Here is a 144179-nt window from a genome sequence, read left to right as displayed (position 1 = left end):
AATCAGCCAGGGTTCATGCTCCTGATCACTATCCACTGACCCCTGGGTTAGAGAGAGGTGAAATCAGCCAGGATTCCTGCTCCTGATCACTGCCCAGTGACCCCTGGGTTAGAGAGAGAGGGAAATCAGCCAGGGTTCCTGCTCCTGATCACTGTCCAGTGACCCCTGGGTTAGAGAGGGGAAATCAGCCAGGGTTTCTGCTCCTGATCACTGCCCAGTGACCCCTGGGTTAGAGAGAGGGGAAATCAGCCAGGGTTCCTGCTCCTGATCACTGCCCAGTGACCCCTGGGTTAGAGAGAGGGGAAATCAGCCAGGGTTCCTGCTCCTGATCACAGTCCAGTGACCCCTGGTTTAGAGAGAGAGGGCAATCAGCCTGGGTTCCTGCTGCTGATCACTGCCCAGTGACCCCTGAGTTAGAGAGAGAGGAAATCAGCTGGGGTTCCTGCTCCTGATCACAGTCCAGTGACCCCTGGGATAGAGAGAGAGGGAAATCAGCCAGGGTTCCTGCTCCTGATCACAGTCCAGTGACACCTGGGTGAGAGAGAGAGGGAAATCAGCCAGGGTTCGTGCTCCTGATCACTGTCCAGTGACTCCTGGGTTAGAGAGAGGGGAAATCAGCCAGGGTTCCTGCTCCTGATCATTGTCCAGTGACCCCTGGGTTAGAGAGACAGGTGAAATCAGCCAGGGTTCATGCTCCTGATCACTATCCAGTGACCCCTGGTTAGAGAGAGAGGGAAATCAGCGAGAGTTCCTGCTCCTGATCATTGTCCATTAACCCCTGGGTTAGAGAGAGGGGAAACCAGCCCGGGTTCCAGCTCCTGATCACTATCCAGTGACCCCTGAGTTAGAGAGAGGGGGAACCAGCCAGGGTTCCTGCTCCTGATCACTGTCCAGTGACCCCTGGGTTAGAGAGAGAGGGGAAATCAGCCAGGGTTCCTGCTCCTGATCACTGTCCAGTGACCCCTGGGTTAGAGAGAGAGGGGAAATCAGCCAGGGTTCCTGCTCCAGATCACTGCCCAGTGACCCCTGGGTTAGAGAGAGGGGAAATCAGCCAGGGTTCCTGCTCCTGATCACTGCCCAGTGACCCCTGGGTTAGAGAGAGAGGGAAATCAGCCAGGGTTCCTGCTCCTGATCACTGTCCAGTGACCCCTGGGTTAGAGAGAGAGGTGAAATCAGCCAGGGTTCCTGCTCCTGATCACTGCCCAGTGACCCCTGGGTTAGAGAGAGAGGGAAATCAGCCAGGGTTCCTGCTCCTGATCACTGTCCAGTGACCCCTGGGTTAGAGAGAGAGGTGAAATCAGCCAGGGTTCCTGCTCCTGATCACTGCCCAGTGACCCCTGGATTAGAGAGAGGGGAAATCAGCCAGGGTTCCTGCTCCTGATCACTATCCAGAGATCCCTGGGTTAGAGAGAGGGGGAACCAGCCAGGGTTCCTGCTCCTGATCACTGTCCAGTGACCCCTGGGTTAGAGAGAGAGGGGAAATCAGCCAGGGTTCCTGCTCCTGATCACTGTCCAGTGACCCCTGGGTTAGAGAGAGAGGGGAAATCAGCCAGGGTTCCTGCTCCTGATCACTGCCCAGTGACCTCTGGGTTAGAGAGAGGGGAAATCAGCCAGGGTTCCTGCTCCTGATCACTGCCCAGTGACCCCTGGGTTAGAGAGAGAGGGAAATCAGCCAGGGTTCCTGCTCCTGATCACTGTCCAGTGACCCCTGGGTTAGAGAGAGAGGTGAAATCAGCCAGGGTTCCTGCTCCTGATCACTGTCCAGTGACCCCTGGGTTAGAGAGAGAGGTGAAATCAGCCAGGGTTCCTGCTCCTGATCACTGCCCAGTGACCCCTGGGTTAGAGAGAGGGGAAATCAGCCAGGGTTCCTGCTCCTGATCACTATCCAGAGATCCCTGGGTTAGAGAGAGGGGAAATCAGCCAGGGTTCCTGCTCCTGATCACAGTCCAGTGACCCCTGGGTTAGAGAGAGAGGGAAATCAGCCAGGGTTCCTGCTCCTGATCACAGTCCAGTGACCCCTGGGTTAGAGAGAGAGCGAAATCAGCCAGGGTTCATGCTCCTGATCACAGTCCAGTGACCCCTGGGTTAGAGAGAGGGAAAATCAGCCGGGGTTCCAGCTCCTGATCACTGCCCAGTGACCCCTGGGTTAGAGAGAGAGGGAAATCAGCCAGGGTTCCTGCTCCTGATCACTGCACAGTGAACCCTGGGTTAGAGAGAGAGGGAAATCAGCCAGGGTTCATGCTCCTGATCACAGTCCAGTGACCCCTGGGTTAGAGAGAGGGGAAATCAGCCAGGGTTCATGCTCCTGATCACTATCCACTGACCCCTGGGTTAGAGAGAGAGGGAAATCAGCCAGGATTCCTGCTCCTGATCACAGTCCAGTGAACCCTGGGTTAGAGAGAGGGGAAATCAGCCAGGGTTCATGCTCCTGATCACTATCCACTGACCCCTGGGTTAGAGAGAGGTGAAATCAGACAGGATTCCTGCTCCTGATCACTGCCCAGTGACCCCTGGGTTAGAGAGAGAGGGAAATCAGCCAGTGTTCCTGCTCCTGATCATTGCCCAGTGAACCCTGGGTTAGAGAGAGAGGGGAATTCAGCCAGGGTTCCTGCTCCTGATCACTGCCCAGTGACCCCTGGGTTAGAGAGAGAGGGGAATTCAGCCAGGGTTCCTGCTCCTGATCACTGTCCAGTGACCCCTGGGTTAGAGAGGGGAAATCAGCCAGGGTTTCTGCTCCTGATCACTGCCCAGTGACCCCTGGGTTAGAGAGAGGGGAAATCAGCCAGGGTTCCTGCTCCTGATCACTGCCCAGTGACCCCTGGGTTAGAGAGAGGGGAAATCAGCCAGGGTTCCTGCTCCTGATCACAGTCCAGTGACCCCTGGTTTAGAGAGAGAGGGCAATCAGCCTGGGTTCCTGCTGCTGATCACTGCCCAGTGACCCCTGAGTTAGAGAGAGAGGAAATCAGCTGGGGTTCCTGCTCCTGATCACAGTCCAGTGACCCCTGGGATAGAGAGAGAGGGAAATCAGCCAGGGTTCCTGCTCCTGATCACAGTCCAGTGACCCCTGGGTGAGAGAGAGAGGTAAATCAGCCAGGGTTCCTGCTCCTGATCACTGTCCAGTGACTCCTGGGTTAGAGAGAGGGGAAATCAGCCTGGGTTCCAGCTCCTGATTACAGTCCAGTGAACCCTGGGTTAGAGAGAGGGGAAATCAGCCAGGGTTCCTGCTCCTGATTACAGTCCAGTGACCCCTGGGTTAGAGAGAGGGGGAACCAGCCAGGGTTCCTGCTCCTGATCACTGTCCAGTGACTCCTGGGTTAGAGAGAGGGGAAATCAGCCAGGGTTCCTGCTCCTGATCACTGCCCAGTGAACCCTGGGTTAGAGAGACAGGTGAAATCAGCCAGGGTTCCTGCTCCTGATCACTATCCAGTGACCCCTGGGTTAGAGAGACAGGTGAAATCAGCCAGGGTTCCTGCTCCTGATCATTGTCCAGTGACCCCTGGGTTAGAGAGACAGGTGAAATCAGCCAGGGTTCATGCTCCTGATCACTATCCAGTGACCCCTGGTTAGAGAGAGAGGGAAATCAGCGAGAGTTCCTGCTCCTGATCATTGTCCAGTAACCCCTGGGTTAGAGAGAGGGGAAACCAGCCCGGGTTCCAGCTCCTGATCACTATCCAGTGACCCCTGAGTTAGAGAGAGGGGGAACCAGCCAGGGTTCCTGCTCCTGATCACTGTCCAGTGACCCCTGGGTTAGAGAGAGAGGGGAAATCAGCCAGGGTTCCTGCTCCTGATCACTGTCCAGTGACCCCTGGGTTAGAGAGAGAGGGGAAATCAGCCAGGGTTCCTGCTCCTGATCACAGTCCAGTGACCCCTGGGTTAGAGAGAGGGGAAATCAGCCAGGGTTCGTGCTCCTGATCACTGTCCAACGACCCTTGGGTTAGAGAGAGAGGTGAAAGCAGCCAGGGTTCCTGCTCCTGATTACAGTCCAGTGAACCCTGGGTTAGAGAGAGAGGGGAAATCAGCCAGGGTTCCTGCTCCTGATCACAGTCCAGTGACCCCTCGGTTAGAGAGAGGGGAAATCAGCCAGGGTTCCTGCTCCTGATTACTGTCCAGTGACTCCTGGGTTAGAGAGAGGGGAAATCAGCCAGGGTTCCTGCTCCTGATCACTGCCCAGTCACCCCTGGGTTGGAAAGAGGGGAAATCAGCCAGGGTTCCTGCTCCTGATCACTGCCCAGTGACCCCTGGTTTAGAGAGAGGGGGAAATCAGCCGGGGTTCCTGCTCCTGATCACTGCCCAGTGACTCCTGGGTTAGAGAGAGGAGGAAATCAGCCAGGGTTCCTGCTCCTGATCACTGACCAGTGACCACTGGGTTAGAGAGCGGGGAATTCAGCCAGGGTTCCTGCTCCTGATCATTGTCCAGTGACCCCTGGGTTAGAGAGAGGGGAAATCAGCCAGGGTTCCTGCTCCTGATCACTGTCCAGTGACCACTGGCTTAGAGAGAGGGGGAATCAGCCAGGGTTCCTGCTCCTGATCGCTGTCCAGTGACCCCTGGGTTAGAGAGAGGGGAAATCAGCCAGGGTTCCTGCTCCTGATCACTGTCCAGTGACCCCTGGGTTAGAGAGAGGGAAATCAGCCAGGGTTCCTGCTCCTGATCACTGCCCAGTGACCCCTGGGTTAGAGAGAGAGGGAAATCAGCCAGGGTTCCTGCTCCTGATCACTGTCCAGTGACCCCTGGGTTAGAGAGAGAGGTGAAATCAGCCAGGGTTCCTGCTCCTGATCACTGCCCAGTGACCCCTGGGTTAGAGAGAGGGGAAATCAGCCAGGGTTCCTGCTCCTGATCACTGTCCAGTGACCCCTGGGTTAGAGAGAGAGGGAAATCAGCCAGGGTTCCTCCTCCTGATCACAGTCCAGTGACCCCTGGGTTAGAGAGAGGGGAAATCAGACAGGGTTCCTGCTCCTGATCACAGTCCAGTGACACCTGGGTTAGAGAGAGAGGGGAAATCAGCCAGGGTTCCTGCTCCTGATCACAGTCCAGTGACCCCTGGGTTAGAGAGAGGGGAAATCAGCCAGGGTTCATGCTCCTGATCACTGTCCAGTGACTCCTGGGTTAGAGAGGGGAAATCAGCCAGGGTTCCTGCTCCTGATCACTATCCAGAGATCCCTGGGTTAGAGAGAGGGGAAATCAGCCAGGGTTCCTGCTCCTGATCACAGTCCAGTAACCCCTGGGTTAGAGAGAGAGGGGAAATCAGCCAGGGTTCATGCTCCTGATCACTGTCCAGTGACTCCTGGGTTAGAGAGGGGAAATCAGCCAGGGTTCCTGCTCCTGATCACTATCCAGAGATCCCTGGGTTAGAGAGAGAGGGAAATCAGCCAGGGTTCCTGCTCCTGATCACTGCCCATTGACCCCTGGGTTAGAGAGAGAGGGAAATCAGCCAGGGTTCATGCTCCTGATCACAGTCCAGTGACCCCTGGGTTAGAGAGAGGGAAAATCAGCCGGGGTTCCAGCTCCTGATCACTGCCCAGTGACCACTGGGTTAGAGAGAGGGGAAATCAGCCAGGGTTCCTGCTCCTGATCACTGCCCAGTGACCCCTGGGTTAGAGAGAGGGGAAATCAGCCAGGGTTCCTGCTCCTGATCACAGTCCAGTGACCCCTGGTTTAGAGAGAGAGGGCAATCAGCCTGGGTTCCTGCTGCTGATCATTGCCCAGTGACCCCTGAGTTAGAGAGAGAGGAAATCAGCCGGGGTTCCTGCTCCTGATCACAGTCCAGTGACCCCTGGGATAGAGAGAGAGGGAAATCAGCCAGGGTTCCTGCTCCTGATCACAGTCCAGTGACACCTGGGTGAGAGAGAGAGGGAAATCAGCCAGGGTTCGTGCTCCTGATCACTGTCCAGTGACTCCTGGGTTAGAGAGAGGGGAAATCAGCCCGGGTTCCAGCTCCTGATTACAGTCCAGTGAACCCTGGGTTAGAGGGAGGGGAAATCAGCCAGGGTTCCTGCTCCTGATTACAGTCCAGTGACCCCTGGGTTAGAGAGAGGGGGAACCAGCCAGGGTTCCTGCTCCTGATCACTGTCCAGTGACTCCTGGGTTAGAGAGAGGGGAAATCAGCCAGGGTTCCTGCTCCTGATCATTGTCCAGTGACCCCTGGGTTAGAGAGACAGGTGAAATCAGCCAGGGTTCATGCTCCTGATCACTATCCAGTGACCCCTGGTTAGAGTGAGAGGGAAATCAGCGAGAGTTCCTGCTCCTGATCATTGTCCAGTGACCCCTGGGTTAGAGAGAGGGGAAACCAGCCTGGGTTCCAGCTCCTGATCATTATCCAGTGACCCCTGAGTTAGAGAGAGGGGGAACCAGCCAGGGTTCCTGCTCCTGATCACTGTCCAGTGACCCCTGGGTTAGAGAGAGAGGGGAAATCAGCCAGGGTTCCTGCTCCTGATCACTGTCCAGTGAGCCCTGGGTTAGAGAGAGAGGGGAAATCAGCCAGGGTTCCTGCTCCTGATCACAGTCCAGTGACCCCTGGGTTAGAGAGAGGGGAAATCAGCCAGGGTTCCTGCTCCTGATCACAGTCCAGTGACCCCTGGGTTAGAGAGAGGGGAAATCAGCCAGGGTTCCTGCTCCTGATCACTATCCAGAGATCCCTGGGTTAGAGAGAGGGAAAATCAGCAAGGGTTCATGCTCCTGATCACTGCCCAGTGACCCCTGGGTTAGAGAGAGAGGGAAATCAGCCAGGGTTCCTGCTCCTGATCACTGCCCAGTGAACCCTGGTTTAGAGAGAGTGGAAATCAGCCTGGGTTCCTGCTCCTGATCACTGCCCAGTGACCCCTGAGTTAGAGAGAGGGAAATCAGCCAGGGTTCCTGCTCCTGATCACTGCCCAGTGACCCCTGAGTGAGACAGAGGGAAATCAGCCAGTGTTCCTGCTCCTGATCACTGTCCAACGACCCTTGGGTTAGAGAGAGAGGTGAAAGCAGCCAGGGTTCCTGCTCCTTATCACAGTCCAGTGACCCCTGGGTTAGAGAGAGAGGAAATCAGCCAGGGTTCATGCTCCTGATCACTATCCAGTGACCCCTGGGTTAGAGAGAGGGGAAATCAGCCAGGATTCCTGCTCCTGATCACTGCCCAGTGACCCCTGGGTTAGAGAGAGAGGGAAATCAGCCAGGGTTCCTGCTCCTGATCACTGCCCAGTGAACCCTGGTTTAGAGAGAGTGGAAATCAGCCTGGGTTCCTGCTCCTGATCACTGCCCAGTGACCCCTGGGTTAGAGAGAGAGGGGAATTCAGCCAGGGTTCCTGCTCCTGATCACTGTCCAGTGACCCCTGGGTTAGAGAGGGGAAAATCAGCCAGGGTTTCTGCTCCTGATCACTGCTGAGTGACCCCTGGGTTAGAGAGAGGGGAAATCAGCCAGGGTTCCTGCTCCTGATCACTGCCCAGTGACCCCTGGGTTAGAGAGAGGGGAAATCAGCCAGGGTTCCTGCTCCTGATCACAGCCCAGTGACCCCTGGGTTAGAGAGAGAGGTGAAATCAGCCAGGGTTCCTGCTCCTGATCACAGTCCAGTGACCCCTGGGTTAGAGAGAGAGGGGAAATCAGCTAGGGTTCCTGCACCTGATCACTGCCCAGTGACCCCTGGGTTAGAGAGAGGAGGAAATCAGCCAGGGTTCCTGCTCCTGATCACTGTCCAGTGACCCCTGGGTTAGAGAGAAGGGAAATCAGCCTGGGTTCCTGCTCCTGATCACTGACCAGTGACCCCTGGGTTAGAGAGAGAGGGATATCAGCCAGGGTTCCTGCTCCTGATCACAGTCCAGTGACCCCTGGGTTTGAGAGAGAGGGAATTCAGCCAGGATTCATGCTCCTGATCACAGTCCAGTGACACCTGGGTGAGAGAGAGAGGGAAATCAGCCAGGGTTCGTGCTCCTGATCACTGTCCAGTGACTCCTGGGTTAGAGAGAGGGGAAATGAGCCTGGGTTCCAGCTCCTGATCACAGTCCAGTGACCCCTGGTTTAGAGAGAGGGGGAACCAGCCAGGGTTCCTGCTCCTGATCACTGTCCAGTGACCCCTGGGTTAGAGAGAGAGGGGAAATCAGCCAGGGTTCCTGCTCCTGATCACTGCCCAGTGACCCCTGGGTTAGAGAGAGAGGGAAATCAGCCAGGGTTCCTGCTCCTGATCACTGTCCAGTGACCCCTGGGTTAGAGAGAGAGGTGAAATCAGCCAGGGTTCCTGCTCCTGATCACTGCCCAGTGACCCCTGGGTTAGAGAGAGAGGGAAATCAGCCAGGGTTCCTGCTCCTGATCACTGTCCAGTAACCCCTGGGTTAGAGAGAGAGGTGAAATCAGCCAGGGTTCCTGCTCCTGATCACTGCCCAGTGACCCCTGGGTTAGAGAGAGGGGAAATCAGGCAGGGTTCCTGCTCCTGATCACTGTCCAGTGACCCCTGGGTTAGAGAGAGAGGGAAATCAGCCAGGGTTCCTCCTCCTGATCACAGTCCAGTGACTCCTGGGTAAGAGAGAGGGGAAATCAGCCAGGGTTCCTGCTCCTGATCACAGTCCAGTGACACCTGGGTTAGAGAGAGAGTGGAAATCAGCCAGGGTTCGTGCTCCTGATCATTGTCCAGTGAACCCTGGGTTGATAGAGTGGAAATCAGCCTGGGTTCCTGCTCCTGATCACAGTCCAGTGACCTCTGGGTTAGAGAGAGAGGGGAAATCAGCCAGGGTTCATGCTCCTGATCACTGTCCAGTGACTCCTGGGTTAGAGAGGGGAAATCAGCCAGGGTTCCTGCTCCTGATCACTATCCAGAGATCCCTGGGTTAGAGAGAGGGGAAATCAGCCTGGGTTCCTGCTCCTGATTACTGCCCATTGACCCCTGGGTTAGAGAGAGAGGGAAATCAGCCAGGGTTCCTGCTCCTGATCACTGCCCATTGACCCCTGGGTTAGAGAGAGAGGGAAATCAGCCAGGGTTCATGCTCCTGATCACAGTCCAGTGACCCCTGGGTTAGAGAGAGGGAAAATCAGCCGGGGTTCCAGCTCCTGATCACTGCACAGTGAACCCTGGGTTAGAGAGAGAGGGAAATCAGCCAGGGTTCATGCTCCTGATCACAGTCCAGTGACCCCTGGGTTAGAGAGAGGGGAAATCAGCCAGGGTTCATGCTCCTGATCACTATCCACTGACCCCTGGGTTAGAGAGAGGGGAAATCAGCCAGGATTCCTGCTCCTGATCACTGCCCATTGACCCCTGGGTTAGAGAGAGTGGAAATCAGCCAGGGTTCCTGCTCCTGATCACTGCCCAGTGAACCCTGGGTTAGAGAGAGTGGAAATCAGCCTGGGTTCCTGCTCCTGATCACTGGCCAGTGACCCCTGGGTTAGAGAGAGGGGAAATCAGCCAGGGTTCCTGCTCCTGATCACTGCCCAGTGACCCCTGGGTTAGAGAGAGGGGAAATCAGCCAGGGTTCCTGCTCCTGATCACAGTCCAGTGACCCCTGGTTTAGAGAGAGAGGGCAATCAGCCTGGGTTCCTGCTGCTGATCACTGCCCAGTGACCCCTGAGTTAGAGAGAGAGGAAATCAGCCGGGGTTCCTGCTCCTGATCACAGTCCAGTGACCCCTGGGATAGAGAGAGAGGGAAATCAGCCAGGGTTCCTGCTCCTGATCACAGTCCAGTGACACCTGGGTTAGAGTGAGGGGGAAATCAGCCAGGGTTCCTGCTCCTGATCACAGTCCAGTGACACCTGGGTGAGAGAGAGAGGTAAATCAGCCAGGGTTCCTGCTCCTGATCACTGTCCAGTGACTCCTGGGTTAGAGAGAGGGGAAATCAGCCCGGGTTCCAGCTCCTGATTACATTCCAGTGAACCCTGGGTTAGAGAGAGGGGAAATCAGCCAGGGTTCCTGCTCCTGATTACAGTCCAGTGACCCCTGGGTTAGAGAGAGGGGGAACCAGCCAGGGTTCCTGCTCCTGATCACTGTCCAGTGACTCCTGGGTTAGAGAGAGGGGAAATCAGCCAGGGTTCCTGCTCCTGATCATTGTCCAGTGACCCCTGGGTTAGAGAGACAGGTGAAATCAGCCAGGGTTCATGCTCCTGATCACTATCCAGTGACCCCTGGTTAGAGAGAGAGGGAAATCAGCGAGAGTTCCTGCTCCTGATCATTGTCCAGTAACCCCTGGGTTAGAGAGAGGGGAAACCAGCCCGGGTTCCAGCTCCTGATCACTATCCAGTGACCCCTGAGTTAGAGAGAGGGGGAACCAGCCAGGGTTCCTGCTCCTGATCACTGTCCAGTGACCCCTGGGTTAGAGAGAGAGGGGAAATCAGCCAGGGTTCCTGCTCCTGATCACTGTCCAGTGACCCCTGGGTTAGAGAGAGAGGGGAAATCAGCCAGGGTTCCTGCTCCTGATCACAGTCCAGTGACCCCTGGGTTAGAGAGAGGGGAAATCAGCCAGGGTTCGTGCTCCTGATCACTGTCCAACGACCCTTGGGTTAGAGAGAGAGGTGAAAGCAGCCAGGGTTCCTGCTCCTGATTACAGTCCAGTGAACCCTGGGTTAGAGAGAGAGGGGAAATCAGCCAGGGTTCCTGCTCCTGATCACAGTCCAGTGACCCCTCGGTTAGAGAGAGGGGAAATCAGCCAGGGTTCCTGCTCCTGATTACTGTCCAGTGACTCCTGGGTTAGAGAGAGGGGAAATCAGCCAGGGTTCCTGCTCCTGATCACTGCCCAGTCACCCCTGGGTTGGAAAGAGGGGAAATCAGCCAGGGTTCCTGCTCCTGATCACTGCCCAGTGACCCCTGGTTTAGAGAGAGGGGGAAATCAGCCGGGGTTCCTGCTCCTGATCACTGCCCAGTGACTCCTGGGTTAAAGAGAGGAGGAAATCAGCCAGGGTTCCTGCTCCTGATCACTGACCAGTGACCACTGGGTTAGAGAGCGGGGAATTCAGCCAGGGTTCCTGCTCCTGATCATTGTCCAGTGACCCCTGGGTTAGAGAGAGGGGAAATCAGCCAGGGTTCCTGCTCCTGATCACTGTCCAGTGACCCCTGAGTTAGAGAGAGGGGAAATCAGCCAGGGTTCCTGCTCCTGATCATTGTCCAGTGACCCCTGGGTTAGAGAGAGGGGAAATCAGCCAGGGTTCTTGCTCCTGATCACTGTCCAGTGACCCCTGGGTTAGAGAGAGAGGTGAAATCAGCCAGGATTCCTGCTCCTGATCACAGTCCAGTGACCCCTGGGTTAGAGAGAGAGGGGAAATCAGCCAGGGTACCTGCTCCTGATCACTGCCCAATGACCACTGGCTTAGAGAGAGGGGGAATCAGCCAGGGTTCCTGCTCCTGATCGCTGTCCAGTGACCCCTGGGTTAGAGAGAGGGGAAATCAGCCAGGGTTCCTGCTCCTGATCACTGCCCAGTGACCCCTGGGTTAGAGAGAGGGGAAATCAGCCAGGGTTCCTGCTCCTGATCACTGTCCAGTGACCCCTGGGTTAGAGAGAGGGGGAAATCAGCCGGGGTTCCTGCTCCTGATCACTGCCCAGTGACTCCTGGGTTAGAGAGAGGAGGAAATCAGCCAGGGTTCCTGCTCCTGATCACTGACCAGTGACCACTGGGTTGGAAAGAGGGGAAATCAGCCAGGATTCATGCTCCTGATCACTGCCCAGTGACCCCTGGGTTGGAAAGAGGGGAAATCAGCCAGGGTTCCTGCTCCTGATCACTGCCCAGTGACCCCTGGTTTAGAGAGAGGGGGAAATCAGCCGGGGTTCCTGCTCCTGATCACTGCCCAGTGACTCCTGGGTTAGAGAGAGGGGAAATCAGCCAGGGTTCCTGCTCCTGATCACAGTCCAGTGACCCCTGGGTTAGAGAGACAGGTGAAATCAGCCAGGGTTCCTGCTCCTTATCACAGTCCAGTGACACCTCGGTTAGAGAGAGAGGGGAAATCAGCCAGGGTTCATGCTCCTGATCACTATCCAGTGACCCCTGGGTTAGAGAGAGGGGAAATCAGCCAGGGTTCCTGCTCCTGATCATTGTCCAGTGACCCCTGGGTTAGAGAGAGAGGGAAATCAGCCAGGGTTCCAGGTCCTGATCACTATCCAGTGACCTAGAGAGAGGGGGAACCATCCAGGGTTCATGCTCCTGATCATTGTCCAGTGACCCGTGGGTTAGAGAGAGGGGAAATGAGCCAGGGTTCGTGCTCCTGATCTCTGTCCAGTGATCCCTGGGTTAGAGAGAGGGGAAATCAGGCAGGGTTCCTGCTCCTGATCACTGCCCAGTGACCCCTGGGTTAGAGAGAGGGGAAAATCAGCCAGGGTTCCTGCTCCTGATCATTGTCCAGTGACCCCTGGGTTAGAGAGAGAGGGAAATCAGCCAGGGTTATTTAAATCATGTTGCTAGAAAGGGAAATAGTTTGTGCCCCCGTTTGTACCTCAGACTCTTAGAGACGGAGGGAACGGCAACAGAAAAAGAGGAAACAACATCTCCAAAAACTGATCCCAGCTCATCGCCAAGGCTGGGGATAGATAACCTCGCCGCCTTCTTAGGAAGTTTAACCACTTTATTCACTTTCTGATTGGAGCTCCGTTTGGAATTAGACTTTATTTTGTCGGATGTTTAACGACAGCATTGAAGGGGGAAGGAGAAACTTGGAGCAACTTCTTCTGTCAAAGCTGCAGTGAGACTTGAAAGATTTTAACGATTTTTAATGAACTTTTCACCAAAAATGAGTGTAAAAAACACTTTTTCCCCCTAAGTTTCGAACATGATTTTGGAAGAGACTGAAGCAAAAGCCAATTTCCCCCTCACCTAAACAAGTTTCAACCAGGTCTTGAAGTCCAAACGCTTTTAAAGTGCTCTGAAATGGTTAAAATGTTTTCAAATTGAAATATCTCAAGATTTGATTTTGAGTGATTGACTGAAGTGAGTAGCTTTACACAAACTTGCAACCATGGTGTTGTGGAGGGGGAAGGTAGGGGAGGATTTGTAGGAGTTACAGATTACTTTTTAATGACTTTTTAAAAATATACCATTAAGACATTTAGGAAGAGAACCAAGAAAGGGGAAAAACACAAACCATTTTATAATGTCTCGTTCGATAGTCCTAACAAGTCGCAGGAATAACGTAAATATAGATTTCCTCTTAAACATTTAGTGGAGTGTTAATTGAAGCAAGAGTTATGTAATGATGTATAAAAATTGCAGGAAGCTACTTTAGAAGAAACCACTCTTTGTTTATTGAGAGAGACACAGAAAATACATTGATTAAAGTGATAACGTACAATTCGATTTGGTTTGAATGTTTGAAATAGGAGATTAAAATTTGTGAGTATAATGAAGTTTGTTTCCTGCTTTTAATTGCGAAGTACCTAAAATAATTCAACACTCCTTGTGACAAGAGCAGGGATTAATATTGTGGAGAATGTTTGAGAGAAAAACATTAGAAGCGAAATTGGTCAATTATAAATCTTTACGTCAACATATCAGTAAACATTTGCAAGTCAGTCTGACTGGTTTTGCTGTCCAGGAAGAAAAACAAGTGTTTATTTCTGTTAAGTCATAGCTTTGCCTGCTTTTTGTTTATAATTCAGTGACACAAATTGTGTGTATATTTGTAAATTGTAAAATAACAGCAATAAATCACATTTCTGTGACATTCTTTCTGTCTTAAACGATTCAATTTGTGGCTCGGAATCTAGAAGCTTCTTTACCTGAAAGGTTTGAATGGTTAAAGTTGATCTCAGCTATCAAAAGCTGTTTGCGACATTCCTGCATTGTGGAACAGCATGATGTCTTTGCAGAGACAGGAATTCGCATTGTTGAATGGAGGTTTTTCTGATCTGTTGCATCCTGTGTAGATCAGAAACAGGTAAAGATGTTCATAGTAAACAGCCCAAGACAATGAAATGCTTAAACAATGTCTGGCCAATGTCAGAGACTTCAAGCACAGGACATGTGGAATATACAAAACCCCATAGCCCTGTATCAATCCCAAACTAATCACACTGCCCCGATCTCTCCCAATAGCCCTGTATCAATCCCAAACTATTCCCAATGCCTCGCTCTCTCCCCATAGCCCTGTATCAATCCCCAAACTAATCCCACTGCCCCGCTCTCTCCCCATAGCCCTGTATCAATCCGCAAACTAATCCCGCTGCCCCGCTCACTCCCCATAGCCCTGTATCAATCCCAAACTATTCCCAATGCCCCGATCTCTCCCAATAGCCCTGTATCAATCCCCAAACTAATCCCACTGCCCCGCTCTCTCCCCATAGCCCTGTATCAATCCGCAAACTAATCCCGCTGCCCCGCTCACTCCCCATAGCCCTGTATCAATCCCAAACTAATCCCAGTGCCCCGCTCACTCCCGATAGCCCTGTATGAATCCAAAACTAATCCCAAAGCCCCACTCTCTCCCCATAGTCCTGTATCAATCCCAAACTAATCCCAATGCCCCGCTCTCTCCCCATAGCCCTGTTTCAATCCCCAAACTAATCCCACTGCCCCGCACTCTCCCCATAGCCCTGTATCAATCCCAAACTAATCCCACTGCCCCGCTCTCTCCCCATAGCCCTTTATCAATCCCAAACTAATCCCACTGCCCTGCTCTCTCCCCATAGCCCTGTATCAATCCCAAACTAATCCCACTGCCCCGCTCTATCCCCATAGCCCTGTATCAATCCCCAAACTAATCCCACTGCCCTGCTCTCTCCCCATAGCCCTGTATCAATCCCCAAACTAATCCCACTGCCCCGCTCTCTCCCCATACCCTGTATCAATCCCCAAACTAATCCCACGGCCCTGCTGACTCCCCATAGCCCTGTATCAATCCCCAATCTAATCCCACTGCCCCGCTCTCTCCCCATAGCCCTGTATCAATCCCAAACTAACCCCACTGCCCTGCTCTCCCCCCATAGCCCTGCATCAATTCCAAACTAATCCCTCTGCCCCAGTCTCTGCCCATAGCCCTGCATCATTCCCAAACTAACCCCACTGCCACGTTCTCTCCCCATACCCCTGGGAGTGTTTGATGGGACAGTGTAGAGGGAGCATTACTATATATATCTAACCCGTGCAGCACCTGCCTTGGGAATGTTTGATGGGACAGTGTAGAGGGAGCTTTTTGTCTGTATCTAACCCGTGCGGTACCTGCCTTGGGAGTGTTTGATGGGACAGTGTAGAGGGAGCATTACTCTATATCTAACCCGTGCTGTACCTGCCTTGGGAGTGTTTGATGGGACAGCGTAGAGGGAGCTTTACTCTGTATCTGACCCGTGCAGTCCCTGCCATGGGAGTGTTTGATGGGACAGTGTAGAGGGAGCTTCACTCTGTATCTAACCCGTGTTGTTCCTGCCCTGGGAGTTTTTGATGGGCTGGTTTAAAGAGAGCTTTTCTCTATCGATTCTGTAGCAAACCTTGATAGATTGCAAGTCCGGGGATTCAGCGCACACACAGCGCAGACGGAAACACGGAACTTGCGGGGCCTCTACCAAGGCCTAAGTCGTTGGTACGGGGACCATGATTTCAGGGCCATTATCTTTGTTTGATGTAATCCTTCTCTCCTGTGTATAAGACAGTGAGTCTCACGGCCTAAAATTCATTCAAATCTCAGTAAGAATACCCAGAACAGACTTTAATTGTCTTTTATTTGCTTCATTTTTCTAAGGTGTACCCAGATATCTGCAGACCAACATTCATCCGCATGTGAATCCCTCCTCTGCATTTAAATCAAATCACGGTAACACTTTTATTTAATCTACCGAGGTTCAGTATTGAAATATACCAGGAGATCCAGGCACGTTTTGATAAAGCAGATTAACAATGAGTTCAGTGGGGAAATTTAGCAAACAACAGGCCGATTTTAATATGATAAGGCAGGATCTGTCCAAAGTGGACTGGGAACAGCTACTTGACAACCCTCTGTCTCAGTCCCAAACTAATCCCACTGCCCTGCTCTCTCCTGTTAGCCCTTTATCAATCGCCAACCTAATCCCACTGCCCCGCTCTCTCCCCATAGCCCTGTATCAGTCCGCAACCTAATCCCACTGCCCCGCTCTCTCCCGATTGCCCTGTATCAGTCCCCAACCTAATCCCACTGCCCTGCTCTCCCCCCATAGCCCTACATCAATCCTAAACTAATCCCACTGCCCCGCTCTCTCCCCATAGTCCTGCATCAATCCCAAACTAATCCCACTGCCCCGCTATCTCCCCATAGCCCTGTATCAATCCCCAAAACTAATCCCATTGCCCCGCTCTCTCCCCATAGCCGTTTATCAATCCCAAACTAATCCAACTGCCCCGCTCTCTCCCCATAGCCCTGTATCAATCCCAAACTATTCCCACTGCCCCGCTCTCTCCCTATAGCCCTGTATCAATCCCAAACTAATCCCACTGCCCCGCTCACTCCCCATAGCCCTGTATCAATCCGCAAACTAATCCCACTGCCCCGCTCACTCCCCAAAGCCCTGTATCAATCCCAAACTAATCCCAGTGCCCCGCTCACTCCCGATAGGCCTGTATCAATCCTAAACTAATCCCAAAGCCCCACTCCCTCCCCATAGCCCTGTATCAATCCCAAACTAATCACACTGCCCCGATCTCTCCCGATAGCCCTGTATCAATCCCAAACTATTCCCAATGCCTCGCTCGCTCCCGATAACCCTGTATCAATCCCAAACTAATCAGACTGCCCTGCTCTCACCCCATAGCCCTGTATCAATCCCCAAACGAATCCCACTGCCCCGCTCTCTTCCGATTGCCCTGTATCAATTCCAAACTAATCACACTGCCCCGCTCTCTCCCCATAGCCCTGGATCAATCCCCAAACTAATCCCACTGCCCCGCTCTCTCCCCATAGCTCTGTATCAATCCCAAACTAATCCCACTGCCCTGCACTCTCCCCATAGCCCTGTATCAATCCCAAACAAATCACACTGCCCCGCTCTCTCCCCATAGCCCTGTATCAATTCCAAACTAATCCCACTGCCCCGCTCTCTCCGGATAGCCCTGTATCAATCCCAAACTAATCAAACTGCCCCGCTGTCTCCCCATTGCCCTGTATCAATCCCAAACTATTCCCACTGCCCCGCTCACTCCCCATAGCCCTGTATCAATCCCCAAACTAATCCCACTGCCCCGCTCTCTCCCCATAGCCCTGTATCAATCCGCAAAATAATCCCACTGCCCCGCTCACTCCCCATAGCCCTGTATCAATCACAAACTAATCCCAGTGCCCCGCTCACTCCCGATAGCCCTGTATCAATCCAAAACTAATCCCAATGCCCCGCTCTCTCCCCATAGCCCTGTTTCAATCCCCAAACTAATTCCACTGCCCTGCTCTCTCCCCATAGCCCTGTATCAATCCCAAACTAATCCCACTGCCCCGCTCTCTCCCCATAGCCCTGTATCAATCCCCAAACTAATCCCACTGCCCCGCTCTCTCCCCATAGCCCTGTATCAATCCCCAAATAATCCCACTGCCCTGCTGACTCCCCATAGCCCTGTGTTATATCCAAACAAATCCCACTGCCCGCTTTCTCCCCATAGCCCTGTGTTATATCCAAACTAATCCCACTGCCCCGCTTTCTCCTCATAGCACTGTGTTATATCCAAACTAATCCCACTGCCCCGCTTTCTCCCCATAGCCCTGTATCAATCCCGAAACTAATCCGACTGCCTTGCTTTCCCCCCATAGCTCTGTCTTGATCCCAAACTAATCCCACTGCCCTGCACTCCCCCCATAGCCCTGAATCAATCCCAAACTAATCCCACTGCCAAACTCTCTCCCCATAGCCCTGCATCAATCCCAAACTTTTCCCAATGCCTCTCTCTCTCCCGATAGCCCTGCATCAATTCCAAACTAATCCCTCTGCCCCACTCTCTGCCCATAGCCCTGCATCATTCCCAAACTAACCCCACTGCCACGTTCTCTCCCCATAGCCCTGGGAGTGTTTGATGGGACAGTGTAGAGGGAGCATTACTCTATATCTAACCCGTGCAGCACCTGCCTTGGGAATGTTTGATGGGACAGTGTAGAGGGAGCTTTTTATCTGTATCTAACCCGTGCGGTACCTGCCTTGGGAGTGTTTGATGGGACAGTGTAGAGGGAGCTTTACTCTATATCTAACCCGTGCTGTACCTGCCTTGGGAGTGTTTGATGGGACAGCGTAGAGGGAGCTTTACTCTGTATCTAACCCGAGCAGTACCTGCCTTGGGAGTGTTTGATGGGATAGTGTAGAGGGAGCATTACTCTATATCTAACCCATGCTGTACCTGCCTTGGGAGTGTTTGATGGGGCAGTGTAGAGGGAACTTTACTCTGTATCTAACCCGTGCGGTACCTGCCTTGGGAGTGTTTGATGGGACAGTGTAGAGGGAGCTTCACTCTGTATCTAACCCGTGTTGTTCCTGCCCTGGGAGTTTTTGATGGGCTGGTTTAAAGACAGCTTTACTCTATCGATTCTGTAGCAAACCTTGATAGATTGCAAGTCCGGGGATTCAGCGCATACACAGCGCAGACGGAAACATGGAACTTGCGGGGCCTCTACCAAGGCCTAAGTCGTTGGTACGGAGACCATGATTTCAGGGCCATTATCTTTGTTTGATGTAATCCTTCACTCCTGTGTATAAGACAGTGAGTCTCACGGCCTAAAATTCATTCAAATCTCAGTAAGAATACCCAGAACGGACTTTATTTGTCTTTTATTTGCTTCATATTTCTAAGGTGTACCCAGATATCTGCAGACTGCATGTGAATCCCTCCTCTGCATTTAAATCAAATCACGGTAACACTTTTATTTAATCTACCGAGGTTCAGTATTGAAATATACCAGGAGATCCAGGCACGTTTTGATAAAGCAGATTAACAATGAGTTCAGTGGGGAAATTTAGCAAACAATAGGCTGATTTTAATATGATAAGGCAGGAACTGTCCAAAGTGGAATGGGAACAGCTACTTGACAACCCTCTGTCACAGTCCCAAACTAATCCCACTGCCCTGCTCTCTCCTGTTAGCCCTTTATCAATCGCCAACCTAATCCCACTGCCTCGCTCTCTCCCCATAGCCCTGCATCAGTCCCCAGCCTAATCCCACTGCCTCGCTCTCTCCCCATAGCCCTGTATCAATCCCCAACCTAATCCCACTGCCTCGCTCTCTCCCCATAGCCCTGTATCAGTCCCCAACGTAATCCCACTGCCCCGCTCTCTCCCGATAGCCCTGTATCAATCACAAACTAATTCCACTGCCCTGCTCTCTCCCCATAGCCCTGTATCAATCCCCAACGTAAGCCCATTGCCCGCTTTCTCCCCATAGCCCTGTGTTATATCCAAACTAATCCCACTGCCCCGCTTTCTCCCCATAGCACTGTATCAGTCCCCAACTTAATCCCACTGCCCCGCTCTCTCCCCATAGCCCTGCATCAATCACCAAACAAATCCCACTGCCCCGCTCTCTCCCCATAGCCCTGTATCAATCAACAAACTAATCCCACTGCCCCGCTTTCTCCCCATAGCCCTGTATCAATCCCAAAACTAATCCCACTGCCCCGCTTTCTCCCCATAGCTCTGTATCAATCACCAAACAAATCCCACTGCCCCGCTTTCTCCCCATAGCCCTGTATCAATCACAAACTATTTCCACTGCCCCGCTTTCTCCCCATAGCCCTGTATCAATCCCAAACAAATCCCACTGCCCCGCTCTCTCCCCATAGCCCTGTATGAATCCCCAAACTAATCCCACTGCCCCGCTCTCTCCCCATAGCCCTGTATCAATCCCCAAATTAATCCCACTGCCCCGCTCTCTCCCCATAGACCTGTACCACCCCCAAACTAATCCCACTGCCCCGCTCTCTCCCCATAGCCCTGTATCAATCTCAAACTAATCCCACTACCTCGCTTTCCCCCCATAGCTCTGTCTTGATCCCAAACTAATCCCACTGCCCTGCTCTCCCCCCATAGCCCTGAATCAATCCCAAACTAATCCCACTGCCCCACTCTCTCCCCATAACCCTGCCTCAATCCCAAACTTTTCCCAACAGCCCTGCATCAATTCCAAACTAATCCCTCTGCCCCACTCTCCTCCCATAGCCCTGCATCATTCCCAAACTAACCCCACTGCCACGTTCTCTCCCCATAGCCCTGGGAGTGTTTGATGGGTCAGTGTAGAGGGAGCATTACTATATATATCTAACCCGTGCAGCACCTGCCTTGGGAATGTTTGATGGGACAGTGTAGAGGCAGCTTTTTGTCTGTATCTAACCTGTGCGGTACCTGCCTTGGGAGTGTTTGATGGGACAGTGTAGAGGGAGCATTACTCTATATCTAACCCGTGCTGTACCTGCCTTGGGAGTGTTTGATGGGACAGCGTAGAGGGAGCTTTACTCTGTATCTAACCCGTGCAGTACCTGCCTTGGGAGTGTTTGATGGGACAGTGTAGAGGGAGCTTCACTCTGTATCTAACCCGTCTTGTTCCTGCCCTGGGAGTTTTTGATGGGCTGGTTTAAAGAGAGCTTTACTCTATCGATTCTGCAGCAAACCTTGATAGATTGCAAGTCCGGGGATTCAGCGCATACACAGCGCAGACGGAAACACGGAACTTGCGAGGCCTCTACCAAGGCCTAAGTCGTTGGTACGGAGACCATGATTTCAGGGCCATTATCTTTGTTTGATGTAATCCTTCTCTCCTGTGTATAAGACAGTGAGTCTCACGGCCTAAAATTCATTCAAATCTCAGTAGGAATACCCAGAACAGACTTTAATTGTCTTTTATTTGCTTCATTTTTCTAAGGTGTACCCAGATATCTGCAGACCAACATTCATCCGCATGTGAATCCCTCCTCTTCATTTAAATCAAATCACGGTAACACTTTTATTTAATCTACCGAGGTTCAGTATTGAAATATACCAGGAGATCCAGGCACGTTTTGATAAAGCAGATTAACCGTGAGTTCAGTGGGGAAATTTAGCAAACAACAGGCCGATTTTAATATGATAAGGCAGGATCTGTCCAAAGTGGACTAGGAACAGCTACTTGACAACCCTCTGTCTCAGTCCCAAACTAATCCCACTGCCCTGCTCTCTCCTGTTAGCCCCTTATCAATCGCCAACCTAATCCCACTGCCCCGCTCTCTCCCCATAGCCCTGTATCAGTCCCCAACCTAATCCCACTGCCGCGCTCTCTCCCCATAGCCCTGTATCAATCACAAACTATTTCCACTGCCCTGCACTCTCCCCATAGCCCTGTATCAATCCCCAACGTAAGCCCACTGCCCGCTTTCTCCCCATAGCCCTGTGTTATATCCAAACAAATCCCACTGCCCGCTTTCTCCCCATAGCCCTGTGTTATATCCAAACTAATCCCACTGCCCCGCTTTCTCCCCATAGCCCTGTATCAATCCCCAAATTAATCCCACTGCCCCGCTTTCTCCCCATAGCTCTGTATCAATCCGAAACAAATCCCACAGCCCCGCTCTCTCCCCATAGCCCTGTATCAATCCCCAACATAAGTCCACTGCCCTGCTTTCTCCCCATAGCCCTGTGTTATATCCAAACAAATCCCACTGCACCGCTCTCTCCCCATAGCCCTGTATCAATCCCAAACTATTCCCAATGCCTCACTCGCTCCCGATAACCCTGTATCAATCCCAAACTAATCAGACTGCCCTGCTCTCACCCCATAGCCCTGTATCAATCCCCAAACTAATCCCACTGCCCTGCTTTCTCCCCATAGCCCTGTATCAATCACAAACTAATTCCACTGCCCTGCTCTCTCCCCATAGCCCTGTATCAATCGCCAACGTAAGCCCATTGCCCGCTTTCTCCCCATAGCCCTGTGTTATATCCAAACAAATCCCACTGCCCGCTTTCTCCCCATAGCCCTGTGTTATATCCAAACTAATCCCACTGCCCCGCTTTCTCCCCATAGCACTGTATCAGTCCCCAACTTAATCCCACTGCCCAGCTCTCTCCCCAAGCCCTGCATCAATCACCAAACAAATCCCACTGCCCCGCTCTCTCCCCATAGCCCTGTATCAATCAACAAACTAATCCCACTGCCCCGCTTTCTCCCCATAGCCCTGTATCAATCCCAAAACTAATCCCACTGCCCCGCTTTCTCCCCATAGCTCTGTATCAATCACCAAACTAATCCCACTGCCCCGCTTTCTCCCCATAGCCCTGTATCAATCACAAACTATTTCCACTGCCCCGCTCTCTCCCCATAGCCCTGTATCAATCAACAAACTAATCCCACTGCCCCGCTCTCTCCCCATAGCCCTGTATGAATCCCCAAACTAATCCCACTGCCCCGCTCTCTCCCCATAGCCCTGTATCAATCCCCAAATTAATCCCACTGCCCCGCTCTCTCCCCATAGACCTGTACCACCCCCAAATTAATCCCACTGCCCCGCTCTCTCCCCATAGACCTGTACCACCCCCAAACTAATCCCACTGCCCTGCTTTCTCCCCATAGCCCTGTATCAATCACAAACTATTTCCACTGCCCTGCTCTCTCCCCATAGCGCTGTATCAATCCCCAACGTAAGCCCACTGCCCGCTTTCTCCCCATAGCCCTGTGTTATAGCCAAACAAATGCCACTGCCCGCTTTCTCCCCATAGCCCTGTGTTATATCCAAACAAATCCCACTGCCCCGCTTTCTCCCCATAGCCCTGTATCAATCCCCAAATTAATCCCACTGCCCCGCTTTCTCCCCATAGCCCTGTATCAATCCCAAACAAATCCCACTGCCCCGCTCTCTCCCCATAGCCCTGTATCAATCCCCAACGTAAGTCCACTGCCCTGCTTTCACCCCATAGCCCTGTGTTATATCCAAACTAATCCCACTGCACCCTCTCTCCCCATAGCCCTGTATCAATCCCAAACTAATCCCACTGCCCAGCTCTCTCCTCTAGCCCTGTATCAATCACAAACTAATCCGACTGCCACGCTCACTCCCCATTGCCCCGGATCTATCCCATGCTTATCCCGCTCCTGATCACTATCCAGTGATCTCTGTGTTAGAGAGATGGGAAATCAGCCAGGATTCCTGCTCCTGATCACTGTCCAGTGACCCATGGGTTAGAGAGAGATGGGAAATCAGCCAGGGTTCCTGCTTCTGATTACTGTCCAGTGACTCCTGGGTTAGAGAGAGGGGAAATCAGCCAGGGTTCCTGCTCCTGATCACTGCCCAGTGACCCCTGGGTTGGAAAGAGGGGAAATCAGCCAGGGTTCCTGCTCCTGATCACTGCCCAGTGACCCCTGGTTTAGAGAGAGGGGGAAATCAGCCGGGGTTCCTGCTCCTGATCACTGCCCAGTGACTCCTGGGTTAGAGAGAGGAGGAAATCAGCCAGGGTTCCTGCTCCTGATCACTGACCAGTGACCACTGGGTTAGAGAGCGGGGAATTCAGCCAGGGTTCCTGCTCCTGATCACTGTCCAGTGACCCCTCGGTTAGAGAGAGAGGGGAAATCAGCCAGGGTTCCTGCTCCTGATCACTGTCCAGTGACCCCTGAGTTAGAGAGAGGGGAATTCAGCCAGGGTTCCTGCTCCTGATCACTGACCAGTGACCACTGGGTTAGAGAGCGGGGAATTCAGCCAGGGTTCCTGCTCCTGATCATTGTCCAGTGACCCCTGGGTTAGAGAGAGGGGAAATCAGCCAGGGTTCCTGCTCCTGATCACTGTCCAGTGACCCCTGAGTTAGAGAGAAGGGAAATCAGCCAGGGTTCCTGCTCCTGATCATTGTCCAGTGACCCCTGGGTTAGAGAGAGGGGAAATCAGCCAGGGTTCTTGCTCCTGATCACTGTCCAGTGACCCCTGGGTTAGAGAGAGAGGTGAAATCAGCCAGGGTTCCTGCTCCTGATCACAGTCCAGTGACCCCTGGGTTAGAGAGAGAGGGGAAATCAGCCAGGGTACCTGCTCCTGATCACTGCCCAATGACCACTGGCTTAGAGAGAGGGGGAATCAGCCAGGGTTCCTGCTCCTGATCGCTGTCCAGTGACCCCTGGGTTAGAGAGAGGGGAAATCAGCCAGGGTTCCTGCTCCTGATCACTGTCCAGTGACCCCTGGGTTAGAGAGAGGGAAATCAGCCAGGGTTCCTGCTCCTGATCACTGCCCAGTGACCCCTGGGTTAGAGAGAGAGGGAAATCAGCCAGGGTTCCTGCTCCTGATCACTGTCCAGTGACCCCTGGGTTAGAGAGAGAGGTGAAATCAGCCAGGGTTCCTGCTCCTGATCACTGCCCAGTGACCCCTGGGTTAGAGAGAGGGGAAATCAGCCAGGGTTCCTGCTCCTGATCACTGTCCAGTGACCCCTGGGTTAGAGAGAGAGGGAAATCAGCCAGGGTTCCTCCTGCTGATCACAGTCCAGTGACCCCTGGGTGAGAGAGAGGGGAAATCAGACAGGGTTCCTGCTCCTGATCACAGTCCAGTGACACCTGGGTTAGAGAGAGAGGGGAAATCAGCCAGGGTTCGTGCTCCTGATCATTGTCCAGTGAACCCTGGGTTGAGAGAGTGGAAATCAGCCTGGGTTCCTGCTCCTGATCACAGTCCAGTGACCCCTGGGTTAGAGAGAGTGGGGAAATCAGCCAGGGTTCATGCTCCTGATCACTGTCCAGTGACTCCTGGGTTAGAGAGGGGAAATCAGCCAGGGTTCCTGCTCCTGATCACTATCCAGAGATCCCTGGGTTAGAGAGAGGGGAAATCTGCCAGGGTTCCTGCTCCTGATCACAGTCCAGTGACCCCTGGGTTAGAGAGAGAGGGGAAATCAGCCAGGGTTCATGCTCCTGATCACTGTCCAGTGACTCCTGGGTTAGAGAGGGGAAATCAGCCAGGGTTCCTGCTCCTGATCACTATCCAGAGATCCCTGGGTTAGAGAGAGGGGAAATCAGCCTGGGTTCCTGCTCCTGATTACTGCCCATTGACCCCTGGGTTAGAGAGAGAGGGAAATAAGCCAGGGTTCCTGCTCCTGATCACTGCCCATTGACCCCTGGGTTAGAGAGAGAGGGATATCAGCCAGGGTTCATGCTCCTGATCACTGCCCAGTGACCCCTGGGTTAGAGTGAGAGGGAATTCAGCCAGGATTCATGCTCCTGATCACAGTCCAGTGACCCCTGGGTTAGAGAGAGAGGGATATCAGCCAGGGTTCCTGCTCCTGATCACTGCCCAGTGACCTCTGGGTTAGAGAGAGAGGGGAAATCAGCCAGGGTTCCTGCTCCTGATCACTGTCCAGTGACCCCTCGGTTAGAGAGAGAGGGGAAATCAGCCAGGGTTCCTGCTCCTGATCACTGTCCAGTGACCCCTGAGTTAGAGAGAGGGGAAATCAGCGAGGGTTCCTGCTCCTGATCACAGTCCAGTGACCCCTGAGTTAGAGAGAGGGGAATTCAGCCAGGGTTCCTGCTCCTGATCACTGACCAGTGACCACTGGGTTAGAGAGCGGGGAATTCAGCCAGGGTTCCTGCTCCTGATCATTGTCCAGTGACCCCTGGGTTAGAGAGAGGGGAAATCAGCCAGGGTTCCTGCTCCTGATCACTGTCCAGTGACCCCTGAGTTAGAGAGAGGGGAAATCAGCCAGGGTTCCTGCTCCTGATCATTGTCCAGTGACCCCTGGGTTAGAGAGAGGGGAAATCAGCCAGGGTTCTTGCTCCTGATCACTGTCCAGTGACCCCTGGGTTAGAGAGAGAGGTGAAATCAGCCAGGGTTCCTGCTCCTGATCACAGTCCAGTGACCCCTGGGTTAGAGAGAGAGGGGACATCAGCCAGGGTACCTGCTCCTGATCACTGCCCAATGACCACTGGCTTAGAGAGAGGGGGAATCATCCAGGGTTCCTGCTCCTGATCGCTGTCCAGTGACCCCTGGGTTAGAGAGAGGGGAAATCAGCCAGGGTTCCTGCTCCTGATCACTGTCCAGTGACCCCTGGGTTAGAGAGAGGGAAATCAGCCAGGGTTCCTGCTCCTGATCACTGCCCAGTGACCCCTGGGTTAGAGAGAGAGGGAAATCAGCCAGGGTTCCTGCTCCTGATCACTGTCCAGTGACCCCTGGGTTAGAGAGAGAGGTGAAATCAGCCAGGGTTCCTGCTTTTGATCACTGCCCAGTGACCCCTGGGTTAGAGAGAGGGGAAATCAGCCAGGGTTCCTGCTCCTGATCACTGTCCAGTGACCCCTGTGTTAGAGAGAGAGGGAAATCAGCCAGGGTTCCTCCTGCTGATCACAGTCCAGTGACCCCTGGGTTAGAGAGAGGGGAAATCAGACAGGGTTCCTGCTCCTGATCACAGTCCAGTGACACCTGGGTTAGAGAGAGAGGGGAAATCAGCCAGGGTTCGTGCTCCTGATCATTGTCCAGTGAACCCTGGGTTGAGAGAGTGGAAATCAGCCTGGGTTCCTGCTCCTGATCACAGTCCAGTGACCCCTGGGTTAGAGAGAGAGGGGAAATCAGCCAGGGTTCATGCTCCTGATCACTGTCCAGTGACTCCTGGGTTAGAGAGGGGAAATCAGCCAGGGTTCCTGCTCCTGATCACTATCCAGAGATCCCTGGGTTAGAGAGAGGGGAAATCTGCCAGGGTTCCTGCTCCTGATCACAGTCCAGTGACCCCTGGGTTAGAGAGAGAGGGGAAATCAGCCAGGGTTCATGCTCCTGATCACTGTCCAGTGACTCCTGGGTTAGAGAGGGGAAATCAGCCAGGGTTCCTGCTCCTGATCACTATCCAGAGATCCCTGGGTTAGAGAGAGGGGAAATCAGCCTGGGTTCCTGCTCCTGATTACTGCCCATTGACCCCTGGGTTAGAGAGAGAGGGAAATCAGCCAGGGTTCCTGCTCCTGATCACTGCCCATTGACCCCTGGGTTAGAGAGAGAGGGATATCAGCCAGGGTTCCTGCTCCTGATCACAGTCCAGTGACCCCTGGGTTAGAGAGACAGGTGAAATCAGCCAGGGTTCGTGCACCTGATCACTGTCCAGTGACCCCTGGGTTAGAGAGAGAGGGGAAATCAGCCAGGGTTCCTGCTCCTGATCACTGACCAGTGACCCCTGGGTTAGAGAGAGAGGGATATCAGCCAGGGTTCATGCTCCTGATCACTGCCCAGTGACCCCTGGGTTAGAGTGAGAGGGAATTCAGCCAGGATTCATGCTCCTGATCACAGTCCAGTGACACCTGGGTTAGAGTGAGAGGGAATTCAGCCAGGGTTCCTGCTCCTGATCACAGTCCAGTGACACCTGGGTGAGACAGAGGGGAAATCAGCCAGGGTTCCTGCTCCTGATCACTGTCCAGTGACCCCTGGGTTAGAGAGAGGGGGAAATCAGCCAGGGTTCCTGCTCCTGATCACTGCCCAATGACCCTTGGGTTAGAGAGAGATGAAAGCAGCCAGGGTTCCTGCTCCTGATCACTGTCCAGTGAACCCTGGGTTAGAGAGAGAGGGGAAATCAGCCAGGGTTCCTGCTCCTGATCACAGTCCAGTGACCCCTCGGTTAGAGAGAGGGGAAATCAGCCAGGGTTCCTGCTCCTGATCACTGCCCAGTGACCTCTGGGTTAGAGAGAGAGGGGAAATCAGCCAGGATTCATGCTCCTGATCACTGTCCAGTGACCCCTGGGTTAGAGAGAGGGGAAATCAGCCTGGGTTCCAGCTCCTGATCACTGCCCAGTGACCCCTGGTTTAGAGAGAGAGGGGAAATCAGCCAGGGTTCCTGCTCCTGATCACAGTCCAGTGACCCCTGGGTTAGAGAGACAGGTGAAATCAGCCAGGGTTCCTGCTCCTTATCACAGTCCAGTGAAACCTGGGTTAGAGAGAGAGAGGAAATCAGCCAGGGTTCATGCTCCTGATCACTATCCAGTGACCCCTGGGTTAGAGAGAGGGGAAATCAGCCAGGGTTCATGCTCCTGATCACTGTCCAGTGACTCCTGGGTTAGAGAGGGGAAATCAGCCTGGGTTCCTGCTCCTGATCACTGCCCAGTGACCCCTGGGTTAGAGAGAGAGGTGAAATCAGCCAGGGTTCCTGCTCCTGATCACTGCCCATTGACCCCTGGGTTAGAGAGAGAGGGGAAATCAGCCAGGGTTCCTGCTCCTGATCACAGTCCAGTGACCCCTGGGTTAGAGAGACAGGTGAAATCAGCCAGGGTTCATGCACCTGATCACTGTCCAGTGACCCCTGGGTTAGAGAGAGAGGGGAAATCAGCCAGGGTTCATGCTCCTGATCACTGTCCAGTGACTCCTGGGTTAGAGAGGGGAAATCAGCCAGGATTCATGCTCCTGATCACTGTCCAGTGACCCCTGGGTTAGAGAGAGGGGAAATCAGCCAGGGTTCCTGCTCCTGATCACAGTCCAGTGACCCCTGGGTTAGAGAGACAGGTGAAATCAGCCAGGGTTCCTGCTCCTGATCACTGTCCAGTGACCCCTGAGTTAGAGAGAGAGGGAAATCAGCCAGGGTTCCTGCTCCTGATCACTATCCAGTGACCCCTGGGTTAGAGAGAGGGGAAATCAGCCAGGGTTCCTGCTCCTGATCACAGTCCAGTGACCCCTGGGTTAGAGAGAGAGGGGAAATCAGCCAGGGATCATGCTCCTGATCACTGTCCAGTGACTCCTGGGTTAGAGAGGGGAAATCAGCCAGGGTTCCTGCTCCTGATCACTATCCAGAGACCCCTGGGTTAGAGAGAGGGGAAATCAGCCAGGGTTCCTGCTCCTGATCACAGTCCAGTGACCCCTGGGTTAGAGAGAGAGGGGAAATCAGCCAGGGTTCATGCTCCTGATCACTGTCCAGTGACTCCTGGGTTAGAGAGGGGAAATCAGCCAGGGTTCCTGCTCCTGATCACTATCCAGAGATCCCTGGGTTAGAGAGAGGGGAAATCAGCCTGGGTTCCTGCTCCTGATTACTGCCCATTGACCCCTGGGTTAGAGAGAGAGGGAAATCAGCCAGGGTTCCTGCTCCTGATCACTGCCCATTGACCCCTGGGTTAGAGAGAGAGGGAAATCAGCCAGGGTTCATGCTCCTGATCACAGTCAAGTGACCCCTGGGTTAGAGAGAGGGGAAATCAGCCAGGGTTCATGCTCCTGATCACTATCCACTGACCCCTGGGTTAGAGAGAGGGGAAATCAGCCAGGATTCCTGCTCCTGATCACTGCCCAGTGACCCCTGGGTTAGAGAGAGAGGGAAATCAGCCAGGGTTCCTGCTCCTGATCACTGCCCAGTGAACCCTGGGTTAGAGAGAGTGGAAATCAGCCTGGGTTCCTGCTCCTGATCACTGCCCAGTGACCCCTGGGTTAGAGAGAGAGGGGAATTCAGCCAGGGTTCCTGCTCCTGATCATTGTCCAGTAACACCTGGGTTAGAGAGAGGGGAAACCAGCCCGGGTTCCAGCTCCTGATCACTATCCAGTGACCCCTGAGTTAGAGAGAGGGGGAACCAGCCAGGGTTCCTGCTCCTGATCACTGTCCAGTGACCCCTGGGTTAGAGAGAGAGGGGAAATCAGCCAGGGTTCCTGCTCCTGATCACTGTCCAGTGACCCCTGGGTTAGAGAGAGAGGGGAAATCAGCCAGGGTTCCTGCTCCTGATCACAGTCCAGTGACCCCTGGGTTAGAGAGAGGGGAAATCAGCCAGGGTTCGTGCTCCTGATCACTGTCCAACGACCCTTGGGTGAGAGAGAGAGGTGAAAGCAGCCAGTGTTCCTGCTCCTGATTACAGTCCAGTGAACCCTGGGTTAGAGAGAGAGGGGAAATCAGCCAGGGTTCCTGCTCCTGATCACAGTCCAGTGACCCCTCGGTTAGAGAGAGGGGAAATCAGCCAGGGTTCCTGCTCCTGATCACTGCCCAGTGACCTCTGGGTTAGAGAGAGAGAGGGGAAATCAGCCAGGGTTCCTGCTCCTGATCACTATCCAGTGACCCCTGAGTTAGAGAGAGGAGGAAATCAGCCAGGGTTCCTGCTCCTGAACACTATCCAGTGACGCCTGGTTAGAGAGAAGGGAAGTCAGCCTGGGTTCCTGCTCCTGATCACTGCCCAGTGACCCCTGGGTTAGAGAGAGAGGGGAAATCAGCCAGGGTTCCTGCTCCTGATCACTATCCAGTGACCCCTGGGTTAGAGAGAGGGGAAATCAGCCCGGGTTCCTGCTCCTGATCACTGCCCAGTGACCCCTGGGTTAGAGAGAGAGGGAAATCAGCCAGGATTCATGCTCCTGATCACTGCCCAGTGACCCCTGGGTTAGAGAGAGGGGAAATCAGCCAGGGTTCCTGCTCCTGATCACAGCCCAGTGACCCCTGGGTTAGAGAGAGAGGTGAAATCAGCCAGGGTTCCTGCTCCTGATCACAGTCCAGTGACCCCTGGGTTAGAGAGAGAGGGGAAATCAGCTAGGGTTCCTGCTCCTGATCACTATCCAGTGACCCCTGAGTTAGAGAGAGGAGGAAATCAGCCAGGGTTCCTGCTCCTGATCACTATCCAGTGACCCCTGGGTTAGAGAGAAGGGAAATCAGCCTGGGTTCCTGCTCCTGATCACTGACCAGTGACCCCTGGGTTAGAGAGAGAGGGATATCAGCCAGGGTTCATGCTCCTGATCACAGTCCAGTGACACCTGGGTTAGAGAGAGGGGAAATCAGCCAGGGTTCATGCTCCTGATCACTGTCCAGTGACCCCTGGGTTAGAGAGAGAGGGGAAATCAGCCAGGGTTCCTGCTCCTGATCACTGTGCAGTGACCCCTGGGTTAGAGAGAGAGGGGAAATCAGCCAGGGTTCCTGCTCCTGATCACAGTCCAGTGACCCCTGGGTTAGAGAGAGGGGAAATCAGCCAGGGTTCCTGCTCCTGATTACAGTCCAGTGAACCCTGGGTTAGAGAGAGAGGGGAAATCAGCCAGGGTTCCTGCTCCTGATCACAGTCCAGTGACCCCTCGGTTAGAGAGAGGGGAAATCAGCCAGGGTTCCTGCTCCTGATCACTGCCCAGTGACCCCTGGGTTAGAGAGAGAGGGAAATCAGCCAGGGTTCATGCTCCTGATCACTATCCAGTGACCCCTGGGTTAGAGAGAGGGGAAATCAGCCCGGGTTCCTGCTCCTGATCACTGCCCAGTGACCCCTGGGTTAGAGAGAGAGGGAAATCAGCCAGGATTCATGCTCCTGATCACTGCCCAGTGACTCCTGGGTTAGAGAGAGGGGAAATCAGCCAGGGTTCCTGCTCCTGATCACAGCCCAGTGACCCCTGGTTTAGAGAGAGGGGGAACCAGCCAGGGTTCCTGCTCCTGATCACAGTCCAGTGACCCCTGGGTTAGAGAGAGGGGAAATCAGCCAGGGTTCCTGCTCCTGATCACTGTCCAGTGACCCCTGGGTTAGAGATAGAGGGGAAATCAGCCAGGGTTCCTGCTCCTGATCACAGTCCAGTGACCCCTGGGTTCGAGAGAGGGGAAATCAGCCAGGGTTCGTGCTCCTGATCACTGTCCAATGACCCTTCGGTTAGAGAGAGAGGTGAAAGCAGCCAGGGTTCCTGCTCCTGATTACAGTCCAGTGAACCCTGGGTTAGAGAGAGAGGGGAAATCAGCCATGGTTCCTGCTCCTGATCACAGTCCAGTGACCCCTCGGTTAGAGAGAGGGGAAATCAGCTAGGGTTCCTGCTCCTGATCACTGCCCAGTGACCTCTGGGTTAGAGAGAGAGGGGAAATCAGCCAGGATTCATGCTCCTGATCACTGTCCAGTGACCCCTGGGTTAGAGAGAGGGGAAATCAGCCTGGGTTCCTGCTCCTGATCACTGCCCAGTGACCCCTGGTTTAGAGAGAGAGGGGAAATCAGCCAGGGTTCCTGCTCCTGATCACAGTCCAGTGACCCCTGGTTTAGAGAGACAGGTGAAATCAGCCAGGGTTCCTGCTCCTTATCACAGTCCAGTGACACCTGGGTTAGAGAGAGAGGGGAAATCAGCCAGGGTTCATGCTCCTGATCACTATCCAGTGACCCCTGGGTTAGAGAGAGGGGAAATCAGCCAGGGCTCCTGCTCCTGATCATTGTCCAGTGACCCCTGGGTTAGAGAGAGAGGGAAATCAGCCAGGGTTCCAGGTCCTGATCACTATCCAGTGACCTAGAGAGAGGGGGAACCATCCAGGGTTCATGCTCCTGATCATTGTCCAGTGACCCGTGGGTTAGAGAGAGGGGAAATGAGCCAGGGTTCGTGCTCCTGATCTCTGTCCAGTGATCCCTGGGTTAGAGAGAGGGGAAATCAGGCAGGGTTCCTGCTCCTGATCACTGCCCAGTGACCCCTGGGTTAGAGAGAGGGGAAAATCAGCCAGGGTTCCTGCTCCTGATCATTGTCCAGTGACCCCTGGGTTAGAGAGAGAGGGAAATCAGCCAGGGTTATTTAAATCATGTTGCGAGAAAGGGAAATAGTTTGTGCCCCCGTTTGTACCTCAGACTCTCAGAGACGGAGGGAACGGCAACAGAAAAAGAGGAAACAACATCTCCAAAAACTGATCCCAGCTCATCGCCAAGGCTGGGGATAGATAACCTCGCCGCCTTCTTAGGAAGTTTAACCACTTTATTCACTTTCTGATTGGAGCTCCGTTTGGAATTAGACTTTATTTTGTCGGATGTTTAACGACAGCATTGAAGGGGGAAGGAGAAACTTGGAGCAACTTCTTCTGTCAAAGCTGCAGTGAGACTTGAAAGATTTTAACGATTTTTAATGAACTTTTCACCAAAAATGAGTGTAAAAAACACTTTTTCCCCCTAAGTTTCGAACATGATTTTGGAAGAGACTGAAGCAAAAGCCAATTTCCCCCTCACCTAAACAAGTTTCAACCAGGTCTTGAAGTCCAAACGCTTTTAAAGTGCTCTGAAATGGTTAAAATGTTTTCAAATTGAAATATCTCAAGATTTGATTTTGAGTGATTGACTGAAGTGAGTAGCTTTACACAAACATGCAACCATGGTGTTGAGGAGGGGGAAGGTAGGGGAGGATTTGTAGGAGTTACAGATTACTTTTTAATGACTTTTTAAAAATATACCATTAAGACATTTAGGAAGAGAACCAAGAAAGGGGAAAAACACAAACCATTTTATAATGTCTGTCGTTCGATAGTCCTAACAAGTCGCAGGAATAACGTAAATATAGATTTCCTCTTAAACATTTAGTGGAGTGTTAATTGAAGCAAGAGTTATGTAATGATGTATAAAAATTGCAGGAAGCTACTTTAGAAGAAACCACTCTTTGTTTATTGAGAGAGACACAGAAAATACATTGATTAAAGTGATAACGTACAATTCGATTTGGTTTGAATGTTTGAAATAGGAGATTAAAATTTGTGAGTATAATGAAGTTTGTTTCCTGCTTTTAATTGCGAAGTACCTAAAATAATTCAACACTCCTTGTGACAAGAGCAGGGATTAATATTGTGGAGAATGTTTGAGAGAAAAACATTAGAAGCGAAATTGGTCAATTATAAATCTTTACGTCAACATATCAGTAAACATTTGCAAGTCAGTCTGACTGGTTTTGCTGTCCAGGAAGAAAAACAAGTGTTTATTTCTGTTAAGTCATAGCTTTGCCTGCTTTTTGTTTATAATTCAGTGACACAAATTGTGTGTATATTTGTAAATTGTAAAATAACAGCAATAAATCACATTTCTGTGACATTCTTTCTGTCTTAAACGATTCAATTTGTGGCTCGGAATCTAGAAACTTCTTTACCTGAAAGGTTTGAATGGTTAAAGTTGATCTCAGCTATCAAAAGCTGTTTGCGACATTCCTGCATTGTGGAACAGCATGATGTCTTTGCAGAGACAGGAATTCGCATTGTTGAATGGAGGTTTTTCTGATCTGTTGCATCCTGTGTAGATCAGAAACAGGTAAAGATGTTCATAGTAAACAGCCCAAGACAATGAAATGCTAAAACAAGGTCTGGCCAATGTCAGAGACTTCAAGCACAGGACATGTGGAATATACAAAACCCCATAGCCCTGTATCAATCCCAAACTAATCACACTGCCCCGATCTCTCCCGATAGCCCTGTATCAATCCCAAACTATTCCCAATGCCTCGCTCTCTCCCCATAGCCCTGTATCAATCCCCAAACTAATCCCACTGCCCCGCTCTCTCCCCATAGCCCTGTATCAATCCGCAAACTAATCCCGCTGCCCCGCTCACTCCCCATAGCCCTGTATCAATCCCAAACTAATCCCAGTGCCCCGCTCACTCCCGATAGCCCTGTATGAATCCAAAACTAATCCCAAAGCCCCACTCTCTCCCCTTAGTCCTGTATCAATCCCAAACTAATCCCAATGCCCCGCTCTCTCCCCATAGCCCTGTTTCAATCCCCAAACTAATCCCACTGCCCCGCTCTCTCCCCATAGCCCTGTATCAATCCCAAACTAATCCCACTGCCCCGCTCTCTCCCCATAGCCCTTTATCAATCCCAAACTAATCCCACTGCCCTGCTCTCTCCCCATAGCCCTGTATCAATCTCAAACTAATCCCACTGCCCCGCTCTATCCCCATAGCCCTGTATCAATCCCCAAACTAATCCCACTGCCCTGCTCTCTCCCCATAGCCCTGTATCAATCCCCAAACTAATCCCACTGCCCCGCTCTCTCCCCATACCCTGTATCAATCCCCAAACTAATCCCACGGCCCTGCTGACTCCCCATAGCCCTGTATCAATCCCCAATCTAATCCCACTGCCCTGCTCTCTCCCGATAGCCCTGTATCAATCCCAAACTAATCCCAGTGCCTCGCTTTCCCCCCATAGCCCTGCATCAATTCCAAACTAATCCCTCTGCCCCAGTCTCTGCCCATAGCCCTGCATCATTCCCAAACTAACCCCACTGCCACGTTCTCTCCCCATAGCCCTGGGAGTGTTTGATGGGACAGTGTAGAGGTAGCATTACTATATATATCTAACCCGTGCAGCACCTGCCTTGGGAATGTTTGATGGGACAGTGTAGAGGGAGCTTTTTGTCTGTATCTAACCCGTGCGGTACCTGCCTTGGGAGTGTTTGATGGGACAGTGTAGAGGGAGCATTACTCTATATCTAACCCGTGCTGTACCTGCCTTGGGAGTGTTTGATGGGACAGCATAGAGTGAGCTTTACTCTGTATCTGACCCGTGCAGTCCCTGCCATGGGAGTGTTTGATGGGACAGTGTAGAGGGAGCTTCACTCTGTATCTAACCCGTGTTGTTCCTGCCCTGGGAGTTTTTGATGGGCTGGTTTAAAGAGAGCTTTTCTCTATCGATTCTGTAGCAAACCTTGATAGATTGCAAGTCCGGGGATTCAGCGCACACACAGCGCAGACGGAAACACGGAACTTGCGGGGCCTCTACCAAGGCCTAAGTCGTTGGTACGGGGACCATGATTTCAGGGCCATTATCTTTGTTTGATGTAATCCTTCACTCCTGTGCATAAGACAGTGAGTCTCACGGCCTAAAATTCATTCAAATCTCAGTAAAAATACCCAGAACAGACTTTAATTCTCTTTTATTTGCTTCATTTTTCTACGGTGTACCCAGATATCTGCAGACCAACATTCATCCGCATGTGAATCCCTCCTCTGCATTAAATCAATTCACGGTAACACTTTCATTTAATCTACCGAGGTTCAGTATTAAAATATACCAGGAGATCCAGGCACGTTTTGATAAAGCAGATTAACAATGAGTTCAGTGGGGAAATTTAGCAAACAACAGGCCGATTTTAATATGATAAGGCAGGATCTGTCCAAAGTGGACTGGGAACAGCTACTTGACAACCCTCTGTCTCAGTCCCAAACTAATCCCACTGCCCTGCTCTCTCCTGTTAGCCCTTTATCAATCGCCAACCGAATCCCACTGCCTCGCTCTCTCCCCATAGCCCTGTATCAGTCCCCAACCTAATCCCACTGCCCCGCTCTCCTCCCATAGCCCTACATCAATCCTAAACTAATCCCACTGCCCCGCTCTCTCCCCATAGTCCTGCATCAATCCCAAACTAATCCCACTGCCCCGCTATCTCCCCATAGCCCTGTATCAATCCCCAAAACTAATCCCATTGCCCCGCTCTCTCCCAATAGCCGTTTATCAATCCCAAACTAATCCAACTGCCCCGCTCTCTCCCCATAGCCCTGTATCAATCCCAAACTATTCCCACTGCCCCGCTCTCTCCCTATAGCCCTGTATCAATCCCAAACTAATCCCACTGCCCCGCTCACTCCCCATAGCCCTGTATCAATCCGCAAACTAATCCCACTGCCCCGCTCACTCCCCAAAGCCCTGTATCAATCCCAAACTAATCCCAGTGCCCCGCTCACTCCCGATAGGCCTGTATCAATCCTAAACTAATCCCAAAGCCCCACTCCCTCCCCATAGCCCTGTATCAATCCCAAACTAATCACACTGCCCCGATCTCTCCCGATAGCCCTGTATCAATCCCAAACTATTCCCAATGCCTCGCTCGCTCCCGATAACCCTGTATCAATCCCAAACTAATCAGACTGCCCTGCTCTCACCCCATAGCCCTGTATCAATCCCCAAACGAATCCCACTGCCCCGCTCTCTTCCGATTGCCCTGTATCAATCCCAAACTAATCAGACTGCCCCGCTCTCTCCCCATAGCCCTGTATCAATCCGCAAACTAATCCCACTGCCCCGCTCACTCCCCATAGCCCTGTATCAATCCCAAACTAATGCCAGTGCCCCGCTCACTCCCGATAGCCCTGTATCAATCCAAAACTAATCCCAAAGCCCCACTCTCTCCCCATAGTCCTGTATCAATCCCAAACTAATCCCAGTGCCCCGCTCACTCCCGATAGCCCTGTATCAATCCAAAACTAATCCCAAAGTCCCACTCTCTCCCCATTGTCCTGTATCAATCCCAAACTAATCCCAATGCCCCGCTCTCCCCCCATAGCCCTGTTTCAACCCCCAAACTAATCCCACTGCCCCGCTCTCTCCCCATGGCCCTGTCTCAATTCCAAACTAATCCCACTGCTCTGCTCTCCCCCCATAGCCCTGAATCAATCCCAAACTAATCCCACTGCCCCACTCTCTCCCCATAGCCCTGTATCAATCCCCAAACTAATCCCACTGCCCTGCTCTCTCCCCATAGCCCTGTATCAATCCCCAAACTAATCCCACTGCCCCGCTCTCTCCCCATACCCTGTATCAATCCCCAAACTAATCCCACTGCCCTGCTGACTCCCCGTAGCCCTGTATCAATCCCCAATCTAATCCCACTGCCCCGCCCGCTCTCTCCCCAAAGCCCTGTATCAATCCCAAAGTAATCCCACTGCCTCGCTTTCCCCCCATAGCTCTGTCTTGATCCCAAACTAATCCCACTGCTCTGCTCTCCCCCCATAGCCCTGAATCAATCCCAAAGTAATCCCACTGCCCCACTCTCTCCCCATAGCCCTGCATCAATCCCAAACTAACCCCACTGCCACGTTCTCTCCCCATAGTCCTGGGAGTGTTTGATGGGACAGTGTAGAGGGAGCTTTTTGTCTGTATCTAACCCGTGCAGTACCTGCCTTGGGAGTGTTTGATGGGACAGTGTAGAGGGAGCTTCACTCTGTATCTAACCTGTGTTGTTCCTGCCCTGGGAGTTTTTGATGGGCTGGTTTAAAGACAGCTTTACTCTATCGATTCTGTAGCAAACCTTGATAGATTGCAAGTCCGGGGATTCAGCGCATACACAGCGCAGACGGAAACACGGAACTTGCGGGGCCTCTACCAAGGCCTAAGTCATTGGTACGGAGACCATGATTTCAGGGCCATTATCTTTGTTTGATGTAATCCTTCTCTCCTGTGTATAAGACAGTGAGTCTCACGGCCTAAAATTCATTCAAATCTCAGTAGGAATACCCAGAACAGACTTTAATTGTCTTTTATTTGCTTCATTTTTCTAAGGTGTACCCAGATATCTGCAGACCAACATTCATCCGCATGTGAATCCCTCCTCTTCATTTAAATCAAATCACGGTAACACTTTTATTTAATCTACCGAGGTTCAGTATTGAAATATACCAGGAGATCCAGGCACGTTTTGATAAAGCAGATTAACCGTGAGTTCAGTGGGGATATTTAGCAAACAACAGGCCGATTTTAATATGATAAGGCAGGATCTGTCCAAAGTGGACTAGGAACAGCTACTTGACAACCCTCTGTCTCAGTCCCAAACTAATCCCACTGCCCTGCTCTCTCCTGTTAGCCCCTTATCAATCGCCAACCTAATCCCACTGCCCCGCTCTCTCCCCATAGCCCTGTATCAGTCCCCAACCTAATCCCACTGCCGCGCTCTCTCCCCATAGCCCTGCATCAATCACAAACTATTTCCACTGCCCTGCACTCTCCCCATAGCCCTGTATCAATCCCCAACGTAGGCCCACTGCCCGCTTTCTCCCCATAGCCCTGTGTTATATCCAAACAAATCCCACTGCCCGCTTTCTCCCCATAGCCCTGTGTTATATCCAAACTAATCCCACTGCCCTGCTTTCTCCCCATAGCCCTGTATCAATCCCCAAATTAATCCCACTGCCCCACTTTCTCCCCATAGCTCTGTATCAATCCGAAACAAATCCCACAGCCCCGCTCTCTCCCCATAGCCCTGTATCAATCCCCAACATATGTCCACTGCCCTGCTTTCTCCCCATAGCCCTGTGTTATATCCAAACAAATCCCACTGCACCGCTCTCTCCCCATAGCCCTGTATCAATCCCAAACTATTCCCAATGCCTCACTCGCTCCCGATAACCCTGTATCAATCCCAAACTAATCAGACTGCCCTGCTCTCACCCCATAGCCCTGTATCAATCCCCAAACTAATCCCACTGCCCTGCTTTCTCCCCATAGCCCTGTATCAATCACAAACTATTTCCACTGCCCTGCTCTCTCCCCATAGCCCTGTATCAATCCCCAACGTAAGCCCACTGCCCGCTTTCTCCCCATAGCCCTGTGTTATAGCCAAACAAATGCCACTGCCCGCTTTCTCCCCATAGCCCTGTGTTATATCCAAACAAATCCCACTGCCCCGCTTTCTCCCCATAGCCCTGTATCAATCCCCAAATTAATCCCACTGCCCCGCTTTCTCCCCATAGCCCTGTATCAATCCCAAACAAATCCCACTGCCCCGCTCTCTCCCCATAGCCCTGTATCAATCCCCAACGTAAGTCCACTGCCCTGCTTTCACCCCATAGCCCTGTGTTATATCCAAACTAATCCCACTGCACCCTCTCTCCCCATAGCCCTGTATCAATCCCAAACTAATCCCACTGCCCAGCTCTCTCCTCTAGCCCTGTATCAATCACAAACTAATCCTACTGCCACGCTCACTCCCCATTGCCCCGGATCAATCCCATGCTTATCCCGCTCCTGATCACTATCCAGTGATCTCTGTGTTAGAGAGATGGGAAATCAGCCAGGATTCCTGCTCCTGATCACTGTCCAGTGACCCATGGGTTAGAGAGAGATGGGAAATCAGCCAGGGTTCCTGCTCCTGATTACTGTCCAGTGACTCCTGGGTTAGAGAGAGGGGAAATCAGCCAGGGTTCCTGCTCCTGATCACTGCCCAGTCACCCCTGGGTTGGAAAGAGGGGAAATCAGCCAGGGTTCCTGCTCCTGATCACTGCCCAGTGACCCCTGGTTTAGAGAGAGGGGGAAATCAGCCGGGGTTCCTGCTCCGATCACTGCCCAGTGACTCCTGGGTTAGAGAGAGGAGGAAATCAGCCAGGGTTCCTGCTCCTGATCACTGACCAGTGACCACTGGGTTAGAGAGCGGGGAGTTCAGCCAGGGTTCCTGCTCCTGATCATTGTCCAGTGATCCATGGGTTAGAGAGAGGGGAAATCAGCCAGGGTTCCTGCTCCTGATCACTGCCCAGTGACCCCTGGGTTGGAAAGAGGGGAAATCAGCCAGGGTTCCTGCTCCTGATCACTGCCCAGTGACCCCTGGTTTAGAGAGAGGGGGAAATCAGCCGGGGTTCCTGCTCCTGATCACTGCCCAGTGACTCCTGGGTTAGAGAGAGGAGGAAATCAGCCAGGGTTCCTGCTCCTGATCACTGACCAGTGACCACTGGGTTAGAGAGCGGGGAATTCAGCCAGGGTTCCTGCTCCTGATCACTGTCCAGTGACCCCTCGGTTAGAGAGAGAGGGGAAATCAGCCAGGGTTCCTGCTCCTGATCACTGTCCAGTGACCCCTGAGTTAGAGAGAGGGGAATTCAGCCAGGGTTCCTGCTCCTGATCACTGACCAGTGACCACTGGGTTAGAGAGCGGGGAATTCAGCCAGGGTTCCTGCTCCTGATCATTGTCCAGTGACCCCTGGGTTAGAGAGAGGGGAAATCAGCCAGGGTTCCTGCTCCTGATCACAGTCCAGTGACCCCTGAGTTAGAGAGAGGGGAAATCAGCCAGGGTTCCTGCTCCTGATCATTGTCCAGTGACCCCTGGGTTAGAGAGAGGGGAAATCAGCCAGGGTTCTTGCTCCTGATCACTGTCCAGTGACCCCTGGGTTAGAGAGAGAGGTGAAATCAGCCAGGGTTCCTGCTCCTGATCACAGTCCAGTGACCCCTGGGTAAGAGAGAGAGGTGAAATCAGCCAGGGTACCTGCTCCTGATCACTGCCCAATGACCACTGGCTTAGAGAGAGGGGGAATCAGCCAGGGTTCCTGCTCCTGATCGCTGTCCAGTGACCCCTGGGTTAGAGAGAGGGGAAATCAGCCAGGGTTCCTGCTCCTGATCACTGTCCAGTGACCCCTGGGTTAGAGAGAGGGAAATCAGCCAGGGTTCCTGCTCCTGATCATTGTCCAGTGACCCCTGGGTTAGAGAGAGGGGAAATCAGCCAGGGTTCCTGCTCCTGATCACTGCCCAGTGACCCCTGGGTTAGAGAGAGAGGGAAATCAGCCAGGGTTCCTGCTCCTGATCACTGTCCAGTGACCCCTGGGTTAGAGAGAGAGGTGAAATCAGCCAGGGTTCCTGCTCCTGATCACTGCCCAGTGACCCCTGGGTTAGAGAGAGGGGAAATCAGCCAGGGTTCCTGCTCCTGATCACTGTCCAGTGACCCCTGGGTTAGAGAGAGAGGGAAATCAGCCAGGGTTCCTGCTCCTGATCACAGTCCAGTGACACCTGGGTTAGAGAGAGAGGGGAATCAGCCAGGGTTCGTGCTCCTGATCACTGTCCAGTGAACCCTGGGTTGAGAGAGTGGAAATCAGCCTGGGTTCCTGCTCCTGATCACAGTCCAGTGACCCCTGGGTTAGAGAGAGAGGGGAAATCAGCCAGGGTTCATGCTCCTGATCACTGTCCAGTGACTCCTGGGTTAGAGAGGGGAAATCAGCCAGGGTTCCTGCTCCTGATCACTATCCAGAGATCCCTGGGTTAGAGAGAGGGGAAATCTGCCAGGGTTCCTGCTCCTGATCAGAGTCCAGTGACCCCTGGGTTAGAGAGAGAGGGGAAATCAGCCAGGGTTCATGCTCCTGATCACTGTCCAGTGACTCCTGGGTTAGAGAGGGGAAATCAGCCAGGGTTCCTGCTCCTGATCACTATCCAGAGATCCCTGGGTTAGAGAGAGGGGAAATCAGCCTGGGTTCCTGCTCCTGATTACTGCCCATTGACCCCTGGGTTAGAGAGAGAGGGAAATCAGCCAGGGTTCCTGCTCCTGATCACTGCCCATTGACCCCTGGGTTAGAGAGAGAGGGATATCAGCCAGGGTTCCTGCTCCTGATCACTGCCCAGTGACCCCTGGGTTAGAGTGAGAGGGAATTCAGCCAGGATTCATGCTCCTGATCACAGTCCAGTGACCCCTGGGTTAGAGTCAGAGGGAAATCAGCCAGGGTTCCTGCTCCTGATCACTGCCCAGTGACCTCTGGGTTAGAGAGAGAGGGGAAATCAGCCAGGGTTCCTGCTCCTGATCACTGTCCAGTGACCCCTCGGTTAGAGAGAGAGGGGAAATCAGCCAGGGTTCCTGCTCCTGATCACTGTCCAGTGACCCCTGAGTTAGAGAGAGGGGAATTCAGCCAGGGTTCCTGCTCCTGATCACTGACCAGTGACCACTGGGTTAGAGAGCGGGGAATTCAGCCGGGGTTCCTGCTCCTGATCATTGTCCAGTGACCCCTGGGTTAGAGAGAGGGGAAATCAGCCAGGGTTCCTGCTCCTGATCACTGTCCAGTGACCCCTGAGTTAGAGAGAGGGGAAATCAGCCAGGGTTCCTGCTCCTGATCATTGTCCAGTGACCCCTGGGTTAGAGAGAGGGGAAATCAGCCAGGGTTCATGCTCCTGATCACTGTCCAGTGACCCCTGGGTTAGAGAGAGAGGTGAAATCAGCCAGGGTTCCTGCTCCTGATCACAGTCCAGTGACCCCTGGGTTAGAGAGAGAGGGGAAATCAGCCAGGGTACCTGCTCCTGATCACTGCCCAATGACCACTGGCTTAGAGAGAGGGGGAATCAGCCAGGGTTCCTGCTCCTGATCGCTGTCCAGTGACCCCTGGGTTAGAGAGAGGGGAAATCAGCCAGGGTTCCTGCTCCTGATCACTGTCCAGTGACCCCTGGGTTAGAGAGAGGGAAATCAGCCAGGGTTCCTGCTCCTGATCACTGCCCAGTGACCCCTGGGTTAGAGAGAGAGGGAAATCAGCCAGGGTTCCTGCTCCTGATCACTGTCCAGTGACCCCTGGGTTAGAGAGAGAGGTGAAATCAGCCAGGGTTCCTGCTCCTGATCACTGCCCAGTGACCCCTGGGTTAGAGAGAGGGGAAATCAGCCAGGGTTCCTGCTCCTGATCACTGTCCAGTGACCCCTGGGTTAGAGAGAGAGGGAAATCAGCCAGGGTTCCTCCTGCTGATCACAGTCCAGTGACCCCTGGCTTAGAGAGAGGGGAAATCAGACAGGGTTCCTGCTCCTGATCACAGTCCCGTGACACCTGGGTTAGAGAGAGAGGGGAAATCAGCCAGGGTTCGTGCTCCTGATCATTGTCCAGTGAACCCTGGGTTGAGAGAGTGGAAATCAGCCTGGGTTCCTGCTCCTGATCACAGTCCAGTGACCCCTGGGTTAGAGAGAGAGGGGAAATCAGCCAGGGCTCATGCTCCTGATCACTATCCAGAGATCCCTGGGTTAGAGAGAGGGGAAATCTGCCAGGGTTCCTGCTCCTGATCACTATCCAGAGATCCCTGGGTTAGAGAGAGGGGAAATCTGCCAGGGTTCCTGCTCCTGATCACAGTCCAGTGACCCCTGGGTTAGAGAGAGAGGGGAAATCAGCCAGGGTTCATGCTCCTGATCACTGTCCAGTGACTCCTGGGTTAGAGAGGGGAAATCAGCCAGGGTTCCTGCTCCTGATCACTATCCAGAGATCCCTGGGTTAGAGAGAGGGGAAATCAGCTTGGGTTCCTGCTCCTGATTACTGCCCATTGACCCCTGGGTTAGAGAGAGAGGGGAAATCAGCCAGGGTTCCTGCTCTTGATCACAGTCCAGTGACCCCTGGGTTAGAGAGACAGGTGAAATCAGCCAAGGTTCGTGCACCTGATCACTGTCCAGTGACCCCTGGGTTAGAGAGAGAGGGGAAATCAGCCAGGGTTCATGCTCCTGATCACTGTCCAGTGACTCCTGGGTTAGAGCGGGGAAATCAGCCAGGATTCATGCTCCTGATCACTGTCCAGTGACCCCTGGGTTAGAGAGAGGGGAAATCAGCCTGGGTTCCTGCTCCTGATCACTGCCCAGTGACCCCTGGTTTAGAGAGAGAGGGGAAATCAGCCAGGGTTCCTGCTCCTGATCACAGTCCAGTGACCCCTGGGTTAGAGAGACAGGTGAAATCAGCCAGGGTTCCTGCTCCTGATCACTGTCCAGTGACCCCTGAGTTAGAGAGAGAGGGAAATCAGCCAGGGTTCCTGCTCCTGATCACTATCCAGTGACCCCTGGGTTAGAGAGAGGGGAAATCAGCCAGGGTTCCTGCTCCTGATCACAGTCCAGTGACCCCTGGGTTAGAGAGAGAGGGGAAATCAGCCAGGGTTCATGCTCCTGATCACTGTCCAGTGACTCCTGGGTTAGAGAGGGGAAATCAGCCAGGGTTCCTGCTCCTGATCACTATCCAGAGATCCCTGGGTTAGAGAGAGGGGAAATCAGCCTGGGTTCCTGCTCCTGATTGCTGCCCATTGACCCCTGGGTTAGAGAGAGAGGGAAATCAGCCAGGGTTCCTGCTCCTGATCACTGCCCATTGACCCCTGGGTTAGAGAGAGAGGGAAATCAGCCAGGGTTCATGCTCCTGATCACAGTCCAGTGACCCCTGGGTTAGAGAGAGGGGAAATCAGCCAGGGTTCTTGCTCCTGATCACTGCCCAGTGACCCCTGGGTTAGAGAGAGTGGAAATCAGCCTGGAATCCTGCTCCTGATCACTGCCCAGTGACCCCTGGGTTAGAGAGAGAGGGGAATTCAGCCAGGGTTCCTGCTCCTGATCATTGTCCAGTAACACCTGGGTTAGAGAGAGGGGAAACCAGCCCGGGTTCCAGCTCCTGATCACTGCCCAGTGACCCCTGAGTTAGAGAATGAGGTGAAATCAGCCAGGGTTCCTGCTCCTGATCACTGTCCAGTGACCCCTGGGTTAGAGAGAGAGGGGAAATCAGCCAGGGTTCCTGCTCCTGATCACTGTCCAGTGACCCCTGGGTTAGAGAGAGAGGGGAAATCAGCCAGGGTTCCTGCTCCTGATCACAGTCCAGTGACCCCTGGGTTAGAGAGAGGGGAAATCAGCCAGGGTTCCTGCTCCTGATCACAGTCCAGTGACCCCTGGGTTAGAGAGAGGGGAAATCAGCCAGGGTTCGTGCTCCTGATCACTGTCCAACGACCCTTGGGTGAGAGAGAGAGGTGAAAGCAGCCAGGGTTCCTGCTCCTGATTACAGTCCAGTGAACCCTGGGTTAGAGAGAGAGGGGAAATCAGCCAGGGTTCCTGCTCCTGATCACAGTCCAGTGACCCCTCGGTTAGAGAGAGGGGAAATCAGCCAGGGTTCCTGCTCCTGATCACTGCCCAGTGACCTCTGGGTTAGAGAGAGAGGGGAAATCAGCCAGGGTTCCTGCTCCTGATCACTATCCAGTGACCCCTGAGTTAGAGAGAGGAGGAAATCAGCCAGGGTTCCTGCTCCTGAACACTATCCAGTGACGCCTGGTTTGAGAGAAGGGAAGTCAGCCTGGGTTCCTGCTCCTGATCACTGCCCAGTGACCCCTGGGTTAGAGAGAGAGGGAAATCAGCCAGGGTTCATGCTCCTGATCACTATCCAGTGACCCCTGGGTTAGAGAGAGGGGAAATCAGCCCGGGTTCCTGCTCCTGATCACTGCCCAGTGACCCCTGGGTTAGAGAGAGAGGTGAAATCAGCCAGGGTTCCTGCTCCTGATCACAGTCCAGTGACCCCTGGGTTAGAGAGAGAGGGGAAATCAGCTAGGGTTCCTGCTCCTGATCACTATCCAGTGAACCCTGAGTTAGAGAGAGGAGGAAATCAGCCAGGGTTCCTGCTCCTGATCACGATCCAGTGACCCCTGGGTTAGAGAGAAGGGAAATCAGCCTGGGTTCCTGCTCCTGATCACTGACCAGTGACCCCTGGGTTAGAGAGAGAGGGGAAATCAGCCAGGGTTCCTGCTCCTGATCACAGTCCAGTGACACCTGGGTTAGAGAGAAGGGAAATCAGCCAGGGTTCATGCTCCTGATCACTGTCCAGTGACCCCTGGGTTAGAGAGAGAGGGGAAATCAGCCAGGGTTCCTGCTCCTGATCACTGTGCAGTGACCCCTGGGTTAGAGAGAGAGGGGAAATCAGCCAGGGTTCCTGCTCCTGATCACAGTCCAGTGACCCCTGGGTTAGAGAGAGGGGAAATCAGCCAGGGTTCCTGCTCCTGATTACAGTCCAGTGAACCCTGGGTTAGAGAGAGAGGGGAAATCAGCCAGGGTTCCTGCTCCTGATCACTGTGCAGTGACCCCTGGGTTAGAGAGAGAGGGGAAATCAGCCAGGGTTCCTGCTCCTGATCACAGTCCAGTGACCCCTGGGTTAGAGAGAGGGGAAATCAGCCAGGGTTCGTGCTCCTGATCACTGTCCAATGACCCTTGGGTTAGAGAGAGATGAAAGCAGCCAGGGTTCCTGCTCCTGATTACAGTCCAGTGAACCCTGGGTTAGAGAGAGAGGGGAAATCAGCCAGGGTTCCTGCTCCTGATGACAGTCCAGTGACCCCTCGGTTAGAGAGAGGGGAAATCAGCCAGGGTTCCTGCTCCTGATCACTGCCCAGTGACCTCTGGGTTAGAGAGAGAGGGGAAATCAGCCAGGATTCATGCTCCTGATCACTGTCCAGTGACCCCTGGGTTAGAGAGAGGGGAAATCAGCCTGGGTTCCTGCTCCTGATCACTGCCCAGTGACCCCTGGTTTAGAGAGAGAGGGGAAATCAGCCAGGGTTCCTGCTCCTGATCACAGTCCAGTGACCCCTGGGTTAGAGAGACAGGTGAAATCAGCCAGGGTTCCTGCTCCTTATCAGAGTACAGTGACACCTGGGTTAGAGAGAGAGAGGAAATCAGCCAGGGTTCATGCTCCTGATCACTATCCAGTGACCCCTGGGTTAGAGAGAGGTGAAATCAGCCAGGATTCCTGCTCCTGATCACTGCCCAGTGACCCCTGGGTTAGAGAGAGAGGGAAATCAGCCAGGGTTCCTGCTCCTGATCACTGCCCAGTGAACCCTGGTTTAGAGAGAGTGGAAATCAGCCTGGGTTCCTGCTCCTGATCACTGCCCAGTGACCCCTGGGTTAGAGAGAGAGGGGAATTCAGCCAGGGTTCCTGCTCCTGATCACTGTCCAGTGACCCCTGGGTTAGAGAGGGGAAATCAGCCAGGGTTTCTGCTCCTGATCACTGCCCAGTGACCCCTGGTTTAGAGAGAGGGGAAATCAGCCAGGGTTCCTGCTCCTGATCACTGCCCAGTGACCCCTGGGTTAGAGAGAGGGGAAATCAGCCAGGGTTCCTGCTCCTGATCACAGCCCAGTGACCCCTGGGTTAGAGAGAGAGGTGAAATCAGCCAGGGTTCCTGCTCCTGATCACAGTCCAGTGACCCCTGGGTTAGAGAGAGAGGGGAAATCAGCTAGGGTTCCTGCACCTGATCACTATCCAGTGACCCCTGAGTTAGAGAGAGGAGGAAATCAGCCAGGGATCCTGCTCCTGATCACTATCCAGTGACCCCTGGGTTAGAGAGAAGGGAAATCAGCCTGGGTTCCTGCTCCTGATCACTGACCAGTGACCCCTGGGTTAGAGAGAGAGGGATATGAGCCAGGGTTCATGCTCCTGATCACAGTCCAGTGACCCCTGGGTTAGAGAGACAGGTGAAATCAGCCAGAGTTCCTGCTCCTGATCACAGTCCAGTGACCCCTGGTTAGAGAGACAGGTGAAATCAGCCAGGGTTCGTGCTCCTGATCACTGTCCAGTGACTCCTGGGTTAGAGAGAGGGGAAATCAGCCCGGGTTCCAGCTCCTGATTACAGTCCAGTGAACCCTGGGTTAGAGAGAGGGGAAATCAGCCAGGGTTCCTGCTCCTGATCACAGTCCAGTGACCCCTGGGTTAGAGAGAGGGGGAACCAGCCAGGGTTCCTGCTCCTGATCACTGTCCAGTGACCCCTGGGTTAGAGAGAGAAGGAAATCAGCCAGGATTCCTGCTCCTGATCATTGTCCAGTGACCCCTGGTTAGAGAGAGAGGGAAATCAGCGAGGGTTCCTGCTCCTGATCATTGTCCAGTGACCCCTGGGTTAGAGAGAGGGGAAATCAGCCCGGGTTCCAGCTCCTGATCACTATCCAGTGACCTAGAGAGAGGGGGAACCATCCAGGGTTCATGCTCCTGATCATTGTCCAGTGACCCGTGGGTTAGAGAGAGGGGAAATCAGCCAGGGTTCGTGCTCCTGATGCCTGTCCAGTGACCCCTGGGTTAGAGAGAGGGGAAATCAGCCAGGGTTCCTGCTCCTGATCACAGTCCAGTGACCCCTGGGTTAGAGAGAGGGGAAAATCAGCCAGGGTTCCTGCTCCTGATCTCTGCCCAGTGACCCCTGGGTTAGAGAGAGGGGAAAATCAGCCAGGGTTCCTGCTCCTGATCACTGTCCAGTGACCCCTGGGTTAGAGAGAGGGGAAAATCAGCCAGGGTTCCTGCTCCTGATCATTGTCCAGTGACCCCTGGGTTAGAGAGAGAGGGAAATCAGCCAGGGTTATTTAAATCATGTTGCGAGAAAGGGAAATAGTTTGTGCCCCCGTTTGTACCTCAGAGTCTTAGAGACGGAGGGAACGGCAACAGAAAAAGAGGAAACAACATCTCCAAAAACTGATCCCAACTCATCGCCAAGGCTGGGGATAGATAACCTCGCCGCCTTCTTAGGAAGTTTAACCACTTTATTCACTTTCTGATTGGAGCTCCGTTTGGAATTTGACTTTATTTTGTCGGATGTTTAACGACAGCATTGAAGGGGGAAGGAGAAACTTGGAGCAACTTCTTCTGTCAAAGCTGCAGTGAGACTTGAAAGAATTTAAAGATTTTTAATGAACTTTTCACCAAAAATGAGTGTAAAAAACACTTTTTCCCCCTAAGTTTCGAACATGATTTTGGAAGAGACTGAATCAAAAGCCAATTTCCCCCTCACCTAAACAAGTTTCAACCAGGTCTTGAAGTCCAAACGCTTTTAAAGAGCTCTGAAATGGTTAAAATGTTTTCAAATTGAAATATCTCAAGATTTGATTTTGAGTGATTGACTGAAGTGAGTAGCTTTACACAAACATGCAACCATGGTGTTGAGGAGGGGGGGAAGGTAGGGGAGGATTTGTAGGAGTTACATATTACTTTTTAATGACTTTTTAAAAATATACCATTAAGACATTTAGGAAGAGAACCAAGAAAGGGGAAAAACACAAACCATTTTATAATGTCTGTCGTTCGATAGTCCTAACAAGTCGCAGGAATAACGTAAATATAGATTTCCTCTTAAACATTTAGTGGAGTGTTAATTGAAGCAAGAGTTATGTAATTATGTATAAAAATTGCAGGAAGCTACTTTAGAAGAAACCACTCTTTGTTTATTGAGAGAGACACAGAAAATACTTTGATTAAAGTGATAACGTACAATTCGATTTGGTTTGAATGTTTGAAATAGGAGATTAAAATTTGTGAGTATAATGAAGTTTGTTTCCTGCTTTTAATTGCGAAGTACCTAAAATAATTCAACACTCCTTGTGACAAGAGCAGGGATTAATATTGTGGAGAATGTTTGAGAGAAAAACATTAGAAGCGAAATTGGTCAATTATAAATCTTTACGTCAACGTATCAGTAAACATTTGCAAGTCAGTCTGACGTTTTTCTTCCTGGACAGCAAAACCAAAGTGTTTATTTCTGTTAAGTCATAGCTTTGCCTGCTTTTTGTTTATAATTCAGTGACACAAATTGTGTGTATATTTGTAAATTGTAAAATAACAGCAATAAATCACATTTCTGTGACATTCTTTCTGTCTTAAACGATTCAATTTGTGGCTCGGAATCTAGAAGCTTCTTTACCTGAAAGGTTTGAATGGTTAAAGTTGATCTCAGCTATCAAAAGCTGTTTGCGACATTCCTGCATTGTGGAACAGTATGATGTCTTTGCAGAGACAGGAATTCGCATTGTTGAATGGAGGTTTTTCTGATCTGTTGCATCGTGTGTACATCAGAAACAGCGAAAGGTGTTCATAGTAAACAGACCAAGACAATGAAATGCTTAAACAATGTCTGGCCAATGTCAGAGACTTCAAGCACAGGACATGTGGAATATACAAAACCCCATAGCCCTGTATCAATCCCAAACTAATCACACTGCCCCGATCTCTCCCGATAGCCCTGTATCAATCCCAAACTATTCCCAATGCCTCGCTCTCTCCCCATAGCCCTGTATCAATCCCCAAACTAATCCCACTGCCCCGCTCTCTCCCCATAGCCCTGTATCAATCCGCAAACTAATCCCACTGCCCCGCTCACTCCCCATAGCCCTGTATCAATCCCAAACTAATCCCAGTGCCCCGCTCACTCCCGATAGCCCTGTATGAATCCAAAGCTAATCCCAAAGCCCCACTCTCTCCCCATAGTCCTGTATCAATCCCAAACTAATCCCAATGCCCCGCTCTCTCCCCATAGCCCTGTTTCAATCCCCAAACTAATCCCACTGCCCCGCTCTCTCCCCATAGCCCTGTATGAATCCCAAACTAATCCCACTGCCCCGCTCTCTCCCCATAGCCCTTTATCAATCCCAAACTAATCCCACTGCCCTGCTCTCTCCCCATAGCCCTGTATCAATCCCAAACTAATCCCACTGCCCCGCTCTATCCCCATAGCCCTGTATCAATCCCCAAACTAATCCCACTGCCCTGCTCTCTCCCCATAGCCCTGTATCAATCCCCAAACTAATCCCACTGCCCCGCTCTCTCCCCATACCCTGAATCAATCCCCAAACTAATCCCACGGCCCTGCTGACTCCCCATAGCCCTGTATCAATCCCCAATCTAATCCCACTGCCCCGCTCTCTCCCCATAGCCCTGTATCAATCCCAAACTAATCCCAGTGCCTCGCTTTCCCCCCATAGCTCTGTCTTGATCCCAAACTAACCCCACTGCCCTGCTCTCCCCCAATAGCCCTGCATCAATTCCAAACTAATCCCTCTGCCCCAGTCTCCGCCCATAGCCCTGCATCATTCCCAAACTAACCCCACTGCCACGTTCTCTCCCCATAGCCCTGGGAGTGTTTGATGGGACAGTGTAGAGGTAGCATTACTATATATATCTAACCCGTGCAGCACCTGCCTTGGGAATGTTTGATGGGACAGTGTAGAGGGAGGTTTTTGTCTGTATCTAACCCGTGCGGTACCTGCCTTGGGAGTGTTTGATGGGACAGTGTCGAGGGAGCATTACTCTATATCTAACCCGTGCTGTACCTGCCTTGGGAGTGTTTGATGGGACAGCATAGAGGGAGCTTTACTCTGTATCTGACCCGTGCAGTCCCTGCCTTGGGAGTGTTTGATGGGACAGTGTAGAGGGAGCTTCACTCTGTATCTAACCCGTGTTGTTCCTGCCCTGGGAGTTTTTGATGGGCTGGTTTAAAGAGAGCTTTTCTCTATCGATTCTGTAGCAAACCTTGATAGATTGCAAGTCCGGGGATTCAGCGCATACACAGCGCAGACGGAAACACGGAACTTGCGGGGCCTCTACCAAGGCCTAAGTCGTTGGTACGGGGCCATGATTTCAGGGCCATTATCTTTGTTTGATGTAATCCTTCACTCCTGTGCATAAGACAGTGAGTCTCACGGCCTAAAATTCATTCAAATCTCAGTAAGAATACCCAGAACAGACTTTAATTGTCTTTTATTTGCTTCATTTTTCTACGGTGTACCCAGATATCTGCAGACCAACATTCATCCGCATGTGAATCCCTCCTCTGCATTAAATCAATTCACGGTAACACTTTCATTTAATCTGCCGAGGTTCAGTATTAAAATATACCAGGAGATCCAGGCACGTTTTGATAAAGCAGATTAACAATGAGTTCAGTGGGGAAATTTAGCAAACAACAGGCCGATTTTAATATGACAAGGCAGGATCTGTCCAAAGTGGACTGGGAACAGCTACTTGACAACCCTCTGTCTCACTCCCAAACTAATCCCACTGCCCTGCTCTCTCCTGTGAGCCCTTTATCAATCGCCAACCTAATCCCACTGCCTCGCTCTCTCCCCATAGCCCTGTATCAATCCCCAAAACTAATCCCATTGCCCCGCTCTGTCCCCATAGCCGTTTATCAATCCCAAACTAATCCAACTGCCCCGCTCTCTCCCCATAGCCCTGTATCAATCCCAAACTATTCCCACTGCCCCGCTCTCTCCCTATAGCCCTGTATCAATCCCAAACTAATCCCACTGCCCCGCTCACTCCCCATAGCCCTGTATCAATCCGCAAACTAATCCCACTGCCCCGCTCACTCCCCAAAGCCCTGTATCAATCCCAAACTAATCCCAGTGCCCCGCTCACTCCCGATAGGCCTGTATCAATCCTAAACTGATCCCAAAGCCCCACTCTCTCCCCATAGCCCTGTATCAATCCCAAACTAATCACACTGCCCCGATCTCTCCCGATAGCCCTGTATCAATCCCAAACTATTCCCAATGCCTCGCTCGCTCCCGATAACCCTGTATCAATCCCAAACTAATCAGGCTGCCCTGCTCTCACCCCATAGCCCTATATCAATCCCCAAACGAATCCCACTGCCCCGCTCTCTTCCGATTGCCCTGTATCAATTCCAAACTAATCACACTGCCCCGCTCTCTCCCCATAGCCCTGTATCAATCCCCAAACTAATCCCACTGCCCCGCTCTCTCCCCATAGCTCTGTATCAATCCCAAAATAATCCCACTGCCCCGCTCACTCCCCATAGCCCTGTATCAATCACAAACTAATCCCAGTGCCCCGCTCACTCCCGATAGCCCTGTATCAATCCAAAACTAATCCCAAAGCCCCACTCTCTACCCATAGTCCTGTATCAATCCCAAACTAATCCCAATGCCCCGCTCTCTCCCCATAGCCCTGTTTCAATCCCCAAACTAATTCCACTGCCCTGCTCTCTCCCCATAGCCCTGTATCAATCCCAAACTAATCCCACTGCCCCGCTCTCTCCCCATAGCCCTGTATCAATCCCAAACTAATCCCACTGCCCCGTTCTCTCCCCATAGCCCTGTATCAATCCCCAAACTAATCCCACTGCCCTGCTCTCTCCCCATAGCCCTGTATCAATCCCCAAACTAATCCCACTGCCCCGCTCTCTCCCCATAGCTCTGTATCAATCCCAAACTAATCCCACTGCCCTGCACTCTCCCCATAGCCCTGTATCAATCCCAAACAAATCACACTGCCCCGCTCTCACCCCATAGCCCTGTATCAAATCCCAAACTAATCCCACTGCCCCGCTCTCTCCGGATAGCCCTGTATCAATCCCAAACTAATCCCACTGCCCCGCTCTCTCCCCATAGCCCTGTATCAATCCCCAAGCTAATCCCACTGTCCTGCTCTCTCCCCATAGTCCTGTATCAATCCCAAACTAATCAAACTGCCCCGCTGTCTCCCCATTGCCCTGTATCAATCCGCAAACTAATCCCACTGCCCCGCTCACTCCCCATAGCCCTGTATCAATCACAAACTAATCCCAGTGCCCCGCTCACTCCCGATAGCCCTGTATCAATCCAAAACTAATCCCAAAGCCCCACTCTCTCCCCATAGTCCTGTATCAATCCCAAACTAATCCCAATGCCCCGCTCTCTCCCCATAGCCCTGTTTCAATCCCCAAACTAATTCCACTGCCCTGCTCTCTCCCCATAGCCCTGTATCAATCCCAAACTAATCCCACTGCCCCGCTCTCTCCCCATAGCCCTGTATCAATCCCAAACTAATCCCACTGCCCCGCTCTCTCCCCATAGCCCTGTATCAATCCCCAAACTAATCCCACTGCCCTGCTCTCTCCCCATAGCCCTGTATCAATCCCCAAACTAATCCCACTGCCCCGCTCTCTCCCCATACCCTGTATCAATCCCCAAACTAATCCCACTGCCCTGCTGACTCCCCATAGCCCTGTGTTATATCCAAACAAATCCCACTGCCTGCTTTCTCCCCATAGCCCTGTGTTATATCCAAACTAATCCCACTGCCCCGCTTTCTCCCCATAGCCCTGTATCAATCCCGAAACTAATCCGACTGCCTTGCTTTCCCCCCATAGCTCTGTCTTGATCCCAAACTAATCCCACTGCCCTGCACTCCCCCCATAGCCCTGAATCAATCCCAAACTAATCCCACTGCCAAACTCTCTCCCCATAGCCCTGCATCAATCCCAAACTTTTCCCAATGCCTCTCTCTCTCCCGATAGCCCTGCATCAATTCCAAACTAATCCCTCTGCCCCACTCTCTGCCCATAGCCCTGCATCATTCCCAAACTAACCCCACTGCCACGTTCTCTCCCCATAGCCCTGGGAGTGTTTGATGGGACAGTGTAGAGGGAGCATTACTATATATATCTAACCCTTGCAGCACCTGCCTTGGGAATGTTTGATGGGACAGTGTAGAGGGAGCTTTTTGTCTGTATCTAACCCGTGCGGTACCTGCCTTGGGAGTGTTTGATGGGACAGTGTAGAGGGAGCTTTACTCTATATCTAACCCGTGCTGTACCTGCCTTGGGAGTGTTTGATGGGACAGCGTAGAGGGAGCTTTACTCTGTATCTAACCCGAGCAGTACCTGCCTTGGGAGTGTTTGATGGGATAGTGTAGAGGGAGCATTACTCTATATCTAACCCATGCTGTACCTGCCTTGGGAGTGTTTGATGGGGCAGTGTAGAGAGAGCTTTACTCTGTATCTAACCCGTGCGGTACCTGCCTTGGGAGTGTTTGATGGGACAGTGTAGAGGGAGCTTCACTCTGTATCTAACCCGTGTTGTTCCTGCCCTGGGAGTTTTTGATGGGCTGGTTTAAAGACAGCTTTACTCTATCGATTCTGTAGCAAACCTTGATAGATTGCAAGTCCGGGGATTCAGCGCATACACAGCGCAGACGGAAACACGGAACTTGTGGGGCCTCTACCAAGGCCTAAGTCGTTGGTACGGAGACCATGATTTCAGGGCCATTATCTTTGTTTGATGTAATCCTTCACTCCTGTGTATAAGACAGTGAGTCTCACGGCCTAAAATTCATTCAAATCTCAGTAAGAATACCCAGAACAGACTTTATTTGTCTTTTATTTGCTTCATATTTCTAAGGTGTACCCAGATATCTGCAGACCAACATTCATCCGCATGTGAATCCCTCCTCTGCATTTAAATCAAATCACGGTAACACTTTTATTTAATCTACCGAGGTTCAGTATTGAAATATACCAGGAGATCCAGGCACGTTTTGATAAAGCAGATTAACAATGAGTTCAGTGGGGAAATTTAGCAAACAATAGGCCGATTTTAATATGATAAGGCAGGAACTGTCCAAAGTGGACTGGGAACAGCTACTTGACAACCCTCTGTCTCAGTCCCAAACTAATCCCACTGCCCCGCTCTCTCCTGTTAGCCCTTTATCAATCGCCAACCTAATCCCACTGCCCCGCTCTCTCCCCATAGCCCTGTATCAGTCCCCAGCCTAATCCCACTGCCGCGCTCTCTCCCCATAGCCCTGTAACAATCCCCAAACTAATCCTACTGCCCTGGTTTCTCCCCATAGCCCTGTATCAATCACAAACTATTTCCACTGCCCTGCTCTCTCCTGTTAGCCCTTTATCAATCCCCAACCTAATCCCACTGCCCCGCTCTCTCCCCATAGTCCTGTATCAATCCCAAACTAATCCCAATGCCCCGCTCTCTCCCCATAGCCCTGTTTCAATCCCCAAACTAATTCCACTGCCCTGCTCTCTCCCCATAGCCCTGTATCAATCCCAAACTAATCCCACTGCCCCGCTCTCTCCCCATAGCCCTGTATCAATCCCAAACTAATCCCACTGCCCCGCTCTCTCCCCATAGCCCTGTATCAATCCCCAAACTAATCCCACTGCCCTGCTCTCTCCCCATAGCCCTGTATCAATCCCCAAACTAATCCCACTGCCCCGCTCTCTCCCCATACCCTGTATCAATCCCCAAACTAATCCCACTGCCCTGCTGACTCCCCATAGCCCTGTGTTATATCCAAACAAATCCCACTGCCTGCTTTCTCCCCATAGCCCTGTGTTATATCCAAACTAATCCCACTGCCCCGCTTTCTCCCCATAGCCCTGTATCAATCCCGAAACTAATCCGACTGCCTTGCTTTCCCCCCATAGCTCTGTCTTGATCCCAAACTAATCCCACTGCCCTGCACTCCCCCCATAGCCCTGAATCAATCCCAAACTAATCCCACTGCCAAACTCTCTCCCCATAGCCCTGCATCAATCCCAAACTTTTCCCAATGCCTCTCTCTCTCCCGATAGCCCTGCATCAATTCCAAACTAATCCCTCTGCCCCACTCTCTGCCCATAGCCCTGCATCATTCCCAAACTAACCCCACTGCCACGTTCTCTCCCCATAGCCCTGGGAGTGTTTGATGGGACAGTGTAGAGGGAGCATTACTATATATATCTAACCCTTGCAGCACCTGCCTTGGGAATGTTTGATGGGACAGTGTAGAGGGAGCTTTTTGTCTGTATCTAACCCGTGCGGTACCTGCCTTGGGAGTGTTTGATGGGACAGTGTAGAGGGAGCTTTACTCTATATCTAACCCGTGCTGTACCTGCCTTGGGAGTGTTTGATGGGACAGCGTAGAGGGAGCTTTACTCTGTATCTAACCCGAGCAGTACCTGCCTTGGGAGTGTTTGATGGGATAGTGTAGAGGGAGCATTACTCTATATCTAACCCATGCTGTACCTGCCTTGGGAGTGTTTGATGGGGCAGTGTAGAGAGAGCTTTACTCTGTATCTAACCCGTGCGGTACCTGCCTTGGGAGTGTTTGATGGGACAGTGTAGAGGGAGCTTCACTCTGTATCTAACCCGTGTTGTTCCTGCCCTGGGAGTTTTTGATGGGCTGGTTTAAAGACAGCTTTACTCTATCGATTCTGTAGCAAACCTTGATAGATTGCAAGTCCGGGGATTCAGCGCATACACAGCGCAGACGGAAACACGGAACTTGTGGGGCCTCTACCAAGGCCTAAGTCGTTGGTACGGAGACCATGATTTCAGGGCCATTATCTTTGTTTGATGTAATCCTTCACTCCTGTGTATAAGACAGTGAGTCTCACGGCCTAAAATTCATTCAAATCTCAGTAAGAATACCCAGAACAGACTTTATTTGTCTTTTATTTGCTTCATATTTCTAAGGTGTACCCAGATATCTGCAGACCAACATTCATCCGCATGTGAATCCCTCCTCTGCATTTAAATCAAATCACGGTAACACTTTTATTTAATCTACCGAGGTTCAGTATTGAAATATACCAGGAGATCCAGGCACGTTTTGATAAAGCAGATTAACAATGAGTTCAGTGGGGAAATTTAGCAAACAATAGGCCGATTTTAATATGATAAGGCAGGAACTGTCCAAAGTGGACTGGGAACAGCTACTTGACAACCCTCTGTCTCAGTCCCAAACTAATCCCACTGCCCCGCTCTCTCCTGTTAGCCCTTTATCAATCGCCAACCTAATCCCACTGCCCCGCTCTCTCCCCATAGCCCTGTATCAGTCCCCAGCCTAATCCCACTGCCGCGCTCTCTCCCCATAGCCCTGTAACAATCCCCAAACTAATCCTACTGCCCTGGTTTCTCCCCATAGCCCTGTATCAATCACAAACTATTTCCACTGCCCTGCTCTCTCCTGTTAGCCCTTTATCAATCCCCAACCTAATCCCACTGCCCCGCTCTCTCCCCATAGCCCTGTATCAGTCCCCAGCCTAATCCCACTGCCGCGCTCTCTCCCCATAGCCCTGTATCAATCACCACACTAATCCCACTGCCCCGCTCTCTCCTGTTAGCCCTTTATCAAGCCCCATCCTAATCCCACTGCCCCGCTCTATCCCCATAGCCCTGTATCAGTCCCAAACTAATCCCACTGCCCCGCTCTATCCCCATAGCCCTGTATCAATCCCCAAACTAATCCCACTGCCCTGCTCTCTCCCCATAGCCCTGTATCAATCCCCAAACTAATCCCACGGCCCTGCTGACTCCCCATAGCCCTGTATCAATCCCCAATCTAATCCCACTGCCCCGCTCTCTCCCCATAGCCCTGTATCAATCCCAAACCAATCCCAGTGCCTCGCTTTCCCCCCATAGCTCTGTCTTGATCCCAAACTAACCCCACTGCCCTGCTCTCCCCCAATAGCCCTGCATCAATTCCAAACTAATCCCTCTGCCCCAGTCTCCGCCCATAGCCCTGCATCATTCCCAAACTAACCCCACTGCCACGTTCTCTCCCCATAGCCCTGGGAGTGTTTGATGGGACAGTGTAGAGGTAGCATTACTATATATATCTAACCCGTGCAGCACCTGCCTTGGGAATGTTTGATGGGACAGTGTAGAGGGAGATTTTTGTCTGTATCTAACCCGTGCGGTACCTGCCTTGGGAGTGTTTGATGGGACAGTGTAGAGGGAGCTTTACTCTATATCTAACCCGTGCTGTACCTGCCTTGGGAGTGTTTGATGGGACAGCGTAGAGGGAGCTTTACTCTGTATCTAACCCGAGCAGTACCTGCCTTGGGAGTGTTTGATGGGATAGTGTAGAGGGAGCATTACTCTATATCTAACCCATGTTGTACCTGCCTTGGGAGTGTTTGATGGGGCAGTGTAGAGGGAGCTTTACTCTGTATCTAACCCGTGCGGTACCTGCCTTGGGAGTGTTTGATGGGACAGTGTAGAGGGAGCTTCACTCTGTATCTAACCCGTGTTGTTCCTGCCCTGGGAATTTTTGATGGGCTGGTTTAAAGACAGCTTTACTCTATCGATTCTGTAGCAAACCTTGATAGATTGCAAGTCCGGGGATTCAGCGCATACACAGCGCAGACGGAAACACGGAACTTGTGGGGCCTCTACCAAGGCCTAAGTCGTTGGTACGGAGACCATGATTTCAGGGCCATTATCTTTGTTTGATGTAATCCTTCACTCCTGTGTATAAGACAATGAGTCTCACGGCCTAAAATTCATTCAAATCTCAGTAAGAATACCCAGAACAGACTTTATTTGTCTTTTATTTGCTTCATATTTCTAAGGTGTACCCAGATATCTGCAGACCAACATTCATCCGCATGTGAATCCCTCCTCTGCATTTAAATCAAATCACGGTAACACTTTTATTTAATCTACCGAGGTTCAGTATTGAAATATACCAGGAGATCCAGGCACGTTTTGATAAAGCAGATTAACAATGAGTTCAGTGGGGAAATTTAGCAAACAATAGGCCGATTTTAATATGATAAGGCAGGAACTGTCCAAAGTGGAATGGGAACAGCTACTTGACAACCCTCTGTCTCAGTCCCAAACTAATCCCACTGCCCTGCTCTCTCCTGTTAGCCCTTTATCAATCGCCAACCTAATCCCACTGCCTCGCTCTCTCCCCATAGCCCTGCATCAGTCCCCAGCCTAATCCCACTGCCTCGCTCTCTCCCCATAGCCCTGTATCAATCCCCAACCTAATCCCACTGCCTCGCTCTCTCCCCATAGCCCTGTATCAGTCCCCAACGTAATCCCACTGCCCCGCTCTCTCCCCATAGCCCTGTATCAATCTCCAAACTAATCCCACTGCCCCGCTTTCTCCCCATAGCCCTGTATCAATCACAAACTAATTCCACTGCCCTGCTCTCTCCCCATAGCCCTGTATCAATCCCCAACGTAAGCCCATTGCCCGCTTTCTCCCCATAGCCCTGTGTTATATCCAAACAAATCCCACTGCCCGCTTTCTCCCCATAGCCCTGTGTTATATCCAAACTAATCCCACTGCCCCGCTTTCTCCCCATAGCACTGTATCAGTCCCCAACTTAATCCCACTGCCCCGCTCTCTCCCCATAGCCCTGCATCAATCACCAAACAAATCCCACTGCCCCGCTCTCTCCCCATAGCCCTGTATCAATCAACAAACTAATCCCACTGCCCCGCTTTCTCCCCATAGCCCTGTATCAATCCCAAAACTAATCCCACTGCCCCGCTTTCTCCCCATAGCTCTGTATCAATCACCAAACTAATCCCACTGCCCCGCTTTCTCCCCATAGCCCTGTATCAATCACAAACTATTTCCACTGCCCCGCTTTCTCCCCATAGCCCTGTATCAATCCCAAACAAATCCCACTGCCCCGCTCTCTCCCCATAGCCCTGTATGAATCCCCAAACTAATCCCACTGCCCCGCTCTCTCCCCATAGCCCTGTATCAATCCCCAAATTAATCCCACTGCCCCGCTCTCTCCCCATAGACCTGTACCACCCCCAAACTAATCCCACTGCCCCGCTCTCTCCCCATAGCCCTGTATCAATCTCAAACTAATCCCACTACCTCGCTTTCCCCCCATAGCTCTGTCTTGATCCCAAACTAATCCCACTGCCCTGCTCTCCCCCCATAGCCCTGAATCAATCCCAAACTAATCCCACTGCCCCACTCTCTCCCCATAGCCCTGCCTCAATCCCAAACTTTTCCCAATAGCCCTGCATCAATTCCAAACTAATCCCTCTGCCCCACTCTCCTCCCATAGCCCTGCATCATTCCCAAACTAACCCCACTGCCACGTTCTCTCCCCATAGCCCTGGGAGTGTTTGATGGGTCAGTGTAGAGGGAGCATTACTATATATATCTAACCCGTGCAGCACCTGCCTTGGGAATGTTTGATGGGACAGTGTAGAGGCAGCTTTTTGTCTGTATCTAACCTGTGCGGTACCTGCCTTGGGAGTGTTTCATGGGACAGTGTAGAGGGAGCATTACTCTATATCTAACCCGTGCTGTACCTGCCTTGGGAGTGTTTGATGGGACAGCGTAGAGGGAGCTTTACTCTGTATCTAACCCGTGCAGTACCTGCCTTGGGAGTGTTTGATGGGACAGTGTAGAGGGAGCTTCACTCTGTATCTAACCCGTCTTGTTCCTGCCCTGGGAGTTTTTGATGGGCTGGTTTAAAGAGAGCTTTACTCTATCGATTCTGTAGCAAACCTTGATAGATTGCAAGTCCGGGGATTCAGCGCATACACAGCGCAGACGGAAACACGGAACTTGCGAGGCCTCTACCAAGGCCTAAGTCGTTGGTACGGAGACCATGATTTCAGGGCCATTATCTTTGTTTGATGTAATCCTTCACTCCTGTGAAAAAAGACAGTGAGTCTCACGGCCTAAAATTCATTCAAATCTCAGTAAGAATACCCAGAACAGACTTTAATTGTCTTTTATTTGCTTCATTTTTCTACGGTGTACCCAGATATCTGCAGACCAACATTCATCCGCATGTGAATCCCTCCTCTGCATTTAAATCAAATCACGGTAACACTTTTATTTAATCTACCGAGGTTCAGTATTGAAATATACCAGGAGATCGAGGCACGTTTTGATAAAGCAGATTAACAATGAGTTCAGTGGGGAAATTTAGCAAACAACAGGCCGATTTTAAGGCAGGATCTGTCCAAAGTGGACTAGGAACAGCTACTTGACAACCCTCTGTCTCAGTCCGAAACTAATCCCACTGCCCTGCTCTCTCCTGTTAGCCCTTTATCAATCGCCAACCGAATCCCACTGCCCCGCTCTCTCCCCATAGCCCTGTATCAGTCCCCAACCTAATCCCACTGCCCCGCTCTCTCCCCATAGCCCTGTATCAGTCCCCAACCTAATCCCACTGCCTCGCTCTCTCCCCATAGCCCTGTATCAATCCCCAACCTAATCCCACTGCCCCGCTCTCTCCCCATAGCCCTTTATCAGTCCCCAACCTAATCCCACTGCCCCGCTCTCTCCCCATAGCTCTGTATCAATCCCAAATTAATCCCACTGCCCCGCACTCTCCCCATAGCCCTGTCGCAATCACAAACAAATCACACTGCCCCGCTCTCACCCCATAGCCCTGTATCAAATCCCAAACTAATCCCACTGCCCCGCTCTCTCCCCATAGCCCTGTATCAATCCCAAACTAAACCCACTGCCCCGATCTGTCCCGATAGCCCTGTATCAATCCCAAACTAATCCCACTGCCCCGCTCTCTACATAGCCCTGTATCAATCCCCAAACTAATCAAACTGCCCCGCTCTCTCCCCATAGCCCTGTATCAATCCCCAAACTAATCCCACTGCCCCGCTCTCTCCCCATAGCCCTGTATCAATCCGCAACCTAATCCCACTGCCCCGCTCACTCCCCATAGCCCTGTATCAATCCCAAACTAATCCCAGTGCCCCGCTCACTCCCGATAGCCCTGTATCAATCCAAAACTAATCCCAAAGCCCCACTCTCTCCCCATAGACCTGTTTCAATCCCCAAACTAATCCCACTGCCCCGCTCTCTCCCCATAGCCCTGTATCAATCAACAAACTAATCCCACTGCCCCGCTTTCTCCCCATTGCCCTGTATCAATACCGAAACTAATCCCACTTCCCCGCTTTCTCCCCATAGCCCTGTATCAATCACAAACTATTTCCACTGCCCCGCTTTCTCCCCATAGCCCTGTATCAATCCCAAACAAATCCCACTGCCCCGCTCTCTCCCCATAGCCCTGTATCAATCCCCAAACTAATCCCACTGCCCCGCTCTCTCCCCATAGCCCTGTATCAATCCCCAAACTAATCCCACTGCCCCGCTCTCTCCCCATAGTCCTGTACCAACCCCAAACTAATCCCACTGCCCCGCTCTCTCCCCATAGCCCTGTATCAATCCCAAACTAATCCCACTGCCTCGCTTTCCCCCCATAGCTCTGTCTTGATCCCAAACTAATCCCACTGCCCTGCTCTCCCCCCATAGCCCTGAATCAATCCCAAACTAATCCCACTGCCCCATTCTCTCCCCATAGCCCTGCCTCAATCCCAAACTTTTCCCAATAGCCCTGCATCAATTCCAAACTAATCCCTCTGCCCCACTCTCCGCCCATAGCCCTGCATCATTCCCAAAGTAACCCCACTGCCACGTTCTCTCCCCATAGCCCTGGGAGTGTTTGATGGGACAGTGTAGAGGGAGCTTTACTCTGTATCTAACCCGTGCAGTACCTGCCTTGGGAATGTTTGATGGGACAGTGTAGAGGGAGCTTCACTCTGTATCTAACCTGTCTTGTTCCTGCCCTGGGAGTTTTTGATGGGCTGGTTTAAAGAGAGCTTTACTCTATCGATTCTGTAGCAAACCTTGATAGATTGCAAGTCCGGGGATTCAGCGCATACACAGCGCAGACGGAAACACGGAATTTGCGGGGCCTCTACCAAGGCCTAAGTCGTTGGTACGGAGACCATGATTTCAGGGCCATTATCTTTGTTTGATGTAATCCTTCACTCCTGTGTATAAGACAGTGAGTCTCACGGCCTAAAATTCATTCAAATCTCAGTAAGAATACCCAGAACAGACTTTAATTGTCTTTTATTTGCTTCATTTTTCTAAGGTGTACCAAGATGTCTGCAGACCAACATTCATCCGCATGTGAATCCCTCCTCTGCATTTAAATCAAATCACGGTAACACTTTTATTTAATCTACCGAGGTTCAGTATTGAAATATACCAGGAGATCGAGGCACGTTTTGATAAAGCAGATTAACAATGAGTTCAGTGGGGAAATTTAGCAAACAACAGGCCGATTTTAAGGCAGGATCTGTCCAAAGTGGACTAGGAACAGCTACTTGACAACCCTCTGTCTCAGTCCCAAACTAATCCCACTGCCCTGCTCTCTCCTGTTAGCCCTTTATCAATCGCCAACCGAATCCCACTGCCTCGCTCTCTCCCCATAGCCCTGTATCAGTCCCCAACCGAATCCCACTGCCCCGCTCTCTCCCCATAGACCTGTATCAGTCCCCAACCTAATCCCACTGCCCCGCTCTCTCCCCATAGCTCTGTATCAATCCCAAATTAATCCCACTGCCCCGCACTCTCCCCATAGCCCTGTCGCAATCACAAACAAATCACACTGCCCCGCTCTCACCCCATAGCCCTGTATCAAATCCCAAACTAATCCCACTGCCCCGCTCTCTCCCCATAGCCCTGTATCAATCCCAAACTAATCCCACTGCCCCGCTCTCTCCCCATAGCCCTGTATCCATCCCAAACAAATCCCACTGCCCCGCTCTCTCCCCATAGCCCTGTATCAATCTCAAACTAATCCCACTGCCCCGATCTCTCCCGATAGCCCTGTATCAATCCCAAACTAATCCCACTGCCCCGCTCTCTACATAGCCCTGTATCAATCCCCAAACTAATCAAACTGCCCCGCTCTCTCCCCATAGCCCTGTATCAATCCCCAAACTAATCCCACTGCCCGCTCTCTCCCCATAGCCCTGTATCAATCCGCAAACTAATCCCACTGCCCCGCTCACTCCCCATAGCCCTGTATCAATCCCAAACTAATCCCAGTGCCCCGCTCACTCCCGATAGCCCTGTATCAATCCAAAACTAATCCCAAAGCCCCACTCTCTCCCCATAGTCCTGTATCAATCCCAAACGAATCCCAGTGCCCCGCTCACTCCCGATAGCCCTGTATCAATCCAAAACTAATCCCAAAGCCCCACTCTCTCCCCATAGTCCTGTATCAATCCCAAACTAATCCCAATGCCCCGCTCTCTCCCCATAGCCCTGATTCAATCCCCAAACTAATCCCACTGCCCCGCTCTCTCACCATAGCCCTGTATCAATCGCAAACTAATCCCAATGCCCCGCTCTCTCCCCATAGCCCTGTATCAATCCCAAACTAATCCCACTGCCCTGCTCTCTCCCCATAGCCCTGTATCAATCCCAAACTAATCCCACTGCCCCGCTCTCTCCCCATAGCCCTGTATCAATCCCCAAACTAATCCCACTGCCCTGCTCTCTCCCCATAGCCCTGTATCAATCCCCAAATTAATCCCACTGCCCCGCTCTCTCCCCATACCCTGTATCAATCCCTAAACTAATCCCACGGCCCTGCTGACTCCCCATAGCCCTGTATCAATCCCCAATCTAATCCCACTGCCCCGCTCTCTCCCCATAGCCCTGTATCAATCCCAAACTAATCCCAGTGCCTCGCTTTCCCCCCATAGCTCTGTTTTGATCCCAAACTAACCCCACTGCCCTGCTCTCCCCCCATAGCCCTGCATCAATTCCAAACTAATCCCTCTGCCCCAGTCTCTGCCCATAGCCCTGCATCATTCCCAAACTAACCCCACTGCCACGTTCTCTCCCCATAGCCCTGGGAGTGTTTGATGGGACAGTGTAGAGGGAGCATTACTATATATATCTAACCCGTGCAGCACCTGCCTTGGGAATGTTTGATGGGACAGTGTAGAGGGAGCTTTTTGTCTGTATCTAACCCGTGCGGTACCTGCCTTGGGAGTGTTTGATGGGACAGTGTAGAGGGAGCATTACTCTATATCTAACCCGTGCTGTACCTGCCTTGGGAGTGTTTGATGGGACAGCATAGAGGTAGCTTTACTCTGTATCTGACCCGTGCAGTCCCTGCCATGGGAGTGTTTGATGGGACAGCGTAGAGGGAGCTTTACTCTGTATCTAACCCGTGCAGTACCTGCCTTGGGAGTGTTTGATGGGACTGTGTAGAGGGAGCTTCACTCTGTATCTAACCCGTGTTGTTCCTGCCCTGGGAGTTTTTGATGGGCTGGTTTAAAGAGAGCTTTTCTCTATCGATTCTGTAGCAAACCTTGATAGATTGCAAGTCCGGGGATTCAGTGCACACACAGCGCAGACGGAAACACGGAACTTGCGGGGCCTCTACCAAGGCCTAAGTCGTTGGTACGGGGACCATGATTTCAGGGCCATGATCTTTGTTTGATGTAATCCTTCACTCCTGTGCATAAGACAGTGAGTCTCACGGCCTAAAATTCATTCAAATCTCAGTAAAAATACCCAGAACAGACTTTAATTGTCTTTTATTTGATTCATTTTTCTACGGTGTACCCAGATATCTGCAGACCAACATTCATCCGCATGTGAATCCCTCCTCTGCATTAAATCAATTCACGGTAACACTTTCATTTAATCTACCGAGGTTCAGTATTGAAATATACCAGGAGATCCAGGCACGTTTTGATAAAGCAGATTAACAATGAGTTCAGTGGGGAAATTTAGCAAACAACAGGCCGATTTTAATATGATAAGGCAGGATCTGTCCAAAGTGGACTGGGAACAGCTACTTGACAACCCTCTGTCTCAGTCCCAAACTAATCCCACTGCCCTGCTCTCTCCTGTTAGCCCTTTATCAATCGCCAACCTAATCCCACTGCCTCGCTCTCTCCCCATAGCCCTGTATCAGTCCCCAACCTAATCCCACTGCCCTGCTCTCTCCCCATAGCCCTGTATCAATCCCAAACTAATCCCACTGCCCCGCTCTCTCCCCATAGCCCTGTATCAATCCCAAACTAATCCCACTGCCCCGCTCTCTCCCCATAGCCCTGTATCAATCCCCAAACTAATCCCACTGCCCTGCTCTCTCCCCATAGCCCTGTATCAATCCCCAAACTAATCCCACTGCCCCGCTCTCTCCCCATAGCTCTGTATCAATCCCAAACTAATCCCACTGCCCTGCACTCTCCCCATAGCCCTGTATCAATCCCAAACAAATCACACTGCCCCGCTCTCACCCCATAGCCCTGTATCAAATCCCAAACTAATCCCACTGCCCCGCTCTCTCCGGATAGCCCTGTATCAATCCCAAACTAATCCCACTGCCCCGCTCACTCCCCATAGCCCTGTATCAATCCCCAAACTAATCCCACTGCCCCGCTCTCTCCCCATAGTCCTGTATCAATCCCCAAGCTAATCCCACTGTCCTGCTCTCTCCCCATAGTCCTGTATCAATCCCAAACTAATCAAACTGCCCCGCTGTCTCCCCATTGCCCTGTATCAATCCGCAAACTAATCCCACTGCCCCGCTCACTCCCCATAGCCCTGTATCAATCACAAACTAATCCCAGTGCCCCGCTCACTCCCGATAGCCCTGTATCAATCCAAAACTAATCCCAAAGCCCCACTCTCTCCCCATAGTCCTGTATCAATCCCAAACTAATCCCAATGCCCCGCTCTCTCCCCATAGCCCTGTTTCAATCCCCAAACTAATTCCACTGCCCTGCTCTCTCCCCATAGCCCTGTATCAATCCCAAACTAATCCCACTGCCCCGCTCTCTCCCCATAGCCCTGTATCAATCCCAAACTAATCCCACTGCCCCGCTCTCTCCCCATAGCCCTGTATCAATCCCCAAACTAATCCCACTGCCCTGCTCTCTCCCCATAGCCCTGTATCAATCCCCAAACTAATCCCACTGCCCCGCTCTCTCCCCATACCCTGTATCAATCCCCAAACTAATCCCACTGCCCTGCTGACTCCCCATAGCCCTGTGTTATATCCAAACAAATCCCACTGCCTGCTTTCTCCCCATAGCCCTGTGTTATATCCAAACTAATCCCACTGCCCCGCTTTCTCCCCATAGCCCTGTATCAATCCCGAAACTAATCCGACTGCCTTGCTTTCCCCCCATAGCTCTGTCTTGATCCCAAACTAATCCCACTGCCCTGCACTCCCCCCATAGCCCTGAATCAATCCCAAACTAATCCCACTGCCAAACTCTCTCCCCATAGCCCTGCATCAATCCCAAACTTTTCCCAATGCCTCTCTCTCTCCCGATAGCTCTGCATCAATTCCAAACTAATCCCTCTGCCCCACTCTCTGCCCATAGCCCTGCATCATTCCCAAACTAACCCCACTGCCACGTTCTCTCCCCATAGCCCTGGGAGTGTTTGATGGGACAGTGTAGAGGGAGCATTACTATATATATCTAACCCTTGCAGCACCTGCCTTGGGAATGTTTGATGGGACAGTGTAGAGGGAGCTTTTTGTCTGTATCTAACCCGTGCGGTACCTGCCTTGGGAGTGTTTGATGGGACAGTGTAGAGGGAGCTTTACTCTATATCTAACCCGTGCTGTACCTGCCTTGGGAGTGTTTGATGGGACAGCGTAGAGGGAGCTTTACTCTGTATCTAACCCGAGCAGTACCTGCCTTGGGAGTGTTTGATGGGATAGTGTAGAGGGAGCATTACTCTATATCTAACCCATGCTGTACCTGCCTTGGGAGTGTTTGATGGGGCAGTGTAGAGAGAGCTTTACTCTGTATCTAACCCGTGCGGTACCTGCCTTGGGAGTGTTTGATGGGACAGTGTAGAGGGAGCTTCACTCTGTATCTAACCCGTGTTGTTCCTGCCCTGGGAGTTTTTGATGGGCTGGTTTAAAGACAGCTTTACTCTATCGATTCTGTAGCAAACCTTGATAGATTGCAAGTCCGGGGATTCAGCGCATACACAGCGCAGACGGAAACACGGAACTTGTGGGGCCTCTACCAAGGCCTAAGTCGTTGGTACGGAGACCATGATTTCAGGGCCATTATCTTTGTTTGATGTAATCCTTCACTCCTGTGTATAAGACAGTGAGTCTCACGGCCTAAAATTCATTCAAATCTCAGTAAGAATACCCAGAACAGACTTTATTTGTCTTTTATTTGCTTCATATTTCTAAGGTGTACCCAGATATCTGCAGACCAACATTCATCCGCATGTGAATCCCTCCTCTGCATTTAAATCAAATCACGGTAACACTTTTATTTAATCTACCGAGGTTCAGTATTGAAATATACCAGGAGATCCAGGCACGTTTTGATAAAGCAGATTAACAATGAGTTCAGTGGGGAAATTTAGCAAACAATAGGCCGATTTTAATATGATAAGGCAGGAACTGTCCAAAGTGGACTGGGAACAGCTACTTGACAACCCTCTGTCTCAGTCCCAAACTAATCCCACTGCCCCGCTCTCTCCTGTTAGCCCTTTATCAATCGCCAACCTAATCCCACTGCCCCGCTCTCTCCCCATAGCCCTGTATCAGTCCCCAGCCTAATCCCACTGCCGCGCTCTCTCCCCATAGCCCTGTAACAATCCCCAAACTAATCCTACTGCCCTGGTTTCTCCCCATAGCCCTGTATCAATCACAAACTATTTCCACTGCCCTGCTCTCTCCTGTTAGCCCTTTATCAATCCCCAACCTAATCCCACTGCCCCGCTCTCTCCCCATAGTCCTGTATCAATCCCAAACTAATCCCAATGCCCCGCTCTCTCCCCATAGCCCTGTTTCAATCCCCAAACTAATTCCACTGCCCTGCTCTCTCCCCATAGCCCTGTATCAATCCCAAACTAATCCCACTGCCCCGCTCTCTCCCCATAGCCCTGTATCAATCCCAAACTAATCCCACTGCCCCGCTCTCTCCCCATAGCCCTGTATCAATCCCCAAACTAATCCCACTGCCCTGCTCTCTCCCCATAGCCCTGTATCAATCCCCAAACTAATCCCACTGCCCCGCTCTCTCCCCATACCCTGTATCAATCCCCAAACTAATCCCACTGCCCTGCTGACTCCCCATAGCCCTGTGTTATATCCAAACAAATCCCACTGCCTGCTTTCTCCCCATAGCCCTGTGTTATATCCAAACTAATCCCACTGCCCCGCTTTCTCCCCATAGCCCTGTATCAATCCCGAAACTAATCCGACTGCCTTGCTTTCCCCCCATAGCTCTGTCTTGATCCCAAACTAATCCCACTGCCCTGCACTCCCCCCATAGCCCTGAATCAATCCCAAACTAATCCCACTGCCAAACTCTCTCCCCATAGCCCTGCATCAATCCCAAACTTTTCCCAATGCCTCTCTCTCTCCCGATAGCCCTGCATCAATTCCAAACTAATCCCTCTGCCCCACTCTCTGCCCATAGCCCTGCATCATTCCCAAACTAACCCCACTGCCACGTTCTCTCCCCATAGCCCTGGGAGTGTTTGATGGGACAGTGTAGAGGGAGCATTACTATATATATCTAACCCTTGCAGCACCTGCCTTGGGAATGTTTGATGGGACAGTGTAGAGGGAGCTTTTTGTCTGTATCTAACCCGTGCGGTACCTGCCTTGGGAGTGTTTGATGGGACAGTGTAGAGGGAGCTTTACTCTATATCTAACCCGTGCTGTACCTGCCTTGGGAGTGTTTGATGGGACAGCGTAGAGGGAGCTTTACTCTGTATCTAACCCGAGCAGTACCTGCCTTGGGAGTGTTTGATGGGATAGTGTAGAGGGAGCATTACTCTATATCTAACCCATGCTGTACCTGCCTTGGGAGTGTTTGATGGGGCAGTGTAGAGAGAGCTTTACTCTGTATCTAACCCGTGCGGTACCTGCCTTGGGAGTGTTTGATGGGACAGTGTAGAGGGAGCTTCACTCTGTATCTAACCCGTGTTGTTCCTGCCCTGGGAGTTTTTGATGGGCTGGTTTAAAGACAGCTTTACTCTATCGATTCTGTAGCAAACCTTGATAGATTGCAAGTCCGGGGATTCAGCGCATACACAGCGCAGACGGAAACACGGAACTTGTGGGGCCTCTACCAAGGCCTAAGTCGTTGGTACGGAGACCATGATTTCAGGGCCATTATCTTTGTTTGATGTAATCCTTCACTCCTGTGTATAAGACAGTGAGTCTCACGGCCTAAAATTCATTCAAATCTCAGTAAGAATACCCAGAACAGACTTTATTTGTCTTTTATTTGCTTCATATTTCTAAGGTGTACCCAGATATCTGCAGACCAACATTCATCCGCATGTGAATCCCTCCTCTGCATTTAAATCAAATCACGGTAACACTTTTATTTAATCTACCGAGGTTCAGTATTGAAATATACCAGGAGATCCAGGCACGTTTTGATAAAGCAGATTAACAATGAGTTCAGTGGGGAAATTTAGCAAACAATAGGCCGATTTTAATATGATAAGGCAGGAACTGTCCAAAGTGGACTGGGAACAGCTACTTGACAACCCTCTGTCTCAGTCCCAAACTAATCCCACTGCCCCGCTCTCTCCTGTTAGCCCTTTATCAATCGCCAACCTAATCCCACTGCCCCGCTCTCTCCCCATAGCCCTGTATCAGTCCCCAGCCTAATCCCACTGCCGCGCTCTCTCCCCATAGCCCTGTAACAATCCCCAAACTAATCCTACTGCCCTGGTTTCTCCCCATAGCCCTGTATCAATCACAAACTATTTCCACTGCCCTGCTCTCTCCTGTTAGCCCTTTATCAATCCCCAACCTAATCCCACTGCCCCGCTCTCTCCCCATAGCCCTGTATCAGTCCCCAGCCTAATCCCACTGCCGCGCTCTCTCCCCATAGCCCTGTATCAATCACCACACTAATCCCACTGCCCCGCTCTCTCCTGTTAGCCCTTTATCAAGCCCCATCCTAATCCCACTGCCCCGCTCTATCCCCATAGCCCTGTATCAGTCCCAAACTAATCCCACTGCCCCGCTCTATCCCCATAGCCCTGTATCAATCCCCAAACTAATCCCACTGCCCTGCTCTCTCCCCATAGCCCTGTATCAATCCCCAAACTAATCCCACGGCCCTGCTGACTCCCCATAGCCCTGTATCAATCCCCAATCTAATCCCACTGCCCCGCTCTCTCCCCATAGCCCTGTATCAATCCCAAACCAATCCCAGTGCCTCGCTTTCCCCCCATAGCTCTGTCTTGATCCCAAACTAACCCCACTGCCCTGCTCTCCCCCAATAGCCCTGCATCAATTCCAAACTAATCCCTCTGCCCCAGTCTCCGCCCATAGCCCTGCATCATTCCCAAACTAACCCCACTGCCACGTTCTCTCCCCATAGCCCTGGGAGTGTTTGATGGGACAGTGTAGAGGGAGCATTACTATATATATCTAACCCTTGCAGCACCTGCCTTGGGAATGTTTGATGGGACAGTGTAGAGGGAGCTTTTTGTCTGTATCTAACCCGTGCGGTACCTGCCTTGGGAGTGTTTGATGGGACAGTGTAGAGGGAGCTTTACTCTATATCTAACCCGTGCTGTACCTGCCTTGGGAGTGTTTGATGGGACAGCGTAGAGGGAGCTTTACTCTGTATCTAACCCGAGCAGTACCTGCCTTGGGAGTGTTTGATGGGATAGTGTAGAGGGAGCATTACTCTATATCTAACCCATGCTGTACCTGCCTTGGGAGTGTTTGATGGGGCAGTGTAGAGAGAGCTTTACTCTGTATCTAACCCGTGCGGTACCTGCCTTGGGAGTGTTTGATGGGACAGTGTAGAGGGAGCTTCACTCTGTATCTAACCCGTGTTGTTCCTGCCCTGGGAGTTTTTGATGGGCTGGTTTAAAGACAGCTTTACTCTATCGATTCTGTAGCAAACCTTGATAGATTGCAAGTCCGGGGATTCAGCGCATACACAGCGCAGACGGAAACACGGAACTTGTGGGGCCTCTACCAAGGCCTAAGTCGTTGGTACGGAGACCATGATTTCAGGGCCATTATCTTTGTTTGATGTAATCCTTCACTCCTGTGTATAAGACAGTGAGTCTCACGGCCTAAAATTCATTCAAATCTCAGTAAGAATACCCAGAACAGACTTTATTTGTCTTTTATTTGCTTCATATTTCTAAGGTGTACCCAGATATCTGCAGACCAACATTCATCCGCATGTGAATCCCTCCTCTGCATTTAAATCAAATCACGGTAACACTTTTATTTAATCTACCGAGGTTCAGTATTGAAATATACCAGGAGATCCAGGCACGTTTTGATAAAGCAGATTAACAATGAGTTCAGTGGGGAAATTTAGCAAACAATAGGCCGATTTTAATATGATAAGGCAGGAACTGTCCAAAGTGGACTGGGAACAGCTACTTGACAACCCTCTGTCTCAGTCCCAAACTAATCCCACTGCCCCGCTCTCTCCTGTTAGCCCTTTATCAATCGCCAACCTAATCCCACTGCCCCGCTCTCTCCCCATAGCCCTGTATCAGTCCCCAGCCTAATCCCACTGCCGCGCTCTCTCCCCATAGCCCTGTAACAATCCCCAAACTAATCCTACTGCCCTGGTTTCTCCCCATAGCCCTGTATCAATCACAAACTATTTCCACTGCCCTGCTCTCTCCTGTTAGCCCTTTATCAATCCCCAACCTAATCCCACTGCCCCGCTCTCTCCCCATAGTCCTGTATCAATCCCAAACTAATCCCAATGCCCCGCTCTCTCCCCATAGCCCTGTTTCAATCCCCAAACTAATTCCACTGCCCTGCTCTCTCCCCATAGCCCTGTATCAATCCCAAACTAATCCCACTGCCCCGCTCTCTCCCCATAGCCCTGTATCAATCCCAAACTAATCCCACTGCCCCGCTCTCTCCCCATAGCCCTGTATCAATCCCCAAACTAATCCCACTGCCCTGCTCTCTCCCCATAGCCCTGTATCAATCCCCAAACTAATCCCACTGCCCCGCTCTCTCCCCATACCCTGTATCAATCCCCAAACTAATCCCACTGCCCTGCTGACTCCCCATAGCCCTGTGTTATATCCAAACAAATCCCACTGCCCCGCTTTCTCCCCATAGCCCTGTATCAATCCCGAAACTAATCCGACTGCCTTGCTTTCCCCCCATAGCTCTGTCTTGATCCCAAACTAATCCCACTGCCCTGCACTCCCCCCATAGCCCTGAATCAATCCCAAACTAATCCCACTGCCAAACTCTCTCCCCATAGCCCTGCATCAATCCCAAACTTTTCCCAATGCCTCTCTCTCTCCCGATAGCCCTGCATCAATTCCAAACTAATCCCTCTGCCCCACTCTCTGCCCATAGCCCTGCATCATTCCCAAACTAACCCCACTGCCACGTTCTCTCCCCATAGCCCTGGGAGTGTTTGATGGGACAGTGTAGAGGGAGCATTACTATATATATCTAACCCTTGCAGCACCTGCCTTGGGAATGTTTGATGGGACAGTGTAGAGGGAGCTTTTTGTCTGTATCTAACCCGTGCGGTACCTGCCTTGGGAGTGTTTGATGGGACAGTGTAGAGGGAGCTTTACTCTATATCTAACCCGTGCTGTACCTGCCTTGGGAGTGTTTGATGGGACAGCGTAGAGGGAGCATTACTCTGTATCTAACCCGAGCAGTACCTGCCTTGGGAGTGTTTGATGGGATAGTGTAGAGGGAGCATTACTCTATATCTAACCCATGCTGTACCTGCCTTGGGAGTGTTTGATGGGGCAGTGTAGAGAGAGCTTTACTCTGTATCTAACCCGTGCGGTACCTGCCTTGGGAGTGTTTGATGGGACAGTGTAGAGGGAGCTTCACTCTGTATCTAACCCGTGTTGTTCCTGCCCTGGGAGTTTTTGATGGGCTGGTTTAAAGACAGCTTTACTCTATCGATTCTGTAGCAAACCTTGATAGATTGCAAGTCCGGGGATTCAGCGCATACACAGCGCAGACGGAAACACGGAACTTGTGGGGCCTCTACCAAGGCCTAAGTCGTTGGTACGGAGACCATGATTTCAGGGCCATTATCTTTGTTTGATGTAATCCTTCACTCCTGTGTATAAGACAGTGAGTCTCACGGCCTAAAATTCATTCAAATCTCAGTAAGAATACCCAGAACAGACTTTATTTGTCTTTTATTTGCTTCATATTTCTAAGGTGTACCCAGATATCTGCAGACCAACATTCATCCGCATGTGAATCCCTCCTCTGCATTTAAATCAAATCACGGTAACACTTTTATTTAATCTACCGAGGTTCAGTATTGAAATATACCAGGAGATCCAGGCACGTTTTGATAAAGCAGATTAACAATGAGTTCAGTGGGGAAATTTAGCAAACAATAGGCCGATTTTAATATGATAAGGCAGGAACTGTCCAAAGTGGACTGGGAACAGCTACTTGACAACCCTCTGTCTCAGTCCCAAACTAATCCCACTGCCCCGCTCTCTCCTGTTAGCCCTTTATCAATCGCCAACCTAATCCCACTGCCCCGCTCTCTCCCCATAGCCCTGTATCAGTCCCCAGCCTAATCCCACTGCCGCGCTCTCTCCCCATAGCCCTGTAACAATCCCCAAACTAATCCTACTGCCCTGGTTTCTCCCCATAGCCCTGTATCAATCACAAACTATTTCCACTGCCCTGCTCTCTCCTGTTAGCCCTTTATCAATCCCCAACCTAATCCCACTGCCCCGCTCTCTCCCCATAGCCCTGTATCAGTCCCCAGCCTAATCCCACTGCCGCGCTCTCTCCCCATAGCCCTGTATCAATCACCACACTAATCCCACTGCCCCGCTCTCTCCTGTTAGCCCTTTATCAAGCCCCATCCTAATCCCACTGCCCCGCTCTATCCCCATAGCCCTGTATCAGTCCCAAACTAATCCCACTGCCCCGCTCTATCCCCATAGCCCTGTATCAATCCCCAAACTAATCCCACTGCCCTGCTCTCTCCCCATAGCCCTGTATCAATCCCCAAACTAATCCCACGGCCCTGCTGACTCCCCATAGCCCTGTATCAATCCCCAATCTAATCCCACTGCCCCGCTCTCTCCCCATAGCCCTGTATCAATCCCAAACCAATCCCAGTGCCTCGCTTTCCCCCCATAGCTCTGTCTTGATCCCAAACTAACCCCACTGCCCTGCTCTCCCCCAATAGCCCTGCATCAATTCCAAACTAATCCCTCTGCCCCAGTCTCCGCCCATAGCCCTGCATCATTCCCAAACTAACCCCACTGCCACGTTCTCTCCCCATAGCCCTGGGAGTGTTTGATGGGACAGTGTAGAGGTAGCATTACTATATATATCTAACCCGTGCAGCACCTGCCTTGGGAATGTTTGATGGGACAGTGTAGAGGGAGATTTTTGTCTGTATCTAACCCGTGCGGTACCTGCCTTGGGAGTGTTTGATGGGACAGTGTAGAGGGAGCTTTACTCTATATCTAACCCGTGCTGTACCTGCCTTGGGAGTGTTTGATGGGACAGCGTAGAGGGAGCTTTACTCTGTATCTAACCCGAGCAGTACCTGCCTTGGGAGTGTTTGATGGGATAGTGTAGAGGGAGCATTACTCTATATCTAACCCATGTTGTACCTGCCTTGGGAGTGTTTGATGGGGCAGTGTAGAGGGAGCTTTACTCTGTATCTAACCCGTGCGGTACCTGCCTTGGGAGTGTTTGATGGGACAGTGTAGAGGGAGCTTCACTCTGTATCTAACCCGTGTTGTTCCTGCCCTGGGAATTTTTGATGGGCTGGTTTAAAGACAGCTTTACTCTATCGATTCTGTAGCAAACCTTGATAGATTGCAAGTCCGGGGATTCAGCGCATACACAGCGCAGACGGAAACACGGAACTTGTGGGGCCTCTACCAAGGCCTAAGTCGTTGGTACGGAGACCATGATTTCAGGGCCATTATCTTTGTTTGATGTAATCCTTCACTCCTGTGTATAAGACAATGAGTCTCACGGCCTAAAATTCATTCAAATCTCAGTAAGAATACCCAGAACAGACTTTATTTGTCTTTTATTTGCTTCATATTTCTAAGGTGTACCCAGATATCTGCAGACCAACATTCATCCGCATGTGAATCCCTCCTCTGCATTTAAATCAAATCACGGTAACACTTTTATTTAATCTACCGAGGTTCAGTATTGAAATATACCAGGAGATCCAGGCACGTTTTGATAAAGCAGATTAACAATGAGTTCAGTGGGGAAATTTAGCAAACAATAGGCCGATTTTAATATGATAAGGCAGGAACTGTCCAAAGTGGAATGGGAACAGCTACTTGACAACCCTCTGTCTCAGTCCCAAACTAATCCCACTGCCCTGCTCTCTCCTGTTAGCCCTTTATCAATCGCCAACCTAATCCCACTGCCTCGCTCTCTCCCCATAGCCCTGCATCAGTCCCCAGCCTAATCCCACTGCCTCGCTCTCTCCCCATAGCCCTGTATCAATCCCCAACCTAATCCCACTGCCTCGCTCTCTCCCCATAGCCCTGTATCAGTCCCCAACGTAATCCCACTGCCCCGCTCTCTCCCCATAGCCCTGTATCAATCTCCAAACTAATCCCACTGCCCCGCTTTCTCCCCATAGCCCTGTATCAATCACAAACTAATTCCACTGCCCTGCTCTCTCCCCATAGCCCTGTATCAATCCCCAACGTAAGCCCATTGCCCGCTTTCTCCCCATAGCCCTGTGTTATATCCAAACAAATCCCACTGCCCGCTTTCTCCCCATAGCCCTGTGTTATATCCAAACTAATCCCACTGCCCCGCTTTCTCCCCATAGCACTGTATCAGTCCCCAACTTAATCCCACTGCCCCGCTCTCTCCCCATAGCCCTGCATCAATCACCAAACAAATCCCACTGCCCCGCTCTCTCCCCATAGCCCTGTATCAATCAACAAACTAATCCCACTGCCCCGCTTTCTCCCCATAGCCCTGTATCAATCCCAAAGCTAATCCCACTGCCCCGCTTTCTCCCCATAGCTCTGTATCAATCACCAAACTAATCCCACTGCCCCGCTTTCTCCCCATAGCCCTGTATCAATCACAAACTATTTCCACTGCCCCGCTTTCTCCCCATAGCCCTGTATCAATCCCAAACAAATCCCACTGCCCCGCTCTCTCCCCATAGCCCTGTATGAATCCCCAAACTAATCCCACTGCCCCGCTCTCTCCCCATAGCCCTGTATCAATCCCCAAATTAATCCCACTGCCCCGCTCTCTCCCCATAGACCTGTACCACCCCCAAACTAATCCCACTGCCCCGCTCTCTCCCCATAGCCCTGTATCAATCTCAAACTAATCCCACTACCTCGCTTTCCCCCCATAGCTCTGTCTTGATCCCAAACTAATCCCACTGCCCTGCTCTCCCCCCATAGCCCTGAATCAATCCCAAACTAATCCCACTGCCCCACTCTCTCCCCATAGCCCTGCCTCAATCCCAAACTTTTCCCAATAGCCCTGCATCAATTCCAAACTAATCCCTCTGCCCCACTCTCCTCCCATAGCCCTGCATCATTCCCAAACTAACCCCACTGCCACGTTCTCTCCTCATAGCCCTGGGAGTGTTTGATGGGTCAGTGTAGAGGGAGCATTACTATATATATCTAACCCGTGCAGCACCTGCCTTGGGAATGTTTGATGGGACAGTGTAGAGGCAGCTTTTTGTCTGTATCTAACCTGTGCGGTACCTGCCTTGGGAGTGTTTCATGGGACAGTGTAGAGGGAGCATTACTCTATATCTAACCCGTGCTGTACCTGCCTTGGGAGTGTTTGATGGGACAGCGTAGAGGGAGCTTTACTCTGTATCTAACCCGTGCAGTACCTGCCTTGGGAGTGTTTGATGGGACAGTGTAGAGGGAGCTTCACTCTGTATCTAACCCGTCTTGTTCCTGCCCTGGGAGTTTTTGATGGGCTGGTTTAAAGAGAGCTTTACTCTATCGATTCTGTAGCAAACCTTGATAGATTGCAAGTCCGGGGATTCAGCACATACACAGCGCAGACGGAAACACGGAACTTGCGGGGCCTCTACCAAGGCCTAAGTCGTTGGTACGGAGACCATGATTTCAGGGCCATTATCTTTGTTTGATGTAATCCTTCACTCCTGTGAAAAAAGACAGTGAGTCTCACGGCCTAAAATTCATTCAAATCTCAGTAAGAATACCCAGAACAGACTTTAATTGTCTTTTATTTGCTTCATTTTTCTACGGTGTACCCAGATATCTGCAGACCAACATTCATCCGCATGTGAATCCCTCCTCTGCATTTAAATCAAATCACGGTAACACTTTTATTTAATCTACCGAGGTTCAGTATTGAAATATACCAGGAGATCGAGGCACGTTTTGATAAAGCAGATTAACAATGAGTTCAGTGGGGAAATTTAGCAAACAACAGGCCGATTTTAAGGCAGGATCTGTCCAAAGTGGACTAGGAACAGCTACTTGACAACCCTCTGTCTCAGTCCGAAACTAATCCCACTGCCCTGCTCTCTCCTGTTAGCCCTTTATCAATCGCCAACCGAATCCCACTGCCCCGCTCTCTCCCCATAGCCCTGTATCAGTCCCCAACCTAATCCCACTGCCCCGCTCTCTCCCCATAGCCCTGTATCAGTCCCCAACCTAATCCCACTGCCTCGCTCTCTCCCCATAGCCCTGTATCAATCCCCAACCTAATCCCACTGCCCCGCTCTCTCCCCATAGCCCTTTATCAGTCCCCAACCTAATCCCACTGCCCCGCTCTCTCCCCATAGCTCTGTATCAATCCCAAATTAATCCCACTGCCCCGCACTCTCCCCATAGCCCTGTCGCAATCACAAACAAATCACACTGCCCCGCTCTCACCCCATAGCCCTGTATCAAATCCCAAACTAATCCCACTGCCCCGCTCTCTCCCCATAGCCCTGTATCAATCCCAAACTAATCCCACTGCCCCGATCTGTCCCGATAGCCCTGTATCAATCCCAAACTAATCCCACTGCCCCGCTCTCTACATAGCCCTGTATCAATCCCCAAACTAATCAAACTGCCCCGCTCTCTCCCCATAGCCCTGTATCAATCCCCAAACTAATCCCACTGCCCCGCTTTCTCCCCATAGCCCTGTATCAATCACAAACTATTTCCACTGCCCCGCTTTCTCCCCATAGCCCTGTATCAATCCCAAACAAATCCCACTGCCCCGCTCTCTCCCCATAGCCCTGTATCAATCCCCAAACTAATCCCACTGCCCCGCTCTCTCCCCATAGCCCTGTATCAATCCCCAAACTAATCCCACTGCCCCGCTCTCTCCCCATAGTCCTGTACCAAACCCAAACTAATCCCACTGCCCCGCTCTCTCCCCATAGCCCTGTATCAATCCCAAACTAATCCCACTGCCTCGCTTTCCCCCCATAGCTCTGTCTTGATCCCAAACTAATCCCACTGCCCTGCTCTCCCCCCATAGCCCTGAATCAATCCCAAACTAATCCCACTGCCCCATTCTCTCCCCATAGCCCTGCCTCAATCCCAAACTTTTCCCAATAGCCCTGCATCAATTCCAAACTAATCCCTCTGCCCCACTCTCCGCCCATAGCCCTGCATCATTCCCAAAGTAACCCCACTGCCACGTTCTCTCCCCATAGCCCTGGGAGTGTTTGATGGGACAGTGTAGAGGGAGCATTACTATATATATCTAACCCGTGCAGCACCTGCCTTGGGAATGTTTGATGGGACAGTGTAGAGGCAGATTTTTGTCTGTATCTAACCTGTGCGGTACCTGCCTTGGGAGTGTTTGATGGGACAGCGTAGAGGGAGCTTTACTCTGTATCTAACCCGTGCAGTACCTGCCTTGGGAATGTTTGATGGGACAGTGTAGAGGGAGCTTCACTCTGTATCTAACCTGTCTTGTTCCTGCCCTGGGAGTTTTTGATGGGCTGGTTTAAAGAGAGCTTTACTCTATCGATTCTGTAGCAAACCTTGATAGATTGCAAGTCCGGGGATTCAGCGCATACACAGCGCAGACGGAAACACGGAATTTGCGGGGCCTCTACCAAGGCCTAAGTCGTTGGTACGGAGACCATGATTTCAGGGCCATTATCTTTGTTTGATGTAATCCTTCACTCCTGTGTATAAGACAGTGAGTCTCACGGCCTAAAATTCATTCAAATCTCAGTAAGAATACCCAGAACAGACTTTAATTGTCTTTTATTTGCTTCATTTTTCTAAGGTGTACCAAGATGTCTGCAGACCAACATTCATCCGCATGTGAATCCCTCCTCTGCATTTAAATCAAATCACGGTAACACTTTTATTTAATCTACCGAGGTTCAGTATTGAAATATACCAGGAGATCGAGGCACGTTTTGATAAAGCAGATTAACAATGAGTTCAGTGGGGAAATTTAGCAAACAACAGGCCGATTTTAAGGCAGGATCTGTCCAAAGTGGACTAGGAACAGCTACTTGACAACCCTCTGTCTCAGTCCCAAACTAATCCCACTGCCCTGCTCTCTCCTGTTAGCCCTTTATCAATCGCCAACCGAATCCCACTGCCTCGCTCTCTCCCCATAGCCCTGTATCAGTCCCCAACCGAATCCCACTGCCCCGCTCTCTCCCCATAGCCCTGTATCAGTCCCCAACCTAATCCCACTGCCCCGCTCTCTCCCCATAGCCCTGTATCAATCCCCAACCTAATCCCACTGCCCCGCTCTCTCCCCATAGCCCTGTATCAATCCCAAACTAATCCCACTGCCCCGCTCTCTCCCCATAGCTCTGTATCAATCCCAAATTAATCCCACTGCCCCGCACTCTCCCCATAGCCCTGTCGCAATCACAAACAAATCACACTGCCCCGCTCTCACCCCATAGCCCTGTATCAAATCCCAAACTAATCCCACTGCCCCGCTCTCTCCCCATAGCCCTGTATCAATCCCAAACTAATCCCACTGCCCCGCTCTCTCCCCATAGCCCTGTATCCATCCCAAACAAATCCCACTGCCCCGCTCTCTCCCCATAGCCCTGTATCAATCTCAAACTAATCCCACTGCCCCGATCTCTCCCGATAGCCCTGTATCAATCCCAAACTAATCCCACTGCCCCGCTCTCTACATAGCCCTGTATCAATCCCCAAACTAATCAAACTGCCCCGCTCTCTCCCCATAGCCCTGTATCAATCCCCAAACTAATCCCACTGCCCGCTCTCTCCCCATAGCCCTGTATCAATCCGCAAACTAATCCCACTGCCCCGCTCACTCCCCATAGCCCTGTATCAATCCCAAACTAATCCCAGTGCCCCGCTCACTCCCGATAGCCCTGTATCAATCCAAAACTAATCCCAAAGCCCCACTCTCTCCCCATAGTCCTGTATCAATCCCAAACGAATCCCAGTGCCCCGCTCACTCCCGATAGCCCTGTATCAATCCAAAACTAATCCCAAAGCCCCACTCTCTCCCCATAGTCCTGTATCAATCCCAAACTAATCCCAATGCCCCGCTCTCTCCCCATAGCCCTGATTCAATCCCCAAACTAATCCCACTGCCCCGCTCTCTCACCATAGCCCTGTATCAATCGCAAACTAATCCCAATGCCCCGCTCTCTCCCCATAGCCCTGTATCAATCCCAAACTAATCCCACTGCCCTGCTCTCTCCCCATAGCCCTGTATCAATCCCAAACTAATCCCACTGCCCCGCTCTCTCCCCATAGCCCTGTATCAATCCCCAAACTAATCCCACTGCCCTGCTCTCTCCCCATAGCCCTGTATCAATCCCCAAATTAATCCCACTGCCCCGCTCTCTCCCCATACCCTGTATCAATCCCTAAACTAATCCCACGGCCCTGCTGACTCCCCATAGCCCTGTATCAATCCCCAATCTAATCCCACTGCCCCGCTCTCTCCCCATAGCCCTGTATCAATCCCAAACTAATCCCAGTGCCTCGCATTCCCCCCATAGCTCTGTTTTGATCCCAAACTAACCCCACTGCCCTGCTCTCCCCCCATAGCCCTGCATCAATTCCAAACTAATCCCTCTGCCCCAGTCTCTGCCCATAGCCCTGCATCATTCCCAAACTAACCCCACTGCCACGTTCTCTCCCCATAGCCCTGGGAGTGTTTGATGGGACAGTGTAGAGGGAGCATTACTATATATATCTAACCCGTGCAGCACCTGCCTTGGGAATGTTTGATGGGACAGTGTAGAGGGAGCTTTTTGTCTGTATCTAACCCGTGCGGTACCTGCCTTGGGAGTGTTTGATGGGACAGTGTAGAGGGAGCATTACTCTATATCTAACCCGTGCTGTACCTGCCTTGGGAGTGTTTGATGGGACAGCATAGAGGTAGCTTTACTCTGTATCTGACCCGTGCAGTCCCTGCCATGGGAGTGTTTGATGGGACAGCGTAGAGGGAGCTTTACTCTGTATCTAACCCGTGCAGTACCTGCCTTGGGAGTGTTTGATGGGACTGTGTAGAGGGAGCTTCACTCTGTATCTAACCCGTGTTGTTCCTGCCCTGGGAGTTTTTGATGGGCTGGTTTAAAGAGAGCTTTTCTCTATCGATTCTGTAGCAAACCTTGATAGATTGCAAGTCCGGGGATTCAGTGCACACACAGCGCAGACGGAAACACGGAACTTGCGGGGCCTCTACCAAGGCCTAAGTCGTTGGTACGGGGACCATGATTTCAGGGCCATGATCTTTGTTTGATGTAATCCTTCACTCCTGTGCATAAGACAGTGAGTCTCACGGCCTAAAATTCATTCAAATCTCAGTAAAAATACCCAGAACAGACTTTAATTGTCTTTTATTTGCTTCATTTTTCTACGGTGTACCCAGATATCTGCAGACCAACATTCATCCGCATGTGAATCCCTCCTCTGCATTAAATCAATTCACGGTAACACTTTCATTTAATCTACCGAGGTTCAGTATTGAAATATACCAGGAGATCCAGGCACGTTTTGATAAAGCAGATTAACAATGAGTTCAGTGGGGAAATTTAGCAAACAACAGGCCGATTTTAATATGATAAGGCAGGATCTGTCCAAAGTGGACTGGGAACAGCTACTTGACAACCCTCTGTCTCAGTCCCAAACTAATCCCACTGCCCTGCTCTCTCCTGTTAGCCCTTTATCAATCGCCAACCTAATCCCACTGCCTCGCTCTCTCCCCATAGCCCTGTATCAGTCCCCAACCTAATCCCACTGCCCCGCTCTCCCCCCATAGCCCTACATCAATCCTAAACTAATCCCACTGCCCCGCTCTCTCCCCATAGTCCTGCATCAATCCCAAACTAATCCCACTGCCCCGCTATCTCCCCATAGCCCTGTATCAATCCCCAAAACTAATCCCATTGCCCCGCTCTCTCCCCATAGCCGCTTATCAATCCCAAACTAATCCAACTGCCCCGCTCTCTCCCCATAGCCCTGTATCAATCCCAAACTATTCCCACTGCCCCGCTCTCTCCCCATAGCCCTGTATCAATCCCAAACTAATCCCACTGCCCCGCTCACTCCCCATAGCTCTGTATCAATCCCCAAACTAATCCCACTGCCCCGCTCACTCCCCAAAGCCCTGTATCAATCCCAAACTAATCCCAGTGCCCCGCTCACTCCCGATAGGCCTGTATCAATCCTAAACTAATCCCAAAGCCCCACTCCCTCCCCATAGCCCTGTATTAATCCCAAACTAATCACACTGCCCCGATCTCTCCCGATAGCCCTGTATCAATCCCAAACTATTCCCAATGCCTCGCTCGCTCCCGATAACCCTGTATCAATCCCAAACTAATCAGACTTCCCTGCTCTCACCCCATAGCCCTGTATCAATCCCCAAACGAATCCCACTGCCCCGCTCTCTTCCGATTGCCCTGTATCAATCCCAAACTAATCAGACTGCCCCGCTCTCTCCCCATAGCCCTGTATCAATCCGCAAACTAATCCCACTGCCCCGCTCACTCCCCATAGCCCTGTATCAATCCCAAACTAATCCCAAAGCCCCACTCTCTCCCCATAGTCCTGTATCAATCCAAAACTAATCCCAAAGCCCCACTCTCTACCCATAGTCCTGTATCAATCCCAAACTAATCCCAGTGCCCCGCTCACTCCCGATAGCCCTGTATCAATCCAAAACTAATCCCAAAGCCCCACTCTCTCCCCATTGTCCTGTATCAATCCCAAACTAATCCCAATGCCCCGCTCTCTCCCCATAGCCCTGTTTCAACCCCCAAACTAATCCCACTGCCCCGCTCGCTCCCCATGGCCCTGTATCAATCCCAAACTAATCCCACTGCTCTGCTCTCCCCCCATAGCCCTGAATCAATCCCAAACTAATCCCACTGCCCCACTCTCTCCCCATAGCCCTGTATCAATCCCCAAACTAATCCCACTGCCCTGCTCTCTCCCCATAGCCCTGTATCAATCCCCAAACTAATCCCACTGCCCCGCTCTCTCCCCATACCCTGTATCAATCCCCAAACTAATCCCACTGCCCTGCTGACTCCCCGTAGCCCTGTATCAATCCCCAATCTAATCCCACTGCCCCGCTCTCTCCCCAAAGCCCTGTATCAATCCCAAAGTAATCCCACTGCCTCGCTTTCCCCCCATAGCTCTGTCTTGATCCCAAACTAATCCCACTGCTCTGCTCTCCCCCCATAGCCCTGAATCAATCCCAAACTAATCCCACTGCCCCACTCTCTCCCCATAGCCCTGCATCAATCCCAAACTAACCCCACTGCCACGTTCTCTCCCCATAGTCCTGGGAGTGTTTGATGGGACAGTGTAGAGGGAGCATTACTATATATATCTAACCCGTGCAGCACCTGCCTTGGGAATATTTGATGGGACAGTGTAGAGGGAGCTTTTTGTCTGTATCTAACCCGTGCAGTACCTGCCTTGGGAGTGTTTGATGGGACAGTGTAGAGGGAGCTTCACTCTGTATCTAACCTGTGTTGTTCCTGCCCTGGGAGTTTTTGATGGGCTGGTTTAAAGACAGCTTTACTCTATCGATTCTGTAGCAAACCTTGATAGATTGCAAGTCCGGGGATTCAGCGCATACACAGCGCAGACGGAAACACGGAACTTGCGGGGCCTCTACCAAGGCCTAAGTCATTGGTACGGAGACCATGATTTCAGGGCCATTATCTTTGTTTGATGTAATCCTTCTCTCCTGTGTATAAGACAGTGAGTCTCACGGCCTAAAATTCATTCAAATCTCAGTAGGAATACCCAGAACAGACTTTAATTGTCTTTTATTTGCTTCATTTTTCTAAGGTGTACCCAGATATCTGCAGACCAACATTCATCCGCATGTGAATCCCTCCTCTTCATTTAAATCAAATCACGGTAACACTTTTATTTAATCTACCGAGGTTCAGTATTGAAATATACCAGGAGATCCAGGCACGTTTTGATAAAGCAGATTAACCGTGAATTCAGTGGGGAAATTTAGCAAACAACAGGCCGATTTTAATATGATAAGGCAGGATCTGTCCAAAGTGGACTGGGAACAGCTACTTGACAACCCTCTGTCTCAGTCCCAAACTAATCCCACTGCCCTGCTCTCTCCTGTTAGCCCTTTATCAATCGCCAACCTAATCCCACTGCCCCGCTCTCTCCCCATAGCCCTGTATCAATCACAAACTATTTCCACTGCCCTGCACTCTCCCTATAGCCCTGTATCAATCCCCAACAACGTAAGCCCACTGCCCGCTTTCTCCCCATAGCCCTGTGTTATATCCAAACAAATCCCACTGCCCGCTTTCTCCCCATAGCCCTGTGTTATATCCAAACTAATCCCACTGCCCCGCTTTCTCCCCATAGCCCTGTATCAATCCCCAAATTAATCCCACTGCCCCGCTTTCTCCCCATAGCTCTGTATCAATCCGAAACAAATCCCACAGCCCCGCTCTCTCCCCAGAGCCCTGTATCAATCCCCAACATAAGTCCACTGCCCTGCTTTCTCCCCATAGCCCTGTGTTATATCCAAACAAATCCCACTGCACCGCTCTCTCCCCATAGCCCTGTATCAATCCCAAACTATTCCCAATGCCTCACTCGCTCCCGATAACCCTGTATCAATCCCAAACTAATCAGACTGCCCTGCTCTCACCCCATAGCCCTGTATCAATCCCCAAACTAATCCCACTGCCCTGCTTTCTCCCCATAGCCCTGTATCAATCACAAACTATTTCCACTGCCCTGCTCTCTCCCCATAGCCCTGTATCAATCCCCAACGTAAGCCCACTGCCCGCTTTCTCCCCATAGCCCTGTGTTATAGCCAAACAAATGCCACTGCCCGCTTTCTCCCCATAGCCCTGTGTTATATCCAAACAAATCCCACTGCACCCTCTCTCCCCATAGCCCTGTATCAATCCCAAACTAATCCCACTGCCCAGCTCTCTCCTCTAGCCCTGTATCAATCACAAACTAATCCTACTGCCACGCTCACTCCCCATTGCCCCGGATCAATCCCATGCTTATCCCGCTCCTGATCACTATCCAGTGATCTCTGTGTTAGAGAGATGGGAAATCAGCCAGGATTCCTGCTCCTGATCACTGTCCAGTGACCCATGGGTTAGAGAGAGGGGAAATCAGCCAGGGTTCCTGCTCCTGATCACTGCCCAGTGACCCCTGGGTTGGAAAGAGGGGAAATCAGCCAGGGTTCCTGCTCCTGATCACTGCCCAGTGACCCCTGGTTTAGAGAGAGGGGGAAATCAGCCGGGGTTCCTGCTCCTGATCACTGCCCAGTGACTCCTGGGTTAGAGAGAGGAGGAAATCAGCCAGGGTTCCTGCTCCTGATCACTGACCAGTGACCACTGGGTTAGAGAGCGGGGAATTCAGCCAGGGTTCCTGCTCCTGATCACTGTCCAGTGACCCCTCGGTTAGAGAGAGAGGGGAAATCAGCCAGGGTTCCTGCTCCTGATCACTGTCCAGTGACCCCTGAGTTAGAGAGAGGGGAAATCAGCGAGGGTTCCTGCTCCTGATCACTGTCCAGTGACCCCTGAGTTAGAGAGAGGGGAATTCAGCCAGGGTTCCTGCTCCTGATCACTGACCAGTGACCACTGGGTTAGAGAGCGGGGAATTCAGCCAGGGTTCCTGCTCCTGATCATTGTCCAGTGACCCCTGGGTTAGAGAGAGGGGAAATCAGCCAGGGTTCCTGCTCCTGATCACTGTCCAGTGACCCCTGAGTTAGAGAGAGGGGAAATCAGCCAGGGTTCCTGCTCCTGATCATTGTCCAGTGACCCCTGGGTTAGAGAGAGGGGAAATCAGCCAGGGTTCTTGCTCCTGATCACTGTCCAGTGACCCCTGGGTTAGAGAGAGAGGTGAAATCAGCCAGGGTTCCTGCTCCTGATCACAGTCCAGTGACCCCTGGGTTAGAGAGAGAGGGGAAATCAGCCAGGGTACCTGCTCCTGATCACTGCCCAATGACCACTGGCTTAGAGAGAGGGGGACTCAGCCAGGGTTCCTGCTCCTGATCGCTGTCCAGCGACCCCTGGGTTAGAGAGAGGGGAAATCAGCCAGGGTTCCTGCTCCTGATCACTGCCCAGTGACCCCTGGGTTAGAGAGAGAGGGAAATCAGCCAGGGTTCCTGCTCCTGATCACTGTCCAGTGACCCCTGGGTTAGAGAGAGAGGTGAAATCAGCCAGGGTTCCTGCTCCTGATCACTGCCCAGTGACCCCTGGGTTAGAGAGAGGGGAAATCAGCCAGGGTTCTTGCTCCTGATCACTGTCCAGTGACCCCTGGGTTAGAGAGAGAGGGAAATCAGCCAGGGTTCCTCCTGCTGATCACAGTCCAGTGACCCCTGGGTTAGAGAGAGGGGAAATCAGACAGGGTTCCTGCTCCTGATCACAGTCCAGTGACACCTGGGTTAGAGAGAGAGGGGAAATCAGCCAGGGTTCGTGCTCCTGATCATTGTCCAGTGAACCCTGGGTTGAGAGAGTGGAAATCAGCCTGGGTTCCTGCTCCTGATCACAGTCCAGTGACCCCTGGGTTAGAGAGAGAGGGGAAATCAGCCAGGGTTCATGCTCCTGATCACTGTCCAGTGACTCCTGGGTTAGAGAGGGGAAATCAGCCAGGGTTCCTGCTCCTGATCACTATCCAGAGATCCCTGGGTTAGAGAGAGGGGAAATCTGCCAGGGTTCCTGCTCCTGATCACAGTCCAGTGACCCCTGGGTTAGAGAGAGAGGGGAAATCAGCCAGGGTTCATGCTCCTGATCACTGTCCAGTGACTCCTGGGTTAGAGAGGGGAAATCAGCCAGGGTTCCTGCTCCTGATCACTATCCAGAGATCCCTGGGTTAGAGAGAGGGGAAATCAGCCTGGGTTCCTGCTCCTGATTACTGCCCATTGACCCCTGGGTTAGAGAGAGAGGGAAATCAGCCAGGGTTCCTGCTCCTGATCACTGCCCATTGACCCCTGGGTTAGAGAGAGAGGGATATCAGCCAGGGTTCATGCTCCTGATCACTGCCCAGTGACCCCTGGGTTAGAGTGAGAGGGAATTCAGCCAGGATTCATGCTCTTGATCACAGTCCAGTGACCCCTGGGTTAGAGTGAGAGGGAAATCAGCCAGGGTTCCTGCTCCTGATCACTGCCCAGTGACCTCTGGGTTAGAGAGAGAGGGGAAATCAGCCAGGATTCATGCTCCTGATCACTGTCCAGTGACCCCTGGGTTAGAGAGAGGGGAAATCAGCCTGGGTTCCTGCTCCTGATCACTGCCCAGTGACCCCTGGTTTAGAGAGAGAGGGGAAATCAGCCAGGGTTCCTGCTCCTGATCACAGTCCAGTGACCCCTGGGTTAGAGAGACAGGTGAAATCAGCCAGGGTTCCTGCTCCTTATCACAGTCCAGTGACACCTGGGTTAGAGAGAGAGAGGAAATCAGCCAGGGTTCATGCTCCTGATCACTATCCAGTGACCCCTGGGTTAGAGAGAGGGGAAATCAGCCAGGGTTCCTGCTCCTGATCACAGTCCAGTGACCCCTGGGTTAGAGAGAGAGGGGAAATCAGCCAGGGTTCATGCTCCTGATCACTGTCCAGTGACTCCTGGGTTAGAGAGGGGTAATCAGCCAGGGTTCCTGCTCCTGATCACTATCCAGAGATCCCTGGGTTAGAGAGAGGGGAAATCAGCCTGGGTTCCTGCTCCTGATTACAGTCCAGTGACCCCTGGGTTAGAGAGACAGGTGAAATCAGCCAGGGTTCGTGCACCTGATCACTGTCCAGTGACCCCTGGGTTAGAGAGAGAGGGGAAATCAGCCAGGGTTCCTGCTCCTGATCACTGACCAGTGACCCCTGGGTTAGAGAGAGAGGGATATCAGCCAGGCTTCATGCTCCTGATCACTGCCCAGTGACCCCTGGGTTAGAGTGAGAGGGAATTCAGCCAGGATTCATGCTCCTGATCACAGTCCAGTGACACTTGGGTTAGAGAGGGAGGGGAAATCAGCCAGGGTTCCTGCTCCTGATCACAGTCCAGTGACACCTGGGTGAGAGAGAGGGGAAATCAGCCAGGGTTCATGCTCCTGATCACTGTCCAGTGACCCCTGGGTTAGAGAGGGAGGGGAAATCAGCCAGGGTTCATGCTCCTGATCACTATCCAGTGACCCCTGGGTTAGAGAGAGGGGAAATCAGCCAGGGTTCCTGCTCCTGATCACAGTCCAGTGACCCCTGGGTTAGAGAGAGAGGGGAAATCAGCCAGGGTTCATGCTCCTGATCACTGTCCAGTGACTCCTGGGTTAGAGAGGGGAAATCAGCCAGGGTTCCTGCTCCTGATCACTATCCAGAGATCCCTGGGTTAGAGAGAGGGGAAATCAGCCTGGGTTCCTGCTCCTGATTACTGCCCATTGACCCCTGGGTTAGAGAGAGAGGGGAAATCAGCCAGGGTTCCTGCTCCTGATCACAGTCCAGTGACCCCTCGGTTAGAGAGACAGGTGAAATCAGCCAGGGTTCGTGCACCTGATCACTGTCCAGTGACCCCTGGGTTAGAGAGAGAGGGGAAATCAGCCAGGGTTCATGCTCCTGATCACTGTCCAGTGACTCCTGGGTTAGAGAGGGGAAATCAGCCAGGATTCATGCTCCTGATCACTGTCCAGTGACCCCTGGGTTAGAGAGAGGGGAAATCAGCCTGGGTTCCTGCTCCTGATCACTGCCCAGTGACCCTGGTTTAGAGAGAGAGGGGAAATCAGCCAGGGTTCCTGCTCCTGATCACAGTCCAGTGACCCCTGGGTTAGAGAGACAGGTGAAATCAGCCAGGGTTCCTGCTCCTGATCACTGTCCAGTGACCCCTGAGTTAGAGAGAGAGGGGAAATCAGCCAGGGTTCCTGCTCCTGATCACAGTCCAGTGACCCCTGGGTTAGAGAGAGAGGGGAAATCAGCCAGGGTTCATGCTCCTGATCACTGTCCAGTGACTCCTGGGTTAGAGAGGGGAAATCAGCCAGGGTTCCTGCTCCTGATCACAGTCCAGTGACCCCTCGGTTAGAGAGAGGGGAAATCAGCCAGGGTTCCTGCTCCTGATCACTGCCCAGTGACCTCTGGGTTAGAGAGAGAGGGGAAATCAGCCAGGGTTCCTGCTCCTGATCACTATCCAGTGACCCCTGAGTTAGAGAGAGGAGGAAATCAGCCAGGGTTCCTGCTCCTGAACACTATCCAGTGACGCCTGGTTAGAGAGAAGGGAAGTCAGCCTGGGTTCCTGCTCCTGATCACTGCCCAGTGACCCCTGGGTTAGAGAGAGAGGGAAATCAGCCAGGGTTCATGCTCCTGATCACTATCCAGTCACCCCTGGGTTAGAGAGAGGGGAAATCAGCCCGGGTTCCTGCTCCTGATCACTGCCCAGTGACCCCTGGGTTAGAGAGAGAGGGAAATCAGCCAGGATTCATGCTCCTGATCACTGCCCAGTGACCCCTGGGTTAGAGAGAGGGGAAATCAGCCAGGGTTCCTGCTCCTGATCACAGCCCAGTGACCCCTGGGTTAGAGAGAGAGGTGAAATCAGCCAGGGTTCCTGCTCCTGATCACAGTCCAGTGACCCCTGGGTTGGAGAGAGAGGGGAAATCAGCTAGGGTTCATGCTCCTGATCACTATCCAGTGACCCCTGAGTTAGAGAGAGGAGGAAATCAGCCAGGGTTCCTGCTCCTGATCACAATCCAGTGACCCCTGGGTTAGAGAGAAGGGAAATCAGCCTGGGTTCCTGCTCCTGATCACTGACCAGTGACCCCTGGGTTAGAGAGAGAGGGATATCAGCCAGGGTTCATGCTCCTGATCACAGTCCAGTGACACCTGGGTTAGAGAGAGGGGAAATCAGCCAGGGTTCATGCTCCTGATCACTGTCCAGTGACCCCTGGGTTAGAGATAGAGGGGAAATCAGCCAGGGTTCCTGCTCCTGATCACTGTGCAGTGACCCCTGGGTTAGAGAGAGAGGGGAAATCAGCCAGGGTTCCTGCTCCTGATCACTGCCCAGTGACCCTGGTTTAGAGAGAGAGGGGAAATCAGCCAGGGTTCCTGCTCCTGATCACAGTCCAGTGACCCCTCGGTTAGAGAGACAGGTGAAATCAGCCAGGGTTCGTGCACCTGATCACTGTCCAGTGACCCCTGGGTTAGAGAGAGAGGGGAAATCAGCCAGGGTTCATGCTCCTGATCACTGTGCAGTGACCCCTGGGTTAGAGAGAGAGGGGAAATCAGCCAGGGTTCCTGCTCCTGATCACTGACCAGTGACCCCTGGGTTAGAGAGAGAGGGATATCAGCCAGGGTTCATGCTCCTGATCACAGTCCAGTGACACCTGGGTTAGAGAGAGGGGAAATCAGCCAGGGTTCATGCTCCTGATCACTATCCAGTGACCCCTGAGTTAGAGAGAGGAGGAAATCAGCCAGGGTTCCTGCTCCTGATCACAATCCAGTGACCCCTGGGTTAGAGAGAAGGGAAATCAGCCTGGGTTCCTGCTCCTGATCACTGACCAGTGACCCCTGGGTTAGAGAGAGAGGGATATCAGCCAGGGTTCATGCTCCTGATCACAGTCCAGTGACCCCTGGGTTAGAGAGAGAGGGAAATCAGCCAGGGTTATTTAAATCATGTTGCGAGAAAGGGAAGTAGTTTGTGCCCCCGTTTGTACCTCAGACTCTTAGAGACGGAGGGTACGGCAACAGAAAAAGAGGAAACAACATCTCCAAAAACTGATCCCAGCTCATCGCCAAGGCTGGGGATAGATAACCTCGCCGCCTTCTTAGGAAGTTTAACCACTTTATTCACTTTCTGATTGGAGCTCCGTTTGGAATTAGACTTTATTTTGTCGGATGTTTAACGACAGCATTGAAGGGGGAAGGAGAAACTTGGAGCAACTTCTTCTGTCAAAGCTGCAGTGAGACTTGAAAGATTTTAACGATTTTTAATGAACTTTTCACCAAAAATGAGTGTAAAAAACACTTTTTCCCCCTAAGTTTCGAACATGATTTTGGAAGAGACTGAAGCAAAAGCCAATTTCCCCCTCACCTAAACAAGTTTCAACCAGGTCTTGAAGTCCAAACGCTTTTAAAGTGCTCTGAAATGGTTAAAATGTTTTCAAATTGAAATATCTCAAGATTTGATTTTGAGTGATTGACTGAAGTGAGTAGCTTTACACAAACATGCAACCATGGTGTTGAGGAGGGGGAAGGTAGGGGAGGATTTGTAGGAGTTACAGATTACTTTTTAATGACTTTTTAAAAATATACCATTAAGACATTTAGGAAGAGAACCAAGAAAGGGGAAAAACACAAACCATTTTATAATGTCTGTCGTTCGATAGTCCTAACAAGTCGCAGGAATAACGTAAATATAGATTTCCTCTTAAACATTTAGTGGAGTGTTAATTGAAGCAAGAGTTATGTAATGATGTATAAAAATTGCAGGAAGCTACTTTAGAAGAAACCACTCTTTGTTTATTGAGAGAGACACAGAAAATACATTGATTAAAGTGATAACGTACAATTCGATTTGGTTTGAATGTTTGAAATAGGAGATTAAAATTTGTGAGTATAATGAAGTTTGTTTCCTGCTTTTAATTGCGAAGTACCTAAAATAATTCAACACTCCTTGTGACAAGAGCAGGGATTAATATTGTGGAGAATGTTTGAGAGAAAAACATTAGAAGCGAAATTGGTCAATTATAAATCTTTACGTCAACATATCAGTAAACATTTGCAAGTCAGTCTGACTGGTTTTGCTGTCCAGGAAGAAAAACAAGTGTTTATTTCTGTTAAGTCATAGCTTTGCCTGCTTTTTGTTTATAATTCAGTGACACAAATTGTGTGTATATTTGTAAATTGTAAAATAACAGCAATAAATCACATTTCTGTGACATTCTTTCTGTCTTAAACGATTCAATTTGTGGCTCGGAATCTAGAAGCTTCTTTACCTGAAAGGTTTGAATGGTTAAAGTTGATCTCAGCTAGCAAAAGCTGTTTGCGACATTCCTGCATTGTGGAACAGCATGATGTCTTTGCAGAGACAGGAATTCGCATTGTTGAATGGAGGTTTTTCTGATCTGTTGCATCCTGTGTAGATCAGAAACAGGTAAAGATGTTCATAGTAAACAGCCCAAGACAATGAAATGCTAAAACAATGTCTGGCCAATGTCAGAGACTTCAAGCACAGGACATGTGGAATATACAAAACCCCATAGCCCTGTATCAATCCCAAACTAATCACACTGCCCCGATCTCTCCCGATAGCCCTGTATCAATCCCAAACTATTCCCAATGCCTCGCTCTCTCCCCATAGCCCTGTATCAATCCCCAAACTAATCCCACTGCCCCGCTCTCTCCCCATAGCCCTGTATCAATCCGCAAACTAATCCCACTGCCCCGCTCACTCCCCATAGCCCTGTATCAATCCCAAACTAATCAAACTGCCCCGCTGTCTCCCCATTGCCCTGTATCAATCCCCAAACTAATCCCACTGCCCCGCTCTCTCCCCATAGCCCTGTATCAATCCCCAAACTAATCCCACTGCCCCGCTCTCTCCCCATAGCCCTGTATCAATCCGCAAACTAATCCCGCTGCCCCGCTCACTCCCCATAGCCCTGTATCAATCCCAAACTAATCCCAGTGCCCCGCTCACTCCCGATAGCCCTGTATGAATCCAAAACTAATCCCAAAGCCCCACTCTCTCCCCTTAGTCCTGTATCAATCCCAAACTAATCCCAATGCCCCGCTCTCTCCCCATAGCCCTGTTTCAATCCCCAAACTAATCCCACTGCCCCGCTCTCTCCCCATAGCCCTGTATCAATCCCAAACTAATCCCACTGCCCCGCTCTCTCCCCATAGCCCTTTATCAATCCCAAACTAATCCCACTGCCCTGCTCTCTCCCCATAGCCCTGTATCAATCTCAAACTAATCCCACTGCCCCGCTCTATCCCCATAGCCCTGTATCAATCCCCAAACTAATCCCACTGCCCTGCTCTCTCCCCATAGCCCTGTATCAATCCCCAAACTAATCCCACTGCCCCGCTCTCTCCCCATACCCTGTATCAATCCCCAAACTAATCCCACGGCCCTGCTGACTCCCCATAGCCCTGTATCAATCCCCAATCTAATCCCACTGCCCTGCTCTCTCCCGATAGCCCTATATCAATCCCAAACTAATCCCAGTGCCTCGCTTTCCCCCCATAGCCCTGCATCAATTCCAAACTAATCCCTCTGCCCCAGTCTCTGCCCATAGCCCTGCATCATTCCCAAACTAACCCCACTGCCACGTTCTCTCCCCATAGCCCTGGGAGTGTTTGATGGGACAGTGTAGAGGTAGCATTACTATATATATCTAACCCGTGCAGCACCTGCCTTGGGAATGTTTGATGGGACAGTGTAGAGGGAGCTTTTTGTCTGTATCTAACCCGTGCGGTACCTGCCTTGGGAGTGTTTGATGGGACAGTGTAGAGGGAGCATTACTCTATATCTAACCCGTGCTGTACCTGCCTTGGGAGTGTTTGATGGGACAGCATAGAGTGAGCTTTACTCTGTATCTGACCCGTGCAGTCCCTGCCATGGGAGTGTTTGATGGGACAGTGTAGAGGGAGCTTCACTCTGTATCTAACCCGTGTTGTTCCTGCCCTGGGAGTTTTTGATGGGCTGGTTTAAAGAGAGCTTTTCTCTATCGATTCTGTAGCAAACCTTGATAGATTGCAAGTCCGGGGATTCAGCGCACACACAGCGCAGACGGAAACACGGAACTTGCGGGGCCTCTACCAAGGCCTAAGTCGTTGGTACGGGGACCATGATTTCAGGGCCATTATCTTTGTTTGATGTAATCCTTCACTCCTGTGCATAAGACAGTGAGTCTCACGGCCTAAAATTCATTCAAATCTCAGTAAAAATACCCAGAACAGACTTTAATTCTCTTTTATTTGCTTCATTTTTCTACGGTGTACCCAGATATCTGCAGACCAACATTCATCCGCATGTGAATCCCTCCTCTGCATTAAATCAATTCACGGTAACACTTTCATTTAATCTACCGAGGTTCAGTATTAAAATATACCAGGAGATCCAGGCACGTTTTGATAAAGCAGATTAACAATGAGTTCAGTGGGGAAATTTAGCAAACAACAGGCCGATTTTAATATGATAAGGCAGGATCTGTCCAAAGTGGACTGGGAACAGCTACTTGACAACCCTCTGTCTCAGTCCCAAACTAATCCCACTGCCCTGCTCTCTCCTGTTAGCCCTTTATCAATCGCCAACCGAATCCCACTGCCTCGCTCTCTCCCCATAGCCCTGTATCAGTCCCCAACCTAATCCCACTGCCCCGCTCTCCTCCCATAGCCCTACATCAATCCTAAACTAATCCCACTGCCCCGCTCTCTCCCCATAGTCCTGCATCAATCCCAAACTAATCCCACTGCCCCGCTATCTCCCCATAGCCCTGTATCAATCCCCAAAACTAATCCCATTGCCCCGCTCTCTCCCAATAGCCGTTTATCAATCCCAAACTAATCCAACTGCCCCGCTCTCTCCCCATAGCCCTGTATCAATCCCAAACTATTCCCACTGCCCCGCTCTCTCCCTATAGCCCTGTATCAATCCCAAACTAATCCCACTGCCCCGCTCACTCCCCATAGCCCTGTATCAATCCGCAAACTAATCCCACTGCCCCGCTCACTCCCCAAAGCCCTGTATCAATCCCAAACTAATCCCAGTGCCCCGCTCACTCCCGATAGGCCTGTATCAATCCTAAACTAATCCCAAAGCCCCACTCCCTCCCCATAGCCCTGTATCAATCCCAAACTAATCACACTGCCCCGATCTCTCCCGATAGCCCTGTATCAATCCCAAACTATTCCCAATGCCTCGCTCGCTCCCGATAACCCTGTATCAATCCCAAACTAATCAGACTGCCCTGCTCTCACCCCATAGCCCTGTATCAATCCCCAAACGAATCCCACTGCCCCGCTCTCTTCCGATTGCCCTGTATCAATCCCAAACTAATCAGACTGCCCCGCTCTCTCCCCATAGCCCTGTATCAATCCGCAAACTAATCCCACTGCCCCGCTCACTCCCCATAGCCCTGTATCAATCCCAAACTAATGCCAGTGCCCCGCTCACTCCCGATAGCCCTGTATCAATCCAAAACTAATCCCAAAGCCCCACTCTCTCCCCATAGTCCTGTATCAATCCCAAACTAATCCCAGTGCCCCGCTCACTCCCGATAGCCCTGTATCAATCCAAAACTAATCCCAAAGTCCCACTCTCTCCCCATTGTCCTGTATCAATCCCAAACTAATCCCAATGCCCCGCTCTCCCCCCATAGCCCTGTTTCAACCCCCAAACTAATCCCACTGCCCCGCTCTCTCCCCATGGCCCTGTCTCAATTCCAAACTAATCCCACTGCTCTGCTCTCCCCCCATAGCCCTGAATCAATCCCAAACTAATCCCACTGCCCCACTCTCTCCCCATAGCCCTGTATCAATCCCCAAACTAATCCCACTGCCCTGCTCTCTCCCCATAGCCCTGTATCAATCCCCAAACTAATCCCACTGCCCCGCTCTCTCCCCATACCCTGTATCAATCCCCAAACTAATCCCACTGCCCTGCTGACTCCCCGTAGCCCTGTATCAATCCCCAATCTAATCCCACTGCCCCGCCCGCTCTCTCCCCAAAGCCCTGTATCAATCCCAAAGTAATCCCACTGCCTCGCTTTCCCCCCATAGCTCTGTCTTGATCCCAAACTAATCCCACTGCTCTGCTCTCCCCCCATAGCCCTGAATCAATCCCAAAGTAATCCCACTGCCCCACTCTCTCCCCATAGCCCTGCATCAATCCCAAACTAACCCCACTGCCACGTTCTCTCCCCATAGTCCTGGGAGTGTTTGATGGGACAGTGTAGAGGGAGCTTTTTGTCTGTATCTAACCCGTGCAGTACCTGCCTTGGGAGTGTTTGATGGGACAGTGTAGAGGGAGCTTCACTCTGTATCTAACCTGTGTTGTTCCTGCCCTGGGAGTTTTTGATGGGCTGGTTTAAAGACAGCTTTACTCTATCGATTCTGTAGCAAACCTTGATAGATTGCAAGTCCGGGGATTCAGCGCATACACAGCGCAGACGGAAACACGGAACTTGCGGGGCCTCTACCAAGGCCTAAGTCATTGGTACGGAGACCATGATTTCAGGGCCATTATCTTTGTTTGATGTAATCCTTCTCTCCTGTGTATAAGACAGTGAGTCTCACGGCCTAAAATTCATTCAAATCTCAGTAGGAATACCCAGAACAGACTTTAATTGTCTTTTATTTGCTTCATTTTTCTAAGGTGTACCCAGATATCTGCAGACCAACATTCATCCGCATGTGAATCCCTCCTCTTCATTTAAATCAAATCACGGTAACACTTTTATTTAATCTACCGAGGTTCAGTATTGAAATATACCAGGAGATCCAGGCACGTTTTGATAAAGCAGATTAACCGTGAGTTCAGTGGGGATATTTAGCAAACAACAGGCCGATTTTAATATGATAAGGCAGGATCTGTCCAAAGTGGACTAGGAACAGCTACTTGACAACCCTCTGTCTCAGTCCCAAACTAATCCCACTGCCCTGCTCTCTCCTGTTAGCCCCTTATCAATCGCCAACCTAATCCCACTGCCCCGCTCTCTCCCCATAGCCCTGTATCAGTCCCCAACCTAATCCCACTGCCGCGCTCTCTCCCCATAGCCCTGCATCAATCACAAACTATTTCCACTGCCCTGCACTCTCCCCATAGCCCTGTATCAATCCCCAACGTAGGCCCACTGCCCGCTTTCTCCCCATAGCCCTGTGTTATATCCAAACAAATCCCACTGCCCGCTTTCTCCCCATAGCCCTGTGTTATATCCAAACTAATCCCACTGCCCTGCTTTCTCCCCATAGCCCTGTATCAATCCCCAAATTAATCCCACTGCCCCACTTTCTCCCCATAGCTCTGTATCAATCCGAAACAAATCCCACAGCCCCGCTCTCTCCCCATAGCCCTGTATCAATCCCCAACATATGTCCACTGCCCTGCTTTCTCCCCATAGCCCTGTGTTATATCCAAACAAATCCCACTGCACCGCTCTCTCCCCATAGCCCTGTATCAATCCCAAACTATTCCCAATGCCTCACTCGCTCCCGATAACCCTGTATCAATCCCAAACTAATCAGACTGCCCTGCTCTCACCCCATAGCCCTGTATCAATCCCCAAACTAATCCCACTGCCCTGCTTTCTCCCCATAGCCCTGTATCAATCACAAACTATTTCCACTGCCCTGCTCTCTCCCCATAGCCCTGTATCAATCCCCAACGTAAGCCCACTGCCCGCTTTCTCCCCATAGCCCTGTGTTATAGCCAAACAAATGCCACTGCCCGCTTTCTCCCCATAGCCCTGTGTTATATCCAAACAAATCCCACTGCCCCGCTTTCTCCCCATAGCCCTGTATCAATCCCCAAATTAATCCCACTGCCCCGCTTTCTCCCCATAGCCCTGTATCAATCCCAAACAAATCCCACTGCCCCGCTCTCTCCCCATAGCCCTGTATCAATCCCCAACGTAAGTCCACTGCCCTGCTTTCACCCCATAGCCCTGTGTTATATCCAAACTAATCCCACTGCACCCTCTCTCCCCATAGCCCTGTATCAATCCCAAACTAATCCCACTGCCCAGCTCTCTCCTCTAGCCCTGTATCAATCACAAACTAATCCTACTGCCACGCTCACTCCCCATTGCCCCGGATCAATCCCATGCTTATCCCGCTCCTGATCACTATCCAGTGATCTCTGTGTTAGAGAGATGGGAAATCAGCCAGGATTCCTGCTCCTGATCACTGTCCAGTGACCCATGGGTTAGAGAGAGATGGGAAATCAGCCAGGGTTCCTGCTCCTGATTACTGTCCAGTGACTCCTGGGTTAGAGAGAGGGGAAATCAGCCAGGGTTCCTGCTCCTGATCACTGCCCAGTCACCCCTGGGTTGGAAAGAGGGGAAATCAGCCAGGGTTCCTGCTCCTGATCACTGCCCAGTGACCCCTGGTTTAGAGAGAGGGGGAAATCAGCCGGGGTTCCTGCTCCTGATCACTGCCCAGTGACTCCTGGGTTAGAGAGAGGAGGAAATCAGCCAGGGTTCCTGCTCCTGATCACTGACCAGTGACCACTGGGTTAGAGAGCGGGGAGTTCAGCCAGGGTTCCTGCTCCTGATCATTGTCCAGTGATCCATGGGTTAGAGAGAGGGGAAATCAGCCAGGGTTCCTGCTCCTGATCACTGCCCAGTGACCCCTGGGTTGGAAAGAGGGGAAATCAGCCAGGGTTCCTGCTCCTGATCACTGCCCAGTGACCCCTGGTTTAGAGAGAGGGGGAAATCAGCCGGGGTTCCTGCTCCTGATCACTGCCCAGTGACTCCTGGGTTAGAGAGAGGAGGAAATCAGCCAGGGTTCCTGCTCCTGATCACTGACCAGTGACCACTGGGTTAGAGAGCGGGGAATTCAGCCAGGGTTCCTGCTCCTGATCACTGTCCAGTGACCCCTCGGTTAGAGAGAGAGGGGAAATCAGCCAGGGTTCCTGCTCCTGATCGCTGTCCAGTGACCCCTGAGTTAGAGAGAGGGGAATTCAGCCAGGGTTCCTGCTCCTGATCACTGACCAGTGACCACTGGGTTAGAGAGCGGGGAATTCAGCCAGGGTTCCTGCTCCTGATCATTGTCCAGTGACCCCTGGGTTAGAGAGAGGGGAAATCAGCCAGGGTTCCTGCTCCTGATCACAGTCCAGTGACCCCTGAGTTAGAGAGAGGGGAAATCAGCCAGGGTTCCTGCTGCTGATCATTGTCCAGTGACCCCTGGGTTAGAGAGAGGGGAAATCAGCCAGGGTTCTTGCTCCTGATCACTGTCCAGTGACCCCTGGGTTAGAGAGAGAGGTGAAATCAGCCAGGGTTCCTGCTCCTGATCACAGTCCAGTGACCCCTGGGTAAGAGAGAGAGGTGAAATCAGCCAGGGTACCTGCTCCTGATCACTGCCCAATGACCACTGGCTTAGAGAGAGGGGGAATCAGCCAGGGTTCCTGCTCCTGATCGCTGTCCAGTGACCCCTGGGTTAGAGAGAGGGGAAATCAGCCAGGGTTCCTGCTCCTGATCACTGTCCAGTGACCCCTGGGTTAGAGAGAGGGAAATCAGCCAGGGTTCCTGCTCCTGATCATTGTCCAGTGACCCCTGGGTTAGAGAGAGGGGAAATCAGCCAGGGTTCCTGCTCCTGATCACTGCCCAGTGACCCCTGGGTTAGAGAGAGAGGGAAATCAGCCAGGGTTCCTGCTCCTGATCACTGTCCAGTGACCCCTGGGTTAGAGAGAGAGGTGAAATCAGCCAGGGTTCCTGCTCCTGATCACTGCCCAGTGACCCCTGGGTTAGAGAGAGGGGAAATCAGCCAGGGTTCCTGCTCCTGATCACTGTCCAGTGACCCCTGGGTTAGAGAGAGAGGGAAATCAGCCAGGGTTCCTCCTGCTGATCACAGTCCAGTGACCCCTGGGTTAGAGAGAGGGGAAATCAGACAGGGTTCCTGCTCCTGATCACAGTCCAGTGACACCTGGGTTAGAGAGAGAGGGAAATCAGCCAGGGTTCCTGCTCCTGATCACTGTCCAGTGACCCCTGGGTTAGAGAGAGAGGGGAAATCAGCCAGGGTTCATGCTCCTGATCACTGTCCAGTGACTCCTGGGTTAGAGAGAGAGGGGAATCAGCCAGGGTTCGTGCTCCTGATCACTGTCCAGTGAACCCTGGGTTGAGAGAGTGGAAATCAGCCTGGGTTCCTGCTCCTGATCACAGTCCAGTGACCCCTGGGTTAGAGAGAGAGGGGAAATCAGCCAGGGTTCATGCTCCTGATCACTGTCCAGTGACTCCTGGGTTAGAGAGAGAGGGGAATCAGCCAGGGTTCGTGCTCCTGATCACAGTCCAGTGACCCCTGGGTTAGAGAGAGGGGAAATCAGACAGGGTTCCTGCTCCTGATCACAGTCCAGTGACACCTGGGTTAGAGAGAGAGGGGAATCAGCCAGGGTTCGTGCTCCTGATCACTGTCCAGTGAACCCTGGGTTGAGAGAGTGGAAATCAGCCTGGGTTCCTGCTCCTGATCACAGTCCAGTGACCCCTGGGTTAGAGAGAGAGGGGAAATCAGCCAGGGTTCATGCTCCTGATCACTGTCCAGTGACTCCTGGGTTAGAGAGGGGAAATCAGCCAGGGTTCCTGCTCCTGATCACTATCCAGAGATCCCTGGGTTAGAGAGAGGGGAAATCTGCCAGGGTTCCTGCTCCTGATCACAGTCCAGTGACCCCTGGGTTAGAGAGAGAGGGGAAATCAGCCAGGGTTCATGCTCCTGATCACTGTCCAGTGACTCCTGGGTTAGAGAGGGGAAATCAGCCAGGGTTCCTGCTCCTGATCACTATCCAGAGATCCCTGGGTTAGAGAGAGGGGAAATCAGCCTGGGTTCCTGCTCCTGATTACTGCCCATTGACCCCTGGGTTAGAGAGAGAGGGAAATCAGCCAGGGTTCCTGCTCCTGATCACTGCCCATTGACCCCTGGGTTAGAGAGAGTGGAAATCAGCCCGGGTTCATGCTCCTGATCACAGTCCAGTGACCCCTGGGTTAGAGAGAGAGGGATATCAGCCAGGGTTCCTGCTCCTGATCACTGCCCAGTGACCCCTGGGTTAGAGTGAGAGGGAATTCAGCCAGGATTCATGCTCCTGATCACAGTCCAGTGACCCCTGGGTTAGAGTCAGAGGGAAATCAGCCAGGGTTCCTGCTCCTGATCACTGCCCAGTGACCTCTGGGTTAGAGAGAGAGGGGAAATCAGCCAGGGTTCCTGCTCCTGATCACTGTCCAGTGACCCCTCGGTTAGAGAGAGAGGGGAAATCAGCCAGGGTTCCTGCTCCTGATCACTGTCCAGTGACCCCTGAGTTAGAGAGAGGGGAAATCAGCGAGGGTTCCTGCTCCTGATCACTGTCCAGTGACCCCTGAGTTAGAGAGAGGGGAATTCAGCCAGGGTTCCTGCTCCTGATCACTGACCAGTGACCACTGGGTTAGAGAGCGGGGAATTCAGCCGGGGTTCCTGCTCCTGATCATTGTCCAGTGACCCCTGGGTTAGAGAGAGGGGAAATCAGCCAGGGTTCCTGCTCCTGATCACTGTCCAGTGACCCCTGAGTTAGAGAGAGGGGAAATCAGCCAGGGTTCCTGCTCCTGATCATTGTCCAGTGACCCCTGGGTTAGAGAGAGGGGAAATCAGCCAGGGTTCATGCTCCTGATCACTGTCCAGTGACCCCTGGGTTAGAGAGAGAGGTGAAATCAGCCAGGGTTCCTGCTCCTGATCACAGTCCAGTGACCCCTGGGTTAGAGAGAGAGGGGAAATCAGCCAGGGTACCTGCTCCTGATCACTGCCCAATGACCACTGGCTTAGAGAGAGGGGGAATCAGCCAGGGTTCCTGCTCCTGATCGCTGTCCAGTGACCCCTGGGTTAGAGAGAGGGGAAATCAGCCAGGGTTCCTGCTCCTGATCACTGTCCAGTGACCCCTGGGTTAGAGAGAGGGAAATCAGCCAGGGTTCCTGCTCCTGATCACTGCCCAGTGACCCCTGGGTTAGAGAGAGAGGGAAATCAGCCAGGGTTCCTGCTCCTGATCACTGTCCAGTGACCCCTGGGTTAGAGAGAGAGGTGAAATCAGCCAGGGTTCCTGCTCCTGATCACTGCCCAGTGACCCCTGGGTTAGAGAGAGGGGAAATCAGCCAGGGTTCCTGCTCCTGATCACTGTCCAGTGACCCCTGGGTTAGAGAGAGAGGGAAATCAGCCAGGGTTCCTCCTGCTGATCACAGTCCAGTGACCCCTGGCTTAGAGAGAGGGGAAATCAGACAGGGTTCCTGCTCCTGATCACAGTCCCGTGACACCTGGGTTAGAGAGAGAGGGGAAATCAGCCAGGGTTCGTGCTCCTGATCATTGTCCAGTGAACCCTGGGTTGAGAGAGTGGAAATCAGCCTGGGTTCCTGCTCCTGATCACAGTCCAGTGACCCCTGGGTTAGAGAGAGAGGGGAAATCAGCCAGGGCTCATGCTCCTGATCACTATCCAGAGATCCCTGGGTTAGAGAGAGGGGAAATCTGCCAGGGTTCCTGCTCCTGATCACTATCCAGAGATCCCTGGGTTAGAGAGAGGGGAAATCTGCCAGGGTTCCTGCTCCTGATCACAGTCCAGTGACCCCTGGGTTAGAGAGAGAGGGGAAATCAGCCAGGGTTCATGCTCCTGATCACTGTCCAGTGACTCCTGGGTTAGAGAGGGGAAATCAGCCAGGGTTCCTGCTCCTGATCACTATCCAGAGATCCCTGGGTTAGAGAGAGGGGAAATCAGCTTGGGTTCCTGCTCCTGATTACTGCCCATTGACCCCTGGGTTAGAGAGAGAGGGGAAATCAGCCAGGGTTCCTGCTCTTGATCACAGTCCAGTGACCCCTGGGTTAGAGAGACAGGTGAAATCAGCCAAGGTTCGTGCACCTGATCACTGTCCAGTGACCCCTGGGTTAGAGAGAGAGGGGAAATGAGCCAGGGTTCATGCTCCTGATCACTGTCCAGTGACTCCTGGGTTAGAGCGGGGAAATCAGCCAGGATTCATGCTCCTGATCACTGTCCAGTGACCCCTGGGTTAGAGAGAGGGGAAATCAGCCTGGGTTCCTGCTCCTGATCACTGCCCAGTGACCCCTGGTTTAGAGAGAGAGGGGAAATCAGCCAGGGTTCCTGCTCCTGATCACAGTCCAGTGACCCCTGGGTTAGAGAGACAGGTGAAATCAGCCAGGGTTCCTGCTCCTGATCACTGTCCAGTGACCCCTGAGTTAGAGAGAGAGGGAAATCAGCCAGGGTTCCTGCTCCTGATCACTATCCAGTGACCCCTGGGTTAGAGAGAGGGGAAATCAGCCAGGGTTCCTGCTCCTGATCACAGTCCAGTGACCCCTGGGTTAGAGAGAGAGGGGAAATCAGCCAGGGTTCATGCTCCTGATCACTGTCCAGTGACTCCTGGGTTAGAGAGGGGAAATCAGCCAGGGTTCCTGCTCCTGATCACTATCCAGAGATCCCTGGGTTAGAGAGAGGGGAAATCAGCCAGGGTTCCTGCTCCTGATCACTGCCCAGTGACCCCTGGGTTAGAGAGAGGGGAAATCAGCCAGGGTTCCTGCTCCTGATCACAGCCCAGTGACCCCTGGGTTAGAGAGAGGGGAAATCAGCCAGGGTTCCTGCTCCTGATTGCTGCCCATTGACCCCTGGGTTAGAGAGAGAGGGAAATCAGCCAGGGTTCCTGCTCCTGATCACTGCCCATTGACCCCTGGGTTAGAGAGAGAGGGAAATCAGCCAGGGTTCATGCTCCTGATCACAGTCCAGTGACCCCTGGGTTAGAGAGAGGGCAAATCAGCCAGGGTTCATGCTCCTGATCACTATCCACTGACCCCTGGGTTAGAGAGAGGGGAAATCAGCCAGGATTCCTGCTCCTGATCACTGCCCAGTGACCCCTGGGTTAGAGAGAGAGGGAAATCAGCCAGGGTTCCTGCTCCTGATCACTGCCCAGTGAACCCTGGGTTAGAGAGAGTTGAAATCAGCCTGGGTTCCTGCTCCTGATCACTGCCCAGTGACCCCTGGGTTAGAGAGAGAGGGGAATTCAGCCAGGGTTCCTGCTCCTGATCATTGTCCAGTAACACCTGGGTTAGAGAGAGGGGAAACCAGCCCGGGTTCCAGCTCCTGATCACTATCCAGTGACCCCTGAGTTAGAGAGAGGGGGAACCAGCCAGGGTTCCTGCTCCTGATCACTGTCCAGTGACCCCTGGGTTAGAGAGAGAGGGGAAATCAGCCAGGGTTCCTGCTCCTGATCACTGTCCAGTGACCCCTGGGTTAGAGAGAGAGGGGAAATCATCCAGGGTTCATGCTCCTGATCACTGTCCAGTGACTCCTGGGTTGGAGAGGGGAAATCAGCCAGGGTTCCTGCTCCTGATCACTATCCAGAGATCCCTGGGTTAGAGAGAGGGGAAATCAGCCTGGGTTCCTGCTCCTGATTGCTGCCCATTGACCCCTGGGTTAGAGAGAGAGGGAAATCAGCCAGGGTTCCTGCTCCTGATCACTGCCCATTGACCCCTGGGTTAGAGAGAGAGGGAAATCAGCCAGGGTTCATGCTCCTGATCACAGTCCAGTGACCCCTGGGTTAGAGAGAGGGGAAATCAGCCAGGGTTCATGCTCCTGATCACTATCCACTGACCCCTGGGTTAGAGAGAGGGGAAATCAGCCAGGATTCCTGCTCCTGATCACTGCCCAGTGACCCCTGGGTTAGAGAGAGTGGAAATCAGCCTGGAATCCTGCTCCTGATCACTGCCCAGTGACCCCTGGGTTAGAGAGAGAGGGGAATTCAGCCAGGGTTCCTGCTCCTGATCATTGTCCAGTAACACCTGGGTTAGAGAGAGGGGAAACCAGCCCGGGTTCCAGCTCCTGATCACTATCCAGTGACCCCTGAGTTAGAGAGAGAGGTGAAATCAGCCAGGGTTCCTGCTCCTGATCACTGTCCAGTGACCCCTGGGTTAGAGAGAGAGGGGAAATCAGCCAGGGTTCCTGCTCCTGATCACAGTCCAGTGACCCCTGGGTTAGAGAGAGGGGAAATCAGCCAGGGTTCCTGCTCCTGATCACAGTCCAGTGACCCCTGGGTTAGAGAGAGGGGAAATCAGCCAGGGTTCGTGCTCCTGATCACTGTCCAACGACCCTTGGGTGAGAGAGAGAGGTGAAAGCAGCCAGGGTTCCTGCTCCTGATTACAGTCCAGTGAACCCTGGGTTAGAGAGAGAGGGGAAATCAGCCAGGGTTCCTGCTCCTGATCACAGTCCAGTGACCCCTCGGTTAGAGAGAGGGGAAATCAGCCAGGGTTCCTGCTCCTGATCACTGCCCAGTGACCTCTGGGTTAGAGAGAGAGGGGAAATCAGCCAGGGTTCCTGCTCCTGATCACTATCCAGTGACCCCTGAGTTAGAGAGAGGAGGAAATCAGCCAGGGTTCCTGCTCCTGAACACTATCCAGTGACGCCTGGTTTGAGAGAAGGGAAGTCAGCCTGGGTTCCTGCTCCTGATCACTGCCCAGTGACCCCTGGGTTAGAGAGAGAGGGAAATCAGCCAGGGTTCATGCTCCTGATCACTATCCAGTGACCCCTGGGTTAGAGAGAGGGGAAATCAGCCCGGGTTCCTGCTCCTGATCACTGCCCAGTGACCCCTGGGTTAGAGAGAGAGGTGAAATCAGCCAGGGTTCCTGCTCCTGATCACAGTCCAGTGACCCCTGGGTTAGAGAGAGAGGGGAAATCAGCTAGGGTTCCTGCTCCTGATCACTATCCAGTGAACCCTGAGTTAGAGAGAGGAGGAAATCAGCCAGGGTTCCTGCTCCTGATCACGATCCAGTGACCCCTGGGTTAGAGAGAAGGGAAATCAGCCTGGGTTCCTGCTCCTGATCACTGACCAGTGACCCCTGGGTTAGAGAGAGAGGGGAAATCAGCCAGGGTTCCTGCTCCTGATCACAGTCCAGTGACACCTGGGTTAGAGAGAAGGGAAATCAGCCAGGGTTCATGCTCCTGATCACTGTCCAGTGACCCCTGGGTTAGAGAGAGAGGGGAAATCAGCCAGGGTTCCTGCTCCTGATCACTGTGCAGTGACCCCTGGGTTAGAGAGAGAGGGGAAATCAGCCAGGGTTCCTGCTCCTGATCACAGTCCAGTGACCCCTGGGTTAGAGAGAGGGGAAATCAGCCAGGGTTCCTGCTCCTGATTACAGTCCAGTGAACCCTGGGTTAGAGAGAGAGGGGAAATCAGCCAGGGTTCCTGCTCCTGATCACTGTGCAGTGACCCCTGGGTTAGAGAGAGAGGGGAAATCAGCCAGGGTTCCTGCTCCTGATCACAGTCCAGTGACCCCTGGGTTAGAGAGAGGGGAAATCAGCCAGGGTTCGTGCTCCTGATCACTGTCCAATGACCCTTGGGTTAGAGAGAGATGAAAGCAGCCAGGGTTCCTGCTCCTGATCACTGCCCAGTGACCCCTGGGTTAGAGAGAGGGGAAATCAGCCAGGGTTCCTGCTCCTGATCACAGCCCAGTGACCCCTGGGTTAGAGAGAGGGGAAATCAGCCAGGGTTCCTGCTCCTGATTGCTGCCCATTGACCCCTGGGTTAGAGAGAGAGGGAAATCAGCCAGGGTTCCTGCTCCTGATCACTGCCCATTGACCCCTGGGTTAGAGAGAGAGGGAAATCAGCCAGGGTTCATGCTCCTGATCACAGTCCAGTGACCCCTGGGTTAGAGAGAGGGCAAATCAGCCAGGGTTCATGCTCCTGATCACTATCCACTGACCCCTGGGTTAGAGAGAGGGGAAATCAGCCAGGATTCCTGCTCCTGATCACTGCCCAGTGACCCCTGGGTTAGAGAGAGAGGGAAATCAGCCAGGGTTCCTGCTCCTGATCACTGCCCAGTGAACCCTGGGTTAGAGAGAGTTGAAATCAGCCTGGGTTCCTGCTCCTGATCACTGCCCAGTGACCCCTGGGTTAGAGAGAGAGGGGAATTCAGCCAGGGTTCCTGCTCCTGATCATTGTCCAGTAACACCTGGGTTAGAGAGAGGGGAAACCAGCCCGGGTTCCAGCTCCTGATCACTATCCAGTGACCCCTGAGTTAGAGAGAGGGGGAACCAGCCAGGGTTCCTGCTCCTGATCACTGTCCAGTGACCCCTGGGTTAGAGAGAGAGGGGAAATCAGCCAGGGTTCCTGCTCCTGATCACTGTCCAGTGACCCCTGGGTTAGAGAGAGAGGGGAAATCATCCAGGGTTCATGCTCCTGATCACTGTCCAGTGACTCCTGGGTTGGAGAGGGGAAATCAGCCAGGGTTCCTGCTCCTGATCACTATCCAGAGATCCCTGGGTTAGAGAGAGAGGGGAAATCAGCCTGGGTTCCTGCTCCTGATTGCTGCCCATTGACCCCTGGGTTAGAGAGAGAGGGAAATCAGCCAGGGTTCCTGCTCCTGATCACTGCCCAGTGACCCCTGGGTTAGAGAGAGAGGGAAATCAGCCAGGGTTCATGCTCCTGATCACTGCCCATTGACCCCTGGGTTAGAGAGAGAGGGAAATCAGCCAGGGTTCATGCTCCTGATCACAGTCCAGTGACCCCTGGGTTAGAGAGAGGGGAAATCAGCCAGGGTTCATGCTCCTGATCACTATCCACTGACCCCTGGGTTAGAGAGAGGGGAAATCAGCCAGGATTCCTGCTCCTGATCACTGCCCAGTGACCCCTGGGTTAGAGAGAGTGGAAATCAGCCTGGAATCCTGCTCCTGATCACTGCCCAGTGACCCCTGGGTTAGAGAGAGAGGGGAATTCAGCCAGGGTTCCTGCTCCTGATCATTGTCCAGTAACACCTGGGTTAGAGAGAGGGGAAACCAGCCCGGGTTCCAGCTCCTGATCACTATCCAGTGACCCCTGAGTTAGAGAGAGAGGTGAAATCAGCCAGGGTTCCTGCTCCTGATCACTGTCCAGTGACCCCTGGGTTAGAGAGAGAGGGGAAATCAGCCAGGGTTCCTGCTCCTGATCACAGTCCAGTGACCCCTGGGTTAGAGAGAGGGGAAATCAGCCAGGGTTCCTGCTCCTGATCACAGTCCAGTGACCCCTGGGTTAGAGAGAGGGGAAATCAGCCAGGGTTCGTGCTCCTGATCACTGTCCAACGACCCTTGGGTGAGAGAGAGAGGTGAAAGCAGCCAGGGTTCCTGCTCCTGATTACAGTCCAGTGAACCCTGGGTTAGAGAGAGAGGGGAAATCAGCCAGGGTTCCTGCTCCTGATCACAGTCCAGTGACCCCTCGGTTAGAGAGAGGGGAAATCAGCCAGGGTTCCTGCTCCTGATCACTGCCCAGTGACCTCTGGGTTAGAGAGAGAGGGGAAATCAGCCAGGGTTCCTGCTCCTGATCACTATCCAGTGACCCCTGAGTTAGAGAGAGGAGGAAATCAGCCAGGGTTCCTGCTCCTGAACACTATCCAGTGACGCCTGGTTTGAGAGAAGGGAAGTCAGCCTGGGTTCCTGCTCCTGATCACTGCCCAGTGACCCCTGGGTTAGAGAGAGAGGGAAATCAGCCAGGGTTCATGCTCCTGATCACTATCCAGTGACCCCTGGGTTAGAGAGAGGGGAAATCAGCCCGGGTTCCTGCTCCTGATCACTGCCCAGTGACCCCTGGGTTAGAGAGAGAGGTGAAATCAGCCAGGGTTCCTGCTCCTGATCACAGTCCAGTGACCCCTGGGTTAGAGAGAGAGGGGAAATCAGCTAGGGTTCCTGCTCCTGATCACTATCCAGTGAACCCTGAGTTAGAGAGAGGAGGAAATCAGCCAGGGTTCCTGCTCCTGATCACGATCCAGTGACCCCTGGGTTAGAGAGAAGGGAAATCAGCCTGGGTTCCTGCTCCTGATCACTGACCAGTGACCCCTGGGTTAGAGAGAGAGGGGAAATCAGCCAGGGTTCCTGCTCCTGATCACAGTCCAGTGACACCTGGGTTAGAGAGAAGGGAAATCAGCCAGGGTTCATGCTCCTGATCACTGTCCAGTGACCCCTGGGTTAGAGAGAGAGGGGAAATCAGCCAGGGTTCCTGCTCCTGATCACTGTGCAGTGACCCCTGGGTTAGAGAGAGAGGGGAAATCAGCCAGGGTTCCTGCTCCTGATCACAGTCCAGTGACCCCTGGGTTAGAGAGAGGGGAAATCAGCCAGGGTTCCTGCTCCTGATTACAGTCCAGTGAACCCTGGGTTAGAGAGAGAGGGGAAATCAGCCAGGGTTCCTGCTCCTGATCACTGTGCAGTGACCCCTGGGTTAGAGAGAGAGGGGAAATCAGCCAGGGTTCCTGCTCCTGATCACAGTCCAGTGACCCCTGGGTTAGAGAGAGGGGAAATCAGCCAGGGTTCGTGCTCCTGATCACTGTCCAATGACCCTTGGGTTAGAGAGAGATGAAAGCAGCCAGGGTTCCTGCTCCTGATTACAGTCCAGTGAACCCTGGGTTAGAGAGAGAGGGGAAATCAGCCAGGGTTCCTGCTCCTGATGACAGTCCAGTGACCCCTCGGTTAGAGAGAGGGGAAATCAGCCAGGGTTCCTGCTCCTGATCACTGCCCAGTGACCTCTGGGTTAGAGAGAGAGGGGAAATCAGCCAGGATTCATGCTCCTGATCACTGTCCAGTGACCCCTGGGTTAGAGAGAGGGGAAATCAGCCTGGGTTCCTGCTCCTGATCACTGCCCAGTGACCCCTGGTTTAGAGAGAGAGGGGAAATCAGCCAGGGTTCCTGCTCCTGATCACAGTCCAGTGACCCCTGGGTTAGAGAGACAGGTGAAATCAGCCAGGGTTCCTGCTCCTTATCAGAGTACAGTGACACCTGGGTTAGAGAGAGAGAGGAAATCAGCCAGGGTTCATGCTCCTGATCACTATCCAGTGACCCCTGGGTTAGAGAGAGGTGAAATCAGCCAGGATTCCTGCTCCTGATCACTGCCCAGTGACCCCTGGGTTAGAGAGAGAGGGAAATCAGCCAGGGTTCCTGCTCCTGATCACTGCCCAGTGAACCCTGGTTTAGAGAGAGTGGAAATCAGCCTGGGTTCCTGCTCCTGATCACTGCCCAGTGACCCCTGGGTTAGAGAGAGAGGGGAATTCAGCCAGGGTTCCTGCTCCTGATCACTGTCCAGTGACCCCTGGGTTAGAGAGGGGAAATCAGCCAGGGTTTCTGCTCCTGATCACTGCCCAGTGACCCCTGGTTTAGAGAGAGGGGAAATCAGCCAGGGTTCCTGCTCCTGATCACTGCCCAGTGACCCCTGGGTTAGAGAGAGGGGAAATCAGCCAGGGTTCCTGCTCCTGATCACAGCCCAGTGACCCCTGGGTTAGAGAGAGAGGTGAAATCAGCCAGGGTTCCTGCTCCTGATCACAGTCCAGTGACCCCTGGGTTAGAGAGAGAGGGGAAATCAGCTAGGGTTCCTGCACCTGATCACTATCCAGTGACCCCTGAGTTAGAGAGAGGAGGAAATCAGCCAGGGATCCTGCTCCTGATCACTATCCAGTGACCCCTGGGTTAGAGAGAAGGGAAATCAGCCTGGGTTCCTGCTCCTGATCACTGACCAGTGACCCCTGGGTTAGAGAGAGAGGGATATGAGCCAGGGTTCATGCTCCTGATCACAGTCCAGTGACCCCTGGGTTAGAGAGACAGGTGAAATCAGCCAGAGTTCCTGCTCCTGATCACAGTCCAGTGACCCCTGGTTAGAGAGACAGGTGAAATCAGCCAGGGTTCGTGCTCCTGATCACTGTCCAGTGACTCCTGGGTTAGAGAGAGGGGAAATCAGCCCGGGTTCCAGCTCCTGATTACAGTCCAGTGAACCCTGGGTTAGAGAGAGGGGAAATCAGCCAGGGTTCCTGCTCCTGATCACAGTCCAGTGACCCCTGGGTTAGAGAGAGGGGGAACCAGCCAGGGTTCCTGCTCCTGATCACTGTCCAGTGACCCCTGGGTTAGAGAGAGAAGGAAATCAGCCAGGATTCCTGCTCCTGATCATTGTCCAGTGACCCCTGGTTAGAGAGAGAGGGAAATCAGCGAGGGTTCCTGCTCCTGATCATTGTCCAGTGACCCCTGGGTTAGAGAGAGGGGAAATCAGCCCGGGTTCCAGCTCCTGATCACTATCCAGTGACCTAGAGAGAGGGGGAACCATCCAGGGTTCATGCTCCTGATCATTGTCCAGTGACCCGTGGGTTAGAGAGAGGGGAAATCAGCCAGGGTTCGTGCTCCTGATGCCTGTCCAGTGACCCCTGGGTTAGAGAGAGGGGAAATCAGCCAGGGTTCCTGCTCCTGATCACAGTCCAGTGACCCCTGGGTTAGAGAGAGGGGAAAATCAGCCAGGGTTCCTGCTCCTGATCTCTGCCCAGTGACCCCTGGGTTAGAGAGAGGGGAAAATCAGCCAGGGTTCCTGCTCCTGATCACTGTCCAGTGACCCCTGGGTTAGAGAGAGGGGAAAATCAGCCAGGGTTCCTGCTCCTGATCATTGTCCAGTGACCCCTGGGTTAGAGAGAGAGGGAAATCAGCCAGGGTTATTTAAATCATGTTGCGAGAAAGGGAAATAGTTTGTGCCCCCGTTTGTACCTCAGAGTCTTAGAGACGGAGGGAACGGCAACAGAAAAAGAGGAAACAACATCTCCAAAAACTGATCCCAACTCATCGCCAAGGCTGGGGATAGATAACCTCGCCGCCTTCTTAGGAAGTTTAACCACTTTATTCACTTTCTGATTGGAGCTCCGTTTGGAATTAGACTTTATTTTGTCGGATGTTTAACGACAGCATTGAAGGGGGAAGGAGAAACTTGGAGCAACTTCTTCTGTCAAAGCTGCAGTGAGACTTGAAAGAATTTAAAGATTTTTAATGAACTTTTCACCAAAAATGAGTGTAAAAAACACTTTTTCCCCCTAAGTTTCGAACATGATTTTGGAAGAGACTGAATCAAAAGCCAATTTCCCCCTCACCTAAACAAGTTTCAACCAGGTCTTGAAGTCCAAACGCTTTTAAAGAGCTCTGAAATGGTTAAAATGTTTTCAAATTGAAATATCTCAAGATTTGATTTTGAGTGATTGACTGAAGTGAGTAGCTTTACACAAACATGCAACCATGGTGTTGAGGAGGGGGAAGGTAGGGGAGGATTTGTAGGAGTTACATATTACTTTTTAATGACTTTTTAAAAATATACCATTAAGACATTTAGGAAGAGAACCAAGAAAGGGGAAAAACACAAACCATTTTATAATGTCTGTCGTTCGATAGTCCTAACAAGTCGCAGGAATAACGTAAATATAGATTTCCTCTTAAACATTTAGTGGAGTGTTAATTGAAGCAAGAGTTATGTAATTATGTATAAAAATTGCAGGAAGCTACTTTAGAAGAAACCACTCTTTGTTTATTGAGAGAGACACAGAAAATACTTTGATTAAAGTGATAACGTACAATTCGATTTGGTTTGAATGTTTGAAATAGGAGATTAAAATTTGTGAGTATAATGAAGTTTGTTTCCTGCTTTTAATTGCGAAGTACCTAAAATAATTCAACACTCCTTGTGACAAGAGCAGGGATTAATATTGTGGAGAATGTTTGAGAGAAAAACATTAGAAGCGAAATTGGTCAATTATAAATCTTTACGTCAACGTATCAGTAAACATTTGCAAGTCAGTCTGACTGGTTTTGCTGTCCAGGAAGAAAAACAAGTGTTTATTTCTGTTAAGTCATAGCTTTGCCTGCTTTTTGTTTATAATTCAGTGACACAAATTGTGTGTATATTTGTAAATTGTAAAATAACAGCAATAAATCACATTTCTGTGACATTCTTTCTGTCTTAAACGATTCAATTTGTGGCTCGGAATCTAGAAGCTTCTTTACCTGAAAGGTTTGAATGGTTAAAGTTGATCTCAGCTATCAAAAGCTGTTTGCGACATTCCTGCATTGTGGAACAGTATGATGTCTTTGCAGAGACAGGAATTCGCATTGTTGAATGGAGGTTTTTCTGATCTGTTGCATCGTGTGTACATCAGAAACAGCGAAAGGTGTTCATAGTAAACAGACCAAGACAATGAAATGCTTAAACAATGTCTGGCCAATGTCAGAGACTTCAAGCACAGGACATGTGGAATATACAAAACCCCATAGCCCTGTATCAATCCCAAACTAATCACACTGCCCCGATCTCTCCCGATAGCCCTGTATCAATCCCAAACTATTCCCAATGCCTCGCTCTCTCCCCATAGCCCTGTATCAATCCCCAAACTAATCCCACTGCCCCGCTCTCTCCCCATAGCCCTGTATCAATCCGCAAACTAATCCCACTGCCCCGCTCACTCCCCATAGCCCTGTATCAATCCCAAACTAATCCCAGTGCCCCGCTCACTCCCGATAGCCCTGTATGAATCCAAAGCTAATCCCAAAGCCCCACTCTCTCCCCATAGTCCTGTATCAATCCCAAACTAATCCCAATGCCCCGCTCTCTCCCCATAGCCCTGTTTCAATCCCCAAACTAATCCCACTGCCCCGCTCTCTCCCCATAGCCCTGTATGAATCCCAAACTAATCCCACTGCCCCGCTCTCTCCCCATAGCCCTTTATCAATCCCAAACTAATCCCACTGCCCTGCTCTCTCCCCATAGCCCTGTATCAATCCCAAACTAATCCCACTGCCCCGCTCTATCCCCATAGCCCTGTATCAATCCCCAAACTAATCCCACTGCCCTGCTCTCTCCCCATAGCCCTGTATCAATCCCCAAACTAATCCCACTGCCCCGCTCTCTCCCCATACCCTGAATCAATCCCCAAACTAATCCCACGGCCCTGCTGACTCCCCATAGCCCTGTATCAATCCCCAATCTAATCCCACTGCCCCGCTCTCTCCCCATAGCCCTGTATCAATCCCAAACTAATCCCAGTGCCTCGCTTTCCCCCCATAGCTCTGTCTTGATCCCAAACTAACCCCACTGCCCTGCTCTCCCCCAATAGCCCTGCATCAATTCCAAACTAATCCCTCTGCCCCAGTCTCCGCCCATAGCCCTGCATCATTCCCAAACTAACCCCACTGCCACGTTCTCTCCCCATAGCCCTGGGAGTGTTTGATGGGACAGTGTAGAGGTAGCATTACTATATATATCTAACCCGTGCAGCACCTGCCTTGGGAATGTTTGATGGGACAGTGTAGAGGGAGGTTTTTGTCTGTATCTAACCCGTGCGGTACCTGCCTTGGGAGTGTTTGATGGGACAGTGTCGAGGGAGCATTACTCTATATCTAACCCGTGCTGTACCTGCCTTGGGAGTGTTTGATGGGACAGCATAGAGGGAGCTTTACTCTGTATCTGACCCGTGCAGTCCCTGCCTTGGGAGTGTTTGATGGGACAGTGTAGAGGGAGCTTCACTCTGTATCTAACCCGTGTTGTTCCTGCCCTGGGAGTTTTTGATGGGCTGGTTTAAAGAGAGCTTTTCTCTATCGATTCTGTAGCAAACCTTGATAGATTGCAAGTCCGGGGATTCAGCGCATACACAGCGCAGACGGAAACACGGAACTTGCGGGGCCTCTACCAAGGCCTAAGTCGTTGGTACGGGGCCATGATTTCAGGGCCATTATCTTTGTTTGATGTAATCCTTCACTCCTGTGCATAAGACAGTGAGTCTCACGGCCTAAAATTCATTCAAATCTCAGTAAGAATACCCAGAACAGACTTTAATTGTCTTTTATTTGCTTCATTTTTCTACGGTGTACCCAGATATCTGCAGACCAACATTCATCCGCATGTGAATCCCTCCTCTGCATTAAATCAATTCACGGTAACACTTTCATTTAATCTGCCGAGGTTCAGTATTAAAATATACCAGGAGATCCAGGCACGTTTTGATAAAGCAGATTAACAATGAGTTCAGTGGGGAAATTTAGCAAACAACAGGCCGATTTTAATATGACAAGGCAGGATCTGTCCAAAGTGGACTGGGAACAGCTACTTGACAACCCTCTGTCTCACTCCCAAACTAATCCCACTGCCCTGCTCTCTCCTGTGAGCCCTTTATCAATCGCCAACCTAATCCCACTGCCTCGCTCTCTCCCCATAGCCCTGTATCAATCCCCAAAACTAATCCCATTGCCCCGCTCTGTCCCCATAGCCGTTTATCAATCCCAAACTAATCCAACTGCCCCGCTCTCTCCCCATAGCCCTGTATCAATCCCAAACTATTCCCACTGCCCCGCTCTCTCCCTATAGCCCTGTATCAATCCCAAACTAATCCCACTGCCCCGCTCACTCCCCATAGCCCTGTATCAATCCGCAAACTAATCCCACTGCCCCGCTCACTCCCCAAAGCCCTGTATCAATCCCAAACTAATCCCAGTGCCCCGCTCACTCCCGATAGGCCTGTATCAATCCTAAACTGATCCCAAAGCCCCACTCTCTCCCCATAGCCCTGTATCAATCCCAAACTAATCACACTGCCCCGATCTCTCCCGATAGCCCTGTATCAATCCCAAACTATTCCCAATGCCTCGCTCGCTCCCGATAACCCTGTATCAATCCCAAACTAATCAGGCTGCCCTGCTCTCACCCCATAGCCCTATATCAATCCCCAAACGAATCCCACTGCCCCGCTCTCTTCCGATTGCCCTGTATCAATTCCAAACTAATCACACTGCCCCGCTCTCTCCCCATAGCCCTGTATCAATCCCCAAACTAATCCCACTGCCCCGCTCTCTCCCCATAGCTCTGTATCAATCCCAAAATAATCCCACTGCCCCGCTCACTCCCCATAGCCCTGTATCAATCACAAACTAATCCCAGTGCCCCGCTCACTCCCGATAGCCCTGTATCAATCCAAAACTAATCCCAAAGCCCCACTCTCTACCCATAGTCCTGTATCAATCCGCAAACTAATCCCACTGCCCCGCTCACTCCCCATAGCCCTGTATCAATCCCAAACTAATCCCAGTGCCCCGCTCACTCCCGATAGCCCTGTATCAATCCCCAAACTAATCCCACTGCCCGCTCTCTCCCCATAGCCCTGTATCAATCCGCAAACTAATCCCACTGCCCCGCTCACTCCCCATAGCCCTGTATCAATCCCAAACTAATCCCAGTGCCCCGCTCACTCCCGATAGCCCTGTATCAATCCAAAACTAATCCCAAAGCCCCACTCTCTCCCCATAGTCCTGTATCAATCCCAAACGAATCCCAGTGCCCCGCTCACTCCCGATAGCCCTGTATCAATCCAAAACTAATCCCAAAGCCCCACTCTCTCCCCATAGTCCTGTATCAATCCCAAACTAATCCCAATGCCCCGCTCTCTCCCCATAGCCCTGATTCAATCCCCAAACTAATCCCACTGCCCCGCTCTCTCACCATAGCCCTGTATCAATCGCAAACTAATCCCAATGCCCCGCTCTCTCCCCATAGCCCTGTATCAATCCCAAACTAATCCCACTGCCCTGCTCTCTCCCCATAGCCCTGTATCAATCCCAAACTAATCCCACTGCCCCGCTCTCTCCCCATAGCCCTGTATCAATCCCCAAACTAATCCCACTGCCCTGCTCTCTCCCCATAGCCCTGTATCAATCCCCAAATTAATCCCACTGCCCCGCTCTCTCCCCATACCCTGTATCAATCCCTAAACTAATCCCACGGCCCTGCTGACTCCCCATAGCCCTGTATCAATCCCCAATCTAATCCCACTGCCCCGCTCTCTCCCCATAGCCCTGTATCAATCCCAAACTAATCCCAGTGCCTCGCTTTCCCCCCATAGCTCTGTTTTGATCCCAAACTAACCCCACTGCCCTGCTCTCCCCCCATAGCCCTGCATCAATTCCAAACTAATCCCTCTGCCCCAGTCTCTGCCCATAGCCCTGCATCATTCCCAAACTAACCCCACTGCCACGTTCTCTCCCCATAGCCCTGGGAGTGTTTGATGGGACAGTGTAGAGGGAGCATTACTATATATATCTAACCCGTGCAGCACCTGCCTTGGGAATGTTTGATGGGACAGTGTAGAGGGAGCTTTTTGTCTGTATCTAACCCGTGCGGTACCTGCCTTGGGAGTGTTTGATGGGACAGTGTAGAGGGAGCATTACTCTATATCTAACCCGTGCTGTACCTGCCTTGGGAGTGTTTGATGGGACAGCATAGAGGTAGCTTTACTCTGTATCTGACCCGTGCAGTCCCTGCCATGGGAGTGTTTGATGGGACAGCGTAGAGGGAGCTTTACTCTGTATCTAACCCGTGCAGTACCTGCCTTGGGAGTGTTTGATGGGACTGTGTAGAGGGAGCTTCACTCTGTATCTAACCCGTGTTGTTCCTGCCCTGGGAGTTTTTGATGGGCTGGTTTAAAGAGAGCTTTTCTCTATCGATTCTGTAGCAAACCTTGATAGATTGCAAGTCCGGGGATTCAGTGCACACACAGCGCAGACGGAAACACGGAACTTGCGGGGCCTCTACCAAGGCCTAAGTCGTTGGTACGGGGACCATGATTTCAGGGCCATGATCTTTGTTTGATGTAATCCTTCACTCCTGTGCATAAGACAGTGAGTCTCACGGCCTAAAATTCATTCAAATCTCAGTAAAAATACCCAGAACAGACTTTAATTGTCTTTTATTTGATTCATTTTTCTACGGTGTACCCAGATATCTGCAGACCAACATTCATCCGCATGTGAATCCCTCCTCTGCATTAAATCAATTCACGGTAACACTTTCATTTAATCTACCGAGGTTCAGTATTGAAATATACCAGGAGATCCAGGCACGTTTTGATAAAGCAGATTAACAATGAGTTCAGTGGGGAAATTTAGCAAACAACAGGCCGATTTTAATATGATAAGGCAGGATCTGTCCAAAGTGGACTGGGAACAGCTACTTGACAACCCTCTGTCTCAGTCCCAAACTAATCCCACTGCCCTGCTCTCTCCTGTTAGCCCTTTATCAATCGCCAACCTAATCCCACTGCCTCGCTCTCTCCCCATAGCCCTGTATCAGTCCCCAACCTAATCCCACTGCCCTGCTCTCTCCCCATAGCCCTGTATCAATCCCAAACTAATCCCACTGCCCCGCTCTCTCCCCATAGCCCTGTATCAATCCCAAACTAATCCCACTGCCCCGCTCTCTCCCCATAGCCCTGTATCAATCCCCAAACTAATCCCACTGCCCTGCTCTCTCCCCATAGCCCTGTATCAATCCCCAAACTAATCCCACTGCCCCGCTCTCTCCCCATAGCTCTGTATCAATCCCAAACTAATCCCACTGCCCTGCACTCTCCCCATAGCCCTGTATCAATCCCAAACAAATCACACTGCCCCGCTCTCACCCCATAGCCCTGTATCAAATCCCAAACTAATCCCACTGCCCCGCTCTCTCCGGATAGCCCTGTATCAATCCCAAACTAATCCCACTGCCCCGCTCACTCCCCATAGCCCTGTATCAATCCCCAAACTAATCCCACTGCCCCGCTCTCTCCCCATAGCCCTGTATCAATCCCCAAGCTAATCCCACTGTCCTGCTCTCTCCCCATAGTCCTGTATCAATCCCAAACTAATCAAACTGCCCCGCTGTCTCCCCATTGCCCTGTATCAATCCGCAAACTAATCCCACTGCCCCGCTCACTCCCCATAGCCCTGTATCAATCACAAACTAATCCCAGTGCCCCGCTCACTCCCGATAGCCCTGTATCAATCCAAAACTAATCCCAAAGCCCCACTCTCTCCCCATAGTCCTGTATCAATCCCAAACTAATCCCAATGCCCCGCTCTCTCCCCATAGCCCTGTTTCAATCCCCAAACTAATTCCACTGCCCTGCTCTCTCCCCATAGCCCTGTATCAATCCCAAACTAATCCCACTGCCCCGCTCTCTCCCCATAGCCCTGTATCAATCCCAAACTAATCCCACTGCCCCGCTCTCTCCCCATAGCCCTGTATCAATCCCCAAACTAATCCCACTGCCCTGCTCTCTCCCCATAGCCCTGTATCAATCCCCAAACTAATCCCACTGCCCCGCTCTCTCCCCATACCCTGTATCAATCCCCAAACTAATCCCACTGCCCTGCTGACTCCCCATAGCCCTGTGTTATATCCAAACAAATCCCACTGCCTGCTTTCTCCCCATAGCCCTGTGTTATATCCAAACTAATCCCACTGCCCCGCTTTCTCCCCATAGCCCTGTATCAATCCCGAAACTAATCCGACTGCCTTGCTTTCCCCCCATAGCTCTGTCTTGATCCCAAACTAATCCCACTGCCCTGCACTCCCCCCATAGCCCTGAATCAATCCCAACCTAATCCCACTGCCCCGCTCTCTCCCCATAGCCCTGTATCAGTCCCCAGCCTAATCCCACTGCCGCGCTCTCTCCCCATAGCCCTGTATCAATCACCACACTAATCCCACTGCCCCGCTCTCTCCTGTTAGCCCTTTATCAAGCCCCATCCTAATCCCACTGCCCCGCTCTATCCCCATAGCCCTGTATCAGTCCCAAACTAATCCCACTGCCCCGCTCTATCCCCATAGCCCTGTATCAATCCCCAAACTAATCCCACTGCCCTGCTCTCTCCCCATAGCCCTGTATCAATCCCCAAACTAATCCCACGGCCCTGCTGACTCCCCATAGCCCTGTATCAATCCCCAATCTAATCCCACTGCCCCGCTCTCTCCCCATAGCCCTGTATCAATCCCAAACCAATCCCAGTGCCTCGCTTTCCCCCCATAGCTCTGTCTTGATCCCAAACTAACCCCACTGCCCTGCTCTCCCCCAATAGCCCTGCATCAATTCCAAACTAATCCCTCTGCCCCAGTCTCCGCCCATAGCCCTGCATCATTCCCAAACTAACCCCACTGCCACGTTCTCTCCCCATAGCCCTGGGAGTGTTTGATGGGACAGTGTAGAGGGAGCATTACTATATATATCTAACCCTTGCAGCACCTGCCTTGGGAATGTTTGATGGGACAGTGTAGAGGGAGCTTTTTGTCTGTATCTAACCCGTGCGGTACCTGCCTTGGGAGTGTTTGATGGGACAGTGTGGAGGGAGCTTTACTCTATATCTAACCCGTGCTGTACCTGCCTTGGGAGTGTTTGATGGGACAGCGTAGAGGGAGCTTTACTCTGTATCTAACCCGAGCAGTACCTGCCTTGGGAGTGTTTGATGGGATAGTGTAGAGGGAGCATTACTCTATATCTAACCCATGCTGTACCTGCCTTGGGAGTGTTTGATGGGGCAGTGTAGAGAGAGCTTTACTCTGTATCTAACCCGTGCGGTACCTGCCTTGGGAGTGTTTGATGGGACAGTGTAGAGGGAGCTTCACTCTGTATCTAACCCGTGTTGTTCCTGCCCTGGGAGTTTTTGATGGGCTGGTTTAAAGACAGCTTTACTCTATCGATTCTGTAGCAAACCTTGATAGATTGCAAGTCCGGGGATTCAGCGCATACACAGCGCAGACGGAAACACGGAACTTGTGGGGCCTCTACCAAGGCCTAAGTCGTTGGTACGGAGACCATGATTTCAGGGCCATTATCTTTGTTTGATGTAATCCTTCACTCCTGTGTATAAGACAGTGAGTCTCACGGCCTAAAATTCATTCAAATCTCAGTAAGAATACCCAGAACAGACTTTATTTGTCTTTTATTTGCTTCATATTTCTAAGGTGTACCCAGATATCTGCAGACCAACATTCATCCGCATGTGAATCCCTCCTCTGCATTTAAATCAAATCACGGTAACACTTTTATTTAATCTACCGAGGTTCAGTATTGAAATATACCAGGAGATCCAGGCACGTTTTGATAAAGCAGATTAACAATGAGTTCAGTGGGGAAATTTAGCAAACAATAGGCCGATTTTAATATGATAAGGCAGGAACTGTCCAAAGTGGACTGGGAACAGCTACTTGACAACCCTCTGTCTCAGTCCCAAACTAATCCCACTGCCCCGCTCTCTCCTGTTAGCCCTTTATCAATCGCCAACCTAATCCCACTGCCCCGCTCTCTCCCCATAGCCCTGTATCAGTCCCCAGCCTAATCCCACTGCCGCGCTCTCTCCCCATAGCCCTGTAACAATCCCCAAACTAATCCTACTGCCCTGGTTTCTCCCCATAGCCCTGTATCAATCACAAACTATTTCCACTGCCCTGCTCTCTCCTGTTAGCCCTTTATCAATCCCCAACCTAATCCCACTGCCCCGCTCTCTCCCCATAGTCCTGTATCAATCCCAAACTAATCCCAATGCCCCGCTCTCTCCCCATAGCCCTGTTTCAATCCCCAAACTAATTCCACTGCCCTGCTCTCTCCCCATAGCCCTGTATCAATCCCAAACTAATCCCACTGCCCCGCTCTCTCCCCATAGCCCTGTATCAATCCCAAACTAATCCCACTGCCCCGCTCTCTCCCCATAGCCCTGTATCAATCCCCAAACTAATCCCACTGCCCTGCTCTCTCCCCATAGCCCTGTATCAATCCCCAAACTAATCCCACTGCCCCGCTCTCTCCCCATACCCTGTATCAATCCCCAAACTAATCCCACTGCCCTGCTGACTCCCCATAGCCCTGTGTTATATCCAAACAAATCCCACTGCCTGCTTTCTCCCCATAGCCCTGTGTTATATCCAAACTAATCCCACTGCCCCGCTTTCTCCCCATAGCCCTGTATCAATCCCGAAACTAATCCGACTGCCTTGCTTTCCCCCCATAGCTCTGTCTTGATCCCAAACTAATCCCACTGCCCTGCACTCCCCCCATAGCCCTGAATCAATCCCAAACTAATCCCACTGCCAAACTCTCTCCCCATAGCCCTGCATCAATCCCAAACTTTTCCCAATGCCTCTCTCTCTCCCGATAGCCCTGCATCAATTCCAAACTAATCCCTCTGCCCCACTCTCTGCCCATAGCCCTGCATCATTCCCAAACTAACCCCACTGCCACGTTCTCTCCCCATAGCCCTGGGAGTGTTTGATGGGACAGTGTAGAGGGAGCATTACTATATATATCTAACCCTTGCAGCACCTGCCTTGGGAATGTTTGATGGGACAGTGTAGAGGGAGCTTTTTGTCTGTATCTAACCCGTGCGGTACCTGCCTTGGGAGTGTTTGATGGGACAGTGTAGAGGGAGCTTTACTCTATATCTAACCCGTGCTGTACCTGCCTTGGGAGTGTTTGATGGGACAGCGTAGAGGGAGCTTTACTCTGTATCTAACCCGAGCAGTACCTGCCTTGGGAGTGTTTGATGGGATAGTGTAGAGGGAGCATTACTCTATATCTAACCCATGCTGTACCTGCCTTGGGAGTGTTTGATGGGGCAGTGTAGAGAGAGCTTTACTCTGTATCTAACCCGTGCGGTACCTGCCTTGGGAGTGTTTGATGGGACAGTGTAGAGGGAGCTTCACTCTGTATCTAACCCGTGTTGTTCCTGCCCTGGGAGTTTTTGATGGGCTGGTTTAAAGACAGCTTTACTCTATCGATTCTGTAGCAAACCTTGATAGATTGCAAGTCCGGGGATTCAGCGCATACACAGCGCAGACGGAAACACGGAACTTGTGGGGCCTCTACCAAGGCCTAAGTCGTTGGTACGGAGACCATGATTTCAGGGCCATTATCTTTGTTTGATGTAATCCTTCACTCCTGTGTATAAGACAGTGAGTCTCACGGCCTAAAATTCATTCAAATCTCAGTAAGAATACCCAGAACAGACTTTATTTGTCTTTTATTTGCTTCATATTTCTAAGGTGTACCCAGATATCTGCAGACCAACATTCATCCGCATGTGAATCCCTCCTCTGCATTTAAATCAAATCACGGTAACACTTTTATTTAATCTACCGAGGTTCAGTATTGAAATATACCAGGAGATCCAGGCACGTTTTGATAAAGCAGATTAACAATGAGTTCAGTGGGGAAATTTAGCAAACAATAGGCCGATTTTAATATGATAAGGCAGGAACTGTCCAAAGTGGACTGGGAACAGCTACTTGACAACCCTCTGTCTCAGTCCCAAACTAATCCCACTGCCCCGCTCTCTCCTGTTAGCCCTTTATCAATCGCCAACCTAATCCCACTGCCCCGCTCTCTCCCCATAGCCCTGTATCAGTCCCCAGCCTAATCCCACTGCCGCGCTCTCTCCCCATAGCCCTGTAACAATCCCCAAACTAATCCTACTGCCCTGGTTTCTCCCCATAGCCCTGTATCAATCACAAACTATTTCCACTGCCCTGCTCTCTCCTGTTAGCCCTTTATCAATCCCCAACCTAATCCCACTGCCCCGCTCTCTCCCCATAGCCCTGTATCAGTCCCCAGCCTAATCCCACTGCCGCGCTCTCTCCCCATAGCCCTGTATCAATCACCACACTAATCCCACTGCCCCGCTCTCTCCTGTTAGCCCTTTATCAAGCCCCATCCTAATCCCACTGCCCCGCTCTATCCCCATAGCCCTGTATCAGTCCCAAACTAATCCCACTGCCCCGCTCTATCCCCATAGCCCTGTATCAATCCCCAAACTAATCCCACTGCCCTGCTCTCTCCCCATAGCCCTGTATCAATCCCCAAACTAATCCCACGGCCCTGCTGACTCCCCATAGCCCTGTATCAATCCCCAATCTAATCCCACTGCCCCGCTCTCTCCCCATAGCCCTGTATCAATCCCAAACCAATCCCAGTGCCTCGCTTTCCCCCCATAGCTCTGTCTTGATCCCAAACTAACCCCACTGCCCTGCTCTCCCCCAATAGCCCTGCATCAATTCCAAACTAATCCCTCTGCCCCAGTCTCCGCCCATAGCCCTGCATCATTCCCAAACTAACCCCACTGCCACGTTCTCTCCCCATAGCCCTGGGAGTGTTTGATGGGACAGTGTAGAGGGAGCATTACTATATATATCTAACCCTTGCAGCACCTGCCTTGGGAATGTTTGATGGGACAGTGTAGAGGGAGCTTTTTGTCTGTATCTAACCCGTGCGGTACCTGCCTTGGGAGTGTTTGATGGGACAGTGTAGAGGGAGCTTTACTCTATATCTAACCCGTGCTGTACCTGCCTTGGGAGTGTTTGATGGGACAGCGTAGAGGGAGCTTTACTCTGTATCTAACCCGAGCAGTACCTGCCTTGGGAGTGTTTGATGGGATAGTGTAGAGGGAGCATTACTCTATATCTAACCCATGCTGTACCTGCCTTGGGAGTGTTTGATGGGGCAGTGTAGAGAGAGCTTTACTCTGTATCTAACCCGTGCGGTACCTGCCTTGGGAGTGTTTGATGGGACAGTGTAGAGGGAGCTTCACTCTGTATCTAACCCGTGTTGTTCCTGCCCTGGGAGTTTTTGATGGGCTGGTTTAAAGACAGCTTTACTCTATCGATTCTGTAGCAAACCTTGATAGATTGCAAGTCCGGGGATTCAGCGCATACACAGCGCAGACGGAAACACGGAACTTGTGGGGCCTCTACCAAGGCCTAAGTCGTTGGTACGGAGACCATGATTTCAGGGCCATTATCTTTGTTTGATGTAATCCTTCACTCCTGTGTATAAGACAGTGAGTCTCACGGCCTAAAATTCATTCAAATCTCAGTAAGAATACCCAGAACAGACTTTATTTGTCTTTTATTTGCTTCATATTTCTAAGGTGTACCCAGATATCTGCAGACCAACATTCATCCGCATGTGAATCCCTCCTCTGCATTTAAATCAAATCACGGTAACACTTTTATTTAATCTACCGAGGTTCAGTATTGAAATATACCAGGAGATCCAGGCACGTTTTGATAAAGCAGATTAACAATGAGTTCAGTGGGGAAATTTAGCAAACAATAGGCCGATTTTAATATGATAAGGCAGGAACTGTCCAAAGTGGACTGGGAACAGCTACTTGACAACCCTCTGTCTCAGTCCCAAACTAATCCCACTGCCCCGCTCTCTCCTGTTAGCCCTTTATCAATCGCCAACCTAATCCCACTGCCCCGCTCTCTCCCCATAGCCCTGTATCAGTCCCCAGCCTAATCCCACTGCCGCGCTCTCTCCCCATAGCCCTGTAACAATCCCCAAACTAATCCTACTGCCCTGGTTTCTCCCCATAGCCCTGTATCAATCACAAACTATTTCCACTGCCCTGCTCTCTCCTGTTAGCCCTTTATCAATCCCCAACCTAATCCCACTGCCCCGCTCTCTCCCCATAGTCCTGTATCAATCCCAAACTAATCCCAATGCCCCGCTCTCTCCCCATAGCCCTGTTTCAATCCCCAAACTAATTCCACTGCCCTGCTCTCTCCCCATAGCCCTGTATCAATCCCAAACTAATCCCACTGCCCCGCTCTCTCCCCATAGCCCTGTATCAATCCCAAACTAATCCCACTGCCCCGCTCTCTCCCCATAGCCCTGTATCAATCCCCAAACTAATCCCACTGCCCTGCTCTCTCCCCATAGCCCTGTATCAATCCCCAAACTAATCCCACTGCCCCGCTCTCTCCCCATACCCTGTATCAATCCCCAAACTAATCCCACTGCCCTGCTGACTCCCCATAGCCCTGTGTTATATCCAAACAAATCCCACTGCCTGCTTTCTCCCCATAGCCCTGTGTTATATCCAAACTAATCCCACTGCCCCGCTTTCTCCCCATAGCCCTGTATCAATCCCGAAACTAATCCGACTGCCTTGCTTTCCCCCCATAGCTCTGTCTTGATCCCAAACTAATCCCACTGCCCTGCACTCCCCCCATAGCCCTGAATCAATCCCAAACTAATCCCACTGCCAAACTCTCTCCCCATAGCCCTGCATCAATCCCAAACTTTTCCCAATGCCTCTCTCTCTCCCGATAGCCCTGCATCAATTCCAAACTAATCCCTCTGCCCCACTCTCTGCCCATAGCCCTGCATCATTCCCAAACTAACCCCACTGCCACGTTCTCTCCCCATAGCCCTGGGAGTGTTTGATGGGACAGTGTAGAGGGAGCATTACTATATATATCTAACCCTTGCAGCACCTGCCTTGGGAATGTTTGATGGGACAGTGTAGAGGGAGCTTTTTGTCTGTATCTAACCCGTGCGGTACCTGCCTTGGGAGTGTTTGATGGGACAGTGTAGAGGGAGCTTTACTCTATATCTAACCCGTGCTGTACCTGCCTTGGGAGTGTTTGATGGGACAGCGTAGAGGGAGCTTTACTCTGTATCTAACCCGAGCAGTACCTGCCTTGGGAGTGTTTGATGGGATAGTGTAGAGGGAGCATTACTCTATATCTAACCCATGCTGTACCTGCCTTGGGAGTGTTTGATGGGGCAGTGTAGAGAGAGCTTTACTCTGTATCTAACCCGTGCGGTACCTGCCTTGGGAGTGTTTGATGGGACAGTGTAGAGGGAGCTTCACTCTGTATCTAACCCGTGTTGTTCCTGCCCTGGGAGTTTTTGATGGGCTGGTTTAAAGACAGCTTTACTCTATCGATTCTGTAGCAAACCTTGATAGATTGCAAGTCCGGGGATTCAGCGCATACACAGCGCAGACGGAAACACGGAACTTGTGGGGCCTCTACCAAGGCCTAAGTCGTTGGTACGGAGACCATGATTTCAGGGCCATTATCTTTGTTTGATGTAATCCTTCACTCCTGTGTATAAGACAGTGAGTCTCACGGCCTAAAATTCATTCAAATCTCAGTAAGAATACCCAGAACAGACTTTATTTGTCTTTTATTTGCTTCATATTTCTAAGGTGTACCCAGATATCTGCAGACCAACATTCATCCGCATGTGAATCCCTCCTCTGCATTTAAATCAAATCACGGTAACACTTTTATTTAATCTACCGAGGTTCAGTATTGAAATATACCAGGAGATCCAGGCACGTTTTGATAAAGCAGATTAACAATGAGTTCAGTGGGGAAATTTAGCAAACAATAGGCCGATTTTAATATGATAAGGCAGGAACTGTCCAAAGTGGACTGGGAACAGCTACTTGACAACCCTCTGTCTCAGTCCCAAACTAATCCCACTGCCCCGCTCTCTCCTGTTAGCCCTTTATCAATCGCCAACCTAATCCCACTGCCCCGCTCTCTCCCCATAGCCCTGTATCAGTCCCCAGCCTAATCCCACTGCCGCGCTCTCTCCCCATAGCCCTGTAACAATCCCCAAACTAATCCTACTGCCCTGGTTTCTCCCCATAGCCCTGTATCAATCACAAACTATTTCCACTGCCCTGCTCTCTCCTGTTAGCCCTTTATCAATCCCCAACCTAATCCCACTGCCCCGCTCTCTCCCCATAGCCCTGTATCAGTCCCCAGCCTAATCCCACTGCCGCGCTCTCTCCCCATAGCCCTGTATCAATCACCACACTAATCCCACTGCCCCGCTCTCTCCTGTTAGCCCTTTATCAAGCCCCATCCTAATCCCACTGCCCCGCTCTATCCCCATAGCCCTGTATCAGTCCCAAACTAATCCCACTGCCCCGCTCTATCCCCATAGCCCTGTATCAATCCCCAAACTAATCCCACTGCCCTGCTCTCTCCCCATAGCCCTGTATCAATCCCCAAACTAATCCCACGGCCCTGCTGACTCCCCATAGCCCTGTATCAATCCCCAATCTAATCCCACTGCCCCGCTCTCTCCCCATAGCCCTGTATCAATCCCAAACCAATCCCAGTGCCTCGCTTTCCCCCCATAGCTCTGTCTTGATCCCAAACTAACCCCACTGCCCTGCTCTCCCCCAATAGCCCTGCATCAATTCCAAACTAATCCCTCTGCCCCAGTCTCCGCCCATAGCCCTGCATCATTCCCAAACTAACCCCACTGCCACGTTCTCTCCCCATAGCCCTGGGAGTGTTTGATGGGACAGTGTAGAGGTAGCATTACTATATATATCTAACCCGTGCAGCACCTGCCTTGGGAATGTTTGATGGGACAGTGTAGAGGGAGATTTTTGTCTGTATCTAACCCGTGCGGTACCTGCCTTGGGAGTGTTTGATGGGACAGTGTAGAGGGAGCTTTACTCTATATCTAACCCGTGCTGTACCTGCCTTGGGAGTGTTTGATGGGACAGCGTAGAGGGAGCTTTACTCTGTATCTAACCCGAGCAGTACCTGCCTTGGGAGTGTTTGATGGGATAGTGTAGAGGGAGCATTACTCTATATCTAACCCATGTTGTACCTGCCTTGGGAGTGTTTGATGGGGCAGTGTAGAGGGAGCTTTACTCTGTATCTAACCCGTGCGGTACCTGCCTTGGGAGTGTTTGATGGGACAGTGTAGAGGGAGCTTCACTCTGTATCTAACCCGTGTTGTTCCTGCCCTGGGAATTTTTGATGGGCTGGTTTAAAGACAGCTTTACTCTATCGATTCTGTAGCAAACCTTGATAGATTGCAAGTCCGGGGATTCAGCGCATACACAGCGCAGACGGAAACACGGAACTTGTGGGGCCTCTACCAAGGCCTAAGTCGTTGGTACGGAGACCATGATTTCAGGGCCATTATCTTTGTTTGATGTAATCCTTCACTCCTGTGTATAAGACAATGAGTCTCACGGCCTAAAATTCATTCAAATCTCAGTAAGAATACCCAGAACAGACTTTATTTGTCTTTTATTTGCTTCATATTTCTAAGGTGTACCCAGATATCTGCAGACCAACATTCATCCGCATGTGAATCCCTCCTCTGCATTTAAATCAAATCACGGTAACACTTTTATTTAATCTACCGAGGTTCAGTATTGAAATATACCAGGAGATCCAGGCACGTTTTGATAAAGCAGATTAACAATGAGTTCAGTGGGGAAATTTAGCAAACAATAGGCCGATTTTAATATGATAAGGCAGGAACTGTCCAAAGTGGAATGGGAACAGCTACTTGACAACCCTCTGTCTCAGTCCCAAACTAATCCCACTGCCCTGCTCTCTCCTGTTAGCCCTTTATCAATCGCCAACCTAATCCCACTGCCTCGCTCTCTCCCCATAGCCCTGCATCAGTCCCCAGCCTAATCCCACTGCCTCGCTCTCTCCCCATAGCCCTGTATCAATCCCCAACCTAATCCCACTGCCTCGCTCTCTCCCCATAGCCCTGTATCAGTCCCCAACGTAATCCCACTGCCCCGCTCTCTCCCCATAGCCCTGTATCAATCTCCAAACTAATCCCACTGCCCCGCTTTCTCCCCATAGCCCTGTATCAATCACAAACTAATTCCACTGCCCTGCTCTCTCCCCATAGCCCTGTATCAATCCCCAACGTAAGCCCATTGCCCGCTTTCTCCCCATAGCCCTGTGTTATATCCAAACAAATCCCACTGCCCGCTTTCTCCCCATAGCCCTGTGTTATATCCAAACTAATCCCACTGCCCCGCTTTCTCCCCATAGCACTGTATCAGTCCCCAACTTAATCCCACTGCCCCGCTCTCTCCCCATAGCCCTGCATCAATCACCAAACAAATCCCACTGCCCCGCTCTCTCCCCATAGCCCTGTATCAATCAACAAACTAATCCCACTGCCCCGCTTTCTCCCCATAGCCCTGTATCAATCCCAAAACTAATCCCACTGCCCCGCTTTCTCCCCATAGCTCTGTATCAATCACCAAACTAATCCCACTGCCCCGCTTTCTCCCCATAGCCCTGTATCAATCACAAACTATTTCCACTGCCCCGCTTTCACCCCATAGCCCTGTATCAATCCCAAACAAATCCCACTGCCCCGCTCTCTCCCCATAGCCCTGTATGAATCCCCAAACTAATCCCACTGCCCCGCTCTCTCCCCATAGCCCTGTATCAATCCCCAAATTAATCCCACTGCCCCGCTCTCTCCCCATAGACCTGTACCACCCCCAAACTAATCCCACTGCCCCGCTCTCTCCCCATAGCCCTGTATCAATCTCAAACTAATCCCACTACCTCGCTTTCCCCCCATAGCTCTGTCTTGATCCCAAACTAATCCCACTGCCCTGCTCTCCCCCCATAGCCCTGAATCAATCCCAAACTAATCCCACTGCCCCACTCTCTCCCCATAGCCCTGCCTCAATCCCAAACTTTTCCCAATAGCCCTGCATCAATTCCAAACTAATCCCTCTGCCCCACTCTCCTCCCATAGCCCTGCATCATTCCCAAACTAACCCCACTGCCACGTTCTCTCCTCATAGCCCTGGGAGTGTTTGATGGGTCAGTGTAGAGGGAGCATTACTATATATATCTAACCCGTGCAGCACCTGCCTTGGGAATGTTTGATGGGACAGTGTAGAGGCAGCTTTTTGTCTGTATCTAACCTGTGCGGTACCTGCCTTGGGAGTGTTTCATGGGACAGTGTAGAGGGAGCATTACTCTATATCTAACCCGTGCTGTACCTGCCTTGGGAGTGTTTGATGGGACAGCGTAGAGGGAGCTTTACTCTGTATCTAACCCGTGCAGTACCTGCCTTGGGAGTGTTTGATGGGACAGTGTAGAGGGAGCTTCACTCTGTATCTAACCCATCTTGTTCCTGCCCTGGGAGTTTTTGATGGGCTGGTTTAAAGAGAGCTTTACTCTATCGATTCTGTAGCAAACCTTGATAGATTGCAAGTCCGGGGATTCAGCGCATACACAGCGCAGACGGAAACACGGAACTTGCGAGGCCTCTACCAAGGCCTAAGTCGTTGGTACGGAGACCATGATTTCAGGGCCATTATCTTTGTTTGATGTAATCCTTCACTCCTGTGAAAAAAGACAGTGAGTCTCACGGCCTAAAATTCATTCAAATCTCAGTAAGAATACCCAGAACAGACTTTAATTGTCTTTTATTTGCTTCATTTTTCTACGGTGTACCCAGATATCTGCAGACCAACATTCATCCGCATGTGAATCCCTCCTCTGCATTTAAATCAAATCACGGTAACACTTTTATTTAATCTACCGAGGTTCAGTATTGAAATATACCAGGAGATCGAGGCACGTTTTGATAAAGCAGATTAACAATGAGTTCAGTGGGGAAATTTAGCAAACAACAGGCCGATTTTAAGGCAGGATCTGTCCAAAGTGGACTAGGAACAGCTACTTGACAACCCTCTGTCTCAGTCCGAAACTAATCCCACTGCCCTGCTCTCTCCTGTTAGCCCTTTATCAATCGCCAACCGAATCCCACTGCCCCGCTCTCTCCCCATAGCCCTGTATCAGTCCCCAACCTAATCCCACTGCCCCGCTCTCTCCCCATAGCCCTGTATCAGTCCCCAACCTAATCCCACTGCCTCGCTCTCTCCCCATAGCCCTGTATCAATCCCCAACCTAATCCCACTGCCCCGCTCTCTCCCCATAGCCCTTTATCAGTCCCCAACCTAATCCCACTGCCCCGCTCTCTCCCCATAGCTCTGTATCAATCCCAAATTAATCCCACTGCCCCGCACTCTCCCCATAGCCCTGTCGCAATCACAAACAAATCACACTGCCCCGCTCTCACCCCATAGCCCTGTATCAAATCCCAAACTAATCCCACTGCCCCGCTCTCTCCCCATAGCCCTGTATCAATCCCAAACTAATCCCACTGCCCCGATCTGTCCCGATAGCCCTGTATCAATCCCAAACTAATCCCACTGCCCCGCTCTCTACATAGCCCTGTATCAATCCCCAAACTAATCAAACTGCCCCGCTCTCTCCCCATAGCCCTGTATCAATCCCCAAACTAATCCCACTGCCCCGCTCTCTCCCCATAGCCCTGTATCAATCCGCAACCTAATCCCACTGCCCCGCTCACTCCCCATAGCCCTGTATCAATCCCAAACTAATCCCAGTGCCCCGCTCACTCCCGATAGCCCTGTATCAATCCAAAACTAATCCCAAAGCCCCACTCTCTCCCCATAGACCTGTTTCAATCCCCAAACTAATCCCACTGCCCCGCTCTCTCCCCATAGCCCTGTATCAATCAACAAACTAATCCCACTGCCCCGCTTTCTCCCCATTGCCCTGTATCAATACCGAAACTAATCCCACTTCCCCGCTTTCTCCCCATAGCCCTGTATCAATCACAAACTATTTCCACTGCCCCGCTTTCTCCCCATAGCCCTGTATCAATCCCAAACAAATCCCACTGCCCCGCTCTCTCCCCATAGCCCTGTATCAATCCCCAAACTAATCCCACTGCCCCGCTCTCTCCCCATAGCCCTGTATCAATCCCCAAACTAATCCCACTGCCCCGCTCTCTCCCCATAGTCCTGTACCAACCCCAAACTAATCCCACTGCCCCGCTCTCTCCCCATAGCCCTGTATCAATCCCAAACTAATCCCACTGCCTCGCTTTCCCCCCATAGCTCTGTCTTGATCCCAAACTAATCCCACTGCCCTGCTCTCCCCCCATAGCCCTGAATCAATCCCAAACTAATCCCACTGCCCCATTCTCTCCCCATAGCCCTGCCTCAATCCCAAACTTTTCCCAATAGCCCTGCATCAATTCCAAACTAATCCCTCTGCCCCACTCTCCGCCCATAGCCCTGCATCATTCCCAAAGTAACCCCACTGCCACGTTCTCTCCCCATAGCCCTGGGAGTGTTTGATGGGACAGTGTAGAGGGAGCATTACTATATATATCTAACCCGTGCAGCACCTGCCTTGGGAATGTTTGATGGGACAGTGTAGAGGCAGATTTTTGTCTGTATCTAACCTGTGCGGTACCTGCCTTGGGAGTGTTTGATGGGACAGCGTAGAGGGAGCTTTACTCTGTATCTAACCCGTGCAGTACCTGCCTTGGGAATGTTTGATGGGACAGTGTAGAGGGAGCTTCACTCTGTATCTAACCTGTCTTGTTCCTGCCCTGGGAGTTTTTGATGGGCTGGTTTAAAGAGAGCTTTACTCTATCGATTCTGTAGCAAACCTTGATAGATTGCAAGTCCGGGGATTCAGCGCATACACAGCGCAGACGGAAACACGGAATTTGCGGGGCCTCTACCAAGGCCTAAGTCGTTGGTACGGAGACCATGATTTCAGGGCCATTATCTTTGTTTGATGTAATCCTTCACTCCTGTGTATAAGACAGTGAGTCTCACGGCCTAAAATTCATTCAAATCTCAGTAAGAATACCCAGAACAGACTTTAATTGTCTTTTATTTGCTTCATTTTTCTAAGGTGTACCAAGATGTCTGCAGACCAACATTCATCCGCATGTGAATCCCTCCTCTGCATTTAAATCAAATCACGGTAACACTTTTATTTAATCTACCGAGGTTCAGTATTGAAATATACCAGGAGATCGAGGCACGTTTTGATAAAGCAGATTAACAATGAGTTCAGTGGGGAAATTTAGCAAACAACAGGCCAATTTTAAGGCAGGATCTGTCCAAAGTGGACTAGGAACAGCTACTTGACAACCCTCTGTCTCAGTCCCAAACTAATCCCACTGCCCTGCTCTCTCCTGTTAGCCCTTTATCAATCGCCAACCGAATCCCACTGCCTCGCTCTCTCCCCATAGCCCTGTATCAGTCCCCAACCGAATCCCACTGCCCCGCTCTCTCCCCATAGCCCTGTATCAGTCCCCAACCTAATCCCACTGCCCCGCTCTCTCCCCATAGCTCTGTATCAATCCCAAATTAATCCCACTGCCCCGCACTCTCCCCATAGCCCTGTCGCAATCACAAACAAATCACACTGCCCCGCTCTCACCCCATAGCCCTGTATCAAATCCCAAACTAATCCCACTGCCCCGCTCTCTCCCCATAGCCCTGTATCAATCCCAAACTAATCCCACTGCCCCGCTCTCTCCCCATAGCCCTGTATCCATCCCAAACAAATCCCACTGCCCCGCTCTCTCCCCATAGCCCTGTATCAATCTCAAACTAATCCCACTGCCCCGATCTCTCCCGATAGCCCTGTATCAATCCCAAACTAATCCCACTGCCCCGCTCTCTACATAGCCCTGTATCAATCCCCAAACTAATCAAACTGCCCCGCTCTCTCCCCATAGCCCTGTATCAATCCCCAAACTAATCCCACTGCCCGCTCTCTCCCCATAGCCCTGTATCAATCCGCAAACTAATCCCACTGCCCCGCTCACTCCCCATAGCCCTGTATCAATCCCAAACTAATCCCAGTGCCCCGCTCACTCCCGATAGCCCTGTATCAATCCAAAACTAATCCCAAAGCCCCACTCTCTCCCCATAGTCCTGTATCAATCCCAAACGAATCCCAGTGCCCCGCTCACTCCCGATAGCCCTGTATCAATCCAAAACTAATCCCAAAGCCCCACTCTCTCCCCATAGTCCTGTATCAATCCCAAACTAATCCCAATGCCCCGCTCTCTCCCCATAGCCCTGATTCAATCCCCAAACTAATCCCACTGCCCCGCTCTCTCACCATAGCCCTGTATCAATCGCAAACTAATCCCAATGCCCCGCTCTCTCCCCATAGCCCTGTATCAATCCCAAACTAATCCCACTGCCCTGCTCTCTCCCCATAGCCCTGTATCAATCCCAAACTAATCCCACTGCCCCGCTCTCTCCCCATAGCCCTGTATCAATCCCCAAACTAATCCCACTGCCCTGCTCTCTCCCCATAGCCCTGTATCAATCCCCAAATTAATCCCACTGCCCCGCTCTCTCCCCATACCCTGTATCAATCCCTAAACTAATCCCACGGCCCTGCTGACTCCCCATAGCCCTGTATCAATCCCCAATCTAATCCCACTGCCCCGCTCTCTCCCCATAGCCCTGTATCAATCCCAAACTAATCCCAGTGCCTCGCTTTCCCCCCATAGCTCTGTTTTGATCCCAAACTAACCCCACTGCCCTGCTCTCCCCCCATAGCCCTGCATCAATTCCAAACTAATCCCTCTGCCCCAGTCTCTGCCCATAGCCCTGCATCATTCCCAAACTAACCCCACTGCCACGTTCTCTCCCCATAGCCCTGGGAGTGTTTGATGGGACAGTGTAGAGGGAGCATTACTATATATATCTAACCCGTGCAGCACCTGCCTTGGGAATGTTTGATGGGACAGTGTAGAGGGAGCTTTTTGTCTGTATCTAACCCGTGCGGTACCTGCCTTGGGAGTGTTTGATGGGACAGTGTAGAGGGAGCATTACTCTATATCTAACCCGTGCTGTACCTGCCTTGGGAGTGTTTGATGGGACAGCATAGAGGTAGCTTTACTCTGTATCTGACCCGTGCAGTCCCTGCCATGGGAGTGTTTGATGGGACAGCGTAGAGGGAGCTTTACTCTGTATCAACCCGTGCAGTACCTGCCTTGGGAGTGTTTGATGGGACTGTGTAGAGGGAGCTTCACTCTGTATCTAACCCGTGTTGTTCCTGCCCTGGGAGTTTTTGATGGGCTGGTTTAAAGAGAGCTTTTCTCTATCGATTCTGTAGCAAACCTTGATAGATTGCAAGTCCGGGGATTCAGTGCACACACAGCGCAGACGGAAACACGGAACTTGCGGGGCCTCTACCAAGGCCTAAGTCGTTGGTACGGGGACCATGATTTCAGGGCCATGATCTTTGTTTGATGTAATCCTTCACTCCTGTGCATAAGACAGTGAGTCTCACGGCCTAAAATTCATTCAAATCTCAGTAAAAATACCCAGAACAGACTTTAATTGTCTTTTATTTGCTTCATTTTTCTACGGTGTACCCAGATATCTGCAGACCAACATTCATCCGCATGTGAATCCCTCCTCTGCATTAAATCAATTCACGGTAACACTTTCATTTAATCTACCGAGGTTCAGTATTGAAATATACCAGGAGATCCAGGCACGTTTTGATAAAGCAGATTAACAATGAGTTCAGTGGGGAAATTTAGCAAACAACAGGCCGATTTTAATATGATAAGGCAGGATCTGTCCAAAGTGGACTGGGAACAGCTACTTGACAACCCTCTGTCTCAGTCCCAAACTAATCCCACTGCCCTGCTCTCTCCTGTTAGCCCTTTATCAATCGCCAACCTAATCCCACTGCCTCGCTCTCTCCCCATAGCCCTGTATCAGTCCCCAACCTAATCCCACTGCCCCGCTCTCCCCCCATAGCCCTACATCAATCCTAAACTAATCCCACTGCCCCGCTCTCTCCCCATAGTCCTGCATCAATCCCAAACTAATCCCACTGCCCCGCTATCTCCCCATAGCCCTGTATCAATCCCCAAAACTAATCCCATTGCCCCGCTCTCTCCCCATAGCCGCTTATCAATCCCAAACTAATCCAACTGCCCCGCTCTCTCCCCATAGCCCTGTATCAATCCCAAACTATTCCCACTGCCCCGCTCTCTCCCCATAGCCCTGTATCAATCCCAAACTAATCCCACTGCCCCGCTCACTCCCCATAGCTCTGTATCAATCCCCAAACTAATCCCACTGCCCCGCTCACTCCCCAAAGCCCTGTATCAATCCCAAACTAATCCCAGTGCCCCGCTCACTCCCGATAGGCCTGTATCAATCCTAAACTAATCCCAAAGCCCCACTCCCTCCCCATAGCCCTGTATTAATCCCAAACTAATCACACTGCCCCGATCTCTCCCGATAGCCCTGTATCAATCCCAAACTATTCCCAATGCCTCGCTCGCTCCCGATAACCCTGTATCAATCCCAAACTAATCAGACTTCCCTGCTCTCACCCCATAGCCCTGTATCAATCCCCAAACGAATCCCACTGCCCCGCTCTCTTCCGATTGCCCTGTATCAATCCCAAACTAATCAGACTGCCCCGCTCTCTCCCCATAGCCCTGTATCAATCCGCAAACTAATCCCACTGCCCCGCTCACTCCCCATAGCCCTGTATCAATCCCAAACTAATCCCAAAGCCCCACTCTCTCCCCATAGTCCTGTATCAATCCAAAACTAATCCCAAAGCCCCACTCTCTACCCATAGTCCTGTATCAATCCCAAACTAATCCCAGTGCCCCGCTCACTCCCGATAGCCCTGTATCAATCCAAAACTAATCCCAAAGCCCCACTCTCTCCCCATTGTCCTGTATCAATCCCAAACTAATCCCAATGCCCCGCTCTCTCCCCATAGCCCTGTTTCAACCCCCAAACTAATCCCACTGCCCCGCTCGCTCCCCATGGCCCTGTATCAATCCCAAACTAATCCCACTGCTCTGCTCTCCCCCCATAGCCCTGAATCAATCCCAAACTAATCCCACTGCCCCACTCTCTCCCCATAGCCCTGTATCAATCCCCAAACTAATCCCACTGCCCTGCTCTCTCCCCATAGCCCTGTATCAATCCCCAAACTAATCCCACTGCCCCGCTCTCTCCCCATACCCTGTATCAATCCCCAAACTAATCCCACTGCCCTGCTGACTCCCCGTAGCCCTGTATCAATCCCCAATCTAATCCCACTGCCCCGCTCTCTCCCCAAAGCCCTGTATCAATCCCAAAGTAATCCCACTGCCTCGCTTTCCCCCCATAGCTCTGTCTTGATCCCAAACTAATCCCACTGCTCTGCTCTCCCCCCATAGCCCTGAATCAATCCCAAACTAATCCCACTGCCCCACTCTCTCCCCATAGCCCTGCATCAATCCCAAACTAACCCCACTGCCACGTTCTCTCCCCATAGTCCTGGGAGTGTTTGATGGGACAGTGTAGAGGGAGCATTACTATATATATCTAACCCGTGCAGCACCTGCCTTGGGAATATTTGATGGGACAGTGTAGAGGGAGCTTTTTGTCTGTATCTAACCCGTGCAGTACCTGCCTTGGGAGTGTTTGATGGGACAGTGTAGAGGGAGCTTCACTCTGTATCTAACCTGTGTTGTTCCTGCCCTGGGAGTTTTTGATGGGCTGGTTTAAAGACAGCTTTACTCTATCGATTCTGTAGCAAACCTTGATAGATTGCAAGTCCGGGGATTCAGCGCATACACAGCGCAGACGGAAACACGGAACTTGCGGGGCCTCTACCAAGGCCTAAGTCATTGGTACGGAGACCATGATTTCAGGGCCATTATCTTTGTTTGATGTAATCCTTCTCTCCTGTGTATAAGACAGTGAGTCTCACGGCCTAAAATTCATTCAAATCTCAGTAGGAATACCCAGAACAGACTTTAATTGTCTTTTATTTGCTTCATTTTTCTAAGGTGTACCCAGATATCTGCAGACCAACATTCATCCGCATGTGAATCCCTCCTCTTCATTTAAATCAAATCACGGTAACACTTTTATTTAATCTACCGAGGTTCAGTATTGAAATATACCAGGAGATCCAGGCACGTTTTGATAAAGCAGATTAACCGTGAATTCAGTGGGGAAATTTAGCAAACAACAGGCCGATTTTAATATGATAAGGCAGGATCTGTCCAAAGTGGACTGGGAACAGCTACTTGACAACCCTCTGTCTCAGTCCCAAACTAATCCCACTGCCCTGCTCTCTCCTGTTAGCCCTTTATCAATCGCCAACCTAATCCCACTGCCCCGCTCTCTCCCCATAGCCCTGTATCAGTCCCCAACCTAATCCCACTGCCGCGCTCTCTCCCCATAGCCCTGTATCAATCACAAACTATTTCCACTGCCCTGCACTCTCCCTATAGCCCTGTATCAATCCCCAACAACGTAAGCCCACTGCCCGCTTTCTCCCCATAGCCCTGTGTTATATCCAAACAAATCCCACTGCCCGCTTTCTCCCCATAGCCCTGTGTTATATCCAAACTAATCCCACTGCCCCGCTTTCTCCCCATAGCCCTGTATCAATCCCCAAATTAATCCCACTGCCCCGCTTTCTCCCCATAGCTCTGTATCAATCCGAAACAAATCCCACAGCCCCGCTCTCTCCCCAGAGCCCTGTATCAATCCCCAACATAAGTCCACTGCCCTGCTTTCTCCCCATAGCCCTGTGTTATATCCAAACAAATCCCACTGCACCGCTCTCTCCCCATAGCCCTGTATCAATCCCAAACTATTCCCAATGCCTCACTCGCTCCCGATAACCCTGTATCAATCCCAAACTAATCAGACTGCCCTGCTCTCACCCCATAGCCCTGTATCAATCCCCAAACTAATCCCACTGCCCTGCTTTCTCCCCATAGCCCTGTATCAATCACAAACTATTTCCACTGCCCTGCTCTCTCCCCATAGCCCTGTATCAATCCCCAACGTAAGCCCACTGCCCGCTTTCTCCCCATAGCCCTGTGTTATAGCCAAACAAATGCCACTGCCCGCTTTCTCCCCATAGCCCTGTGTTATATCCAAACAAATCCCACTGCACCCTCTCTCCCCATAGCCCTGTATCAATCCCAAACTAATCCCACTGCCCAGCTCTCTCCTCTAGCCCTGTATCAATCACAAACTAATCCTACTGCCACGCTCACTCCCCATTGCCCCGGATCAATCCCATGCTTATCCCGCTCCTGATCACTATCCAGTGATCTCTGTGTTAGAGAGATGGGAAATCAGCCAGGATTCCTGCTCCTGATCACTGTCCAGTGACCCATGGGTTAGAGAGAGGGGAAATCAGCCAGGGTTCCTGCTCCTGATCACTGCCCAGTGACCCCTGGGTTGGAAAGAGGGGAAATCAGCCAGGGTTCCTGCTCCTGATCACTGCCCAGTGACCCCTGGTTTAGAGAGAGGGGGAAATCAGCCGGGGTTCCTGCTCCTGATCACTGCCCAGTGACTCCTGGGTTAGAGAGAGGAGGAAATCAGCCAGGGTTCCTGCTCCTGATCACTGACCAGTGACCACTGGGTTAGAGAGCGGGGAATTCAGCCAGGGTTCCTGCTCCTGATCACTGTCCAGTGACCCCTCGGTTAGAGAGAGAGGGGAAATCAGCCAGGGTTCCTGCTCCTGATCACTGTCCAGTGACCCCTGAGTTAGAGAGAGGGGAAATCAGCGAGGGTTCCTGCTCCTGATCACTGTCCAGTGACCCCTGAGTTAGAGAGAGGGGAATTCAGCCAGGGTTCCTGCTCCTGATCACTGACCAGTGACCACTGGGTTAGAGAGCGGGGAATTCAGCCAGGGTTCCTGCTCCTGATCACTGACCAGTGACCACTGGGTTAGAGAGCGGGGAATTCAGCCAGGGTTCCTGCTCCTGATCATTGTCCAGTGACCCCTGGGTTAGAGAGAGGGGAAATCAGCCAGGGTTCCTGCTCCTGATCACTGTCCAGTGACCCCTGAGTTAGAGAGAGGGGAAATCAGCCAGGGTTCCTGCTCCTGATCATTGTCCAGTGACCCCTGGGTTAGAGAGAGGGGAAATCAGCCAGGGTTCTTGCTCCTGATCACTGTCCAGTGACCCCTGGGTTAGAGAGAGAGGTGAAATCAGCCAGGGTTCCTGCTCCTGATCACAGTCCAGTGACCCCTGGGTTAGAGAGAGAGGGGAAATCAGCCAGGGTACCTGCTCCTGATCACTGCCCAATGACCACTGGCTTAGAGAGAGGGGGACTCAGCCAGGGTTCCTGCTCCTGATCGCTGTCCAGTGACCCCTGGGTTAGAGAGAGGGGAAATCAGCCAGGGTTCCTGCTCCTGATCACTGCCCAGTGACCCCTGGGTTAGAGAGAGAGGGAAATCAGCCAGGGTTCCTGCTCCTGATCACTGTCCAGTGACCCCTGGGTTAGAGAGAGAGGTGAAATCAGCCAGGGTTCCTGCTCCTGATCACTGCCCAGTGACCCCTGGGTTAGAGAGAGGGGAAATCAGCCAGGGTTCTTGCTCCTGATCACTGTCCAGTGACCCCTGGGTTAGAGAGAGAGGGAAATCAGCCAGGGTTCCTCCTGCTGATCACAGTCCAGTGACCCCTGGGTTAGAGAGAGGGGAAATCAGACAGGGTTCCTGCTCCTGATCACAGTCCAGTGACACCTGGGTTAGAGAGAGAGGGGAAATCAGCCAGGGTTCGTGCTCCTGATCATTGTCCAGTGAACCCTGGGTTGAGAGAGTGGAAATCAGCCTGGGTTCCTGCTCCTGATCACAGTCCAGTGACCCCTGGGTTAGAGAGAGAGGGGAAATCAGCCAGGGTTCATGCTCCTGATCACTGTCCAGTGACTCCTGGGTTAGAGAGGGGAAATCAGCCAGGGTTCCTGCTCCTGATCACTATCCAGAGATCCCTGGGTTAGAGAGAGGGGAAATCTGCCAGGGTTCCTGCTCCTGATCACAGTCCAGTGACCCCTGGGTTAGAGAGAGAGGGGAAATCAGCCAGGGTTCATGCTCCTGATCACTGTCCAGTGACTCCTGGGTTAGAGAGGGGAAATCAGCCAGGGTTCCTGCTCCTGATCACTATCCAGAGATCCCTGGGTTAGAGAGAGGGGAAATCAGCCTGGGTTCCTGCTCCTGATTACTGCCCATTGACCCCTGGGTTAGAGAGAGAGGGAAATCAGCCAGGGTTCCTGCTCCTGATCACTGCCCATTGACCCCTGGGTTAGAGAGAGAGGGATATCAGCCAGGGTTCATGCTCCTGATCACTGCCCAGTGACCCCTGGGTTAGAGTGAGAGGGAATTCAGCCAGGATTCATGCTCTTGATCACAGTCCAGTGACCCCTGGGTTAGAGTGAGAGGGAAATCAGCCAGGGTTCCTGCTCCTGATCACTGCCCAGTGACCTCTGGGTTAGAGAGAGAGGGGAAATCAGCCAGGATTCATGCTCCTGATCACTGTCCAGTGACCCCTGGGTTAGAGAGAGGGGAAATCAGCCTGGGTTCCTGCTCCTGATCACTGCCCAGTGACCCCTGGTTTAGAGAGAGAGGGGAAATCAGCCAGGGTTCCTGCTCCTGATCACAGTCCAGTGACCCCTGGGTTAGAGAGACAGGTGAAATCAGCCAGGGTTCCTGCTCCTTATCACAGTCCAGTGACACCTGGGTTAGAGAGAGAGAGGAAATCAGCCAGGGTTCATGCTCCTGATCACTATCCAGTGACCCCTGGGTTAGAGAGAGGGGAAATCAGCCAGGGTTCCTGCTCCTGATCACAGTCCAGTGACCCCTGGGTTAGAGAGAGAGGGGAAATCAGCCAGGGTTCATGCTCCTGATCACTGTCCAGTGACTCCTGGGTTAGAGAGGGGTAATCAGCCAGGGTTCCTGCTCCTGATCACTATCCAGAGATCCCTGGGTTAGAGAGAGGGGAAATCAGCCTGGGTTCCTGCTCCTGATTACTGCCCATTGACCCCTGGGTTAGAGAGAGAGGGGAAATCAGCCAGGGTTCCTGCTCCTGATCACAGTCCAGTGACCCCTGGGTTAGAGAGACAGGTGAAATCAGCCAGGGTTCGTGCACCTGATCACTGTCCAGTGACCCCTGGGTTAGAGAGAGAGGGGAAATCAGCCAGGGTTCCTGCTCCTGATCACTGACCAGTGACCCCTGGGTTAGAGAGAGAGGGATATCAGCCAGGCTTCATGCTCCTGATCACTGCCCAGTGACCCCTGGGTTAGAGTGAGAGGGAATTCAGCCAGGATTCATGCTCCTGATCACAGTCCAGTGACACTTGGGTTAGAGAGGGAGGGGAAATCAGCCAGGGTTCCTGCTCCTGATCACAGTCCAGTGACACCTGGGTGAGAGAGAGGGGAAATCAGCCAGGGTTCATGCTCCTGATCACTGTCCAGTGACCCCTGGGTTAGAGAGGGAGGGGAAATCAGCCAGGGTTCATGCTCCTGATCACTATCCAGTGACCCCTGGGTTAGAGAGAGGGGAAATCAGCCAGGGTTCCTGCTCCTGATCACAGTCCAGTGACCCCTGGGTTAGAGAGAGAGGGGAAATCAGCCAGGGTTCATGCTCCTGATCACTGTCCAGTGACTCCTGGGTTAGAGAGGGGAAATCAGCCAGGGTTCCTGCTCCTGATCACTATCCAGAGATCCCTGGGTTAGAGAGAGGGGAAATCAGCCTGGGTTCCTGCTCCTGATTACTGCCCATTGACCCCTGGGTTAGAGAGAGAGGGGAAATCAGCCAGGGTTCCTGCTCCTGATCACAGTCCAGTGACCCCTCGGTTAGAGAGACAGGTGAAATCAGCCAGGGTTCGTGCACCTGATCACTGTCCAGTGACCCCTGGGTTAGAGAGAGAGGGGAAATCAGCCAGGGTTCATGCTCCTGATCACTGTCCAGTGACTCCTGGGTTAGAGAGGGGAAATCAGCCAGGATTCATGCTCCTGATCACTGTCCAGTGACCCCTGGGTTAGAGAGAGGGGAAATCAGCCTGGGTTCCTGCTCCTGATCACTGCCCAGTGACCCTGGTTTAGAGAGAGAGGGGAAATCAGCCAGGGTTCCTGCTCCTGATCACAGTCCAGTGACCCCTGGGTTAGAGAGACAGGTGAAATCAGCCAGGGTTCCTGCTCCTGATCACTGTCCAGTGACCCCTGAGTTAGAGAGAGAGGGGAAATCAGCCAGGGTTCCTGCTCCTGATCACAGTCCAGTGACCCCTGGGTTAGAGAGAGAGGGGAAATCAGCCAGGGTTCATGCTCCTGATCACTGTCCAGTGACTCCTGGGTTAGAGAGGGGAAATCAGCCAGGGTTCCTGCTCCTGATCACAGTCCAGTGACCCCTCGGTTAGAGAGAGGGGAAATCAGCCAGGGTTCCTGCTCCTGATCACTGCCCAGTGACCTCTGGGTTAGAGAGAGAGGGGAAATCAGCCAGGGTTCCTGCTCCTGATCACTATCCAGTGACCC

Source organism: Somniosus microcephalus, unplaced genomic scaffold (assembly GCF_052327205.1).
Source record: "Somniosus microcephalus isolate GS21.2 unplaced genomic scaffold, FLI_Smic_1.0 unresolved_chr5, whole genome shotgun sequence".
NCBI classification, from domain to species: domain Eukaryota; kingdom Metazoa; phylum Chordata; class Chondrichthyes; order Squaliformes; family Somniosidae; genus Somniosus; species Somniosus microcephalus.
This window is presented reverse-complemented; position numbering follows the sequence as displayed.